Genomic DNA, 136,849 nt, shown 5'->3' with positions numbered 1-136,849 from the left:
GGGGGGGACTATATTCTATAGACAGGGATGAGTGTGTGTGAGCTAGCATGGGCTGGGGGCACAGGACAGGGAGCTGTGTCAGCAGGGGGGGACATATTGTATAGATAGGGATGATAGTGTGTGAGGTAGCATTGGCTGGGGTCACAGGGCAGGGAGCTGTGTCAGCAGGGGGGGACTATATTATATTGACAGGGATGAGTGTGTGTGAGGTAGCATGGGCTGGGGACACAGGACAGGGAGCTGTGTCAGCAGGGGGGGACTATATTGTATAGACAGGGATGAGTGTGTGTGAGCTAGCATGGGCTGGGGGCACAGGACAGGGAGCTGTGTCAGCAAGGGGGACTATATTGTATAGACAGGGATGAGTGTGTGTGAGCTTGCATGGGCTGGGGGCACAGGACAGGGAGCTGTGTCAGCAGGGGGGGGACTATATTGTATAGACAGGGATTAGTGTGTGTGAGCTAGCATGGGCTGGGGGCACAGGACAGGGAGGTGTGTCAGCAGGGGGGGGGACTATATTGTATAGACAGGGATGAGTGTTTGTGAGCTAGCATGGGCTGGTGGCACAGGGCAATGAGCTGTGTCAGCTGGGGGGGACTATATTGTATAGACAGGGATGAGTGTGTGTGAGCTAGCATGAGCTGGGGGCACAGGACAGGGAGCTGTGTCAGCAGGGAGGGACTATATTGTATAGACAGGGATGAGTGTGTGTGAGCTAGCATGGGCTGGGGGCACAGGGCAATGAGCTGTGTCAGCAGGGGGGGACTGTATTATATAGACAACGATGAGTGTGTGTGAGCTAGCATGGGCTGGGAGCACAGGGCATGGAGCTGTGTCAGCAAGGGGGGACTATATTATATAGACAGGGATGAGTGTGTGTGAGCTAGCATGGGCTGGGGGCACAGGGCAGGGAGTTGTGTCAGCAGGGGGGGACTATATTATATAGACAGGGATGAGTGTGTGGTGAGCTAGCATGGGCTGGGGGCACAGGGCAGGGAGCTGTGTCAGCGGGGGGGGGACTTATATTGTATAGACAGGGATGAGTTTGTGTGAGCTAGCATGGGCTGGGGGCACAGGAAAGGGAGCTGTATCAGCAGGGGGGGGACTATATTATATAGACAGGGATGAGTGTGTGTGAGCTAGCATTGGCTGGGGGCACAGGGCAGGGAGCTGTGTCAGCAGGGGGGGGCTATATTATATAGACAGGGATGAGTGTGTGTGAGCTAGCATGGGCTGGGGGCACAGGACAGGGAGCTGTGTCAGGAGGGGGGGACTATATTGTATAGACAGGGATGAGTGTGTGTGAGCTAGCATGGGCTGGGGGCACAGGACAGGGAGCTGTGTCAGGAGGGGGGGACTACATCGTATAGACTGGGATGAGTGTGTGTGAGCTAGCATGGGCTGGGGGCACAGGACAGGGAGCTGTGTCAGCAGGGGGGGACTATATTGTATAGACAGGGATGACTGTGTGTGAGCTAGCATGGGCTGGGGACACAGGACAGGGAGGTGTGTCAGCTGGGGGGGGACTATATTGTATAGACAGGGATGAGTATGTGTGAGCTAGCATGGGCTTGGGGGCACAGGACAGAGAGCTGTGTCAGCAGGGGGGGGGGACTATATTATATATACAGGGATGAGTGTGTGTGAGTTAGCATGCGCTGGGGGCACAGGGCAATGAGCTGTGTCAGCGGGGGGGGGGACTATATTGTATAGACAGGGATGAGTATGTGTGAGCTAGCATGGGCTTGGGGGCACAGGACAGGAAGCTGTGTCAGCAGGGGGGGGACTATATTGTATAGACAGGGATGAGAGTGTGTGAGCTAGCATGGGCTGGGAGACACAGGGCAGGGAGCTGTGTCAGCAGTGGGGGACTTTATTATATAGACAGGGATGAGTGTGTGTGAGCTAGTATGGGCTGGGGGCACAGGACAGGGAGCTATGTCAGCAAGGGGGGACTATATTGTATAGACAGGGATGAGTGTGTGTGAGCTAGCATGGGCTGGGGGCACAGGACAGGGAGCTGTGTCAGCAGGGGGGACTGTATTATATAGACAGGGATGAGTGTGTGTGAGCTAGTATGGGCTGGGGGCACAGGACAGGGAGCTGTGTCAGCAGGGTGGACTATATTGTATAGACAGGGATGAGTGTGTGTGAGCTAGCATGGGCTGGGGGCACAGGACAGGGAGCTGTGTCAGCGAGGGGGGGACTATATTGTATAGATAGGGATGATAGTGTGTGAGCTAGCATGGGCTGGGGACACAGGGCAGGGAGCTGTGTCAGCAGGGAGGGGACTATATTGTATAGACAGGGATGAGTGTGTGTGAGCTAGCATGGGCTGGGGGCACAGGACAGGGAGCTGTGTCAGCAGGGAGGGACTATATTGTATAGACAGGGATGAGTGTGTGTGAGCTAGCATGGGCTGGGGGCACAGGGCAATGAGCTGTGTCAGCAGGGGGGGACTGTATTATATAGACAAGGATGAGTGTGTGTGAGCTAGCATGGGCTGGGGGCACAGGGCAGGGAGCTGTGTCAGCAGGGGGGGGACTATATTATATAGACAGGGATGAGTGTGTGTGAGCTAGCATGGGCTGGGGGCACAGGGCAGGGAGCTGTGTCAGCAGGGGGGGGACTAATATTGTATAGACAGGGATGAGTGTGTGTGAGCCAGGATGGGCTGGGGGCAGAGGGCTGGGAGCTGTGTCAGCAGGGGGGGACTATATTATATAGACAGGGATGAGTGTGTGGTGAGCTAGCATGGGCTAGGGGCACAGGACAGGGAGCTGTGTCAGCACGGGGGGGGGGACTATATTGTATAGACAGGGATGAGTGTCTGTGAGCAAGCATGGGCTGGGGGCACAGGGCAGGGAGCTGTGTCAGCAGGGGGGGACTGTATTATATATACAGGGATGAGTGTGTGTGAGCTAGCATGGGCTGGGGGCACTGGACAGGGAGCTGTGTTAGCGGGGGGGGGACAATATTGTATAGACAGGGATGAGTGTGTGTGAGCTAGCATGGGCTGGGGGCACAGGACAGGGAGCTGTATCAGCAGGGGGGTGACTGTATTATATAGACAGAGATGAGTGTGTGTGAGCTAGCATGGGCTGGGGGCACAGGGCAGGGATCTGTGTCAGTAGGGGGGGGGGGACTATATTATATAGACAGGGATGAGTGTGTGTGAGCTAGCATGGGCTGGGGACACAGGACAGGGAGCTGTGTCAGCAGGGGGGGACTATATTGTATAGACAGGGATTATTGTGTGTGAGCTAGCATGGGCTGGGGACACAGGACAGGGAGCTGTGTCAGCAGGGGGGGGACTATATTGTATAGACAGGGATGAGTGTTTGTGAGCTAGCATGGGCTGGGGGCACAGAGCAGGGAGCTGTGTCAGCAGGGGGGGGGACTATAGTGTATAGACAGGGATGAGTGTGTGTGAGCTAGCATGGGCTGGGGGCACAGGGCAGGGAGCTGTGTCAGCGGGGGGGACTTATATTATATTGACAGGGATGAGTGTGTGGTGAGCTAGCATGGGCTGGGGGCACAGGGCAGGGAGCTGTGTCAGTGGGGGGGACTTATATTGTATAGACAGGGATGAGTGTGTGTGAGCTAGCATGGGCTGGGGGCACAGGGCAGGGAGCTGTGTCAGCAGGGGGGGACTATATTATATAGACAGGGATGAGTGTGTGTGAGCTAGCATGGGCTGGGGGCACAGGACAGGGAGCTGTGTCAGGAGGGGGGGGACTATATTGTATAGACAGGGATGAGTGTGTGTGAGCTAGCATGGGCTGGGGGCACAGGACAGGGAGCTGTGTCAGGAGGGGGGGGACTATATCGTATAGACTGGGATTAGTGTGTGTGAGCTAGCATGGGCTGGGGGCACAGGGCAGGGAGCTGTGTCAGCAGGGGTGGACTATATTGTATAGACAGGGATGACTGTGTGTGAGCTAGCATGGGCTGAGGGCACAGGACAGGGAGCTGTGTCAGCAGGGGGGGGACTATATTGTATAGACAGGGATGAGTGTGTGTGAGCTAGCATGGGCTGGGGGCACAGGGCAGGGAGCTATGTCAGCAGGGGGGGGGACTATATTATATAGACAGGGATGAGTGTGTGAGCTAGCATGGGCTGGGGGCACAGGTCAGGGAGCTGTGTCAGCAAGGGGAGGGCTATATTGTATATTCAGGGATGAGTGTGTGTGAGTTAGCATGCGCTGGGGGCACAGGGCAATGAGCTGTGTCAGCGCGGGGGGGGGACTATATTGTATAGACAGGGATGAGTGTGTGTGAGCTAGCATGAGCTGGGGGTACAGGACAGGGAGCTGTGTCAGCAGGGGGGGGACTATATTGTATAGACAGGGATGAGAGTGTGTGAGCTAGCATGGGCTGGGGGACACAGGGCAGGGAGCTGTGTCAGCAGTGGGGGACTTTATTATATAGACAGGGATGAGTGTGTGTGAGCTAGCATGGGCTGGGGGCACAGGACAGGGAGCTGTGTCAGCAGGGGGGGACTATATTGTATAGACAGGGATGAGTGTGTGTGAGCTAGTATGGGCTGGGGCACAGGACAGGGAGCTGTGTCAGCAGGGGGGACTATATTGTATAGACAGGGATGAGTGTGTGTGAGCTAGCATGGGCTGGGGGCACAGGACAGGGAGCTGTGTCACCAGGGAGGGACTATATTGTATAGACAGGGATGAGTGTGTGTGAGCTAGCATGGGCTGGGGGCACAGGGCAATGAGCTGTGTCAGCAGGGGTGGACTGTGTTATATAGACAGGGATGAGTGTGTGTGAGCTAGCATGGGCTGGGGACACAGGACAGGGAGCTGTGTCAGCAGGGGGGGACTATATTCTATAGACAGGGATGAGTGTGTGTGAGCTAGCATGGGCTGGGGGCACAGGACAGGGAGCTGTGTCAGCAGGGGGGGACATATTGTATAGATAGGGATGATAGTGTGTGAGGTAGCATTGGCTGGGGTCACAGGGCAGGGAGCTGTGTCAGCAGGGGGGGACTATATTATATTGACAGGGATGAGTGTGTGTGAGGTAGCATGGGCTGGGGACACAGGACAGGGAGCTGTGTCAGCAGGGGGGGACTATATTGTATAGACAGGGATGAGTGTGTGTGAGCTAGCATGGGCTGGGGGCACAGGACAGGGAGCTGTGTCAGCAAGGGGGACTATATTGTATAGACAGGGATGAGTGTGTGTGAGCTTGCATGGGCTGGGGGCACAGGACAGGGAGCTGTGTCAGCAGGGGGGGGACTATATTGTATAGACAGGGATTAGTGTGTGTGAGCTAGCATGGGCTGGGGGCACAGGACAGGGAGGTGTGTCAGCAGGGGGGGGACTATATTGTATAGACAGGGATGAGTGTTTGTGAGCTAGCATGGGCTGGTGGCACAGGGCAATGAGCTGTTTCAGCTGGGGGGGACTATATTGTATAGACTGGGATGAGTGTGTGTGAGCTAGCATGAGCTGGGGGTACAGGACAGGGAGCTGTGTCAGCAGGGAGGGACTATATTGTATAGACAGGGATGAGTGTGTGTGAGCTAGCATGGGCTGGGGGCACAGGGCAATGAGCTGTGTCATAAGGGGGGGACTGTATTATATAGACAACGATGAGTGTGTGTGAGCTAGCATGGGCTGGGAGCACAGGGCATGGAGCTGTGTCAGCAAGGGGGGACTATATTATATAGACAGGGATGAGTGTGTGTGAGCTAGCATGGGCTTGGGGCACAGGGCAATGAGCTGTGTCAGCAGGGGGGGACTGTATTATATAGACAAGGATGAGTGTGTGTGAGCTAGCATGAGCTGGGGGCACAGGACAGGGAGCTGTGTCAGCAGGGAGGGACTATATTGTATAGACAGGGATGAGTGTGTGTGAGCTAGCATGGGCTGGGGGCACAGGGCAATGAGCTGTGTCAGCAGGGGGGGACTGTATTATATAGACAAGGATGAGTGTGTGTGAGCTAGCATGGGCTGGGAGCACAGGGCATGGAGCTGTGTCAGCAGGGGGGGACTATATTATATAGACAGGGATGAGTGCGTGTGAGCTAGCATGGGCTGGGGGCACAGGGCAGGGAGCTGTGTCAGCAGGGGGGTACTATATTATATAGACAGGGATGAGTGTGTGGTGAGCTAGCATGGGCTGGGGGCACAGGGCAGGGAGCTGTGTCAGCGGGGGGGGGACTTATATTGTATAGACAGGGATGAGTTTGTGTGAGCTAGCATGGGCTGGGGGCACAGGAAAGGGAGCTGTATCAGCAGGGGGGGGGACTATATTATATAGACAGGGATGAGTGTGTGTGAGCTAGCATGGGCTGGGGGCACAGGGCAGGGAGCTGTGTCAGCAGGGGGGGACTATATTATATAGACAGGGATGAGTGTGTGTGAGCTAGCATGGGCTGGGGGCACAGGACAGGGAGCTGTGTCAGGAGGGGGGGACTATATTGTATAGACAGGGATGAGTGTGTGTGAGCTAGCATGGGCTGGGGGCACAGGACAGGGAGCTGTGTCAGGAGGGGGGGGACTACATCGTATAGACTGGGATGAGTGTGTGTGAGCTAGCATGGGCTGGGGGCACAGGGCAGGGAGCTGTGTCAGCAGGGGGGGACTATATTGTATAGACAGGGATGAGTGTGTGTGAGCTAGCATGGGCTGGGAGCACAGGGCATGGAGCTGTGTCAGCAGGGGGGGACTATATTGTATAGACAGGGATGAGTGTGTGTGAGCTAGCATGGGCTCGGGGCACAGGGCAGGGAGCTGTGTCAGCAGGGGGGGACTATATTATATAGACAGGGATGAGTGTGTGGTGAGCTAGCATGGGCTGGGGGCACAGGGCAGGGAGCTGTGTCAGCAGGAGGGGAACTATATTGTATAGACAGGGATGAGTGTGTGTGAGTTAGCATGCGCTGGGGGCACAGGGCAGGGAGCTGTGTCAGCAGGGGGGGGACTACATTGTATAGACAGGGATGAGTGTGTATGAGCTAGCATGGGCTTGGGTCACAGGACAGGGAGGTGTGTCAGCAGGGGGGGGACTATATTGTATAGACAGGGATGAGTGTTTGTGAGCTAGCATGGGCTGGGGGCACAGAGCAGGGAGCTGTGTCTGCAGTGGGGGGACTATATTGTATAGACAGGGATGAGTGTGTGTGAGCTAGCATGGGCTGGGGGCACAGGGCAGGGAGCTGTGTCAGCAGGGGGGGACTATATTATATTGACAGGGATGAGTGTGTGGTGAGCTAGCATGGGCTGGGGGCACAGGGCAGGGAGCTGTGTCAGCGGGGGGGACTTATATTGTATAGACAGGGATGAGTGTGTGTGAGCTAGCATGGGCTGGGGGCACAGGACAGGGAGCTGTGTCAGCAGGGGGGGGAATATATTATATAGACAGGGATGAGTGTGTGTGAGCTAGCATGGGCTGGGGGCACAGGGCAGGGAGATGTGTCAGCAGGGGGAGGACTATATTGTATAGACAGGGATGAGTATGTGTGAGCTAGCATGGGCTGGGGGCACAGGACAGAGAGCTGTGTCAGCAGAGGGGGCACTATATTATATATACAGGGATGAGTGTGTGTGAGTTAGCATGCGCTGGGGGCACAGGGCATTGAGCTGTGTCAGCAGGGGGGGGGACTATATTGTATAGACAGGGATGAGTGTGTGTGAGCTAGCATGAGCTGGGGGCACAGGACAGGGAGCTGTGTCAGCAGGGGGGGACTGTATTATATAGACAGGGATGAGTGTGTGTGAGCTAGCATGGGCTGGGGGCACAGGGCAATGAGCTGTGTCAGCTGGGGGGGACTGTATTATATAGACAGGGATGAGTGTGTGTGAGCTAGTATGGGCTGGGGGCACAGGACAGGGAGCTGTGTCAGCAGGGGGGACTATATTGTATAGACAGGGATGAGTGTGTGTGAGCTAGCATGGGCTGGGGACACAGGGCAGGGAGCTGTGTCAGCAGGGGGGGGACTATATTGTATAGACAGGGATGAGTATGTGTGAGCTAGCATGGGCTTGGGGGCACAGGACAGAGAGCTGTGTCAGCAGGGGGGGGAATATATTATATATACAGGGATGTGTGTGTGAGTTAGCATGCGCTGGGGGCACAGGGCAATGAGCTGTGTCAGCGGGGGGGGGGGACTATATTGTATAGACAGGGATGAGTGTGTGTGAGCTAGCATGAGCTGGGGGCACAGGACAGGGAGCTGTGTCAGCAGGGGGGGGACTATATTGTATAGACAGGGATGAGAGTGTGTGAGCTAGCATGGGCTGGGGGACACAGGGCAGGGAGCTGTGTCAGCAGTGGGGGACTTTATTATATAGACAGGGATGAGTGTGTGTGAGCTAGCATGGGCTGGGGGCACAGGACAGGGAGCTATGTCAGCAGGGGGGGGACTATATTGTATAGACAGGCATGAGTTTATGTGAGCTAGCATGGGCTGGGGGCACAAGACAGGGAGTTGTGTCAGCAGGGGGGACTGTATTATATAGACAGGGATGACTGTGTGTGAGCTAGTATGGGCTGGGGGCACAGGACAGGGAGCTGTGTCAGCAGGGTGGACTATATTGTATAGACAGGGATGAGTGTGTGTGAGCTAGCATGGGCTGGGGGCACAGGACAGGGAGCTGTGTCAGCAGGGGGGGGGACTTATATTGTATAGATAGGGATGATAGTGTGTGAGGTAGCATTGGCTGGGGTCACAGGGCAGGGAGCTGTGTCAGCAGGGGGGGACTATATTATATAGACAGGGATGAGTGTGTGTGAGGTAGCATGGGCTGGGGGCACAGGACAGGGAGCTGTGTCAGCAGGGGGGACTATATTGTATAGACATGGATGAGTGTGTGTGAGCTAGCATGGGCTGGGGGCACAGGACAGGGAGCTGTGTCAGCAGGGGGGACTATATTGTATAGACAGGGATGAGTGTGTGTGAGCTTGCATGGGCTGGGGGCACAGGACAGGGAGCTGTGTCAGCAGGGGGGGGGACTATATTGTATAGACAGGGATTAGTGTGTGTGAGCTAGCATTGGCTGGGGGCACAGGACAGGGAGCTGTGTCAGCAGGGGGGTGACTATATTATATAGACAGGGATGAGTGTGTGTGAGCTAGCATGGGCTGGGGGCACAGGACAGGGAGGTGTTTCAGCAGGGGGGGGCTATATTGTATAGACAGGGATGAGTGTTTGTGAGCTAGCATGGGCTGGGGGCACAGGACAGGGAGCTGTGTCAGCAGGGAGGGACTATATTGTATAGACAGGGATGAGTGTGTGTGAGCTAGCATGGGCTGGGGGCACAGGGCAATGAGCTGTGTCAGCAGGGGGGGACTGTATTATATAGACAAGGATGAGTGTGTGTGAGCTAGCATGGGCTGGGAGCACAGGGCATGGAGCTGTGTCAGCAGGGGGGGACTATATTATATAGACAGGGATGAGTGTGTGTGAGCTAGCATGGGCTGGGGGCACAGGACAGGGAGCTGTGTCAGCAGGGGGGGACTATATTGTATAGACAGGGATGAGTGTGTGTGAGCTAGCATGGGCTCGGGGCACAGGGCATGGAGCTGTGTCAGCAGGGGGGGACTATATTATATAGACAGGGATGAGTGCGTGTGAGCTAGCATGGGCTGGGGGCACAGGGCAGGGAGCTGTGTCAGCAGGGGGGGGACTATATTATATAGACAGGGATGAGTGTGTGGTGAGCTAGCATGGGCTGGGGGCACAGGGCAGGGAGCTGTGTCAGCGGGGGGGGGACTTATATTGTATAGACAGGGATGAGTTTGTGTGAGCTAGCATGGGCTGGGGGCACAGGAAAGGGAGCTGTATCAGCAGGGGGGGGACTATATTATATAGACAGGGATGAGTGTGTGTGAGCTAGCATGGGCTCGGGGCACAGGGCAGGGAGCTGTGTCAGCAGGGGGGGACTATATTGTATAGACAGGGATGAGTGTGTGTGAGCTAGCATGGGCTCGGGGCACAGGGCATGGAGCTGTGTCAGCAGGGGGGGACTATATTATATAGACAGGGATGAGTGTGTGTGAGCTAGCATGGGCTGGGGGCACAGGACAGGGAGCTGTGTCAGGAGGGGGGGACTACATCGTATAGACTGGGATGAGTGTGTGTGAGCTAGCATGGGCTGGGGGCACAGGGCAGGGAGCTGTGTCAGCAGGGGGGGACTATATTGTATAGACAGGGATGAGTGTGTGTGAGCTAGCATGGGCTGGGAGCACAGGGCATGGAGCTGTGTCAGCAGGGGGGGACTATATTGTATAGACAGGGATGAGTGTGTGTGAGCTAGCATGGGCTCGGGGCACAGGGCAGGGAGCTGTGTCAGCAGGGGGGGACTATATTATATAGACAGGGATGAGTGTGTGGTGAGCTAGCATGGGCTGGGGTCACAGGGCAGGGAGCTGTGTCAGCGGGGGGGGACTTATATTGTATAGACAGGGATGAGTGTGTGTGAGCTAGCATGGGCTGGGGGCGCAGGAAAGGGAGCTGTGTCAGCAGGAGGGGAACTATATTGTATAGACAGGGATGAGTGTGTGTGAGTTAGCATGCGCTGGGGGCACAGGGCAGGGAGCTGTGTCAGCAGGGGGGGGACTATATTGTATAGACAGGGATGAGTGTGTGTGAGCAAGCATGGGCTGGGGGCACAGGGCAGGGAGCTGTGTCAGCAGGGGGGGACTATATTATATAGACAGGGATGAGTGTGTATGAGCTAGCATGGGCTTGGGTCACAGGACAGGGAGGTGTGTCAGCAGGGGGGGGACTATATTGTATAGACAGGGATGAGTGTTTGTGAGCTAGCATGGGCTGGGGGCACAGAGCAGGGAGCTGTGTCTGCAGTGGGGGGACTATATTGTATAGACAGGGATGAGTGTGTGTGAGCTAGCATGGGCTGGGGGCACAGGGCAGGGAGCTGTGTCAGCAGGGGGGGGACTATATTATATTGACAGGGATGAGTGTGTGGTGAGCTAGCATGGGCTGGGGGCACAGGGCAGGGAGCTGTGTCAGCGGGGGGGACTTATATTGTATAGACAGGGATGAGTGTGTGTGAGCTAGCATGGGCTGGGGGCACAGGACAGGGAGCTGTGTCAGCAGGGGGGGGAATATATTATATAGACAGGGATGAGTGTGTGTGAGCTAGCATGGGCTGGGGGCACAGGGCAGGGAGATGTGTCAGCAGGGGGAGGACTATATTGTATAGACAGGGATGAGTATGTGTGAGCTAGCATGGGCTGGGGGCACAGGACAGAGAGCTGTGTCAGCAGAGGGGGCACTATATTATATAGACAGGGATGAGTGTGTGTGAGTTAGCATGCGCTGGGGGCACAGGGCATTGAGCTGTGTCAGCAGAGGGGGGACTATATTGTATAGACAGGGATGAGTGTGTGTGAGCTAGCATGAGCTGGGGGCACAGGACAGGGAGCTGTGTCAGCAGGGGGGGGACTGTATTATATAGACAGGGATGAGTGTGTGTGAGCTAGCATGGGCTGGGGGCACAGGGCAATGAGCTGTGTCGGCTGGGGGGGACTGTATTATATAGACAGGGATGAGTGTGTGTGAGCTAGTATGGGCTGGGGGCACAGGACAGGGAGCTGTGTCAGCAGGGGGGACTATATTGTATAGACAGGGATGAGTGTGTGTGAGCTAGCATGGGCTGGGGACACAGGGCAGGGAGCTGTGTCAGCAGGGGGGGGACTATATTGTATAGACAGGGATGAGTATGTGTGAGCTAGCATGGGCTTGGGGGCACAGGACAGAGAGCTGTGTCAGCAGGGGGGGGGGACTATATTATATATACAGGGATGTGTGTGTGAGTTAGCATGCGCTGGGGGCACAGGGCAATGAGCTGTGTCAGCGGGGGGGGGGGGACTATATTGTATAGACAGGGATGAGTGTGTGTGAGCTAGCATGAGCTGGGGGCACAGGACAGGGAGCTGTGTCAGCAGGGGGGGGACTATATTGTATAGACAGGGATGAGAGTGTGTGAGCTAGCATGGGCTGGGGGACACAGGGCAGGGAGCTGTGTCAGCAGTGGGGGACTTTATTATATAGACAGGGATGAGTGTGTGTGAGCTAGCATGGGCTGGGGGCACAGGACAGGGAGCTATGTCAGCAGGGGGGGGACTATATTGTATAGACAGGGATGAGTTTATGTGAGCTAGCATGGGCTGGGGGCACAAGACAGGGAGCTGTGTCAGCAGGGGGGACTGTATTATATAGACAGGGATGACTGTGTGTGAGCTAGTATGGGCTGGGGGCACAGGACAGGGAGCTGTGTCAGCAGGGTGGACTATATTGTATAGACAGGGATGAGTGTGTGTGAGCTAGCATGGGCTGGGGGCACAGGACAGGGAGCTGTGTCAGCAGGGGGGGGACTTATATTGTATAGATAGGGATGATAGTGTGTGAGGTAGCATTGGCTGGGGTCACAGGGCAGGGAGCTGTGTCAGCAGGGGGGGACTATATTATATAGACAGGGATGAGTGTGTGTGAGGTAGCATGGGCTGGGGGCACAGGACAGGGAGCTGTGTCAGCAGGGGGGGACTATATTGTATAGACATGGATGAGTGTGTGTGAGCTAGCATGGGCTGGGGGCACAGGACAGGGAGCTGTGTCAGCAGGGGGGACTATATTGTAAAGACAGGGATGAGTGTGTGTGAGCTTGCATGGGCTGGGGGCACAGGACAGGGAGCTGTGTCAGCAGGGGGGGGACTATATTGTATAGACAAGGATTAGTGTGTGTGAGCTAGCATTGGCTGGGGGCACAGGACAGGGAGCTGTGTCAGCAGGGGGGTGACTATATTATATAGACAGGGATGAGTGTGTGTGAGCTAGCATGGGCTGGGGGCACAGGACAGGGAGGTGTTTCAGCAGGGGGGGGGCTATATTGTATAGACAGGGATGAGTGTTTGTGAGCTAGCATGGGCTGGGGGCACAGGACAGGGAGCTGTGTCAGCAGGGAGGGACTATATTGTATAGACAGGGATGAGTGTGTGTGAGCTAGCATGGGCTGGGGGCACAGGGCAATGAGCTGTGTCAGCAGGGGGGGACTGTATTATATAGACAAGGATGAGTGTGTGTGAGCTAGCATGGGCTGGGAGCACAGGGCATGGAGCTGTGTCAGCAGGGGGGGACTATATTATATAGACAGGGATGAGTGTGTGTGAGCTAGCATGGGCTGGGGGCACAGGGCAGGGAGCTGTGTCAGCAGGGGGGGACTATATTGTATAGACAGGGATGAGTGTGTGTGAGCTAGCATGGGCTCGGGGCACAGGGCAGGGAGCTGTGTCAGCAGGGGGGGACTATATTATATAGACAGGGATGAGTGTGTGGTGAGCTAGCATGGGCTGGGGGCACAGGGCAGGGAGCTGTGTCAGCGGGGGGGGGACTTATATTGTATAGACAGGGATGAGTGTGTGTGAGCTAGCATGGGCTGGGGGCACAGGAAAGGGAGCTGTGTCAGCAGGAGGGGAACTATATTGTATAGACAGGGATGAGTGTGTGTGAGTTAGCATGCGCTGGGGGCACAGGGCAGGGAGCTGTGTCAGCAGGGGGGGGGACTATATTGTATTGACAGGGATGAGTGTGTGTGAGCAAGCATGGGCTGGGGGCACAGGGCAGGGAGCTGTGTCAGCAGGGGGGCACTATATTATATAGACAGTGATGAGTGTGTATGAGCTAGCATGGGCTTGGGTCACAGGACAGGGAGGTGTGTCAGCAGGGGGGGGACTATATTGTATAGACAGGGATGAGTGTTTGTGAGCTAGCATGGGCTGGGGGCACAGGGCAGGGAGCTGTGTCAGCGGGGGGGGGTACTTATATTGTATAGACAGGGATGAGTGTGTGTGAGCTAGCATGGGCTGGGGGCACAGGGCAGGGAGCTGTGTCAGCAGGGGGGGACTATATTATATAGACAGTGATGAGTGTGTATGAGCTAGCATGGGCTTGGGTCACAGGACAGGGAGGTGTGTCAGCAGGGGGGGGACTATATTGTATAGACAGTGATGAGTGTTTGTGAGCTAGCATGGGCTGGGGGCACAGAGCAGGGAGCTGTGTCTGCAGTGGGGGGACTATATTGTATAGACAGGGATGAGTGTGTGTGAGCTAGCATGGGCTGGGGGCACAGGGCAGGGAGCTGTGTCAGCAGGGGGGGACTATATTATATTGACAGGGATGAGTGTGTGGTGAGCTAGCATGGGCTGGGGGCACAGGGCAGGGAGCTGTGTCAGCGGGGGGATCTTATATTGTATAGACAGGGATGAGTGTGTGTGAGCTAGCATGGGCTGGGGGCACAGGACAGGGAGCTGTGTCAGCAGGGGGGGGAATATATTATATAGACAGGGATGAGTGTGTGTGAGCTAGCATGGGCTGGGGGCACAGGGCAGGGAGATGTGTCAGCAGGGGGAGGACTATATTGTATAGACAGGGATGAGTATGTGTGAGCTAGCATGGGCTGGGGGCACAGGACAGAGAACTGTGTCAGCAGAGGGGGCACTATATTATATATACAGGGATGAGTGTGTGTGAGTTAGCATGCGCTGGGGGCACAGGGCATTGAGCTGTGTCAGCAGGGGGGGGACTATATTGTATAGACAGGGATGATTGTGTGTGAGCTAGCATGAGCTGGGGGCACAGGACAGGGAGCTGTGTCAGCAGGGGGGGACTGTATTATATAGACAGGGATGAGTGTGTGTGAGCTAGCATGGGCTGGGGGTACAGGGCAATGAGCTGTGTCAGCTGGGGGGGACTGTATTATATAGACAGGGATGAGTGTGTGTGAGCTAGTATGGGCTGGGGGCACAGGACAGGGAGCTGTGTCAGCAGGGGGGACTATATTGTATAGACAGGGATGAGTGTGTGTGAGCTAGCATGGGCTGGGGACACAGGGCAGGGAGCTGTGTCAGCAGGGGGGGGACTATATTGTATAGACAGGGATGAGTGTGTGTGAGCTAGCATGGGCTGGGGGCACAGGACAGGGAGCTGTGTCAGCAGGGAGGGACTATATTGTATAGACAGGGATGAGTGTGTGTGAGCTAGCATGGGCTGGGGGCACAGGGCAATGAGCTGTGTCAGCAGGGGGGTACTGTATTATATAGACAAGGATGAGTGTGTGTGAGCTAGCATGGGCTGGGAGCACAGGGCATGGAGCTGTGTCAGCAGGGGGGGACTATATTATATAGACAGGGATGAGTGTGTGTGAGCTAGCATGGGCTGGGGGCACAGGGCAGGGAGCTGTGTCAGCAGGGGGGGACTATATTATATAGAGAGGGATGAGTGTGTGTGAGCTAGCATGGGCTGGGGGCACAGGGCAGGGAGCTGTGTCAGCGGGGGGGGGTACTTATATTGTATAGACAGGGATGAGTGTGTGTGAGCTAGCATGGGCTGGGGGCAAAGGAAAGGGAGCTGTATCAGCAGGGGGGGGGACTATATTATATAGACAGGGATGAGTGTGTGTGAGCTAGCATGGGCTGGGGACACAGGACAGGGAGCTGTGTCAGCAGGGGGGGACTATATTGTATAGACAGGGATTATTGTGTGTGAGCTAGCATGGGCTGGGGGCACAGGGCAGGGACCTTTGTCAGCGGGGGGGACTTATATTATATTGACAGGGATGAGTGTGTGGTGAGCTAGCATGGGCTGGGGGCACAGGGCAGGGAGCTGTGTCAGCGGGGGGGGACTTATATTGTATAGACAGGGATGAGTGTGTGTGAGCTAGCATGGGCTGGGGGCACAGGACAGGGAGCTGTGTCAGCAGGGGGGGGACTATATTATATATACAGGGATGAGTGTGTGTGAGTTAGCATGAGCTGGGGGCACAGGACAGGGAGCTGTGTCAGCAGGGGGGGGGGACTATATTGTATAGATAGGGATGACTGTGTGTGAGTTAGCATGGGCTTGGGGGCACAGGACAGGGAGCTGTGTCAGCAGGAGGGGACTGTATTATATAGACACGGATGAGTGTGTGTGAGCTAGCATGGGCTGGGGGCACAGGGCAGGGAGCTGTGTCAGTAGGGGGGGGGGGGGACTATATTATATAGACAGGGATGAGTGTGTGTGAGCTAGCATGGGCTGGGGACACAGGACAGGGAGCTGTGTCAGCAGGGGGGGACTATATTGTATAGACAGGGATTATTGTGTGTGAGCTAGCATGGGCTGGGGACACAGGACAGGGAGCTGTGTCAGCAGGGGGGGACTATATTGTATAGACAGGGATGAGTGTTTGTGAGCTAGCATGGGCTGGGGGCACAGAGCAGGGAGCTGTGTCAGCAGGGGGGGGACTATAGTGTATAGACAGGGATGAGTGTGTGTGAGCTAGCATGGGCTGGGGGCACAGGGCAGGGAGCTGTGTCAGCGGGGGGGACTTATATTATATTGACAGGGATGAGTGTGTGTGAGCTAGCATGGGCTGGGGACACAGGACAGGGAGCTGTGTCAGCAGGGGGTAACTATATTTTTCTACTTCCACAGGGTTGACCTTGGGGTATAGCTGGATCTGGATCCATGGGCACCACGCAGTTAAAGCTTTAGCTGCTCCCAGGATGCACTTGGGTCCGTCCTCCTCTATACCTCGCCCCCGGCCACAGCACCTCAGTTTGAGTTGGTGCCCGGCCGGAGTCGGGTCACCTGCGCAGGGGGGCTGCAGGAGCAGCCCCCAAAAGCTTTCTATTTTTATTTAAAAAAAAAAAAAAAAAGAGCCTGTTAGATTTTTATTTTAAAACAGAGGCTCTAGTGTGGCAGCGACGGGCTGTCTATGCAGACGCCCACGCTGCCGCTCTCCTTCCCCGCTGGCGCCGCGAGACGCCAGTACTGCACTGGGGATCGCGGCGGGAGGCCAGAGTCCGTACTAGCCGGACTCTGGGTCCCTCCCTGGACTGCTGCCGGAGTCGCCGGGGACAAGGTAAGCCGCGAGTCGCCGATTAGCGGCGGCTCGCGGGTTTTGCCTGCAGATGCAGTCCTTTGCCCCCGGTCCTAGGGGACAGACCGGGGGCCGCTAGCGGTGGCGGCGGGCTCCCTCTCTGAGGAGGAATAACCCGTGGGACCACTAGACCACCAGGGATATATGGCAAGCGGGATGCCGGCAAGCCCTGGGGTTAATATGCTAGCCAGGGGAGGAAGCCTTCCCTGTTTAGCGGCTCCTCCCCTCAGCTCAGCGCGCCTTTCAGCACGGAGTCTGGCGTCGCTGAGCTGCAGCTACTCGGCCACTCCTCCTCTGAGGTCTCCAGCGGCCATTTTCTCACAGTGGCAGCGCAGATCTTCAGGGAGCACGCGGACCGGTCCCCCTGTGTACCTCTCCCCTGATTAAGGACAGCGTACACAGCACTATAGCCCTCCCAGACACTGAATCTGGGCAGGTTGATTGTAGTGGAAAGGTGCAGTGAGTATATCTTCCTGCATGGTATGTGACTTTTGCTAGTGCTGCCTGTCTGTGCTTATTTTCCGCTTACTGTCAGCTTATACCTATCCCTTTACTTCTCCTACAAGCCCTACAGGTGTGTGGGGGAGGGGCGTTTCTACTGACCTCACTTATATAGATCACGTATTTGTGAGGTCCGTCACATACAGTTGTGTGCTACACAGTGCCGTATTGTGGGCTGTTGTTTAGCACACCGGTGAGTGCGTTTTCTTCTGCCCTGTTGCCAGATATATTTTTTGACTATATAATATATTCTGTCATGTCAGACGAGGAGGTTGAGCGCTCAGTGGCTCCGGTGTTGGCCTCCTGCGGACGCTGTTCTGCAGGAGTAGATAGGGAGGATTTGTCACAGGATGGCCTGTGTAGTCGATGCCAGGTGGCTCCTGGCCCATCCAGACCTTCTCTGGCGCAGGAACCACCGTGGGCGATGTTTTCTCAAGTGCTGGTGTCTATTGCGGACCGTCTGTCGGTCCCGACTGCTCTCCCTACTAGGTCGTTGCCCCAGCCGACCATCCCCCATTCCCCGGGTGTCCCGCAGTTATTGCGGAGTCCTCCTGGGTCTCAGTCGGTGGGTCCCTATGCGGGGTTGCCTATGTATATACAGGCTTCCCCTGTGCCGCAGCAGCCTGTGGTACCTTTTCAGGCCCCTATGGTGACTCCTCCACCCTGGGTGGATGTGCTCTCCAACTCCGTGCAAAATTTGGCGGCCGCTTCCTCGGCTTTTCAGTCAATGTTGCAGACTGACATGCCTTCTAGGATTTCAAAACGCCCCCTCATGACACGGGCTGCTCAGGTATCGGACTCAGGGGGTTCCTCAGATGATGGGGAGGTCCCTGATGACACTGACTCGGACGCCTCGGTCCAGGAAATGGATACCAAGTCGTCCATTAATGTGCGAGCACTAGTTAGGGCGGTGCGAGCTATTCTTCTTCTTGAGGATGAGGCACCGGTTCCTAAGTCGAAGTTTCCTAGTTTCAAAAAAACTAAGGTGGCTTCTGCGGTGTTTCCCTTGTCGGATCAGTTGACGGATCATATGGCGGTAGCTTGGCAGGCGCCCAGTAAGAGATTCCTTCCTCAGAAGCGGTTGGCTTCTAATTACCCCTTCCCTGAGGCACATTGTAAAAAATGGGAAACTCCACCGGCGGTGGATTCCCATGTCACCCGTTTAACTCTGGGCGCCACCTTACCATTACCGTCGATATCCTCGCTGAAGGATCCCACGGACAGGAAAGTTGAGACTTGCTTAAAGTCTATTTACTCCCTCTCCGGGGCGGTGGCCCGACCGTCCATGGCCATCTCCTGGGTGGCCAAGGCCATTGAGGGGTGGGCCAATGCATTGGAAGATACCTTCCCGGACGACGCTCCGGATGTCCAGCGGGCGTTGTTGGGACAAATGAGGGACGCTGCTTCTTACATTGGAGAAGCTTCTTTAGATGCTAGTCTGCTGACCTCGCGGGTATCGGCTGCAGCGGTGTCTGCCCGCCGATCCTTATGGTTGCGGTCCTGGAGAGCGGACTCTGATTCAAAGAAAGGTCTGGAGGCCTTACCTTTCAATGGGGAATTACTATTTGGTCCGGACTTAAACAAAATAGTGGACACCCTGGCTAAATCCAAGTCGGCCTTCCTCCCTTCGGCGGCACTGCCTGCTAAGGTTCGGAGTTCGGCTTTTCTTTCCTTTCGGGTTCAGGGTAAGGCGAAAGGTCAGTCCTTCCCGAGACAGTCTGCGAGTAAGACGGCCTCTAAACCCAAGAAGTTCCTTTCGGGTTCAGGGTAAGGCGAAAGGTCAGTCCTTCCCGAGACAGTCTGCGAGTAAGACGGCCTCTAAACCCAAGAAGCAAGCCTGGAGTGCTCGGCGCCCTTCTTCCAAGCAGGAAGATAAACCTGCGGCCTGATGGGACGGGCCTCCCTCTGGGGGACCTCAGAGTGGGAGGCCGACTTCTTCTACTTGCCCAGTGCTGGCACAATACCACCACGGATGCCTGGGTTCGAGAAGTGGTCTCCCAGGGGTACGCCCTGTCTTTTCGGCACAGACCACCCCACCAGTTTTTCTGCACAAGTCCTTCTCAGGACAAGACCAAGGCGTTACAAGAGTCCTTGCTGAAAGCAGGGGTCATTGTTCCCGTTCCTCTATCACAACGAGGGACGGGGTATTATTCGTCTCTGTTTCTGGTGCAGAAACCCAATGGTTCTCATCGCCCTATCCTCAACTTGAAGTCTCTGAACAAATTCCTCAGAGTTCCCAAGTTCAGGATGGAAACGTTACGTTCCATCATTCTGGCGATGGAACCGGGGGATTACATGGTGTCCCTGGACGTCCAGGACGCCTACCTCCATGTTCCGATAGCATCTTCACACCTGCGGTATCTGAGGTTCGCTATCCTTCAACACCACTATCAGTTCCGGGCGCTACCCTTTGGTCTCTCCACGGCACCGAGGGTGTTCACGAAGATTATGGCAGTCATGGCCGCACATCTTCGGAACCAGAATGTACGGCTGCTACCGTACCTGGACGACCACCTGTTGCTGGCGAGCTCCCCGGAGGTACTGCTTCAACATCTCCACCTGACGATCGCTTGCCTGCAAGCACACGGGTGGTTGATAAATTGGAAAAAGTCCTCCCTGATTCCATCACAGCGGATGGTTCATTTGGGAGCCCTGCTGGATTCGCGTCAGCAAAGGATCTTCCTGACTCCGGAGAAGGTCGCCTCCCTACAGCTGCGGATACGCAGTTGCCTGAGCCGTTGCCGCCTGTCGGTCCATTCGGCTATGAGAGTTCTGGGGTCCATGGTGTCGACATTCGACATGGTGGAATTTGCCCAGTTCCATTCCCGGCCCCTGCAGGGGCTGATTCTATCAGAATGGAACGGGTTACCTCACCGGATCCGCTCTCAGGTGCTGGTGTTGTCTCCGGACGTTCGGCTATCCTTGGCTTGGTGGCTTCAGACAGCTCATCTGGTCGAGGGGCGCCCATTTTGGATCCCGGACTGGGTCCTGCTCACGACGGATGCCAGTCTCCGGGGTTGGGGGGCAGTGACCGGCTCTTTGTCGCTTCAGGGTCGTTGGTCAGCGGAAGAAGCACTTCTCCCCATCAACATCCTGGAACTGCGGTCAGTATACAGGGCCCTGCAGTCGTCCGGCCCCGCTCTTCACGGAAGGGCGGTACAGGTGCAGTCCAACAACGCCACCACGGTGGCGTATATCAATCACCAAGGCGGAACTCGCAGTCAGGCAGCGATGTCGGAGGTGTCTCGTATCCTGACTTGGGCGGAGGGTCACATTCCAGCGATCTCGGCGGTCTTCATCCCCGGAGTCCTCAATTGGGAGGCGGACTTCCTCAGCCGTCACGACGTGCATCCCGGGGAATGGTCGCTTCACCCAGAGGTGTTTCAGCTACTCGTGGACAGGTGGGGACTGCCGGAGCTGGACTTGATGGCCTCCCGTCACAATCACAAGTTGCCCGTTTACGGGTCAAGGACAAGAGACGCAGGTGCAAGTCTGGTGGACGCGCTGTCGGTGAAATGGACGTTTCACCTGGCGTATCTGTTTCCTCCGATATCCCTGCTTCCTCGGGTTCTGCGGAAATTCAAGCAGGACGGCGGCATGCTCGTGCTGGTAGCTCCGGCGTGGCCCAGACGTCCTTGGTACTCCGATCTCAGGAGCCTCTCCATCGACGCTCCGTACCTTCTTCCTCAGCGTCGGGACCTGTTGTCTCAGGGGCCCTGCCTTTACCCGGATCTGGGTCGGCTGTCTTTGACGGCGTGGCTCTTGAGACAGCCGTCTTGAGGACTCGGGGCTTCTCCAGTTCGGTTATTGGTACCATGCTCAGTGCACGCAAGCCTGCTTCAGCACGGATTTATCACAGAGTGTGGCACACTTACTTTCAGTGGTGTGAGTCCAGACATTATGATCCTCAGGTGTTCCGAGTTTCTAGGATCTTGGAATTTCTTCAGTCAGGATTGGATCTCGGCTTACGCCTTGCATCTCTGAAGGTTCATGTGTCCGCCTTGTCCGTGTGGTTTCAACGGCGGATTGCAATACTACCAGACGTTCACACCTTTTTCCAAGGTGTTCTCAGGATCCAGCCTCCCTTTGTGCCTCCTGTGGCTCCTTGGGACTTGGCGGTGGTGCTACGGGTCCTGCAGGGTCCTGCGTTTGAGCCTCTTGAGGCGGTGGAGCTCAAGTGGCTGACATTTAAGACGGTTTTTCTCCTGGCAATTGCTTTGGCCAGGAGGGTGTCTGAATTGGGGGCGCTTTCCTGTCGCCCTCCTTTCCTGATTTTTCACCAGGACAGAGCGGTGCTCCGCACTCGTCCTGAGTTTTTGCCCAAAGTGGTCTCGAAGTTCCATATTAATCAGGAACTTGTTGTGCCAGCTTTTCAGTCCCCGGATCTTTCAGCTGGTGAGACTTCCTTAGATGTGGTCCGGGCGCTTAGAATTTATGTAGAACGGACGGCTTCGGTTAGGAAGTCTGATTCCTTGTTTATCCTCTTTGGTTTTCACAAGAGGGGTTGGCCTGCCAACAAACAAACGTTAGCCCGTTGGCTTTGTTCCGTTATTTGTGAGGCTTATGCACAGGAGGGCTTACCTGTGCCAGCCTCTGTTAAGGCTCATTCCACTCGTTCTGTGGGTCCCTCTTGGGCTGCTAGACGTGGCGCTTCTGCTGTTCAGCTGTGTAAGGCGGCCACTTGGTCTTCAATTCAAACGTTTTTGAGGTTCTATGCGTTTGACACCTTTGCCTCTCAGGATGCATCCTTTGGGCGCTGGGTACTCCTTTCAGCACAGGAGCGTCCCCGCCCTTAGTTGTACTGCTTTGGGACATCCCCAAGGTCAACCCTGTGGACCCCCTATGGACCCTGAAGTAGAAAACAAGAGATATGGTAAGAACTTACCTTTGTTATCTCTGTTTCTACGAAGTCCATAGGGTCCACAGGGCTCCCGCCCTGACGCACCTGGCTTCAAATGGGCTGTGGTACTGGTCACCGGTTTTCCGTCTCCCATTTCTGTGAGTATGGTTTCTTGTGTGTTCCAGTCTTCCTTCTCTCTGTTTAGTCTCCTCCTCCGGCCTTGGCTGCTTATCAACTGAGGTGCTGTGGCCGGGGGCGGGGTATAGAGGAGGACGGACCCAAGTGCATCCTGGGAGCAGCTAAAGCTTTAACTGCGTGGTGCCCATGGATCCAGATCCAGCTATACCCCAAGGTCAACCCTGTGGACCCTATTGACTTCGTAGAAACAGAGATAACAAAGGTAAGTTCTTACCATATCTCTTGTTATATAGACAGGGATGAGTGTGTGTGAGGTAGCATGGGCTGGGGGCACAGGACAGGTAGGTGTGTCAGCAGGGGGGACGACTATATTGTATAGACAGGGATGAGTGTGTGTGAGCAAGCATGGGCTGGGGGCACAGGACAGGGAGCTGTGTCAGCAGGGGGGGACAATATTATATAGACAGGGATGAGTGTGTGTGAGCTAGCATGGGCTGGGGGCACAGGACAGGGAGGTGTGTCAGCAGGGGTGGGGGGGGGACTATATTGTATAGACAGGGATGAGTGTTTGTGAGCTAGCATGGGCTAGGGGCACAGGGCAGGGAGCTGTGTCAGCAGGGGGGGGACTATATTGTATAGACAGGGATGAGTGTGTGTGAGCTAGCATGGGCTGGGGGCACAGGGCAGGGAGCTGTGTCAGCAGGGGGGGACTATATTATATAGACAGGGATGAGTGTGTGGTGAGCTAGCATGGGCTGGGGGCACAGGGCAGGGAGCTGTGTCAGCGGGGGGGGACTTATATTGTATAGACAGGGATGAGTGTGTGTGAGCAAGCATGTGCTGGGGGCACAGGGCAGGGAGCTGTGTCAGCAGGGGGGGACTATATTATATATACAGGGATGAGTGTGTGTGAGCTAGCATGGGCTGGGGGCACAGGACAGGGAGCTGTGTCAGCGGGGGTGGACTATATTGTATAGACAGGGATGAGTGTGTGTGAGCTAGCATGGGATGGGGGCACAGGAAAGGGAGCTGTATCAGCAGGGGGGGGACTATATTATATATACAGGGATGAGTGTGTGTGAGCTAGCATGGGCTGGGGGCACAGGGCAGGGAGCTGTGTCTGCAGGGGGGGACTAATATTGTATAGACAGGGATGAGTGTGTGTGAGCCAGCATGGGCTGGGGGCAGAGGGCTGGGAGCTGTGTCAGCAGGGGGGGACTATATTACATAGACAGGGATGAGTGTGTGTGAGCTAGCATGGGCTGGGGGCACAGGACAGGGAGCTGTGTCAGCAGGGGGGGGGGGACTATATTGTATAGACAGGGATGAGTGTGTGTGAGCAAGCATGGGCTGGGTGCACAGGGCAGGGAGCTGTGTCAGCAGGGGGGGGGGACTATATTGTATAGACAGGGATGAGTGTGTGTGAGCAAGCATGGGCTGGGTGCACAGGGCAGGGAGCTGTGTCAGCAGGGGGGGGACTATATTATATATACAGGGATGAGTGTGTGTGAGCTAGCATGGGCTGGGGGCACAGGGCAGGGAGCTGTGTCAGCAGGGGGAGACTATATTATATAGACAGGGATGAGTGTGTGTGAGCTAGCACGGGCTGGGGGCACAGGACAGGGAGCTGTATCAGCAGGGGGGGGACTATATTGTATATACAGGGATGAGTGAGTGTGAGCTAGCATGGGCTGGGGGCACAGGGCAGGGAGCTGTGTCTGCAGGGGGGGACTAATATTGTATAGACAGGGATGAGTGTGTGTGAGCCAGCATGGGCTGGGGGCTCAGGACAGGGAGCTGTATCAGCAGGGGGGGGACTATATTGTATAGACAGGGATTATTGTGTGTGAGCTAGCATGGGCTGGGGGCACAGGACAGGGAGCTGTGTCAGCAGGGGGGGGGGACTATATTGTATAGACAGGGATGAGTGTGTGTGAGCAAGCATGGGCTGGGTGCACAGGGCAGGGAGCTGTGTCAGCAGGGGGGGGACTATATTATATATACAGGGATGAGTGTGTGTGAGCTAGCATGGGCTGGGGGCACAGGGCAGGGAGCTGTGTCAGCAGGGGGAGACTATATTATATAGACAGGGATGAGTGTGTGTGAGCTAGCACGGGCTGGGGGCACAGGACAGGGAGCTGTGTCAGCGGGGGGGGACTATATTGTATGGACAGGGATTATTGTGTGTGAGCTAGCATGGGCTGGGGGCACAGGACAGGGAGCTGTGTCAGCAGGGGGGGGACTATATTATATAGACAGGGATGAGTGTGTGTGAGCTAGCATGGGCTTGGGGGCACAGGACAGAGAGCTGTGTCAGCAGGGGGGGGGACTATATTATATATACAGGGATGAGTGTGTGTGAGTTAGCATGCGCTGGGGGCACAGGGCAATGAGCTGTGTCAGCGGGGGGGGGGACTATATTGTATAGACAGGGATGAGTGTGTGTGAGCTAGCATGAGCTGGGGGCACAGAACAGGGAGCTGTGTCAGCAGGGGGGGACTATATTGTATAGACAGGGATGAGTGTGTGTGAGCTAGCATGGGCTGGGGGCACAGGACAGGGAGCTATGTCAGCAGGGGGGGACTATATTGTATAGACAGGGATGAGTGTGTGTGAGCTAGCATGGGCTGGGGGCACAGGGCAGGGAGCTGTGTCAGCAGGGGGGGACTATATTAATAGACAGGGATGAGTGTGTGTGAGCTAGCATGGGCTGGAGGCACAGGGCAGGGAGCTGTGTCAGCAGGGGGGGGACTATATTGTATAGACAGGGTTGAGTGTGTGTGAGCTAGCATGGGCTGGGGGCACAGGGCAGGGAGCTGTGTCAGCAGGGGGGGGACTATATTGTATAGACAGGGATGAGTGTGTGTGAGCTAGCATGGGCTGAGGGCAAAGGACAGGGAGCTGTGTCAGCAGGGGGGGGACTATATTATATATACAGGGATGAGTGTGTGTGAGATAGCATGGGCTGGGGGCACAGGGCAGGGAGCTGTGTCAGCAGGGGGGGACTATATTATATAGACAGGGATGAGTGTGTGTGAGCTAGCATGGGCTGGAGGCACAGGGCAGGGAGCTGTGTCAGCAGGGGGGGGACTATATTGTATAGACAGGGTTGAGTGTGTGTGAGCTAGCATGGGCTGGGGGCACAGGGCAGGGAGCTGTGTCAGCAGGGGGGGGACTAATATTGTATAGACAGGGATGAGTGTGTGTGAGCCAGCATGGGCTGGGGGCAGAGGGCAGGGAGCTGTGTCAGCAGGGGGGGGACTATATTATATAGACAGGGATGAGTGTGTGTGAGCTAGCATGGGCTGGGGGCACAGGACAGGGAGCTGTGTCAGCAGGGGGGACTGTATTATATAGACAGGGATGAGTGTGTGTGAGCTAGCATGGGCTGGGGGCACAGGGCAATGAGCTGTGTCAGCAGGGGGGACTGTATTATATAGACAGGGATGAGTGAGTGTGAGCTAGTATGGGCTGGGGGCACAGGACAGGGAGCTGTGTCAGCAGGGTGGACTATATTGTATAGACAGGGATGAGTGTGTGTGAGCTAGCATGGGCTGGGGGCACAGGGCAATGAGCTGTGTCAGCTGGGGGGGACTGTATTATATAGACAGGGATGAGTGTGTGTGAGCTAGTGTGGGCTGGGGGCACAGGACAGGGAGCTGTGTCAGCAGGGGGGACTATATTGTATAGACAGGGATGAGTGTGTGTGAGCTAGCATGGGCTGGGGACACAGGGCAGGGAGCTGTGTCAGCAGGGGGGGACTATATTGTATAGACAGGGATGAGTGTGTGTGAGCTAGCATGGGCTGGGGGCACAGGACAGGGAGCTGTGTCAGCAGGGAGGGACTATATTGTATAGACAGGGATGAGTGTGTGTGAGCTAGCATGGGCTGGGGGCACAGGGCAATGAGCTGTGTCAGCAGGGGGGGACTGTATTATATAGACAGGGATGAGTGTGTGTGAGCTAGCTTGGGCTGGGGGCACAGGGCAGGGTGCTGTGTCAGCAGGGGGGGACTATATTGTATAGACAGGGATGAGTGTGTGTGAGCTAGCATGGGCTGGGGGCACAAGGCAGGGAGCTGTGTCTGCAGGGGGGGACTAATATTGTATAGACAGGGATGAGTGTGTGTGAGCCAGCATGGGCTGGGGGCAGAGGGCTGGGAGCTGTGTCAGCAGGGGGGGACTATATTACATAGACAGGGATGAGTGTGTGTGAGCTAGCATGGGCTGGCGGCTCAGGACAGGGAGCTGTATCAGCAGGGGGGGGACTATATTGTATAGACAGGGATTATTGTGTGTGAGCTAACATGGGCTGGGGGCACAGGACAGGGAGCTGTGTCAGCAGGGGGGGGGGACTATATTGTATAGACAGGGATGAGTGTGTGTGAGCTAGCATGGGCTGGGGGCACAGGGCAGGGAGCTGTGTCAGCAGGGGGAGACTATATTATATAGACAGGGATGAGTGTGTGTGAGCTAGCACGGGCTGGGGGCACAGGACAGGGAGCTGTGTCAGCGGGGGGGGACTATATTGTATAGACAGGGATTATTGTGTGTGAGCTAGCATGGGCTGGGGGCACAGGACAGGGAGCTGTGTCAGCAGGGGGGGGACTATATTATATAGACAGGGATGAGTGTGTGTGAGCTAGCATGGGCTTGGGGGCACAGGACAGAGAGCTGTGTCAGCAGGGGGGGGGGACTATATTATATATACAGAGATGAGTGTGTGTGAGTTAGCATGCGCTGGGGGCACAGGGCAATGAGCTGTGTCAGCGGGGGGGGGGGACTATATTGTATAGACAGGGATGAGTGTGTGTGAGCTAGCATGAGCTGGGGGCACAGAACAGGGAGCTGTGTCAGCAGGGGGGGGGACTATATTGTATAGACAGGGATGAGTGTGTGTGAGCTAGCATGGGCTGGGGGCACAGGACAGGGAGCTATGTCAGCAGGGGGGGACTATATTGTATAGACAGGGTTGAGTGTGTGTGAGCTAGCATGGGCTGGGGTCACAGGGCAGGGAGCTGTGTCAGCAGGGGGGGGACTAATATTGTATAGACAGGGATGAGTGTGTGTGAGCCAGCATGGGCTGGGTGCAGGGGGCAGGGAGCTGTGTCAGCAGGGGGGGACTATATTGTATAGACAGGGATGAGTGTGTGTGAGCTAGCATGGGCTGAGGGCACAGGACAGGGAGCTGTGTCAGCAGAGGGGGGACTATATTATATATACAGGGATGAGTGTGTGTGAGATAGCATGGGCTGGGGGCACAGGGCAGGGAGCTGTGTCAGCAGGGGGGGACTATATTATATAGACAGGGATGAGTGTGTGTGAGCTAGCATGGGCTGGAGGCACAGGGCAGGGAGCTGTGTCAGCAGGGGGGGGACTATATTGTATAGACAGGGTTGAGTGTGTGTGAGCTAGCATGGGCTGGGGGCACAGGGCAGGGAGCTGTGTCAGCAGGGGGGGGACTAATATTGTATAGACAGGGATGAGTGTGTGTGAGCCAGCATGGGCTGGGGGCAGAGGGCAGGGAGCTGTGTCAGTAGGGGGGGGGGACTATATTATATAGACAGGGATGAGTGTGTGTGAGCTAGCATGGGCTGGGGGCACAGGGCAGGGTGCTGTGTCAGCGGGGGGGGGGACTATATTGTATAGACAGGGATGAGTGTGTGAGCTAGCATGGGCTGGGGGCACAGGGCAGGGAGCTGTGTCAGGAGGGGGGGGACTATATCGTATAGACTGGGATGAGTGTGTGTGAGCTAGCATGGGCTGGGAGCACAGGGCAGGGAGCTGTGTCAGCAAGGGGGGGACTATATTGTATAGACAGGGATGAGTGTGTGTGAGCTAGCATGGGCTGAGGGCACAGGACAGGGAGCTGTGTCAGCAGGGGGGGACTATATTGTATAGACAGGGATGAGTGTGTGTGAGCTAGCATGGGCTTGGGGCACAGGGCAGGGAGCTATGTCAGCAGGGGGGGGGGGACTATATTATATAGACAGGGATGAGTGTGTGAGCTAGCATGGGCTGGGGGCACAGGGCAGGGAGCTGTGTCAGCAAGGGGAGGACTATATTGTATAGACAGGGATGAGTATGTGTGAGCTAGCATGGGCTTGGGGGCACAGGACAGAGAGCTGTGTCAGCAGGGGGGGGGACTATATTATATATACAGGGATGAGTGTGTGTGAGTTAGCATGCGCTGGGGGCACAGGGCAATGAGCTGTGTCAGCGGGGGGGGGGGGGGACTATATTGTATAGACAGGGATGAGTGTGTGTGAGCTAGCATGGGCTGGGGGCACAGGACAGGGAGCTATGTCAGCAGGGGGGGACTATATTTTATAGACAGGGATGAGTGTGTGTGAGCTAGCATGGGCTGGGGGCACAGGACAGGGAGCTGTGTCAGCAGGGGGGGACTGTATTATATAGACAGGGATGAGTGTGTGTGAGCTAGCATGGGCTGGGGGCACAGGGCAATGAGCTGTGTCAGCAGGGGGGACTGTATTATATAGACAGGGATGAGTGAGTGTGAGCTAGTATGGGCTGGGGGCACAGGACAGGGAGCTGTGTCAGCAGGGGGGGACTATATTGTATAGACAGGGATTAGTGTGTGTGAGCTAGCAATGGGCTGGGGGCACAGGACAGGGAGCTGTGTCGCAGGGGGGGGGACTATAATGTATAGACAGGAATGAGTGGTTTGTGAGCTAGCATGGGCTGGGGGCACAGGGCAGGGAGCTGTGTCAGCAGGGGGGGGGGGACTATATTGTATAGACAGGGATGGAGTGTGTGTGAGCTAGCATGGGCTGGGGGCACAGGACAGGGAGCTGTGGTCAGCAGGGGGGGTCTATATTGTATAGACAGGGATGAAGTGTGGTGTGAGCTAGCATGGGCTGGGGGCACAGGGGCAGGGAGCTATGTCAGCAGGGGGGGGGGGACTATATTATTTAGACAGGGATGAGTGTGTGTGAGCTAGTATGGGCTTGGGGCACAGGACAGGGAGCTGTGTCAGCAGGGGGGACTATATTGTATAGACAGGGATGAGTGTGTGTGAGCTAGCATGGGCTGGGGGCACAGGACAGGGAGCTGTGTCAGCAGGGGGGACTGTATTATATTGACAGGGATGAGTGTGTGTGAGCTAGCTTGGGCTGGGAGCACAGTGCAGGGAGCTGTGTCAGCAGGGGGGGGACTTATATTGTATAGATAGGGATGATTGTGTGTGAGGTAGCATGGGCTGGGGGCACAGGACAGGGAGCTGTGTCAGCAGGGGGGGACTATATTATATAGACAGGGATTAGTGTGTGTGAGCTAGCATGGGCTGGGGGCACAGCACAGGGAGGTGTGTCAGCAGGGGGGGGGACTATATTGTATAGACAGGGATGAGTGTTTGTGAGCTAGCATGGGCTGGGGGCACAGGACAGGGAGCTGTGTCCAGCAGGGGGGGGGACTATATTGTATAGACAGGGATGAGTGTGTATGAGCTAGCATGGGCTGGGGGCACAGGACAGGGAGGTGTGTCAGGAGGGGGGGACTATATGGTATAGACAGGGATGAGTGTGTGTGAGCTAGCATGGGCTGGGGGCACAGGAGAAGGAGCTGTGTCAGCAGGTGGGGACTATATCGTATAGATAGGGATGAGTGTTTGTGAGCTAGCATGGGCTGGGGGCACAGGGCAGGGAACTGTGTCAGCAGGGGGACTATATTGTATAGACAGGGATGAGTGTGTGTGAGCTAGCATGGGCTGGGGGCACAGGACAGGGAGGTGTGTCAGCTGGGGGGGGGGACTATATATGTATAGACAGGGATGAGTGTGTGTGAGCTAGCATGGGCTGGGGGCACAGGACGGAGCTGTGTCAGCAGGGGGGGGACTATATTGTATAGACAGGGATGAGTGTGTTCGTCGAGCTAGCATGGGCTGGGGGCACAGGGCAGGGAGCTATGTCAGCAGGGGGGGGACTATATTATTTAGACAGGGATGAGTGTGTGTGAGCTAGTATGGGCTTGGGGCACAGGACAGGGAGCTGTGTCAGCAGGGGGGACTATATTGTATAGACAGGGATGAGTGTGTGTGAGCTAGCATGGGCTGGGGGCACAGGACAGGGAGCTGTGTCAGCAGGGGGGACTGTATTATATTGACAGGGATGAGTGTGTGTGAGCTAGCTTGGGCTGGGAGCACAGTGCAGGGAGCTGTGTCAGCAGGGGGGGGACTTATATTGTATAGATAGGGATGATTGTGTGTGAGGTAGCATGGGCTGGGGGCACAGGACAGGGAGCTGTGTCAGCAGGGGGGGACTATATTATATAGACAGGATTAGTGTGTGTGAGCTAGCATGGGCTGGGGCACAGCACAGGGAGGTGTGTCAGCAGGGGGGGGACTATATTGTATAGACAGGGATGAGTGTTTGTGAGCTAGCATGGCTGGGGCACAGGACAGGGAGCTGTGTCAGCAGGGGGGGGGACTATATTGTATAGACAGGGATGAGTGTGTATGAGCTAGCATGGGCTGGGGCACAGGACAGGGAGGTGTGTCAGTGAGGGGGGGACTATATGGTATAGACAGGGATGAGTGTGTGTGAGCTAGCATGGGCTGGGGGCACAGGAGAAGGAGCTGTGTCAGCAGGTGGGGACTATATCGTATAGACAGGGATGAGTGTTTGTGAGCTAGCATGGGCTGGGGGCACAGGGCAGGGAACTGTGTCAGCAGGGGGGGACTATATTGTATAGACAGGATGAGTGTGTGTGAGCTAGCATGGGCTGGGGGCACAGGACAGGGGTGTGTCAGCTGGGGGGGGGACTATATTGTATAGACAGGGATGATTGTGTGTGAGCTAGCATGGGCTGGGGGCACAGGACAGGGAGCTGTGTCAGCAGGGGGGGACTATATTGTATAGACAGGGATGAGTGTGTGTGAGCACATAAACGCCAGGATATAATATCGGGTAACCTGCTGGTCTATTTCAGGTGCGGCAGTACGTCATCCAGGTCGTCTTCTCCGTCACTTTCGCCTTCTCCTGTACTATGTTTGAACTCATCATTTTTGAGATCCTGGGCCTGTTAAATAGCAGGTGTGTGACATTATTGTTATGTACAGAACGCTTATCGTCGTGTTGTCTGTGAGAATCTTTCCATATATCCTACCCATGCAATATACAGACTTATTACATATCATGGTTTTAGTATAGATTATTGTAGGAGAGATTTACTGTCCACAGAGTAGTTAATTGCACTTCATGACACTGATTACACTGTGCTACTTATTACATAGAGGTGAGATTAGTCTACTTGTGGCCAGGATATTGCCAGGCACAGGGGGACAGAGGTATAGGCTGACTCCCACGGCTACAGGTTCAGATTTATCAGACCGTGATATCACTAACAATGACAAGCAAACAAGGCTGCATAATATGTAAGGAATACAGTATGTAAGGGGGTTGTGGATCTGGACAATTGGTACTTAAATGACTGGGAAATATTTATGGATCAATATCACTCATACACTGTATTAGGGAAAAATAATCATTTAGGGGCAGATTTCCCAAACAACAGATTTTCCAAGCTGTCATTGATCAGCACCTTTGGCAAATGGTTTTTTCATAAAAGTCTGATTTAGCATTAATTACTATGGCCGTTTGTAAAGCATCGGTCAAAGCCACGGATCGACGTCTGCAACATTTAGTAAATATGCCCCTTCAGGTATACATGATGGGAATTCGGTTAGTTGCGGGATGTGCCCTGAAGTTAATTGATTGGGAAAAGCTATTGAGTTAATGGCCTGTTCCCCGCTCGGCAAACACTGGGCTAATGGGTACTAATCCACTGATTCCGCGTAAAGTGCATTTGGAATATTATAACTGATGTCATCATATTAGACATTTGGGGGGTGAATTAATTGTTCTTTGGGCGCCCAACGGAGCTATTCAATTGTTGCTTCGATCAGGTGTAATTGCTGCGTTTGTCGCGCCCCCAAGTCCACTGTTTAGCCAGTTAGGTCTTTAACCAATGATGAGCATTTGGTGAGCTAAGTATATGTGTCATCGCACTGTTTAGTTTCAATCTGACTTGGATTTGGGGGAGTTGAGCATTTTAACAATAGGCGCTGATAGTACTTGGATAGTAATACAGGTTTCATTGTTTATTTTTTATTCACAATTTCTTTCCTTATCCTTACACCTTAGTAGTCAGAGCATAATGTGCACCCGGAACATAATGTAATATAATGTTTCTTGTGTTTCAGCTCTCGATATTTCCACTGGAAGCTGAACCTGTGCGTGATCTTACTGGTGCTGGTCTTCTTGGTGCCGTTTTTACATTGGTTACTTTGTGGTGAGCAATATCCGACTGTGTGAGTACAAACCTTCCATCCGCCTGACAATTGGGGGCAGGGGTGGGAGAGCTCACGGATGTGGGAGCAGAATAAGGCACATTACAGGAATGACCCCACTTTTCTGGTTCTAAGGCCTAGAGCAGTGTTTCCCAACCCCAATCCTCAGGGACCACTAACAGTGCATGTTTTACAGATCTCCCCAGTATCACAAGTGAAATAAGTAGCACTACCTGTGGATCTGTGCAAGCCAGTAATGATTACACCTAGGAGATGTAGAAAACGGGATGTAGTGATGAGACCGGTGGCCGCGATGCCGCCTGTCTCAGTCCTGACGCTGAAAGTCAGTCACAGGAATTAAGATATGCGTCTATCTTGATCCCGACGCTGGAACACAGAAGGACGCCAGCCCGAATGAGGTAAGTCCAGGGCTCCCTTAGTGTTAGACGTGGGGGGGGGGGAGGGTTAGGTTTTGGGGAGGGGGGAGGGTTGGGGTTAGGCACCACTGGGGGGGGTTAGGGTTAGGCACTATGGGGGGAGGGTTAGGTTTAGGCACGAAGGGGGGAGACTAAAGCTGGCCACACATCTAAAGATTATCTGTCCAACCAGCCAACTAGTTGATTGGTTGGAATGAAAATCTGGTAAGGAATACAATCAGCAATTTGCTCCCAAACTCTGGGAAATGGACCAAAACTGTTGTTTGAACAAATAGTTTAGCTCAAACATTTAACAAACTTGTCTGACCGACCATTTTCATCTGTTTTCTGGCATTTAGGAGCAAATTGCTGATCATCATTTACTCCCATTCCTTACCAGATTTTCATTCCAACCAATCAACAAGTTGGCTGGTTGGATGTAAGTTGGTCTAGTGTGTGGCCAGCTTTAGGTTTAGGCACTAATGGGGAGGGTTAGGGTGCGAGGAGGGTTTGGGTTAGGCTACAAGAAGGGAGGGTTAGGGGGGGAAGGGGGGAGGGTAGGTATACTTACCCATCCCCTGTCGGGATACCAACCATCGGGATGCCACTGTCGGTATTTTGACAGGAGACATCCGGACAGCCGGGATTACATACTGATCCCATATAAAACATGCACTGTTGGGGTCTTCCTTTAGAAGTGTAAACTTTTATAAACATTTAGAAAGGGATAAACTGGGTGAAATCCATAAGAAGCGATAACATTTAAAAGTTGATGTGACTAAATGAACTGTTTACGAGGCATTAATTGTAAGGCACTGTCGCTTGCTCACTCGGGAGGTAGCCATTTTGTGAATGCGGCACTACTGTTCACTATGAACCACTGACATCACTGACCTGTTACAGCACTGAGTTATATCACTGGTTCCCGAGTGAATGAATGTTTTGCATTGTAATGCCTATTGGTTCAGCTCACAGTATGGCTGCCGCCTCTGTTTAGGCAACAAGTGTAGTGTAAATGATTTGTGCTAAGTAAAGTACCTCACAGCCTATTCTTTTACTGATGGCCACTGGCAGCCACACTATGAACATGGACTCAGCTCATGTAATGGCCGCCTCCATTGAGTGTGTTTTGCGTGTGCAGTGGCCGCCGCCATTGTGAGTTTTGGCAGTGTAATGGCCGCCTCCATTATAGTTGTTGGTTGTATAATGGCTACCTCAGTTGTGCCTGCAATTGGGCTGTGTGTGTGGGGGATCCAGGAAGGGAGGGTTAGGGGGTGAAGGAGGGAGGGTTAGGATACTTATGGAGCCCCTGTCGGGATTCTGAGCATCGGGATGCCGCTGTCGGTCTTTTATCCGCCGCCATCCCGACTGCCGGTCTCCCGTATGTATTCCGTGTGGGGTGTTGCTAGCAGTGGGCCTGTTTCAGTGTCACACGCAAACTGGGCACTTCCGAGTCTGCTATTGAAAATAGTGGCGGATTTCTACCCGTATTCAGTCAGCTGTATCCGTGCGGCTTCACCGCCCCCTATACATCTGGTGGTGGGAGCAGCCATTATAGTTATCTGCACAGATTTGCACGGGATGCAATCGGGAAGCCGGCTGACATATTACAGACAGTCGGCTTCCCGACTGTCATATCCCGGGGAGGGTGAAATGACCGGCGTCTAGATGTAGACGCCGCTCATTTCACCGATGCCGGGAGACCGGCGCCCGGCATCCCGATCGAGCGGATGGCGGGCGCCGCGAGCGGACAGCCGCAGGGGGGGGGTTGGGGGGTTAGGTTTAGGGCTCCTGGGGGGGACTTAGGGTTAGGCACCCCCCCCCCGGGAGGTTAGGGTTAGGCTATGGGGAGGGAGGGTTAGGCACCCCCGGGGGAGCTTAGGGTTAGGCTAGGGGAGGGGGGGGTTAGGGTTAGGCACCCCCGGGGGGGAGGTTAGGGTTAGGCTAGGGGAGGGGGGGTTAGGCACCCCCCGGGGGAGCTTAGGGTTAGGCTAGGGGAGGGGGGGGGTTAGGGTTAGGCACCCCTGGGGGGGAGGTTAGGGTTAGGCAACCCCCCTGGGAGACTTAAGTTTAGGCAGCGGGGAAGGGGGGGTTAGGTTTAGGCCCTTAGAGGGGGGATTAGGGTTAGGCACTTGGGGGGGGGGGGGGGGGGGGTTAGGGTTAGGCACCCCTAAGGGAGGGTTAAGGTTAGGGGGGTAGGTTAGGTTAGATCATACTTACCTGGGAACGATCGGAATTTCCAGCACTGTCGGGCTGCCGCTGCCGGGATCTGTTCCACTGTTGGCCTAACGCTGCAGGGAATCAAACTGCCGGCCATGCGGCCGGCGGTATTAAATACCGATTCTGATTTGCACCGGCCCGATCCTGGGTGCGAGCGATCTGTGTGAAATAGCCGGGTCTTTGCGTACGCTCACCTCTGAATAGGCTTCAATTTATGCAAACGCTCGGTTACACCTAATAAGCTGCAAGTTGAGATCCCTCTGACTTCCGTGCTATCCTGAATAGACGCCCTGATCTGCAGAGATTAGAATATTCCCCTTGATACAGCCGTACAAGCATGAGCAGTGCCTAAAACTGCGGGTGCGGCCTCTTTGTGTACGACTCAGAATTGGGACCAGTGTATATAATGTATGCTTCTCATGATAAAGTTGTCTTATCTGTCAGGTGCTCCGTGCTGTGCTCAGGGGTACATGCAGGATTTATAGGGGTTCCCATGCCACACCACTACATTGGGCATAACGGTGTATGGGGCGTTGCTGTCAATTTAGACATTGCTAGGCTGGTCTCCAACTCTCCCCTTCCCCTTCAAATAAATGGACTATGCTGCATGCACCACTATTAGAGCCATGTAGCTCCCTTTTAGCGAGCAGAGCACCATGAAGCACCTCCTAAGTGTCCTGCTCTCTCCTAAACTGTTCTTGTCGCTTTCACTAGCTGCTGTGACTGATGTCTTACGTAGCAGCAGGTAGTGGAAGCTGCAAGATTCTGGATTCTGGAATGTTGGGGCCATCTGTTTGGATAAAGGATCAGATACATGAAATGGAAAATCTAGCAATGAGTGAGGCTGCCTTCTCCCCAACCTGCCCCGGCGTTAAATCGATAGCACCCACTTTTACTTTTCACTGCCAGCTCCGATATTAGATTAGTAGCATTCACATATAATGAGCAGCCCACCTTCTCCACACACTCAGCCCTACATTCACGTAATAGCTCCCAAACAGCCTCGCTATTAGATTATTAGGCCCTACCATGACCCCAATACTAAATTAAATAGTATCCACAATCTGGATCCAGTCAAGAAGTCAAGATGCCGGCGTACGGGATACCGGACGTCAGAATGCCGACACCGGAATCCCGAAGGGATCTAGATACCGACGCCGGCATCTCGACCGGCTGCATCCCAAAGATGAGTATGCGTGTTTGGCTTAGGGTTAGGTTTAGTGACCTGCTGGAGTGGGTTAGGGATAGGCACCGACAGGGGAGGGTTAGGGTGTGGGAAAGGGGGGTTAGGGTGTGGGAAAGGGGGGTTAGGGTTAGGCACCACCTGGAAGAGGTTAAGTTTAGGCACCATGCGGGGTGGGTTTAAGGGGGAGAGGGGGAGGGTTAGGTTACTTACTGGTCCCTGTCAGGATCTTCACCATCGCGATGCCGCTGTTGGTCTTCTGACCGCCAGCATTCCCACCCGCCGGTATATCATACAGATTCCCCCACAATCAAATAAGTAGCCCTCAGCATCACTAAGACCAATACATTGAAAGCTCCCACTCTCCATAAAATGATTAGCCCATACACTCACACTACCATGGAGATAATAGCTCACACCCTCCCCTCACACTTTCAGTTAAAGCCCCCCTACCCTCACTTTCCTTCTTCCATCTGGCCCTGTATGTTACTGTTAGTGCTTCCTGCACACCTGAAACCTGCAGCGCAGGAGAGGGGTGGAAGGGATTAGAATTATCTGCGGACACAAGCAAGCTGTATGGTCATCTTGCCCAGCGGAAGGGGCCGGCCACCAGAAATCATGCAGTGCCCCTGCCCAATGCTGGCAACTGGAAACCTCCAAGAAGTGTGCGCCTGATGCTATATGTAATTGTTAGGTTGTGATAAATGTGCTATTGCAGCTCTAAGACTTGTGAGTTACTAGATTTGTATAAAACCTAGTCGGGGACACTTCCAAAAGCTGGTTCACAGGAAAAAGTTGTTGTAACTAGTTGTCGTAACTGATTGGTTGCTGTCATATGTAGCGTTCACTCTAGGTGCACATTGCTGATCAGTGAGGAGGGATATATTTTAATTTTGAAGGACAAAATTTTAGACATGATGTATTATTACTGTAGCGATACATGAAGTCTAAAATTTTGCCCTTGAAAATTTAAACAAGCCCTCCTCACTGATCAGCACCGTGCACCTAGAGCAGGGCTTGACAAACTTTTCTAAAATCTAGGAGCCAGGATGAAATTGTAGGAGCCAGATCACTGTCCCCCCAAAAAAATTACAGGAGTGAGTAAGGAGCACATTATACACACTATACTAGTCCACAAAATGGTCACAGTTGAATGGATACAGTAAAATAGAGGCCCCCTCACTGCTCTGCACAGCTCCCCTGCTCCACCCCCCACCCTCAGTAATAACGGACCACATTTCACATAAAACAATGGTGCCAGAAAGTACAACAAAACCCCCCTCCCCTCATGATCACATCACTATCCCTCTGAAGCCGCTCCGCAATCCCTGGCCACGCATAGACCCTACTAGGGGAGAGCTCTATGCAGCCGGAGATAGGAGACAGTAGACATCCGGGACGTACAGGAGGATCAGCATAGACTGGGACAGACAGCAGGGATCAGTGCAGGCCAGGATGGAGATGAGTCGTCAGCGCAGGCCGGGACGGACACAGGCACAGCAGTCACCGCAGGTGACACTCAGCACATGCACTCCTGTGCATGATATGAACACCGCAATACTATAGGCACGAATCTCCGCCGGAGCTGATGAGGATCTGCTTCCTCCCTCACTGCAAAATCTAGTAGCCAGGCAGCAAAATCTGGTAGCCATGGCGACCTGGCCCCTGGGATTTGTCGAGCCCTGACCTAGAGTGAACACTACATTTGGGTTGTTCCTTGTCAAGTGGACCAGGGGTCCCCACCTGACTATCTCCAGTTTTGATACAGTGTTACATGGTTGTATATATATCAGACTAACTTTGGGAATATTTTAGTTCACGATATGCAATAGTAGCAAAACTATGGCCCTCAATGTGGTGGTGGGTGCAACTGTCACACTTGGCATGAAATGACCCATATTGTACGGTGCTGGTTGTTGTGTGTTTTTATTTTCTTCTTCAGGGTCCATAGGGGGTCCACAGGGATACCATGGGGGAAATGTGGGGGAAATTCCAGGCACCAAACAGTTAAGCTTTCAGCTCCCAGGATGCCTCGGGTCCTCCTCCACATATACCCCGCCCCTGACCACAGGCATTCAGTTTTTTAGCTTGGTGCGGCAGGATCAGTTGCACCTTCTAACAGGAGGGACTGCTTAGCAGTCCAAGCTTTTAATTTTTTTCTTCAGAGCAAGCAGCATTAGGCGTCTTAATGGACGCCGATGTTGCTGCTCCATCTACTTCTGCCGGTGCCGCAACACCAGTAACCGGACTGGTGATTTCGGCGGGCACCAGCAGAGTCTGGCTAGCGGCGATGCTGTCCCCCAGCACTGCGGCCAGGTACATGGAGATGCAGGTAAGGCACTCACGGGAAACCGCTTGTGGCAGTCCGCACCTCCGGCGGTGGAGACCCGCCGGAGGTTGCTGTAGTGGGACGACTGGTGTGTCCGCTCCCCCACTAAGACCACCGGGGCATAATTGTCAGGCGCCGGGGAAGGTAGTAGCCGCTGTGCTATGGAATACAAGCGCACCCAGGGGGTTAATACAGCATAGGGGAGGTAGGCTCTCCCCTGGCAGCCCCTCCCCCATCCAAGACGCCGATCCAGCTGAGGTTTTCCCGCGTCCGGGTTGCTCCTCCTACCCTCCTCTGTGTATGAGACACCCAGCGACCACTTGTCAGTGCTCTGCTGTAGCTGCTGGTCTCAGGAGGTTTTGGGTCTAGTCTCCCTGTCAGTTCAGTTCCAGCAAAGGATCGCTTCTCTGCCGGATGTTAGAACTTTTTTTCGGGGAGTTCTCCGAGTTCAACCACCCTTTGTCCCACCGGTGGCACCGTGGAATTTGTCTTTGGTTCTCAAGGGACTACAGGTTCCCCCATTTGAACCTCTGGACTCAGTAGATTTGAAGTGGTTGACAGTGAAGACACTTTTTCTCCTCGCTATCTCCTCTGCCCTCAGAGTCTCTGATTTGGCAGCGCTCTCTTGTCGTTCCCCCTTTTTGATTCTTCACCAGGATAGAGCTATCCTCCATACACGGGTGGGTTACCTTCCTAAGGTAGTATCCTGTTTTCATGTGAGTGAAGAGATTGTGGTTCCAGCCTTCCAGTCTTCAGACCTTTCTGTAGGTGAAGCCTCCCTGGATGTGGTTTGTGCTCTCCGTATCTGTGTGGATCGTACAAACTCTTTTAGAAAATCAGACGCTCTTTTTGTGTTGTGTGGTTTTCACAAACGAGGATGGCCAGCTAACAAACAAACTCTGGCTCGATGGCTGCGCATGACTATCTCTCAGGCTTACACGCAGGCTGGTGTCCCTGTTCCAAACACGGTGACAGCACATTCCACTCGGTCTGTGGGACCATTGTGGACGGTTTGACGTGGTGCCTCTACTGAACAATTGTGCGGGGCGGCCATGTGGTCGTCTGTCCACACCTTTCTTAGGTTCTACGCCTTTGACACCTTTGCCTCTCAGGATGTTTCCTTTGGGCGGCGGATTCTTCTTTCTGCTCAGGAGCATCTCCACCCTTAAGGGAACTGCTTTAGGACATCCCCATGGTATCCCTGTGGACCCCCTATGGACCCTGAAGAAGGAAATAAGAGTTAATATAGACTTACCTTTGTTAACTCTTTTTCTTCGAGGTCCATAGGGTCCAAAGGGAACCCACCCTGACGCACCTGGCTTCACGGATTCCCTCATCTTCTGTGAGAGAGTTTCTGGTGTACATTGCCCTTCCTTTCTCCTCTTTTCTTCTCCTGCCTTGGGCTTGTTTACAAAACTGAATGCCTGTGGCCAGAGGCGGGTTATATGTGGAGGAGGACCCGAGGCATTCTGGGAGCTGAAAGCTTAACTGTTTGGTGCCTGGATCACTCCAACCACATTTCCCCCCTGGTATCCCTGTGGACCCTATGGACCTCGAGTTAACAAAGGTAAGTCTACCATAACTCTTATTTTTTTTCCTATATGACAGTCTTCAAAAATAAACCCCCCACCCCTGTAACACTTCTAATATACGTTTTGCTTTAGTGTATTTTTGCCACATTTCTCTGTATAAAACCGTGTTATTCTGTGTGCTATGTACAGTGATGTGTGCTTTTTATTATGAGTTTGGCTAATCTGGTTTTAATGGTGTATTCTTTGTATTCCCTGTCCTTAGTGCATCGGCAGAGGCTGCTGTTCGCCTGCATCTTGTGGCTGACGTTTATGTATTTCTTTTGGAAGCTGGGTGACCCCTTTCCAATACTGAGCCCCAAACATGGTACGTGTGGATTAGCAATGCTATATAGGGTGCATCGACGCTGGCTATTTACTAACCCAGAAACGCCATAACCCATTCTGTGCTATTAATACACACTACATCTTCCAAACTCCTCCCATCCCCGTGACGCATAAACCAGCACTCACCCGCAGTGGCCGCCATCTTAGCATACTAACTCATGGACTTTCCATGTAAGCTTAAATATAGGCGCATGTTGTGTCCCGGATTGTGCCCGTCTCTTCCTCAGCTATCTGTGTTTCTGGTGATTGACTTTACACAACCAGTATTGCAGCGCTCTGATGTCTGCTCCCAGCTGCGCTGATGTCTCTTTTCCCGCAGGGATCCTGTCCATTGAGCAGCTGATCAGCAGGGTGGGAGTCATCGGGGTGACACTGATGGCTCTTCTGTCTGGGTTTGGTGCTGTGAATTGTCCCTACACATATATGTCCTATTTCCTGAGGTGAGTCGGCATCATGATATTATTCTGTTATCTGTGTTACTACATGTGGATCCCATGTAGAGATGTCCGCAGACAGGGAATCTTGCTGAAACGTTGCTTGGAGACTGCAAAATACGAGGAGTCTAATAAAGTCATGGGCGTCTAATAAAGTCATGTAGCGTTCCGTAATTGGGAAAATTGAGGGTCTAAAGAGAGAGCGGTCGTTATAGCAACATATAAATATTAGCTGCAGTGTAAGAGATTAATATCGGGCGTTAATGAATTGGCCGTTCAGTCTGACCCGCAGCATTTCACCTGTTTCTAGAAACGTTTATTTCTATTTCTCTTTCACATTGTTTTTATATATTTGTCTTTGTTTGCAAATGTTTTTTATTCTGTCATAGTAACATTTCTTTTTCTACTTCAGGGTCCATAGGGTATCCACAGGATACTTTGGGGTATAGGTGATGACGTCAGGCATCGGGCACCATAGAGTTAAGTTTCAGCCTCCCAGGATGCACTAGGGTCCCCCTCCTATACCCCGCCCCCGAGCCAAGGCACCTCAGTTTAGTTTGGTGCCCGGCCGGAGTCGGATGCACCTGTTAGAGGGGGGCTATGAAGAGCCCCTGAAGTTTCTTCAATGCAGCTGTGGCTGCACATCTGGAAGTACAGCATGGACTGTCAGTCCTGACGTCCATGCTGTCTTCCCTACACCCCCGCCGGTACCAGAACGCCGGTACTGATCCGGGGATGCTGGTAGGCATCTGGGGTCACAGCTAGCGGTGACCCCAGATGTTTAGGACCATGGCCGGAATCAAGGGGGACAAAGGTAAGCAGCGGGGTCCCGCGGTGGGTCCCCGCTGACACATGGTCCCGCAGGGGGCTCCCTGGGGACTGGCTGCAGCGTTGAGCCAGGTCCTAACCTGCGCTTCCACTACCCCCCTGGGACAGCAGGCCCACGGCAGAGCGGTAGCACTGCGGCGTCCCAGGGGTTAAATGCATGCCAGGGGAGCGCGCCTTCCCTGTCTCACAGCCGGCGCCTCCCCCGCTGCACACAGCCCTCTCTGCACTGCGCTGACTGGCCCTGTGTCAGTGCTTCTCCCCCAGGCTGGCCTCCTCTCTGCTACTCGGTGGCCATCTTTGGCGAAAGCATGGTGATCGCTGCTGGACGCTGGTGAACGGTGGCATCGCGGTCTGGGTCCCCCTGCATACCTCTCCTCCGTGGGTTAAGGTCTGTGTATGCAGCGCTGTGTCCTACCAGGCTCTGAGTCTGCGTAGTTGAGGATCAGCGCTGATAGTGCAGGAATTGATTTCTTTGCATTGTATGTGACCTATGCTAGCGTCTGCTGCCTGTACTTTATTTTCTATCTGTCAGCATTTAACTGTCCCTGTTCTTTCTGCTAAAGCCCTTGCGGTGCGGTGCTTGCAGGGTGGTCTCACACTATACTAACGAGTATCAGTGAGAGGGGTCACATACTTACCATTATGTCTGAAAGTGACTTTCCTCTCCAGCTTTTATGTACTGCATGCAAGGTACCTATAGCGGAGGGGGACGGTAGTGCGGAGGGACTATGTCGGCAGTGTTATTCGTTGACGTGGCCGTTTACAGTCACGGCTCCGGTACAGGAGCCGCCCTGGGCTTGTTTCGCCAAAGCGCTTACAACCCTCGTGGGCCAGTTAGCTCCGCAGCCTGCCTTCACTCAGATGGGATTGTCCCAGCAGTCAGTGGTGTCGTCACCCATGCAGGGTTTCCTGAGACAATTAATGGTACCCCACGGTCTCCCTATTTCCCCTCCTCAGGTCTCTCATGAGCCTGCGTGGGTTAATTCGTTAACAAGCTCTGTACAGCAGTTGTCAGACGTGTTGCAAGGGGAGTCTGTGATGCGGCCCCACAAGCGGCCGGTGGCGTCTCAGTCCTCTCCTTATGAGGAAGACGACGGAACGTCCGATGATGGGGAGATTCTGGATCTTTCTGACCAGGAACCTCCCCGTCCTAAAGAGTCGGACGCTAAGTCTAAGGTGTATATACCTGGCCTTATTCGTGCAGTCCGTACTGCTTTAATTATTGAGGATGAGGAACCTCCGGTGTCTAAGTCCAAATACGCCTTTTTCAAAGAGGTTAAAGGAGATACCACAGTGTTTTCTCTTTTGGGACAATTAGTTGACCACCTAGAGGAAGCGTGGAAACAGCCAGGCAAACGATATCAGCCTCAAAGGCGTTTAGCAGTGGCGTATCCGTTTGCAGACAATTATTTTGCCAAGTGGGAATCACCTCCACAGGTGGATTCTCATGTGACACGCCTTGTCCGTAGTGCCACATTGCCCATGCCATCCATGTCCTCCCTTAACGATGCTACGGACCGGAAGGTGGAGATCTGCCTGAAGTCCATCTATTCCCTTGCAGGGGGGGCAGCGCGGCCAGCTATGGCCATTTGCTGGGTTGCCAGAGCTATGGAGCGCTGGGCTGATACGTTGGAGACGTCCCTCGATCCCGACTGTTCAGCGGAGCATACAGAGTTGATCAGCAATCTCCGGGACTCGGCCACTTATATCAACGAAGCGGCCTTAGATATTAGTACTCTGGCGTCTCGAATTTCTTCGGCAGCGGTTGCTGCTCGTCGCACCTTGTGGTTGCGATCCTGGAAGGTGGACGCTGATTCCAAAAAGGGTTTGGAGGCGTTGCCTTTTAACGGAGAGGTTCTCTTCGGTCCGGATCTGGACAAGAGTATAGCCACGCTGGCGGCAGCTAAATCAGCATGTCTCCCGTCGGCTGCTGTTCCTTCTGGTTCAGGTACATCGTCCTTTCGGGCTTATAGGGCCCAGGGTAGGCCTAAAGCACAGTCCTTTCCCCGACAGGCTGGCCCCAAGAAATCGGCCAAGCCCCGGAAGCAGGCCTGGAGTACCAGACGTCCGGCCCCTAAGCCAGATGACAAGCCTGCGGCCTGACGGTCCGGGCCTCCCTTTGGGGGATCCCAAAGTGGGAGGCCGCCTGCTGCAGTTCGCCCGGTGTTGGTCGGTCACCGCAACAGACACTTGGGTTCTCGAGGTGGTCTCACACGGGTATGCCCTCTCCTTCCGGCACAGACCCCTGGCTCGATTCTTCACCACGGGTTTACCATCAGACCGGAACAAAGCCACGGAGCTGCGGAAGGTCTTGCCCACTATGCTCCAGGCTGGAGTTATAGTGCTGGTTCCATTCTCCCAGAGGGGCCAGGGTTTCTATTCCAATCTCTTTTTGGTGCAGAAACCCAATGGGTCCTTTCGTCCGATTCTCAACCTCAAAGCTCTCAACAAGTCTTTGCGGGTGCCGAAGTTTCGGATGGAGACCCTTCGGTCCATCATTCTGGCGCTGGAACCTGGGGACTACATGGTGTCATTGGACATACAGGACGCTTATCTGCATGTCCCTATTCTTTTGCGCCATCAACAGTTCCTCAGGTTTGCAATCCGCAGCGACCACTTTCAGTTCCGGGCGTTACCTTTTGGCCTGGCGACAGCACCACGTGTTTTCACCAAGGTGATGGCGGTCATGGCGGCTTCCCTGCGGCTGCAGGGAGTCCGCATGTTGCCGTACTTGGACGACCTTCTCTTAGTGGCAGGATCTCCGGAGCTCCTTCTGCGCCACTTCGACCTGACCATTGCGCTACTGCATCGGCACGGCTGGTTAATAAACTGGCAGAAGTCCACCCTGGTCCCGTCTCAGCGGATTCTGCACCTCGGAGCCTTATTGGACTCGGGACAGCAAAGGATCCTTGTGACGGGGGAAAAGATCTCTGCCTTACAGTCGAGGGTGCGCAGTTGTCTGCAGAGCCGCCGGGTGTCCCTACACTCGGCGATGAGGTTACTGGGCTCCATGGTGTCGGTATTCGACATGGTGGAATATGCCCAGTTTCACTCCAGACCTCTGCAGCACCTGATCCTGTCCAAGTGGAATGGACTGCCTCAGTCTCTAAAATCCCAGATGATAGTGCTCACTCCGGAGGTTCGCCTGTCCCTTGCCTGGTGGTTGCAGACGGCACCCATCTCAACAAGGGTCGTCCGTTCTGGGTGGCGAATTGGGTCCTGTAAACATCTTGGAACTCCGAGCGGTTTTCAACGCTCTCCAGCAGGCACATCGGGTTCTCCAAGGTCACCCAGTGCAGGTCCAGTCGGACAACGCTACCACCATGGCCTACATAAACCGGCAAGGAGGAACCCGAAGTCGGGCGGCTCTCGTAGAGGTGTCTCGGATCCTGGTATTGGCGGAGCGCAATCTTCCGGCCATATCAGCTGTCTTCATCCCGGGAGTGCTAAACTGGGAGGCGGACTTTCTCAGTCGCCAGGACGTTCATCCGGGGGAATGGTCCCTGCACCTGGACGTTTTTCAACTGCTGGTGGACAGGTGGGGTCTTCCAGAGATCGACCTCATGGCGTCCCGGCACAACAACAAGTTGCCGGTGTACTGGTCTCGCACAAGAGACGAAGAGGCGTCTCTGGTGGGTGCTCTGTCCGTCCGGTGGACGTTCCGGTTTGCTTATCTCTTTCCTCCGGTTTCCCTTCTTCCACGGGTAATCCGGAAATTCAAACAGGAAGGAGGGACGCTCCTGTTGATAGCTCCCGCATGGCCCAGACGGCACTGGTTCTCAGACCTTCAGGGTCTGTCCGTGGACAGTCCTCTGCGGTTGCCGCTACTACCGGACCTTCTGTCACAGGGTCCTTGTCTTCACCCGGACCTGACTCGGCTGTCTTTGACGGCGTGGCTGTTGAGACGGCCATGTTAAGGTCCAGGGGGTTTTCCTGCTCTGTAGTGCGTACCATGCTCAGAGCTCGGAAACCATCTTCCGCGAGAATATACCATCGCGTGTGGCATACGTTCTTCCAGTGGTGTCGGCCGAGAGGTTATGCACCGCAGGAGTTTCGTCTGTCTCGGGTTCTCACCTTCCTGCAAGCGGGACTAGACTATGGGCTTCGCCTTGCTTCTTTGAAGGTGCAGGTTTCGGCCCTGTCTGTCTGGTTCCATCGTAGGATTGCTACAATCCCGGATGTGCGCACCTTTATGCAAGGTGTTCTGCACATTCAGCCACCCTTTGTTCCACCTGTGGCGCCTTGGGATTTGGCTGTGGTCCTGAGGGCTCTCCAGGGACCGCCGTTTGAACCACTGGGCTCAGTGGATCTTAAATGGCTAACAGCTAAGTCTGTTTTCCTTCTGGCCATAGCTTCGGCCAGACGTGTTTCTGATTTAGGGGCTCTTTCTTGTAGACCCCCTTTCTTGATTTTTCATGGGAACAGGGCAGTGCTACGCACTCGTCCTGAATTTCTTCCCAAAGTTGTTCCCCAGTTTCATGTTAACGAGGAAATAATTGTTCCGGCCTTTAACTCACCTGGCCTTTCAGAGGGTGAGGCCACTTTGGATGTTGTGCGGGCCTTAAGAACTTATGTTGACCGCACTTCTTCGTTTAGGAAGTCGGACGCCTTGTTTGTCCTCTATGGCTTCCGTAAAAAGGGTTGGCCTGCTTGAAAGCAAACTTTGGCAGCCTGGATCCGTATGGCTGTTTCTGAAGCTTATCTTCATGAAGGTCTGCCGGTTCCTCCTTCTGTGAAGGCTCATTCCACTAGGTCTGTGGGTCCTTCGTGGGCAGCTTGACATGGTGCCTCTGCAGTCCAGATCTGCCAGGCTGCTACGTGGTCCTCTGTCCATACCTTCGTGAGGTATTACAGATTTGACACCTTTGCTTCTCAGGATGCTTCCTTCGGGCGGCGGATTCTCCTTTCAGCACAGGAGCGTCCCCACCCTTAAAGGATACTGCTTTGGGACATCCCCAAGGTATCCTGTGGATACCCTATGGACCCTGAAGTAGAAAATATGAGATATGGTAAGAACTTACCTTTGTTATCTCTATTTCTACGAAGTCCATAGGGTTCCACAGGACTCCCGCCCTGTCGCACCTGTGTTGCAGATGAGCTTTACTCTGGTCACCGGTTTTTCCGTCTCCCTCTGGTGAGAATGTGATTCTTGTGTGTGTCCAGATCTTTCTTCTCTCTCTTCCTTCTCCTCCTCCGGCCTATGGCTTGGTACCTAACTGAGATGCCAGGGCTCGGGGGCGGGGTATAGGAGGGGACCCTAGTGCATCCTGGGAGGCTGAAACTTAACTCTGTGGTGCCCGATGCCTGACATCATCACCTATACCCCAAGGTATCCTGCGGAACCCTATGGACTTCGTAGAAATAGAGATAACAAAGGTAAGTTCTTACCATATCTCATATTATTCACCGTGCAAAGCAGATTATTTTTTTATGTAAATGCCCCACTCAGCAAATAAATGATTTAGGCCCTCATTCAGAGCCACTCGCTATTTGCGGTCGTTCGTTCTAAAACAAGGGGTGGCTATTCAAATGAACCGTTCGCTGTTTGCGGTCTGTTCACGCCTCTATGTCTGAACGAGCGAACAAAACTTGCGTTCGTTTTTTGGAAAAATACGCCCCCTGGCCACTCGCATCCTACGTCATGTCCGCTATTTATTAGATTAATCGAGTACATCGACAAGGGTATGAACTGCTCGCTATTCTTGGGGTTGGTGTTTGCTACCACAATTTTGCGAGCAGTTCTGACTATAAAATAACCCAGTGACGTGGTCAATGACGCTGCTGTTTTAAATATGCACACCCATAAAACGCCTGTTTTGACCTTTAAGCACGCCTGCGTTCTGATTTCCACTCCCCATTTTCAAGCACCTTCCCCTGTTACCACCCACATACGCCTCTTTCTGTCACTCAAAATAGCAGGCATTCGCTATTTTGCGAGCACATGAATTTCGGTCGCACTGACTGGTTAGCGCATGCGTATAACTATCCGTACGCATGCGCAGTTGGGCAAACATCGCTCGGAACGAACGAGCGGCCGCTTACGAGCGGCTCTGAATCAGGCCCTTAATGCGATATCACGGCCTATATTAAGCATTTGGCGCAGTGCCGCGGGAGGTGTAGTCCGGAATCGGAATTCAGTGCCTGAATAGTAATCCAATTAGAATGAATAGGATCAGTATCCGGATGGCTGACAGATATGGGCAGAGGGTGACCACTGATGGCTTCTATAGACCGGTGTCTGATTGTCTTTAGACTGAGCTCACCGGCCTCGGGGCCTGATTCTATAGAGTACGCAGATTGGCATCCTCAAGCAGATTATAAGGAATCTGTGCACGTGCAGAACCGGTCCTGCGAGAGCACACGCAGCAGGCCCCCCTTTACCTGTGGTGCGGGGCTGGAGATGGCTGGCGTTCCCGTAAACGGGGTCGTGTGCCCCCTTTTCCAGGGGTGGGAGCGAGGCCAGGGACTTCCTGGCCACGCAAGCCGGCCAGCCTGCGCAACCACTGTCCAACATCGGCTGCGACTTCGGTCGCAGAGCTGGGATCGCAGATGCTGACGTGAGGCGTCCCTTTACTTCCGTAGCCTCCAGCAGTATCTGAATTTGAGCAGGACGGAATTGCAGAGCCCCTTGTGTGCGGCTTTGCAATTCCGTCCACTGCTGAATCGGGCCCCCAGTCAGTTAAAAAGGGATCCTCCCCAAAATCTATCAGTGTCCCAAGCTAGGGGAACCTATAATGAGTGTTCTAATACTTTCTGATCATTGTACGCTGGTACTGGATGACTGTGTTCATTATATTAAATAAAATCACTGTTTATACTGTTTATATGTTCTAAGGATATCTGGGAAGTTTACTAGCTCCCCTACTGTGACCTGTATTTATGAAGGGGTATTAGGCTGCATGTATTGAACTATAGAACAGTATGTTGATAAGGGGAGATCATGTTGCTCTGCCCAATTATCTACAGTGCTTCATTAATGATTTGCACTAGAGAATTATCTACATGGCTCTGCACCAATCTAAAAAGACTTTGGCCCTGATTCAGAGCCGGACGCTCTGACCAGAGCGCTCGCTCTGAATCAGGGCCCACCTCCATAATTATGGAGCGTCCTCCTGGACGCTCGTATAGCTGTGGGTCACCACCCACAGCATATACGAGCGTGCAGGATGATGGTCGCGATGGTCTTGACCATCGCTACTGCGAGCAGAAGCCTGAGGTTGAGTTTCTCAACCGCAAGGCCCGGAGTGATTTTGGCTCTATCAGAGCCAAAATCACTCCCACTGACATCACTAGTGATGTCAGTGGGGCCGACTTCTGACAGTAGGCGTTCCCTTGGGAACGCCCCAGTCTCGCAGGCATGCCCCCGGCACGCCCACCAAAGGGGGCGTGCTGTCAATCAACATCGACAGCACGCCCCCTTTGATCAGACACAACGAGCGAAGGAAAGTCCTTCGCTCGTCGCGTCTCGCGCATGCGCACGACGGAGCTCCCTCCGTCGTGCGCATGCGCAGTGCACACCATCGACCCACTTGCGAGCGGACAGCCGCTCGCGAGTGGGTCTGAATCAGGCCCTTTGTTCTGTAGTCACAGGAGGGGTGCACACAGCTGGCAGCTGGCTAGCCTCAATCTTCAGTGTGAATACCTGTGTACTCCCTCTAGGGGGCAGCAGTCCCCTTGTGGTTAGCGAGTAACTAAACAAACATATTCAGTAAGGTGTGATCTATAATACTATGCATCCCAGCATGCCCTGCCACAGTTTTGGTATAACAGCATGTTAAAACTGTGGCAGGGCATCCTGGGATCTGTAGTTCCACAGCAGCTGGAGGGCCAAAGGTTGAAGACCTCTGCAATAGCCCTTAAACGTATTAATCTAAATGGATATTATAGACAGACTTGCACACACCAGTGATCTCTCTCCATATAGCCAGCAGCAGCAGCAGGGAGAGATCTATCTTCAGTATTTCCCAATGATCTTTTCTCCTTCTTCCTATAACAAACATTGTAGATCAGTTGCTAATGGACTAAAGGGGCACATCCACTAGACGATCTACTCCCTGTACAATCTCTAAACGATTTTCCCTTGATTTTTTCCCTTGAAATTTTATCTTTCAGTCTGAACGATTTGGAAACGATTTACAAAAGATCTAACGATAAACTATGTTGTTTCAATCTGTGCTTTCAGCTATAGTGGGCAGATAGTGGTTCATCGTTTGATCGTTCAGCGTGAACGATGTGTAAACGATGTGTAAACGATGTGTAAGCAATCAAGTGAAATTGACCTGCATGTTCAGTCGATAGAGGAGACGATCAAACGACCAGCGGGAGCGCGCATCGTACATCGTTAGAAACAATTACTGCACGATTTGCAAACGATTTTTAAACGATTTTTAAACGATTGAACGATAACGATATCGTTATCGTTCAATCGCCTGCTAAAATCGTCTAGTGGATGCTCCCCATAAGTTATTGATTGGCCAAAGACAGTGAATGGGGTTGTGGGATAGCCTCCCGCAGAAATATGGCAATTCACCCAGCTGCTGCTGAGAGATTTTCTCATAAACGGCGCTGGTGAGAAATCCATGAAAAAAAAAAAGTCAACTTTATATACAGTAACATGAACAAATATTCTTCTGTAAAGCTGAACGCACTTTTGTCGCCTAAATAGTTAGTTATTTAACCAAATTGTCCGCTAACAGGTTCTCGGCCCGTGATCTCTTAGATGTGTGTTGCCTGATTGGATGTAGATCCGTCCAGTCTATGTACTCTGGGCAATCGTCCGGTTCCACCTGTATAGAGGCGCCGTGCCTTCCAGTATCTGTAGTTTGGAAGTAATTGTTAGGCATGTCTAATCACATAGAGCTCTATGGAAAATATTTTATTTGTATATAAAAAACAGGACGGCTTTACATGAATTCCTAAGTACTGTAGCAATAGATTTATTTAGAGGTATTTCTAAAAATAAAATAGTAATCTGCACACAAAAAGCATGTCTGTAACGTGTGTCACCTGACTAATATACCCACTAATGTCACATGTAGTTTTGTGGGGGGTTTTTAAATGCATTTTAATTGTATGATGTGGGCCTGGTTCTTCCACCCATTAGTTCCCTTGTTAAATCGACCCTTTATGCAAACCAAGCAGATACTGTCTACTTGGTTTGGCCACCCCCTTATAATGTATGGGGGTGTTTTCTTCATTGGAGACCCCTCCTCCTCACGCACGCCTGTTGCCTTAATTAAAAGAGCCAGGATTCGTGCCTGTTTGCAAAATACACCTGAAGCTGTACATTGTACTTCAGTAGCTCCTGGCACTTATGGGGTTCCTGGCACTGAGTACCGTGGTGAGAATTGGGTAATAGTGGGACGCCCACTGACTGTACCTACGGCTCAGGTTTGGTAAATATATGGCTGTCCACACTGCCCTGCCTTTTAGCTGTGTGTCTGCAGGTGTAAGTTGCACTGTGTACTGATGCCTCCAGTTTTAGACAGAAGTTAATTTTGTTCCACTTTCACCGGTCTTCCAGGAATGTGACGGAAGCTGACATTCAGGCGCTGGAGAGGAGACTGCTGCAGACCATGGATATGATTGTCAGCAAGAAGAAGAGGTAATGCAGGCAGCACAGGGCCCACTAGAGGGCAGCAGCGTCCTCTATCTCACACAGTACTTATTACATACTGAAGTACATGCACTAAGGTTAACTAAAGAACAGTAAAAATGCACTTCTGCGAAGGCAATAATGCACTCACCTCACACACAGATTCCATTATTCCCTTTTTTTTTTTTACTGCTGCCAGATAATTATTCTGCATCTTGGGGCTTCATGGTTCATTTATGTATTTAAGCACAAGTGAGACACCAGGACGGTCCTTAATCCATATGTCTGCATGGTATATGTGAAATGATTTGAGTTTTGCACGACCTCGTGGTGGTGGGAATCAGCCGGCGGAAGCATAGGCCGGAAGCCTTTCCCCATTACCACTGAGGCCCCCGATAAATGAGTATCGGCTGCATAAATGAGCTTTATCCTCAGGACGGATACAAGTGCCCCCCCCCCCCTGCAGACAGGGCCACGTTGAATTTGTGGAATCAGCCTCCTGTCATTTAGAAAGTACCGTGCAATTAGGCAGCTTGGTTAATGAGTCTCATTATCTGACTTTCTCCCATTACACTCAGCCAGGGACATAAAGCCTCTTGGCTGCACTTTGCAGTATCTCGGAGAAGGTTCAGCCTGACGGGGACTTTGATACCCGCTCTTATCCGTATCTCTGTGCTGCAAAGGTTACCTGCAATATCGCTTATCTTTCTCTGTTACTGTAACGCATATGATACATGTAAACACATTTCTCGTTATAATGTTTACCGCTATGATCATTTCTGGTTGTTTTTGGGTTTTAGTCACAAATATGAGGACGTGCTCAGTTATTGCAGGTTATAGCACCTGGAGGCGTCCGTTGTCTTTTGTGCATTTCTTTATGTCATGGATTCTTGCCCTACGTTATCTCCCCGAGGTCTGTTCAGTAAGTCAGTTAGGTAGTGAGCTCAGAGACTAACGCAGGGACTTATAGAGGAAGCGGAAATGTAAGGATGAAATAATAAAATACCTGGAATAACTGAAGTGTTTATACACAACAAAATCAGCACGTTGTGCAGTGTCCTTCTGTGGCTGAGCACTATATAGTGCAGCAGGTGGGATGTATGACCTTTATTTCCTACTCTCTGGGATAGCCGGCGTTGCCTGGGTAGAAGACTGGACCCTGAATTACACCTGCAGCCTTTATTTGTTTACATTGTCGTCACCTATAACCCCCATTCTATTCATCCTGAAGAAGACCCCACTGTTTGCTAACATGCTTTGCAAACAGTGGCGTAACAACTACCGTGAGTGCAAAGGGTGCGGCTACTATGGTGCCCGAGCTGCCACTGTGGCCCGCCGCTCCCCCTGCACCCAGTCACGCGCACAAGGTGGGCCGGTCCAGTCAGGGCCATCGAGGGGGGCCCCGGGTGTCAGCAATGTTAATTTGTATCCGGCCCGCCAGCTGATTACAGCTGGCGCACTGGCAGGCAGTCAAGGAGAGAGAGCGTTGCCGGTCGCGAGTTCGCGCACTGACAGAGCCAATCAGCAGTGGTGGCTCCTGATTGGCTGCTGGTTTGCGAGCTCCAATTGGCTCTCGACAGCCGCCAGATTCAAATTGCGCCGGTGCTCTCTGTCCATGCTTGCAGCTGGCTTGCCGGTGTGCCAGCTGTAATTAGCTGGTAGCCCGGCCCCAAAATCCACACCCGCTGGCTGCTGATGACACACGGGGGGAGGCGAGAGGCTGCTGGAGGGACACGCGGAGGTGAGTTGCTGAAGGGGGCAAAATGTGTAAGGGGCTCTGCTATTGTGTGGAATAATGTGTCATATGGGGCGCTACTGCTATGTGCCATAATCTGTAGAGGGCATTCCTGTGTGGCATAATGTATAAGGAGCACTACTACTGCATGGCATAATCTGGGGTACTTACTGTGTGCCATAACCTGAATGGGCTATGTGTTGGCACATGTATGTGATTACCTCTGCGGGGCACTTTTAAGATATTGCTGTATGGTCCACAAAGTTCTAGTTACGCCCAGGGGCGCCGAGAGAGGGCGGGTACTAATTATCCGGGTTTGGACTTGTTGGAGGAGTTCGTGTTCCCCCTTTCCTCCCTCTTACCTGATAGCAGCAGCCAGAGCCGTAACTAAACTTTTTGGTGCCCTGTGCCAGAGAGAGCGTTGGCGCCCCCCCTCCACCATTTTTTAAATAGAGACATTAGATAATGCACCTGAAAAAGGGCCATGGCCTCATGGGGAAGGGCCAGGGAAGAGATAGGGGAGGCCAGGAGATGCTGGGGATGAAAGAAGAGGAAGCTACAAGTGAGAATGATAATAAACCGGAAACTTGACAGGTCCAACAGCGCCCCCTGCCCTGCGGTGCCCTGTGCCATGGCACTGGTCGCACTACCCTAGTAACGGCCCTGGCAGCAGCAGTCTCTTCTGTCTGTGGGGGGGGGGGGGGGGGGAGCGATCACACGGATTGCGCCCCCCCTGGATTTGCTCAGAGGGTAAAAGAATACTTTTGTTGCATTTTCACAGGTTTTTAGCAGACTGCCTATTTCCACTGGAGCCAGCCCCGGAACCTGTGTAACTTAATAGTGACCCTATTTTCAGCGATTGTGTGACAGTGTGTGGCCCTGACACAGTTCAAACCTAGGCAGAAGCTTAATCCTGGTCAAACTACACCACCCTGCCAAATTTGGTTGAGCTAGGTCCAAAACTCTGGCCGTGCATAAAGGACAAAAGGACAGATGGACAGACACGCTTTCTCGCTTATTACGGTCTGTGGCTTCCTCCTGCCTCCATTACCCGCCTCACATCATGTCACTGCCCCTGTCACATGCAGCCCTGTCCTCACTAACGCATCACTCATCTCCTGATATACTCTGTACTGCTGGGGTACCCTGCTCCTCCCACTATATAACTCTCAGTCTGTGACTTCCTGCTGCCTCCATTCCCTCCTCACATCATGTCATTGCCCTTGTCACATGCAGCCCTGTCCTCACTAACACATCACTCACCTCCTGATATACTCTGTGCTGCTGTGTACCCTGCTCCTCCCACTATATAACTCTCAGTCTGTGGCTTCCTGCTGCCTCCATTCCCCACCTCACATCATGTCACTGCCCCTGTCACATGCAGCCCTGTCCTCACTAACGCATCACTCATCTCCTGATATACTCTGTGCTGCTGCGTACCCTGCTCCTCCCATGGTATAATTCTGTATGTGACTTCCTTCTCCACAGACTGTGCCCTGTTCCCTCTCTGTGGTGCTGGGGTTACATGTGTTACAGTTCTGTTCTCGCTGTGGTCGGTTTGAATAGCCCATTAAACCTTTCCCTGTGATAGATGGTCCTCGGGGCACAGGGTGGGCACAGAGCAGCCCCGGGCGGTCAGTCCTGCCTATTTCCCACACAACATACAGCAGCTCATTTCTCCGGTCTGAGGGAGCGACCTGGGGTCATGGTCTAATGTCAGAATGTGGGAAGTAGTGTAACCTCCATAGACTGATTACAGGTCATTTATAGCCCATTAATCTGCATCTGACACCATTAATATTACTAACTGGGGCATCTATTTCCTTTATGTCACTACTGCTCGTTATCACTTCCTCTTTCACAATAATGCATTTATAATAATAATAATTATAGGGCATAATAATAATAATAATAATAATAATAATAATAATGGTATTTTCCAGTGACAGTGCTGCCTTATCAAGCAATGAATTGTTATTACGGCAAACTTCTACTCCCTAGCCTCCCCGAGTAATGCAGGTTTTGTCTTGTAAAATGCTGCCTACAAACCTGCGGCCCCCATGTGGAACTTCTCAGCACCTAAACCCACCCTGTGATCTTATTGGAAGCAGTTTCACTTATCCTGATAATCCAGAGTTATTGACCAATGGATCTTCTTGAAAGATAACCTCACTGACAGATGTCCAGCAGCAAAAGCCACTAATGTCCTGGAAGAGCCGGGATTTGCGTATACACGAGTGGTGAATTGCAATATAGAAATATGGCATTATCACATACAGGACCTCATTCAGAGTCGGTTGTTGCGGCTGCACGGTCGTACGCCACCGATGTTCGCTAAACTACGCATGCGTAAAGTTCGCAATGCGCGTGCGCAAACTAGCCGCTACGGTCAGAAATGTCTCTCTCCCTGAACACAGCCAGGTCGGTAGTTTGAGTGACAGGATGAGGCGTTTGTGGGTGGTAACAGGGGAAGGTGCTTGAAAACAGGGGAGTGGAGATCCGAACGCAGGCGTGCCTAATTATGCGAACGGCATTTTATGGGAGTGCATAATTAACAAAGTAGCGTCATGGCACACGTGACATGGGAGGTTTGTACACTGACATGATCGTAGAGCTTAAGAGAGGGTATGGTCAACCTTAAGCTCTACGACCAGTTCCGATGGTTCCCGATGGTCTCGATTAATCCTTATATGCCCGGAAATTACGTGTAATGCGTACGAGAAGGGGGCGTTTTTTTTTGTCTTCCGGACGCTTCCTCACCTTGGTCGGCCAGCTGCCGATCCGATCTTAGGGACGCAACATGCGAATGCATCATTTGCATATCCGGCCCCTTTTCCTGTGCGGCCGCAACGACCGACTCTGAATGAGGTCCACAGTGCTTACAGCAGAACGCAATAGACTAATAATGTGTAATGGTAAATTGCATGTAACATACATTTAGGGAACCTCTCTCAATCTATTTTCTTTCTCTCTCTCTTTCCCTCTCACTCTCTCTGTCTCTCTTTCCCTCACTCTTCTCTCTATTATCTCTCTCTCTATTTTCTTTTTCTCTATTTCTCTATTTTCTCTCTCTCTCTATTTTCTCTCTCTCTATTTTCTTTCTCTTTCCCTCTCTCTTTCTCTCTTTCTCTCTCTCTCCCTCTCTCTCTTTCTCTCTCTCTCTATTTTCTTTCAATTTCCCTCTCTCTCTCTCCCTCCCTCTCTTTCTCTCTCTCCCTCTCTCTCTTTCCCTCTCTCCCTCTCTTTCCCTCCCTCCCTCCCTCCCTCCCTCCCTCCCTTCCTCTCTCTCTCTCTTTCCCTCTCTCTCTTTCTCCCTCTCTCTCTCCCTATTTTCTTTTCTCTCTCTTTCTCCCTCTCTCTCTTTCTCCCTCTCTCCCTCCCTCCCTCTCTCTCTTTCTCTCACTCTCTCTCTCTCCCCCCCCTCTCTGTCCCCCCCCTCTCTCTCTTTTCTTTCTCTCTCTCTCTCTCTCTCTGTAGGATAGCGATGGTCCGGAGGAACATGTTCCAGCGGGGGGAAGTACACAGCCGTCCCAGTGGATTCTGGGGGATAATAAAGAGCGTGACGTCATCCGCCCCTGGCAGTGAAAGTATCCTTTCTCATCTCCCAACAACCCGACTGTCTAAAGCAGAGCTTCCCAAACTCCACCATGACAGTGCAGGTTTTAAGAATATCCATGCTTTAGCACAGGTGACTTAATTAGTACCTCAGCCAATTTGATTGTACCATCTGGACTCAAGCATAGATATCCTTAAAACCTGGACTGTAATGGCGGAGTTTAGGAAACTTTGGTGTAAAGTTTTGTAGTTAAATCCCCAACCTACGTACAGTGAGGCGGCTTCCTTGCCCACCAGGGGGCACCGTCTGTAAACCCGAGAGACCTTACAGCTAGCAACTGAGAAATGGAAGAGCAAGTGGGGCGCTTTGTTATGGTAACATTATTTATAAGGGTCCATACCTGATTTAGGTAACATCACTTAAATGCCTATAGAGCAGTCCATTTAACCATTACAATTCCTGTGCGATAACGTATTTATTTACAACGTGGCAGCTCACAGTACGGCTCAGGAGATTGCTTTTCCCGGAACACCTTGTAGTACGGGGAATTACTTGGTCAGTTTCCTTCACTCCTCTCTCAGACCTGTCTCAGATCCAGCAGGAGGTGGACGCCCTGGAAGAACTGAGCCGCCAGCTGTTCCTGGAAACTGCCGATCTTCACGCCACCAAGGTAAGGTCCGCCTTGCCGAAACCTTATACCACAGTTACGATTGAGGATATGCAATGCGCTCCGCAGTCTTTGTGTTTCAGGTTAGCATCACCAGAATTTGTATACTCTACTGCAGGTCTAAATATAGATCATTTCACACTTTTAGCTGCTTATAAACTTTTCAGTACCTGGATCTCTGCCGTTAACTGGGTTAGGTAAGACGGACTAAGCTGGCCGTTCACTGCACGATTACCGTGCAAACTAGCCAACTAAATGACTGTTTTGAATGATCATTGTTCAGTGTTTGGCACTGAGTGATGATCGTTCACAGCCTGAAAACAGCTGAAATTAATCTGCATCGTTTGGTCATCAAACCTGTCCGATCAACCTGTCCGTTGTTCAGCCAACTTCAGGCGTTGGAGATGGTCTCCTTACATCGTGTAATAGTGTATGGAGGCACTCTAACTATTGGGCAGTAGTCTCCTCCCCGGCCCTGTCAGCTGGTCTCCTGCACGATCAGTGTATGGGCCGCTTTAAAAAACATACGTAGTTACTCATTGACTGTTCTTCACCTCTCGTAGGCTCTGTTAGCTCATGCCTTGTACACCGTTATACCATGTACTGGCTGAAGAAGATTAGGTGGTCTTCACCTCCCGTAGGCTGTACTGGACTCACGCCTTGTACACCGTTATACCATGTACTGGCTGAAGAAGATTAGGTGGTCTTCACCTCCCGTAGGCTGTACTGGACTCACGCCTTGTACACTATTATATCATGTACTGGCTGAAGAAGATTAGGTGGTCTTCACCTCCCATAGGCTGTACTGGACTCACGCCCTGTACACCGTTATACCATATACTGGCTGAAGAAGATTAGGTGGTCTTCACCTCCCATAGGCTGTACTGGACTCACGCCTTGTACACCATTATACCATATACTGGCTGAAGGTTAGGTGGTCTTCACCTCCCGTAGGCTGTACTGGATCACGCCTTGTACAGGGTTACACCATATACTGGCTGAAGACGATTAGGTGGTCTTCACCTCCCGTAGGCTGTACTGGATCACGCCTTGTACACCATTACACCATATACTGGCTGAAGAAGATTAGGTGGTCTTCACCTCCCGTAGGCTGTACTGGACTCACGCCTTGTACACCGTTATACCATATACTGGCTGAAGAAGATTAGGTGGTCTTCACCTCCCGTAGGCTGTACTGAACTCACGCCTTGTACACCGTTATACCATGTACTGGCTGAAGATGATAAGGTGTCTTCACCTCCCGTAGGCTGTACTAGACTCACGCCTTGTACACTGTTATATTATATACTGGAATTAGAGTATTAGAGTTTATTCTGAAAGACCACAGTTGCTCCATGCAGCTCTCACTGTGCTGCTCTCCCGGCTACAATATATATAGACCTGCTCCAACTGATAACAATCCGTGTCCTGCTGCTCTGTACTGTATGTGTGACAAGTCTCTTCTCTCTCTCTGTCTGTTTTCCAGGAGCGTATTGAATATTCTAAAACCTTCCAAGGAAAGTACTTCAATTTCCTGGGCTACTTCTTCTCCATATATTGCGTCTGGAAAATTTTCATGGTAAATGGATTAATATTATGTTGTAATATCAGACACCTAAGCTTGGATGAAACAGACTTTATTAATATATCTGTGCCCCATTACCACAATCCTTTCTCTAGTGCAGTGTTTTTCCAGTCTCGCTCCTCAAGCCACACTAGCAGTCCATGTTTTATGGATATCCATGCTTGAGCACAGTTTCTTCCATCAAAATAACTGAGGGCCTGATTCACTACCGATCTCAATTGCGATTATGCACGCAATTGGCTGATTGTTGCGTTCTGCGCATGTGTGTGCATCGCGGTGTGCGTGCGTGAAGGCTCCACTGCGAACGCAGTGACTACGCAGACCCATCGCAGAGTGATTGACAGGAAATGTTGTTTGGGGTGGTGGTCGGCGAAAAGAGTGCCAGGTCATTTGAACGCTGCATAAATTAGCCACTCCGATGCCATACGCAGCTTGTTCTTTCTACTTCAGGGTCCATAGGGGGTCCACAGGGTTGACCTTGGGGTTATAGCTGGAACAGGATCCATGGGCACCACACAGTTAAGCTTTTAGCTCCCAGGATGCACTTGGGTCCTCTATACCCCGCCCCCGAGCCACAGGCACCTCAGTGTAAGCTGGTGCCCAGCCGGAGTCGGTCACCGCGCAGGGGGGCTGCAGGAGCAGCCCCCAGAAGCTTTTTATTTTAAGTTAAATTTTATTTATTTTTAATCTTTTTACTACAGACGGCAGCGAAGGGCTGTCTGTACAGACGCCCACGCTGCCGCTCTGATCCCCGACTGGCGCCGCGACGCCAGTACTGATCTGGGGATCGCGGCGGGAGGGCAGAGTCCGTACTAGCCGGACTCTGTCTACCTCCCAGGACTGCTGCCGGAGTCGCCGGGGATTCAGGTAAGCCGCGCGTCGCTGGCTAGCGGCGGCGCGCGGAATGCCTTAAATGCAGTCCTTTAGCCTCCGGTCCGGGGGACAGACCGGAGGCTGCTGGCAGTGGCGGCGGGCCCCCCCATAACCCGTGGGACCACTAGACCACCAGGGATAACCGGCAAGCGGGAAGCCAGCATCCCTGGGGTTATGGCCAGCCAGGGGAGGAAGCCTTCCCTGTCAGCGGCTCCTCCCCTCAGCTCAGCGCGCCTTTCAGCACGCAGTCTGGCGTTGCTGAGCTGCAGATTCCTCGGCCACTCCTCCTCTGAGGTCTCCAGCGGCCATTTTCCCAGTGGCAGCGCAGATCTCAGGGAGCACGCGGACCGGTCCCCCTGTGTACCTCTCCCCTGATTAAGGACAGCGCACACAGCACTATAGCCCTCCCAGACACTGAATCTGGGCAGGTTGATTGTAGTGTAAAGGTGCAGTGAGTATATCTTCCTGCATGGTATGTGACTTTTTGCTAGTGCTGCCTGTCTGTGCTTATTTTCCGCTTACTGTCAGCTTATACCTATCCCTTTACTTCTCCTACAAGCCCTGCAGGTGTGTGGGGGAGGGGCGTTTCTACTGACCTCACTTATATAGATCACGTATTTGTGAGGTCCGTCACATACAGTTGTGTGCTACTCAGTGCCATATTGTGGGCTGTTGTTCAGCACACCGGTGAGTGCGTTTTACTTCTACCCTGGTGCCAGATATATAATATATTCTGTCATGTCAGACGAGGAGGTTGAGCGCTCAGTGGCTCCGGTGTTGGCCTCCTGCGGACGCTGTTCTGCAGGAGTAGATAGGGAGGATTTGTCACAGGATGGCCTGTGTAGTCGATGCCAGGTGGCTCCTGGCCCATCCAGACCTTCTCTGGCGCAGGAACCACCGTGGGCGATGTTTTCTCAAGTGCTGGTGTCTATTGCGGACCGTCTGTCGGTCCCGACTGCTCTCCCTACTAGGGCGGTGCCCCAGCCGACCATCCCCCATTCCCCGGGTGTCCCGCAGTTATTGCGGAGTCCTCCTGGGTCTCAATCAGTTGGTCCCTATGCGGGGTTGCCTATGTATATACAGGCTTCCCCTGTGCCGCAGCAGCCTGTGGTACCTTTTCAGGCCCCTATGGCGACGCCTCCACCATGGGTGGATGTGCTCTCCAACTCCGTGCAAAATTTGGCGGCCGCTTCCTCGGCTTTTCAGTCAATGTTGCAGACTGACATGCCTTCTAGGATTTCTAAACGCCCACTCATGACACGGGCTGCTCAGGTATCGGACTCAGAGGGTTCCTCAGATGATGGGGAGGTCCCTGATGACACTGACTCGGACGCCTCGGTCCAGGAAATGGATACCAAGTCGTCCATTAATGTGCGAGCACTAGTTAGGGCGGTGCGAGCTATTCTTCTTATAGAGGATGAGGCACCGGTTCCTAGGTCGAAGTTTCCTAGTTTAAAAAAAAAAACTAAGGTGGCTTCTGCGGTGTTTCCCCTGTCGGATCAGTTGACGGATCATATGGCGGTAGCTTGGCAGGCGCCCAGTAAGAGATTCCTTCCTCAGAAGCGGTTGGCTTCTAATTACCCCTTCCCTGAGGCACATTGTAAAAAATGGGAAACTCCACCGGCGGTGGATTCCCATGTCACCCGTTTAACTCGGGGCGCCACCTTACCATTACCGTCGATATCCTCGCTGAAGGATCCCACGGACAGGAAAGTTGAGACTTGCTTAAAGTCTATTTACTCCCTCTCCGGGGCGGTGGCCCGACCGTCCATGGCCATTTCCTGGGTGGCCAAGGCCATTGAGGGGTGGGCCAATGCATTGGAAGATACCTTCCCGGACGACGCTCCGGATGTCCAGCGGGCGTTGTTGGGACAAATGAGGGACGCCGCTTCTTACATTGGAGAAGCTTCTTTAGATGCTAGTCTGCTGACCTCGCGGGTATCGGCTGCAGCGGTGTCTGCCCGCCGATCCTTATGGTTGCAGTCCTGGAGAGCGGACTCTGATTCAAAGAAAGGTCTGGAGGCCTTACCTTTCAATGGGGAATTACTATTTGGTCCGGACTTGGACAAAATAGTGGACACCCTGGCTAAATCCAAGTCGGCCTTCCTCCCTTCGGCGGCACTGCCTGCTAAGGTTCGGAGTTCGGCTTTTCGTTCCTTTCGGGTTCAGGGTAAGGCGAAAGGTCAGTCCTTCCCGAGACAGTCTGCGAGTAAGACGGCCTCTAAACCCAAGAAGCAAGCCTGGAGTGCTCGGCGCCCTTCTTCCAAGCAGGAAGATAAACCTGCGGCCTGATGGGACGGGCCTCCCTCTGGGGGACCTCAGAGTGGGAGGCCGACTTCTTCTATTTGCCCAGTGCTGGCACAATACCACCACGGATGCCTGGGTTCGAGAAGTGGTCTCCCAGGGGTACGCCCTGTCTTTTCGGCACAGACCACCCCACCAGTTTTTCTGCACAAGTCCTTCTCAGAACAAGACCAAGGCGTTACAGGTTCAGGAGGCTATAGAGTCCTTGCTGAAAGCAGGGGTCATTGTTCCCGTTCCTCTATCACAACGAGGGACGGGGTATTATTCGTCTCTGTTTCTGGTGCAGAAACCCAATGGTTCTCATCGCCCTATCCTCAACTTGAAGTCTCTGAACAAATTCCTCAGAGTTCCCAAGTTCAGGATGGAAACGTTACGTTCCATCATTCTGGCGATGGAACCGGGGGATTACATGGTGTCCCTGGACATCCAGGACGCCTACCTCCATGTTCCGATAGCATCTTCACACCAGCGGTATCTGAGGTTCGCTATCCTTCAACACCACTATCAGTTCCGGGCGCTACCCTTTGGTCTCTCCACGGCACCGAGGGTGTTCACGAAGATTATGGCGGTCATGGCCGCACATTTTCGGAACCAGAATGTACGGCTGCTGCCGTACCTGGACGACCTCCTGTTGCTGGCGAGCTCCCCGGAGGTACTGCTTCAACATCTCCACCTGACGATCGCTTGCCTGCAAGCACACGGGTGGTTGATAAATTGGAAAAAGTCCTCTCTGATTCCATCACAGCGGATGGTTCATTTGGGAGCCCTGCTGGATTCGCGTCAGCAAAGGATCTTCCTGACTCCGGAGAAGGTCGCCTCACTACAGCTGCGGATACGCAGTTGCCTGAGCCGTTGCCGCCTGTCGGTCCATTCGGCTATGAGAGTTCTGGGGTCCATGGTGTCGACATTCGACATGGTGGAATTTGCCCAGTTCCATTCCCGGCCCCTGCAGGGGCTGATTCTATCAGAATGGAACGGGTTACCTCACCGGATCCGCTCTCAGGTGCTGGTGTTGTCTCCGGACGTTCGGCTATCTTTGGCTTGGTGGCTTCAGACAGCTCATCTGGTCGAGGGGCGCCCATTTTGGATCCCGGACTGGGTCCTGCTCACGACGGATGCCAGTCTCCGGGGTTGGGGGGCAGTGACCGGCTCTTTGTCGCTTCAGGGTCGTTGGTCAGCGGAAGAAGCACTTCTCCCCATCAACATCCTGGAACTGCGGGCAGTATACAAGGCCCTGCAGTCGTCCGGCCCCGCTCTTCACGGAAGGGCGGTACAGGTGCAGTCCGACAACGCCACCACGGTGGCGTATATCGATCACCAAGGCGGAACTCGCAGTCAGGCAGCGATGTCGGAGGTGTCTCGTATCCTGTCTTGGGCGGAGGGTCACATTCCAGCGATCTCGGCGGTCTTCATCCCCGGAGTCCTCAATTGGGAGGCGGACTTCCTCAGCCGTCACGACGTGCATCCCGGGGAATGGTCGCTTCACCCAGAGGTGTTTCAGCTACTCGTGGACAGGTGGGGACTGCCGGAGCTGGACTTGATGGCCTCCCGTCACAATCACAAGTTGCCCGTTTACGGGTCAAGGACAAGAGACGCAGGTGCAAGTCTGGTGGACGCGCTGTCGGTGACATGGACGTTTCACCTGGCGTATCTGTTTCCTCCGATATCCCTGCTTCCTCGGGTTCTGCGGAAATTCAAGCAGGACGGCGGCATGCTCGTGCTGGTAGCTCCGGCGTGGCCCAGACGTCCTTGGTACTCCGATCTGAGGAGCCTCTCCATCGACGCTCCGTACCTTCTTCCTCAACGTCGGGACCTGTTGTCTCAGGGGCCCTGCCTTTACCCGGATCTGGGTCGGCTGTCTTTGACGGCGTGGCTCTTGAGACAGCCGTCTTGAGGTCTCGGGGCTTCTCCAGTTCGGTTATTGGTACGATGCTCAGGGCACGCAAGCCTGCTTCAGCACGGATTTATCACAGAGTGTGGCACACTTACTTTCAGTGGTGTGAGTCCAGACTTTATGATCCTCAGGTGTTCCGAGTTTCTAGGATCTTGGAATTTCTTCAGTCAGGATTGGATCTCGGCTTACGCCTTGCATCTCTGAAGGTTCATGTGTCCGCCTTGTCCGTGTGGTTTCAACGGCGGATTGCAATACTACCAGACGTTCACACCTTTTTCCAAGGTGTTCTCAGGATCCAGCCTCCCTTTGTGCCTCCTGTGGCTCCTTGGGACTTGGCGGTGGTGCTACGGGTCCTGCAGGGTCCTCCGTTTGAGCCTCTTGAGGCGGTGGAGCTCAAGTGGCTGACATTTAAGACGGTTTTTCTCCTGGCAATTGCTTCGGCCAGGAGGGTGTCTGAATTGGGGGCGCTTTCCTGTCGCCCTCCTTTCCTGATTTTTCACCAGGACAGAGCGGTGCTCCGCACTCGTCCTGAGTTTTTGCCCAAAGTGGTCTCGAAGTTCCATATTAATCAGGAACTTGTTGTGCCAGCTTTTCAGTCCCCTGATCTTTCAGCTGGTGAGACTTCCTTAGATGTGGTCCGGGCGCTTAGAATTTATGTAGACTGGACGGCTTCGGTTAGGAAGTCTGATTCCTTGTTTATCCTCTTTGGTTTTCACAAGAGGGGTTGGCCTGCCAACAAACAAACGTTAGCCCGTTGGCTTCGTTCCGTTATTTGTGAGGCTTATGCACAGGAGGGCTTACCTGTGCCAGCCTCTGTTAAGGCTCATTCCACTCGTTCTGTGGGTCCCTCTTGGGCTGCTAGACGTGGCGCTTCTGCTGTTCAGCTGTGTAGGGCGGCCACTTGGTCTTCAATTCAAACGTTTTTGAGGTTCTATGCGTTTGACACCTTTGCCTCTCAGGATGCATCCTTTGGGCGCCGGGTACTCCTTTCAGCACAGGAGCGTCCCCGCCCTTAGTTGTACTGCTTTGGGACATCCCCAAGGTCAACCCTGTGGACCCCCTATGGACCCTGAAGTAGAAAACAAGAGATATGGTAAGAACTTACCTTTGTTATCTCTGTTTCTACGAAGTCCATAGGGTCCACAGGGCGCCCGCCCTGACGCACCTGGCTTCAAATGGGCTGTGTGGCCGGTCACCGGTTTTCCGTCTCCTATTGCTGTGAGTATGGTTTCTTGTGTGTTCCAGTCTTCCTTCTCTCTGTTCCATATTCTCCTCCGGTCTAGGCTGCTTACCAACTGAGGTGCCTGTGGCTCGGGGGCGGGGTATAGAGGAGGACCCAAGTGCATCCTGGGAGCTAAAAGCTTAACTCTGTGGTGCCCATGGATCCTGTTCCAGCTATAACCCCAAGGTCAACCCTGTGGACCCTATGGACTTCGTAGAAACAGAGATAACAAAGGTAAGTTCTTACCATATCTCTTGTTTTCACTGCGTGCGATGAGGTTAGCAATTCCTGAGTAAGGTCAGAGCTTGTGCAAGTGTGCGTGAGGCTGCGATGGTACTCCATGTTACCGATGGTTTCGCAGACTGGCTAAGTATTACGGATGTGTGTAAGGTAAAGGGGGCGTCCTTATGTTAGGCTGCGACAGCATTGCGATAGCAATCATTAGCATACTATCGCAGTGAGACTGTGTGCGTAATCGCTATTGCAATCCTTACTGAGTCAGGCCCTGAGTTAACTAATTAAGTCACCGCGCTCAAGTTTGGCTATCCTTAAAACCTGGACTGTTATGGTGCCCATCCACTAGTAGATGCGGGGACGATGGCACGATTACGACAACGTAATTGTGCCATCGTCCCCCTAGGGATGAAGTGCATACACTGAACATTCAGCCGTTCAATCATCCCCGAACATGGTAACCTGACGGCGGTCGTCAGGTTGACCGTCATGTGTCGGGCGATGATAGATGTTAAAAACGACCAGCGGGCACGCGCATCGCTGGTCGTTTTTAACATTTAATTGCCCGATTTGCAGGCGATTACTGAGCGATTACACGATTGCGATGTAGATGGGCACCATTAGTGTGCCTTGCGGTTGGGAAGCGCTGCCCTAGATAGTAGATGGATGGTGCAGTTTGGACATTGAGGGCCTGATTCAGAGATTTACACCAGCCCGATGGCTAGCGCACATCTCCCATTGTGAATGGTCTGCGCATGCACAGAGCGGGTCCTGCGATCTCACCCGCAGACCCTCCCAAGCTGCAGCATGATTGGCATGCCGCAGCGTTTTCTGCGGCAGGGTGGGGGCATGGCCCCTGTTTTCCAGGAAGAACGCGGCCAGGGTCTGTGTCGGTGGACGCATATTTGCAGGGCCCTGTCAGGCTGGCAGTGATTGCGATGGTGATTCCAGGCTCGGTATGTAGATGCAGCGAGGAGGTGTCTTGTTACTTGGACACCCCCTGCTGCATCAGGATGTTAGATGTGGGAATTGTACAGCCGCCTGTGTGCTGCGCTGCCGTCCCGTCCATCTCTATATCAGGCCCCGAGTTCCCTGCAGATTTATGTGTTCTATAAATCCTCTACACAGAATCGTTGCCTGTTTCCTTCTTTCCTTCCAGGCTACAATCAACATCGTGTTTGACCGAGTCGGAAAGACGGATCCTGTCACTAGAGGGATTGAGATCACCGTGAATTACCTGGGCATACAGTTCGACGTAAGGGCATATTGTCTTTCGTCTATGTGCATTTCATTAATACGCTTCTAACATGGGCATGACGATACGATATAATAGTAATAACACAACAATCTCTGTACACGCTGGACATCGCTTTGATGGGATATAATACTGGAAGAAATGTTTATTTAAAAAAAAAAGTACATCTATTGGATTGATGGTATCACCTGAGACCAGTGACTGTACAAACACAATACATCTATTTGTCTAAACACAATTCCTTACATAGCATTCCCTGGAGATGGCAAAACGAGTGGGACCTAATCATTCCTCTAGTAGTGAAAATAGAGTGGTAGTTCCTCTTTAAATCTTATTTACAGATCAGCAAAGTGTATACTGTAATAACCTTATGTACACAGCACTGTAATCGGGCATTAGTGATCTAATCAGACAGCAATATCTCTGCAGTACTGTTACTGCTCCTGTAATATAATAAATAATTTGCCTTGTACTGAAGATAATATGGGTGTTATACGTCACCTGAAGTCCGTACTGTGTATACCAGTGTCAGCCCATAGGCATCTGTGTATAGACGTGTCAGCCCGAAGGCATCTGTGTATAGAAGTGTCAGCCCATAGGTATCTGTGTATAGAAGTGTCAGCCCGTAGGCATCTGTGTATAGACGTGTCAGCCTGTAGGCATCTGTATATAGAAGTGTCAGCCCGTAGACATCTGTGTATAGAAGTGTCAGCCCATAGGCATCTGTGTATAGAAGTGTCAGCCCGTAGGTATCTGTGTATAGAAGTGTCAGCCTGTAGGTATCTGTGTATAGAAGTGTCAGCCTGTAGGTATCTGTGTATAGAAGTGTCAGCCTGTAGGCATCTGTATATAGAAGTGTCAGCCCGTAGGCATCTGTGTATAGAAGTGTCAGCCCGTAGGCATCTGTGTATAGAAGTGTCAACCTGTAGGCATCTGTGTATAGAAGTGTCAGCCCGTAGGCATCTGTGTATAGAAGTGTCAGCCCGTAGGCATCTGTGTATAGAAGTGTCAGCCTGTAGCATCTGTGTATAGAAGTGTCAGCCTGTAGGCATCTGTGTATAGAAGTGTCAGCCTGTAGGCATCTGTGTATAGAAGTGTCAGCCTGTAGCATCTGTGTATAGAAGTGTCAGCCTGTAGGCATCTGTGTATAGAAGTGTCAGCCTGTAGGCATCTGTGTATACAAGTGTCAGCCTGTAGCATCTGTGTATAGAAGTGTCAGCCCGTAGACATCTGTGTATAGAAGTGTCAGCCCATAGGCATCTGTGTATAGAAGTGTCAGCCCGTAGGTATCTGTGTATAGAAGTGTCAGCCTGTAGGTATCTGTGTATAGAAGTGTCAGCCTGTAGGTATCTGTGTATAGAAGTGTCAGCCTGTAGGCATCTGTGTATAGAAGTGTCAGCCCGTAGGCATCTGTGTATAGACGTGTCAGCCCGTAGGCATCTGTGTATACAAGTGTCAGCCTGTAGCATCTGTGTATAGAAGTGTCAGCCCGTAGGCATCTGTGTATAGACGTGTCAGCATGTAGCATCTGTGTATAGAAGTGTCAGCCTGTAGGTATCTGTGTATAGAAGTGTCAGCCTGTAGCATCTGTGTATAGAAGTGTCAGCCTGTAGGTATCTGTGTATAGAAGTGTCAGCCTGTAGGCATCTGTATATAGAAGTGTCAGCCCGTAGGCATCTGTGTATAGAAGTGTCAGCCCGTAGGCATCTGTGTATAGAAGTGTCAGCCCGTAGGCATCTGTGTATAGAAGTGTCAGCCTGTAGCATCCGTGTATAGAAGTGTCAGCCTGTAGCATCTGTGTATAGAAGTGTCAGCCTGTAGCATCTGTGTATAGAAGTGTCAGCCTGTAGGCATCTGTGTATAGAAGTGTCAGCCTGTAGGCATCTGTGTATACAAGTGTCAGCCTGTAGCATCTGTGTATAGAAGTGTCAGCCCGTAGGCATCTGTGTATAGAAGTGTCAGCCTGTAGGCATCTGTGTATACAAGTGTCAGCCTGTAGCATCTGTGTATAGAAGTGTCAGCCCGTAGGCATCTGTGTATAGACGTGTCAGCCCGTAGGCATCTGTGTATACAAGTGTCAGCCTGTAGCATCTGTGTATAGAAGTGTCAGCCCGTAGGCATCTGTGTATAGACGTGTCAGCATGTAGCATCTGTGTATAGAAGTGTCAGCCCGTAGGCATCTGTGTATAGAAGTGTCAGCCTGTAGCATCTGTGTATAGAAGTGTCAGCCCGTAGGCATCTGTGTATAGAAGTGTCAGCCTGTAGGCATCTGTGTATAGAAGTGTCAGCCTGTAGCATCTGTGTATAGAAGTGTCAGCCTGTAGGTATCTGTGTATAGACGTGTCAGCCTGTAGGCATCTGTGTATAGAAATGTCAGCCCGTAGGCATCTGTGTATAGAAGTGTCAGCCCGTAGGCATCTGTGTATATAGAAGTGTCAGCCTGTAGCATCTGTGTATAGAAGTGTCAGCCCGTAGGAATCTGTGTATAGAAGTGTCAGCCTGTAGCATCTGTGTATAGAAGTGTCAGCCCGTAGGTATCTGTGTATAGAAGTGTCAGCCTGTAGGTATCTGTGTATAGACGTGTCAGCCCGTAAGCATCTGTGTATAGAAGTGTCAGCCCGTAGGCATCTGTGTATAGAAGTGTCAGCCCGTAGGCATCTGTGTATAGAAGTGTCAGCCTGTAGGTATCTGTGTATAGAAGTGTCAGCCTGTAGCATCTGTGTATAGAAGTGTCAGCCCGTTGGCATCTGTGTATAGAAGTGTCAGCCTGTAGCATCTGTGTATAGAAGTGTCAGCCCGTAGGCATCTGTGTATAGAAGTGTCAGCCCATAGGCATCTGTGTATAGAAGTGTCAGCCCGTAGGCATCTGTGTATAGAAGTGTCAGCCCATAGGCATCTGTGTATAGAAGTGTCAGCCCGTAGGCATCTGTGTATAGAAGTGTCAGCCCGTAGGCATCTGTGTATAGAAGTGTCAACCTGTAGGCATCTGTGTATAGACGTGTCAGCCTGTAGGCATCTGTGTATAGACGTGTCAGCCTGTAGCATCTGTGTATAGAAGTGTCAGCCTGTAGGCATCTGTGTATAGAAGTGTCAGCCTGTAGGCATCTGTGTATAGACGTGTCAGCCTGTAGGCATCTGTGTATAGACGTGTCAGCCTGTAGCATCTGTGTATAGAAGTGTCAGCCTGTAGTGTCAGCCCGTAGGCATCTGTGTATAGAAGTGTCAGCCTGTAGGCATCTGTGTATAGAAGTGTCAGCCCGTAGGCATCTGTATATAGAAGTGTCAGCCTGTAGGTATCTGTGTATAGAAGTGTCAGCCTGTAGCATCTGTGTATAGAAGTGTCAGCCCGTAGGCATCTGTGTATAGACGTGTCAGCCTGTAGGCATCTGTGTATAGACGTGTCAGCCCGTAGGCATCTGTGTATAGACGTGTCAGCCTGTAGGCATCTGTGTATAGACGTGTCAGCCTGTAGCATCTGTGTATAGAAGTGTCAGCCTGTAGTGTCAGCCCGTAGGCATCTGTGTATAGACGTGTCAGCCTGTAGCATCTGTATATAGAAGTGTCAGCCTGTAGGTATCTGTGTATAGAAGTGTCAGCCTGTAGCATCTGTGTATAGAAGTGTCAGCCCGTAGGCATCTGTGTATAGAAGTGTCAGCCCGTAGGTATCTGTGTATAGAAGTGTCAGCCCGTAGGCATCTGTGTATAGAAGTGTCAGCCCGTAGGCATCTGTGTATGGAAGTGTCAGCCTGTAGGTATCTGTGTATGGAAGTGTCAGCCTGTAGGTATCTGTGTATGGAAGTGTCAGCCTGTAGGTATCTGTGTATAGAAGTGTCAGCCCGTAGGCATCTGTGTATAGAAGTGTCAGCCCGTAGGTATCTGTGTATAGACGTGTCAGCCTGTAGCATCTGTGTATAGAAGTGTCAGCCCGTAGGCAACTGTGTATAGAAGTGTCAGCCCGTAGGCATCTGTGTATAGAAGTGTCAGCCCGTAGGCATCTGTGTATAGAAGTGTCAGCCCGTAGGCATCTGTGTATAGAAGTGTCAGCCCGTAGGCATCTGTGTATAGAAGTGTCAGCCCGTAGGTATCTGTGTATGGAAGTGTCAGCCTGTAGGTATCTGTGTATAGAAGTGTCAGCCCGTAGGCATCTGTGTATAGAAGTGTCAGCCCGTAGGCATCTGTGTATAGAAGTGTCAGCCCGTAGGCATCTGTGTATAGAAGTGTCAGCCCGTAGGCAACTGTGTATAGAAGTGTCAGCCCGTAGGCATCTGTGTATAGAAGTGTCAGCCCGTAGGCATCTGTGTATAGAAGTGTCAGCCCGTAGGCATCTGTGTATAGACGTGTCAGCCTGTAGGTATCTGTGTATAGAAGTGTCAGCCTTTAGCATCTGTGTATAGAAGTGTCAGCCTGTAGCATCTGTGTATAGAAGTGTCAGCCTGTAGGCATCTGTGTATAGAAGTGTCAACCTGTAGCATCTGTGTATAGAAGTGTCAACCTGTAGGCATCTGTGTATAGACGAGTCAGCCCGTAGGCATCTGTGTATAGAAGTGTCAGCCTGTAGGTATCTGTGTATAGAAGTGTCAGCCTGTAGCATCTGTGTATAGAAGTGTCAGCCTGTAGGTATCTGTGTATAGAAGTGTCAGCCTGTAGCATCTGTGTATAGAAGTGTCAGCCTGTAGGCATCTGTGTATAGAAGTGTCAGCCCGTAGGCATCTGTGTATAGAAGTGTCAGCCCGTAGGCATCTGTGTATAGAAGTGTCAGCCCGTAGGCATCTGTGTATAGAAGTGTCAGCCCGTAGGCATCTGTGTATAGAAGTGTCAGCCCGTAGGCATCTGTGTATAGAAGTGTCAGCCCGTAGGCATCTGTGTATAGAAGTGTCAGCCCGTAGGTATCTGTGTATAGAAGTGTCAGCCCGTAGGCATCTGTGTATAGAAGTGTCAGCCTGTTGCATCTGTGTATAGAAGTGTCAGCCTGTTGCATCTGTGTATAGAAGTGTCAGCCTGTAGCATCTGTGTATAGAAGTGTCAGCCTGTAGCATCTGTGTATAGAAGTGTCAGCCTGTAGCATCTGTGTATAGAAGTGTCAGCCTGTAGGTATCTGTGTATAGAAGTGTCAGCCTGTAGGCATCTGTGTATAGAAGTGTTAGCCTGTAAGCATCTGTGTATAGAAGTGTCAGCCTATAGGCATCTGTGTATAGAAGTGTCAGCCTGTGGGCATCTGTGTATAGAAGTGTCAGCCTGTAGGTATCTGTGTATAGACGTGTCAGCCTGTGGGCATCTGTGTATAGAAGTGTCAGCCTGTGGGTATCTGTGTATAGACGTGTCAGCCTGTAGGCATCTGTGTATAGAAGTGTCAGCCTGTAGGTATCTGTGTATAGAAGTGTCAGCCTGTAGCATCTGTGTATAGAAGTGTCAGCCTGTAGCATCTGTGTATAGAAGTGTCAGCCTGTAGGTATCTGTGTATAGAAGTGTCAGCCTGTAGGCATCTGTGTATAGAAGTGTCAGCCTGTAGGCATCTGTGTATAGAAGTGTCAGCCTGTAGCATCTGTGTATAGAAGTGTCAGCCTGTAGCATCTGTGTATAGAAGTGTCAGCCTGTAGGTATCTGTGTATAGAAGTGTCAGCCTGTAGGCATCTGTGTATAGACGTGTCAGCCTGTAGGCATCTGTGTATAGACGTGTCAGCCTGTAGGCATCTGTGTATAGAAGTGTCAGCCTATAGGCATCTGTGTATAGAAGTGTCAGCCTGTAGGTATCTGTGTATAGACGTGTCAGCCTGTGGGCATCTGTGTATAGAAGTGTCAGCCCGTAGGTATCTGTGTATAGAAGTGTCAGCCCGTAGGCATCTGTGTATAGAAGTGTCAGCCTGTTGCATCTGTGTATAGAAGTGTCAGCCTGTTGCATCTGTGTATAGAAGTGTCAGCCTGTAGCATCTGTGTATAGAAGTGTCAGCCTGTAGCATCTGTGTATAGAAGTGTCAGCCTGTAGCATCTGTGTATAGAAGTGTCAGCCTGTAGGTATCTGTGTATAGAAGTGTCAGCCTGTAGGCATCTGTGTATAGAAGTGTTAGCCTGTAAGCATCTGTGTATAGAAGTGTCAGCCTATAGGCATCTGTGTATAGAAGTGTCAGCCTGTGGGCATCTGTGTATAGAAGTGTCAGCCTGTAGGTATCTGTGTATAGATGTGTCAGCCTGTGGGCATCTGTGTATAGAATTGTCAGCCTGTGGGTATCTGTGTATAGACGTGTCAGCCTGTAGGCATCTGTGTATAGAAGTGTCAGCCTGTAGGTATCTGTGTATAGAAGTGTCAGCCTGTAGCATCTGTGTATAGAAGTGTCAGCCTGTAGCATCTGTGTATAGAAGTGTCAGCCTGTAGGTATCTGTGTATAGAAGTGTCAGCCTGTAGGCATCTGTGTATAGAAGTGTCAGCCTGTAGGCATCTGTGTATAGAAGTGTCAGCCTGTAGCATCTGTGTATAGACGTGTCAGCCTGTAGGCATCTGTGTATAGACGTGTCAGCCTGTAGGCATCTGTGTATAGAAGTGTCAGCCTATAGGCATCTGTGTATAGAAGTGTCAGCCTGTAGGTATCTGTGTATAGACGTGTCAGCCTGTGGGCATCTGTGTATAGAAGTGTCAGCCTGTAGGTATCTGTGTATAGACGTGTCAGCCTGTGGGCATCTGTGTATAGAAGTGTCAGCCTGTAGGTATCTGTGTATAGAAGTGTCAGCCTGTAGCATCTGTGTATAGAAGTGTCAGCCTGTAGGTATCTGTGTATAGACGTGTCAGCCTGTGGGCATCTGTGTATAGAAGTGTCAGCCTGTAGGTATCTGTCTATAGAAGTGTCAGCCTGTAGCATCTGTGTATAGAAGTGTCAGCCTGTAGGTATCTGTGTATAGAAGGGTGAGAGACGCAGTGTTATTGCGGTGTGTAAAATAGTGTTTCTGGGTCTCCACAATCCTGGTAAATAGTTTCACTGTATCTGCTCAGACAAGTTTGTGGTCCAAAGTGTTCAATAGTGACCTGTACAATGGTAATAACGTACAGTACAGGGACAGGTGATGCCTTATGTATGTTCTGATTGGGTAACGTGATTCGGATTTCCTGTGCAGGTGAAGTTCTGGTCCCAGCACATCTCCTTCATCCTTGTGGGAATCATCATCGTCACTTCCATCAGAGGCTTGCTGATCACGCTCACCAAGGTCAGTAATATTAAAGGGCAGTCCCATCTCTGCGCACGGCTCTGGCCCCCGCCATCCATTATGTCTGTGGATTCACTGACGGGAAAAGTTATCCCTAAAGATTTGAAACCTGCCGACATCTGATAGACAGCACAGTGATGGGGGGTACATATATATGTATTACTAAGCCATCCCACCGCTGAGTCTTCCGCTGCAGGCAATGTTAGATACACTCTGATAGACAGCACAGTGATGGGGGGGACATATATATATGTTTCTACTTCAGGGTCCATAGGGGGTCCACAGGGTTGACCTTGGGGTATAGGTTGGGAACCAAATCCGGGCACCACGCAGTTAAAGGTTTTAGCTCCCAGGATGCACTTGGGTCCACTCTCCCTATAACCCCACCCCCAAGCCAGAGGCTCCTCAGTTTAAGTTGGTGCCCGGCCGGAGTCTGGTCACTGTTTAGTGAAGTGGGGAGCTGATTAGCAGCCTCTAACCTTTATTTTTTCTAAAGGACAAAGTTTTTTTATTTTTATTTTGGATTCTTCAGAGCGGTAGCGTCAGACTGTCCATAGGACGTCTAAGCTGCCGCTCCGTCACCCCGCTGGCGCTGAGACGTCAGTACAGATCTGGGGATCTCAGCGGGACCCCAGAGTCTGTACTAGCCGGACTCTGCGGGCGCCCAGGACTGCTGCCGGATCCACGGGGAGCAGGTAAGGCGCGGGTCACCGCTTGCGGTGATCCGCGCATTTGAAATGCAGTCCTGTGCCTCCGGTCTCTGGGGACAGACCGGAGGTGCCGGCAGTGGCGGCGGGCCCCCCCATACCCCGTGTGTCCACTAGACCACCAGGGACTTAGTGTTCGGTGCAGGGAGCTGGCGTCCCGGGGGTTAATAGCCGGCCAGGGGAGGCAGCCTTCCCTGTTACAGCGACTCCTCCCCTCAGTTCAGCGCGCCTTTCAGTATCCATAGTCTGGCGTCGCTGAGCTGCTTCCTCCGCGGGCCACGCTTCTTCTGAGGTCTCCAGCGGCCATTTTCTCTGTGGTGCAGCAGAAATCTCCGGAGATGGCAGTGAGCCCAGTCCCCCCCTGCGTACCTCACCATCAGGTCAGTGTACACAGCGCTGTAACCTTCCCAGACACTGAATCTGGGTAAGTTGCATGCAGTGTAATAGTGCAGTATATTATATGACATGTTTTATGTATATATGTATATATCTGCATTGTATGTGACTTATGCTAGTGCTGACTGTCTGTACTTTATTCTCTCACCTGACAGTGTATATCTATCCCTTTTCTTTATCTGCCCTAATACAGCTGTACTTAGGGTGGTTCTGAGACCTCACATTTATATACTTGTTAATATTTGTGAGGTTTGTCACATACTGTTGCATGCTGCACGTTGCCATATTTTGAGTGGAACTGTGTGTTGCATACGCTGAAAATGGGTCCCTGCAGCTGATTTTTAGTATCAGTCAGGACCAGTATGGTGCTGCTTGATCGCAATGCTTGGTCATATATGTTTGACCAGGAGATAGAGCGTTATACTGCACCCATTTTTACTATCCTGCAAGCCATGTGCTGCAGGTGTTAATGCGGAGGATTTAACTCTTAAAGGGTTCTGTATGTGGTGTCATCGGGTGCCGGCCCCTTTCACGACCCCCTTGGGCGGTTTGTTTTCTCGGGATCCTCTCAATTGCGGATCGCCGGGCGGGCCCCATTGTTGTACCTCACTCTCACTTGGGGTTACTTCACCATACTGCCCTTTTCATCTCAGGGTATCTCGCAGTTTCTTGCACTCTTCCCCCTGTGACACAGACTACCGCTCCCTGCAGGGTTTTTTCGAGTATATGAATTCTCCCTGGTGCCACAATAGTCTGTCATTCCCCTTGCAGGGATTACCACAACAGCCCCCCTGGGTGGATGTCGTTTTCTACGAAATGCAAATTGGCGTGGTTGACGCCCTGTGGTTACTTCCCAGTTGGCTCTGCCGTGAACTGGATACTGTTTTGGGCTCTTTCCCTCTTACATGGGGGGAAGCCTATTTCAGGTATTATTATCCCTGCTTTAGGGCTGGTAGCAGGTCCATTCTGGTTAGAGTGAATGTTGACCTGCACCTGTATCATACACCCTCAGTCTTACATGCCTTCGGGTTCCCTGTTGCTGACTAGCGGGTAGATGGCATGGCGGGACTCTGGCTGTTGCCAGATACGAGGTATTACAACAGTGTTTGGCCTCCTGTCCCAAATTCCCTGGGGGTCATCACGAGCCCCTCCTGGGGTGGATGGGCGTGTTACTCGTCTGATTACAGACGTTACTACGCCTCCCATTCCTGCGTGGTCGGATTCTTCCGATCCGTAGGTGGTAACTCTGCCTGAAATCAGTATAATCGCTTTCAGGGGTTGTTACCCATCCTACCATGGCTATAGCATGGTTGGTTAATACTATTGCATACTGGGCTGATGCATTTGTAATGTTTTTTCCCCTCCAACACGTCTGGGGTTCAAATGTATTTGGTCGCTTACGTAATATATGCAGTTGTCATAGGTGGAAATGCCTATATTGGATACCAGTCTCCTAACTTTCAGAGTTCCGGCTGCGACTGTATCCTCCGTAATACCCTATGGCTGCGCTCTGGGAATGCAGAGGTGCAGATACCATCTATAGGGTAGATCTTGTTGGGTCCTGACCTTGATAGTGGCAGTACAAATTTACCGCCTTCAGCTATGCCCACTACAGGGCCTCAGACTAAGTCTATTAAGTCTTTTTGTCCTCTGGGTCAGCCTAAAACTCTGTTTTTTCATAGATTGTCAGCCTTTACAAGGGCCGACATATCCAGTACCGAGCAGGCCTGGACTGCCAGCCGATCCTGCTTCTGAACCTACGGATATCTCTTCAGCCTGACGAGACAGGCCTACCACTGGGAGATGGCGATTTTCTCAGTTCGCCCGGTACTAGTGTCAAGTTGCCCCGGCTACGTGGGTAAGAGGGTACGCCCTCTCTTTGCTCAGGCGGCCTATTTCCATGTGATGGTACACAGGCCCTTATTCGGACCCGAACAGAGCCTTACAAATCCAGAAAGCTATACAGTTGTTGCGGTAAGCGGAGCTAATTGGGCCATCCCCACTTTCTCAGCGAGGGACTGGTTGTTCTGCTTTCTTTCTGGTGCGGTGGCTGAATGGTCCTCTTTGGCCTATTCTCTGTCTCAATTCCCTGAACCATTTCCTAAAGCTACCTGGGCTCAGGAGGCAATCCCTATGCTCCATCATACTATGTTTGGAACCTGGGGACTTTATGGTATCACTGGATATACAGGACGCGTGCCTACAGGTACTTACAGAGACCTTGCCTCAGCATGGACTGAGGTTTGCTGTATCACAGCACTTACAATTTTTCGCGCTCTGCCTGTTGGAACTGTTCTCAGCCCCACTGGGGTTTACCAGCATTTTGGATTTTCTGACAGTTCTTCTGCTCAGTATATCCCAATGCTCCTGTACCTGGATGGCCTCCTGCTCTTAGCAGGATCACCGGGGTACTTTACAGCCGGGTCAGGTTGACTGTTGCTTCTTCAGGGTGCAGACATTTAATCAATGGGGAAAAAGTCCTCCCTGCATCCCTCTCTGGGTATTCTTCACCTAGGAGCCCTGCTGGATTCTCAGAATCTGAGAATTCTTCTGGCGTAAGACGGTATCTCCACTCTTCCATTAGGAGTACATGGATGTCTGCGCAGTCGACATATGTCTTTACATTCTGGGATGCATGGTCCACTATTCAGTGTCTGCCTTTGGAAGGGTGGAATGGGCTTAGTTCCATTCCAAGCCTTTCCATAATTGGCTTATCTCCAGATGGAACAAGTTTTTTCTGTCTGATCACTGTTCAAACGATGATGCTCTCCCCGGAGGCAAGTCGGTCCCTTTTCGGGTGACTATGGCCATCTCGTCCAGGCTATTCTTTGCTAAGGACAGTGTCTGGTTCGCATCCATTTCCGTGCAGTTGGATGTCTGTCGATTCCACCCTGTCAATTAACTTGTTGGAACTTTAGCCTGTCTTGGGCCTTCACTCTGGCATAGCCCTTGTTTCCCGGTGACCCTGAAAAAGTTCAGTCCGACAGGGTCAGAACAGTGGCTTCCTTTTTAACAATACTGTTCGTTGGGTGGCAATGTCAGGTATGTCATACATTCGGACATTGTCCGAGGGTCTCCTCCCGACCATCTCGACAGCGTTCATTTCAGGTGCTCTCCATTGGGAAGCGGGAGTCCTCAGCCGTCACGACGTGCATCCCGGGGACTAGTCTCTTCCCCAAGAGAGGTTTCATCTCCGGGTGAGGGGGGGGGGGCCTCCTGAGGTGACCCTCATGGCCTTCTGACTCTATCACACTATGGTGTTACAGATTCTGAAGCAACCTTCAGTGACTCTTTGTCGGTGAAGTGGTCCTTCCAATAAGCGTACCTGTGTTCTCCGGTCTCCATTCTTCCTCGAGGGAAGTGTTTCAATCGAGACGGAGATGCTTTCTTGCTGGTGGCTCCTGATTGCCCCAGATATCAGGGGTACTTGGTTTTTCGGAGTCTCTCCATCGATACTCCATTCCTGATGCTTCACTGCCCAGACCTGTTGTCTCAGGGTCCTGGGGTTTGCCTTGGACCTGGGTCGTTTGTCTTTGACTGCGTCCCTACAGTGCTCTTACGGCTTCCCTGGCTTTATCATAGTTGGAATGATTAGAGCACATGGATCAGCTTTTGCTGGGACCTACCACAAACTCTGGCAGCCATAATTCTTATGGTATTATACCTGTCGATACGATCCTCCGGTGTCCAGGATTTCCAGATATCCTGGCATTCCTTCCGGCTGGCTTGGGTTTCACCCTCGGCCTGGCCTTCCTGACAGTGCGGATCTCTACACTGTCAGTATGAATAAGATATGGAATTGCTCCACTCTGGTGTCCAGTTCATCCTTTGGTGTGTTTTCTTGATTATGCCTCCATTTGTCCTCCCTAGGGACTCCTTGGGAGTTAGTAGTGGTTCTTCGTTCCCTCCGGGGACAGTCAATGGAACCACTGGTTGTGATAGCCATTACATGGTCTATTGCTTTGGCTCTCTCTTTCTCTCAGGGCGTTTATATCAACCAGGTGAGTGTCGGAATTGGGAGCGTTCTCATGTGGCTCCCTCTTCTGGAGGGCATCATGTCAGGGTGTGAGTTGCTCTCACCCTGTGTTTCTTCTTAGTGATTTTTAGGTTCCATATTATTCTGGAACTTATGGTATGGCCATTCAGTCCCCAGTCCTCTCGGCTGGTGTGGCCTCATTGACTGTGGTCCAGCCTCTGTGGATTTATGTGATCCGTTCAAGTTCCTTACGGAAATTGGACTCCTTATTGGTGGTCTGAGATTTCTGGTTTTAACAGGAAAGGATGGCCGGCCTATAGCCAGATGTTGGCTGGATGGCCTTGTATGTCTTCTTCAGGGGCCTACCCATGGGTAGGCCTTTCTGTTGTTGATGCTCGTTTTTTCTCGGGCCATGTAACCCTCGTGAGTGGCTCGCTGTGGCGCCTTGGCTGTTTTGCCTTACTAGGTGACCACGTGGTCTTCTGTCCGCACCTTTTTAAGGTTCTAGGCATTGGTTTCCTTTGCCTCTCAGGATGCTTCCTTTTTGGCGGCGGATTCTCCTCTCAGCACAGGAGCGTCCCCACCCTTGGTTGAACTGCTTTGGGACATCCCCAAGGTCAACCCTGTGGACCCCCTATGGACCTTGAAGTAGAAAACAGGAGATATGGTAAGAACTTACCTTTGTTATCTCTGTTTCTACGAAGTCCATAGGGTCCACAGGGCGCCCGCCCTGACGCACCTGGCTTCATATGGGCTGTGTGGCTGGTCACCGGTTTTCCGTCTCCCATTTCTGTGAGTATGGTTTCTTGTGTGTTCCAGTTTTCCTTCTCTCTTTTTCTCTCCTTCTCCGGCCCTTGGCTACTTACAAACTGAGGAGCCTCTGGCTTGGGGGTGGGGTTATAGGGAGAGTGGACCCAAGTGCATCCTGAGAGCTAAAAGCTTTAACTGCGTGGTGCCCGGATTTGGTTCCCAACCTATACCCCAAGGTCAACCCTGTGGACCCTATGGACTTCGTAGAAACAGAGATAACAAAGGTAAGTTCTTACCATTTCTCCTGTTATTACTAAGCCATCCCACCCCTGAGTCTTCCGCTGCAGGCAATGTTAGATACACTCTGATAGACAGCACAGTGATAGGGGACATATATATGTATTACTGAGCCATCCCACCCCTGAGTCTTCCGCTGCAGGCAATGTTAGATACACTCTGATAGACAGCACAGTGATAGGGAACATATATATATATGTATTACTAAGCCATCCCACCCTGAGTCTTCCGCTGCAGGCAATGTTAGATACACTCTGATAGACAGCACAGTGATGGGGGGACATATATATGTATTACTAAGCCATCCCACCCCTGAGTCTTCTGCTACAGGCAATGTTATATACACTCTGATAGACAGCACAGTGATGGGGGGGACATATATATGTATTACTGAGCCATCCCACCCCTGAGTCTTCCGCTGCAGGCAATGTTAGATACACTCTGATAGACAGCACAGTGATGGGGGGACATATATATGTATTACTGAGCCATCCCTCCCCTGAGTCTTCCGCTGCAGGCAATGTTGGATACACTCTGATAGACAGCACAGTGATGGGGGGGACATATATATTACTGAGCCATCCCACCCCTGAGTCTACCGCTGCAGGCAATGTTAGATACACTCTGATAGACAGCACAGTGATGGGGGGACATATATATGTATTACTGAGCCATCCCTCCCCTGAGTCTTCCGCTGCAGGCAATGTTAGATACACTCTGATAGACAGCACAGTGATGGGGGGGACATACTGTATATATGTATTACTGAGCCATCCCTCCCCTGAGTCTTCCGCTGCAGGCAATGTTAGATACACTCTGATAGACAGCACAGTGATGGGGGGGACATACTGTATATACAGTCAGGTGCATAAATATTGGGACATTGACAGAATTTTCATATTTTGGCCTCTATTCACCACCACAATGGCTTTGAATTGAAACAAACAAGATGTGCTTTAACTGCAGACTTTCAGATTTAATTTGAGGGTAATTACATCCAAATCTGGTGAACGGTGTAGGAATTACAACGGTTTCTATATGTGCCTCCCACTTTTTAAGGGGCCAAAAGCTATTTCATGGACAGATGTGGGCTATTCCCTCATTATTTCATTATCAATTAAGCAGGTAAAAGGTCTGGAGTTGATTCTAGGTGTGACATTTGTATTTGGAATCAGTTGCTGTCGACTCTCAATATGAGATCCAAAGAGCTGTAACTATCAGTGAAGCAAGCCATCATTAGGCTGAAAAATCAAAACAAACCCATCAGAGAGATAGCAAAAACATTAGGTGTGGCCAAATCAACTGTTTGGAACATTTGAACGCATCGGAGAGCTCAGCAACACCAAAAGACCCGGAAGACCACGGAAAACAACTGTGGTGGATGACAGAAGAATTATTTCCCTGGTGAAGGGGTTTTTCTTCACCAACAGTTGCCAAATCAAGAACACTCTCCAGGAGGTAGGTGTATATGTGTCAAAGTCAACAATCAAGAGAAGACTTCACAAGAGTGAATATAGAGGGTTCACCACAAGATGTAAACCATTGGTGAGCCACAAAAACAGGAAGACCAGATTACAGTTTGCCAAACAACATCTAAAAAGCCATTACAGTTCTGGAACAACATCAAATGGACAAATGAGACAAAGATCAACTTGTACCAGAGTGATGGGAAGAGAAGAGTATGGAGAAGGAAAGGAACTGCTCATGATCCAAAACATACCACCTCATCAGTGAAGCATGGTGGTGGTAGTGTCATGGCGTGGGCATGTATGGCTGCCAATGGAACTGGTTCCCTTGTATTTATTGATGATGTGACTGCTGACAAAAGCAGCAGAATGAATTCTGAAGTGTTTCGGCCAATATTATATGCTCATATTCAGACAAATGCTTCAGAACTCATTGGACGGCGCTTCACAGTGCAGATGGACAATGACCCGAAGCACACTGCAAAAGCAACCAAAGAGTTTTTTAAGGCTAAAAAGTGGAATGTTATGCAGTGGCCAAGTCAATCCCCTGACCTGAATCCGATTGAGCATGCATTTCACTTGATGAAGACAAAACTGAAGGGAAAATGCCCCAAGAACAAACAGGAACTGAAGAAATTTACAGTAGAGGCCTGGCAGAGCATCACCAGGGATGAAACCCAGCGTCTGGTGATGTCTATGTGTTCCAGACTTCAGGCTGTAATTGCCTGCAAAGGATTTGCAACAAAGTATTAAAATGTGAAAGTTAGATTTAGGATTGTTTAGTTTGTCCCATTACTTTTGGCCCCTTAAAAAGTGGGAGGCACATATAGAAACCGTTGTAATTCCTACACCGTTCACCTGACTTGGAAGTAATTACCCTCAAATTAAATCTGAAAGTCTGCAGTTAAAGCACATCTTGTTTGTTTCATTTCAAAGCCATTGTGGTGGTGAATAGAGGCCAAAATATGAAAATTCTGTCAATGTCCCAATATTTATGCACCTGACTGTATGTATTACTGAGCCATCAAACCCCTGAGTCTTCCGCTGCAGGCAATGTTAGATACACTCTGATAGTCAGCACAGTGATGGGGGGACATATATATATGTATTACTGAGCCATCCCACCCCTGAGTCTTCCGCTGCAGGCAATGTTAGATACACTCTGATAGACAGCACAGTGATGGGGGGACATATATATGTATTACTGAGCCATCCCACCCCTGAGTCTTCCGCTGCAGGCAATGTTAGATACACTCTGATAGACAGCACAGTGATGGGGGGACATATATATGTATTACTGAGCCATCCCACCCCTGAGTCTTCCGCTGCAGGCAATGTTAGATACACTCTAATAGACAGCACAGTGATAGGGGACATATATATGTATTACTGAGCCATCCCACCCCTGAGTCTTCCGCTGCAGGCAATGTTAGATTCACTCTGATAGACAGCGCATCTGACCTGTGGTCACAGAGAGGGCAGGACTTGTATGTACAGAGTAATCACAGGAACTGTAATGTAAAGGTCGCAGACAGATTCGCAGGGTCCTCAGGCTGTTCAATGGAACCTATCTGTATTAGTCAATGATTAAATATGTACATGTACTGTATATACTATTATGAAAAAAGGGATTTTCTGGATAGGCTCCAGTACTGCGGTGGCAGGAACCATCTCTCTCTCTGACATACCAGAATGCTGCCAACTCTGGGGGGTGATTCAGAGACGGGCGCAGTTGCTGTATTGGCTACAACCTTTATTGCAGTCGCTGCTGCGCTTTTTTTTTCTTAATTCCATGGCCGATGGATGTCCTATTGAGGTACCCAACGGCAGTGGCGAGAGTCCACCGATGTGCGTACAAAAGTGCACTATTGGCGGACCATCAGCCGTATGTGTCCGAGGGGCAATGGCTGCTGGTGTCAATGGGTCGCGGACACCGACATGCCCTTGGCATGCCCCCGCCTGTTAGCCACATCCAGCTGCCCCCAGTTACCGCCCAGAAACTCCCATCGAAATTGCATGGATCTCTATTCAATTTTGTTCTGCGGCCCCCTGTGGTAACCATTGGAACGCATGGCTCTGGGGGGCAGAGGGAAGTGTCTGATGGTTTTTCTGCGTCCGACTCTTAGAGTAAACCCCTCTGTCTCCTGACTCCCCCTTATATTTAACGCCACGGGCATATGGGAGGCATGGTGCTTATGAGAAGGCAAATATCAAAACCAGTAGAGAACAGTGCTGTAATATTATTCCCGGGATCACCAGCTGGCAGAACGGAGCCATCGGATTGGACACTGACATTACCGCACAAGGCTCCTCACTAATGCGTCAGTCTCCTGTCACCGCCGTCACCTTTGTGTCAGGAGCAGCTGATTTAGCGGCAGCCTCGGGATAGGCCAGTTTCTCACACACGTTTTTTTTTTTTCCGGCCGGACAAAACCTGACGTTTTATTTTCCTGTGGGTCAGTCCCTTTCACAGACGGCGGTTTTGTGCCATGTGTGACGTTTTCGCCGTGTGTAAATCAATCCTTAACACTGAAACCGTGGACGCAGCCGTCCTGGTCAGTGGTTAAAACGGCTGTAACACGGTGACCGTGCCATGTTCGTGCCATTCCGTGCACTGTGAAAGGCCCTAATCGATTTTCCACTTCCACTAAAGTTTAACAACGGTAAAAAACCGTCCGGACAAAACCGCTGTGTGTGAAATAGCCCGTAGAGCGCATCACTGTCCTGTTTGGCTGCGGTGGTGGTGTCGGTGGATAGGGGCGAGTCACTAGAAATATATCACTACCACCCTGGCTTTTTTTTCCTCCTCTCTCCAGCGATGGTTTCTTCCTCCCCTGTAATGTGTACAGCGCTGAGTTTCCGGTATATAAATAATGCGTTATAACTAATATGTAAGAGGGAACTTAATATTGATACCAATCCTGGCGATGGGCAGGTTGTACATTGGTGAGAGGTCAGAAACCGGTGTCTGCTCGTCACATCTATTAATGCGGATAAATGTCACTCTGTCCCTTTGTTCTCAGTTCTTCTACGCCATCTCCAGCAACAAGTCTTCCAACGTGATTGTTCTTCTGCTAGCCCAGATCATGGTGAGTGGACCCGTCTCCGTTTGCTGGTTGTACACGTGTACTGCGTGTGTACTGCGTGTGTACTGCGCCTTCACTGAAATAATTGTACATTCAATAATATTGTCAAGCTGCAGTATGTCCCTCAGTAAATGTGTTAGGGACATGCAGTACAGTATATAATGGGCTGAGACGTAACTTGTAAACAAAACCATCTCTTAGATGCAATAATAAAGCTTCGCAAAGCAGTGCTGCACTATAGGGGGGGGGGGTCGCATCTATTATGTGCTGGTTGATTGAGTTGGGTGTGTTCTAGATATACTCTGACTCAGTATTGGTCTCCTACTGTACATGCAGAATCAGGCAGTATGGTGCAGAGATAACACTGCTCATGGTCTTCTTACCATCTCCGTGTCACATGTGTGACACTGTCTGTGACTCCCCGATGTGCTCTGTACTTTGCCTTTGTAATCAGCATCATTTATGTTAATTATTTACTTTGATCACAAGTCCTAACGGTGCAGCACCAATCAATGTCCTCTGAGACCCTGGATGCAGCGTCTTACTCAGATTGTGTTTCCATTAAGTGATCATCTTTTTAAAGGGCACCTGTCACACTGTGGGGCTCCTGATGCGCCTGCATGATCTGCCCGGTGGCCGTTGGGGAGCACCGCTGCTGTGCGCTCTCAGGAGATGCCTTAGCAAATCCAAAAGTGAGCCTTGGGGTGGGGAGAGGTGGAAGTATCTGGAGAGATGTCTCGGGGTAGATTAACATAAAGCTTCCAAAAATGAAATATGGTGGTGTTGCCCCATAGCTACCAATCAGATTCTGTCTATCGTTTTCTAGGAAGCAATAATATTACAATAATATTGCCCCGAAAAAAATAAAAGCTGTTTTTTGGCGCTGCATCCGCAAAATGAGGCGCATCTGTGCCGCTAATCTGTATGTGCTCCGCCCTGCCTGTGCAGGCTACTGCTCTTACTGAAATTGCGCAGAAGTGCTGTTGGTATGAAAATTAGGCGTCAAGTGGTAAAATCTGGTCCCCATAGCGATCGCCGTGTCCCCTGAATTCATATATCCCTGGGATATAAGCACCTAATGTATTTTGTCATCTTCCTCAGCGATGGCAGATTGTCAGACCCAGGGTAGGGCTAAAGCCATTCTATAGGGCCAACAGAGCATTAGAACATGGCAGCACAGATGGTGTAATGGTTAGCATTATTGCCTCACAGCACTGAGGTCGTGGGTTCAATTCCCACCACGGCCCTAACTGTGTGGAGTTTGTATATTCTCCCTGTGCTTGCGTGGGTTTCCTCCGGGTACTCCGGTTTCCCACACTCCAAAAATATACTGGTAGGTTAATTGGCTTCCAACAAAAATTAACCCTAGTGTGTATGTGTGTGATAGGGAACATAGATTGTAAGCTCCACTGGGGCAGGGACTGATGTGAATGGACAAATATTCTATGTAAAGCGCTGCGGAATATGTGTGCGCTATATAAATAACTGGTAATAATAATAATAAATAACATGATAGGATCGGACGGTTATCCTACCTGAAGTGCATTGTGCAGGGGGAGCGGTTTAACCACAGTGTTTATATGACTGTGTGTGGCAGACACCAGGATCATTCATCCCAAAGCCTGTTCTGCTCACACATTAATGCATGCAGCCTATCAGAGTTTTAGGGTGTGCCAGAGCTGGGCCAATCCCTAGCAAATCAGAGGAGTGGATTGTCCACGGCCAATCAGAGCATTAAAACGTTTAGAGGGATAGACCAATCTGGAACCGATCAGAGCTTTATCAGTAACAGACTAACGTCACTAACCTGTAGCTAGAATAATCCTTACCACAAAGAAGTGAATACAAAACTTAATAGGAACAATGATCATATAATACAACAAAATATATGTATGAAATGTTCCTCTAACATGTCACTAATGTCGTGCATTCAACTTTTCATTCCAGGGCATGTACTTTGTGTCCTCCGTGCTCCTGATTCGGATGAGTATGCCTCTGGAATACCGCACCATCATCACAGAGGTCTTAGGGGAGCTTCAGTTCAATTTCTACCACCGCTGGTTTGATGTCATCTTCTTGGTCAGCGCCCTGTCCAGCATCCTCTTTCTGTACCTGGCACACAAGCAAGCCCCAGAGAAACACATGGCCTATAACTCCTAATGCTGACCAGTCGGGAGTGCCTACGGTGTGTCTTCCTGGGGGCGATCACCATCTGGGTGGCAGCCTGGTCAGGAGACCCCTCCGGTGAATATGACCTGCGGGTTCCTGTCACCTGGCTATGCTAGAACGCCTGATTTACGCGGCACACTTATTGTCTCCGTAAAATTGCTATTGGCCACCATGACTGACTGCAACTGGCCTACCTTCTCCTGGCTCCCAGATATTACTTCTAAGTTTTAAATATGTAGTTAATGCAAACACTTTGCTATGCAGGACCCCTGAGCTGGGAGAATCACAGACCGGTAGCCAAGGAACTTAGAAATGACTTCTGGGAACTGACTTTCAGCGCTCATCATTTAGATTGGCGTGGGATCCCCTCCTACCTCTATGTCCGTTGTCTCACTGACTTTCACATGATGTTGTCCACACTTGTGCAGCGTCGGACTTCTCCTGCTGATTATGCAGGTATCTGGTCAGGGTGGGCTTCCTCTGGCTTAAAATTGCAAAAGCTGTAGCTCTAGGATGAAAATGTATCGTCACTAAGGTGCCTGGAACTGGCAAGCCCAGATTCCCATCATCAGAAATGGATAGAGACTCCCGATAAAGGGTATGAAAACCGTAAAATGCGTCGCGCTTTATGGCCCTTCCTGATTTCTGCTTTTACCGTCACACACACAAGGATTGAATGAATTATAGTGGTCATCAGTGACCTGTACGTGTACTATGGCTAAAAGTTGTTTTACTGCTGAATCAAATGCTGGGTTACTTGAAGGTTATTTGATCATATTTGTAGCAGGATTTTCTTTTTTTTGTTATTAAATAATTTGATTTTACCAATATCTCATTGTTTCTTTGAAAGAGCGAGATAACTATTATCACAAATGTCCATTATGGGACATGGTGGAAGCATTTATAGAACCTGGCTGAGCTGCGAGTATCCGCTTTGGTGCAGCCTTACTTCATAATATGCCCATGTGTTCTGCTATAGCAGGTAGCTTTGCAGAGGAAGATGGTGACCGCCTAGGTGGGAGGTGTTGGTTGGAGTGAGGGCGTTACAAGTACACGGACGGGTATTTGGTCATTTCCACTCCGCAAAAGGGCTTGAATGTAGTAACCGCTCAGAGGTATATGTGTTCTCTGCTTGCCGTATACTATTACTGGGACACATTTTGCCCTTTGGTGGAGATGGAGAAATGCGTTTCTCAGTTCATTTTAAGCATTTTGATAAAACTTTTCCTAAGATGATAAGGGATGGGTTTTAGTTAGGGAGGGAATAAAGTGTTGGCATAGTACGCCTCGGGAGATCTCTCAGCTTCTATGTACACATAAGCGCACTTCTAGTTGGCAGAGGGGTCTCCCAGGAGATGAGAGTAGCTGTGCATCGTAATGTGTGTCAGGCGGTCTGCCATGTATATGCTTCATTTACAAATATTAGAGAGGGCTTAGAATTCTGACACAGTAGAGATCTCACGTGTTACTGTACGTCATTGAACCTCTGTAAGACGCTAATCTGAGATACGTAGTACAGTAAGGAAGGTGGGTGGTAATTCCCACTCTGTGGACGATTGTCGGAGGGGGTTGTCTGACCTGGCTGTCCAGCAGCTGGATGATGCAGCAAGATCTTATATAGGATGATTATTCACAATATCACAAATATTACAGCGTCTACAGGTGCTCATAGTAATGGTCTCAGTCCTTGCGCATTCAGACGCACGGTTGTACACCAGGGCTTTGCAGCTAATCCTGTATTTCAGTATCGGGCAGCTGTTATGGAACTACATGTCTCAGCATGGCTTGCCAGCCTCCAGGCTTAGAGTTGTGACCTTATTACTGTACATCCTTGGGAGACCATTATGAAAATTGATGCAAAGGTGGCGTAGTGGTTAGCATTGCTGCCTCTCAGCCCTGAGGTCATGAGTTCATTCCCTAACCAAGGCACTATGGGGCTGGTTCGGAGGCTGACGCTGTGCTGATGCAGCACGCACTTGGCCGATGGTTTAAGTCTGAGCGTGTGTCCCAGTCACACAGAGATGCAGCCCGGAATGGGTGGGACGTAGCTAGGTCGCTGAAAGCGCCTGCGTCGAATGACACTGAACCCCTCACGCAGGAGGCCATACTCGGAGGGGGAAAAGTGCACCTGCCATAGGGCTGGTGCAAGTTTCGATGGTGCAACCGATGGTGGCCCCTAAATGCACACAGAGACGGAAACACACTTTCTCAAGACGCTGCAAATGGCATCTCAGTTTTGTGAAAATAGGCTGTGGCAAAAGATGCAGCCGCGCCTGTGCCTGACTCAGATACAGGTGTGGAGTTTGTATGTTCTCTCTGCATTTGTATAGGGTTCCTCCATCTAATTTACAAACACATTAACAAACCTTTAGCTCTACACTTTACACATTATTGACTAATAACTAATAATCCAAGAAACGCGTCGGTGCCATTTACTGAGGAAGTTACGTTTAAAAGCCAGCCGTACAAAGTTATATGCTCTAGCATTAAAAATAGGCTGAATATTGCGCCGTGTTTGGCTGCTACAGGCGATTGATCGGACGCTGTTCCAGGTGAATCCTGGGCAATATCACAAGGACGCACACAAGCCGTAAAGTTTAACATTTTATTGTAGTTTTAACTAGGAATGAAGCGAGAACACTGCACCAGGGCTTAATCATTACAGAACAACGGTTTTAACCACTAGTTATAAAAATCGGTAAACCAGGAACCAGGCCCATTACATTATAACCGTATCACAGCTTCCACAGGGATGGGACCTTGTGGACCATTTCTATTGGGTGTCAGTCCGTGAATATAAATTAATGAGGCAGAATCGCTCAGAAGGATACAGCGCACCAGGGGCCTGTTTTAGCAGCGATCGGAACTGCCATTACACACGCAATCGGCCGATTGTTGCGTTTTGCACATACGCGTATGCATCGCAGTGGCGTGCGCACGAACACTCCACTGCGATTGGGATTTCGATTGCAGTGACTATGCAGACCCATTGCAGAGTGACTGACAGGAAGCGCCGTTTGTGGGAGGTGATGGGGGGAGGTGGTCGGCGAAACGCAGGCGTACCAGTGCGTTTGTACGCCATTGCAGGGGCATGCTTAAATTAGCCACTGCCTTGCCCCACGCAGCTTGGGTTTGCACTGTGAGCGATGAGGTGAGCAATTCCCGAGTAAGGTCAGAGCTTGTGCAGGTGTGTGTGAGGCTGCGATGGTACTCCATGTTACTGATTTGTGTAAGGTAAGGTGGGCGTCCTTATGTTGTGCTGCGCATGGCATTGCGATTGCAATCGTTAGCATATATTTGCAGTGAGACTGCGTGCGTAATCGCTATTGCGATAGTCGCCGTGATCCTTACTGAATCAGGCCCCAGGTTCTTGCCTGTAATTTGAGAGGTGGTAAGTGGGAGAGGTTAGTGTTTACAGAGTGGTGTCATCTTCACTTTCTTTTTTGGCTGACTGATCCTCTGATGGGTTGTTTTCCTGCAAAATAATAATAATAAGATTACAGATAAGTCATTTAATTAAATACTACTTAAAGATTAAAGTAAAAAGTGGATTTCTACTGAATGTATAGTCACAGTATAGGGGGGTGTAGTAGGTATTACCGCTGTCCGCATGGCCGGCTGTTCAAATCCCGACAGCGGAAGCCCGGCAGAGGTGAAGATCCCGACTGCTAATTAGGTAAGTATCGCTAACCTAATTCCATACCCTAACCCTCCTTTAGGGGTGCTTAACCCTAACCCCTCCTCTAAGTGCCTAAACCTAACCCCCCTCTAAGTGCCTAAACCTAACCCCCCTTCCCCGCAGCCTAAACCTAAGTCTCCCGGACGGGGTGCCCCTAACCCTAAATCCCCCCGGGGGTGCCTAACCCTAACCCCCCCTTCCCCTAGCCTAAACCTAACCCGGGGATGGTTCCTAACCCTAAGTCCCTCCAGGAACCCTGAAACTTAACCCGCGGCTTCCCCGGCTTACCTTTGTTCGGTATTCCGGGCGTCGGGCTCCCAGCGTAGGTCTAATGACAGGCGTCAGGATTTCAACGCCTGTCATTAGTACCTTGCCGGGATTAGACAGTCGGGAAGCCGGCGGCCGGCATTTAGACCGTCGGCTTCCTGACTACATCCCGTGTAGGGGTTACGTATTGGGATACTAGGCTATGACAGACTAATGACAATTTGACAGGAAAATCCCAGAATCTGGGCTCCCTGTGTTGTGGGAGCTGAATGTCAGCCAGCCCCAACCTGTTCACTACGGGGCTTAATTCCCCAGGGAATACATTATATCAATGAACTGAATTGATATAAAGGTGGGAGATGTACGAAGAGGTGATTAGTGTTAAATGAGCATCGAACATCCACATGTATGGTATCTGCAAACGTCTAATGATTGAGCCCCGCCATTCCATTGTACGGTGACGGGAACCATGCAGATATTGCTAAAGAATAAGCGCACTTTTGTGGCTTATCATTTCCCTGCCAATACATGTACTGTCCAATGGCGGCGTCTGTGACGCTCCGAAGAGGCAAGCATTAGGCTAATGTACTGCGGGACTTGCAGGAATCGCCGGAGGGGGGGGGTTTCTCTTCCCCCACTCTGGCGGCCGGGATGTTTATACATCTCAGTGTTATCGCTTCCTGCTTCGCCTCAAGAAGAGTCGCCGCATCCCCGTTACCTCCATCAAACGGTCGCTGTCTGTCATTCACTCTGGGCTGTAATCAAATATTTATGCATCCGCGAAAAAGTTCTGCCTGCCCGACTTTTCGCCTATATCGCGTGTTTTGGACGTGAAAACTTATCGTGCGGTTCCCTGTTTTCCGCCATATTAAATTTAAAAACAGACAAAAACGGCACGTGACTAATGCAGAACAGGCGGAAAGTATTGTCAGGATTGGGGAAATCAGCCTTACCCCCCAAAAAGATGCACTAACATTGGGGATCAATGTAGAAGTGCTCCAATAGCCCTAATAAAACTACATGGGGTACTGAAGGTGTTTAAAATCCTTGTTATTAGTGTCCTTGTAAAAGTGGTGAAGAATGGCATTAAGCAGGATTTTTTTGAGAAAATAATTAGTCCCATCGAATTTGGGGTGCATGAAAATGCGTACTGGCATATTTTAATATCTCTCTAAAGTGCAGTTTTTGAAAAGTGTGTGTGTGTGGGGGGGGGGGGGGGGTGGTGTACCAAGGGTTCTGAGTGGTTTCCCAACATCTGCACCCGAAATATAGATTTTACACTTTTTTCACCTGCTATTCTGTGGAGAAAAAGTATCGCCTATTTCAGTGCCCTGACTTTCCGCATAGGCAAAAACAGACTGGAATTGAATACGGAGTAAAAAGAAAAAAAAAAGACGAAATTATCTCAAAAAAACTCCCGAAAATGACTTTTCGCTCCTAATTGAATACGGCCCTCTGTGTCCTAATCCACAGTACGACCACTGTCACAAGACCATCGCGGAACGTGCGCAGAGCGGCACAGACAAGTGCAGTATAGAAAACCGCCCATTTGCAAAAATAAAAAAAACTGTGTCCATCTATGAATCGAGCCCTCTGTTCTACGCTGAGCAACGGTGGGCCCCCCCCATGCTGCATTTACACTGTTATAGTGTCACCAGCTCATCGCGCAACAGCCCACGATATGTACATTTTACTCCGTGTTCTGCTCCCCAGTGTGCATTATTGCATAGAGATCAGTAATTTCTGTACACGCTGGCGTTTATTCTGTGTGATCCGTGCGCTGGGAATTGCGCTCGTCTGAACGTACCGTTATCATTTACATCCTACGTGATACTATATTGTTAATGCAGATCAGAGTGATTACTCACCGGTGTGACTGGCTCGGGCGCTGACTTTGCCTTGCTCGGTGCGGGCGCCGGATCAGAGCTGGGAGTACTTTTTGTTTCGGGCAGAGGGTCAGCCATGGATGCTTTTATTTGGATATTCTGGGCCTGGAAGTGTTCATGAGCTTCCGGTGAGACAACCAGTAGTGTTATCTCCTCTCCCGCCTGTTTGATCCTCATCACAACGTCATCGTAAGACTCCTCCATTACGTTGACGCCGTTCACTTCCACCAGAATGTCGTCTTCCTTTATCCCAGCCACGTCTGCCCCGGGCCGCCCTTCGTAACCTGCCAAGTTCAAAAGGGTTGGTGAGAGTGGAACATCTCCATTAATTAAGAATGAACTCAAACAATATTTAGCATTCAACCAAATAGATCCTGATCAATGCCAAAGCGATCTGAACTCTCGTTTACATATTCGGATCAAACAGTGACGGACGCAATTATAAAAGTTTTAGTCATTTCCAACAACGGTAAATTAACTCTGGGCCTGAATGAGACCCGATCGTAAACGCTGAGCGCTTGCAACCCGGCCGATGGTGGCCCACAGCACATGCGCACGACGCAGCCGGCTCCGTCGTGCGCATGCGCGAGACCCCGGCTAGCGACGGGCAATCCGTCGCTCCGGGTCTCGCACCAAAGGGGGCGAACTGTTGATGTTGAGTGACAGCTCGCCCCGTTTGGTGGGCGGGCCAGGGGGGGGGTGGCTGCCCAAACGGAGGCGTTCCCATGAGAACGCCTGCCGTTTGGGGGCGGCCCCACTGACATCACTTGTGATGTCAGTGGAGAGATTCCGGCTCTGTTAGAGATCCCCTTTCGGCCTGAGAGGAGGCAGAATAAGTCCGCAAGTAGGAGCAATGATTGCAGCCCGATTCCTTTTGCAGGTAGAAAAATGGGTTAGAACCCCCCCCAACAAAGCAGGATCGGCCTCTGGATGTGAACCCACTATTATTTATCTCATTTAGATTATCTCATCCTGCAAAACAAAATCTTGTGTCTGCATTTGTGCTCCCAATCCCGTACTAAGGGCCTGATTCAGACCCACTCGCTAGGATGCGTTCACTTGTAGCTGCCGATGGTTTCCAATGTGCGCATGCGTATGCATCGCGCTGCCCGTGTGCGAACTAGTTCATGCGATCGCTCTATGTCTAAAGATGCCCCGCTAGAATGAGTGACAGTACAAGCCGTTGTGGTGGTGACGGGTTGGTCGATGAAAACGGGGGAGTGGAGGTGCGAACGCAGGCGCGTCTGAGCGTCATAACGCCGTTCCAGAGGCGTGTATAATTAAGAAGGAGCGTCATAGTACATGTCACCTGGCTGGATTTTACACTGAAGTGATCGCAGTGCTTGCGGTAGGGTATGGTCAACCACAAGCGCTGCGTTCACTTCCGATGGTACCGATGATTGCATACACTTCCTGGAGATGACGTGCATTAGTGGGCGTCTGCGTACACAGGGCGATCGCACGCCAAGACATAATGGGCGTGCTTATGCCTTGCCGTGCGATCGCCTGCCTTGCTGTTAGTTGCCCGAATTTGCATACGCATCAAGTGAGTGAACGCATATAGCGAGCGGGTCTGAATCGGGCCCCAAGCACAAAGTTCTGATCCACCTGACGCCTCCCAATGGAACTTTTAGTACCCTAGAAGAAGCCGCTATCTTGATTGACAAATAGTACGCTTAAATGTAAATCCGAGTGCGTTATGACGCAAAAGAGCGTTTGCACTTTTGTTATAAGTCACCTTCAGAGAATGTTTTTTGATTACTACTTTTCAATAACTCATGGAAATGACTGCTTAAACCGTCTATATGGTGCGCAGTATGTTACAATAGTATGTGTTGATCATCTCACATATTCTATACTATTGTACTATACGGTATGATTTCTATATTATTACACCATCTTGTTATATATTACTATATCATCTAATTCATGTTTTCTGTGTGACTCCACCATATACTGTACATTCATTAATTGGGTCACAATTTCACATAAAGTGGTGTTACCAATTTGTTACCCTTTAACATTCTATATTGTGTTGAAGTTCCATTATTTACATTACATGTAGAGCACAGGCGCTTATAACCTCCCTCTGTTGTTGCACTAAGTGGACAGTTAATTTACCCTGCTTCAGATATTGCCCCGGTACTTCCTTGATAGCGTTCAGGTTGAAGCCGAAACCCGAGCTCGCTTTTTTCAATTTGCAGAGTCTGGGCTTGTGCTTTGGATCTGGAGAAGTGGGAGCTGCCAGTACTTGCCACTGGTACTGCCACTGGTAGTGCTACTGGTGCTGCCACTGGTACTGCTACTGGTACTGCCACTGGTGCTGCCACTGGTGCTGCCACTGGTAGTGCTACTGGTGCTGCCACTGGTACTGCCACTGGTGCTGGTACGGGGGTTGGTTTGGTGGCTGATGTGTCTGTTGGTTTTGGAGCTTCTTCTTTCACTGGTGTGAAGCCTCTGATTGTTTTAAGTAGATGAATGGAGAAAGACCAGCCTGAATAAACAAGCATAGAAGAATTTATCATATTATATACAGTATAGGTCTGTACCCACCCCAATCAGCAGCCCCACTACTACCCCCTGAGACACTTGTGGTGCGAGGATAGAGATGAGAGAGATATGTGAGGGGGGCAGATATGAGAGAGGGAGATGGGGGAGTGGAGGCTGAGATGAGAGAGATGTGATGGGGGCAGATATGAGAGACTGAGATGGGGGAGTGGGGGCTGAGATGAGAGAGATGTGAGGGGGGTAGATATGAGAGACTGAGATGGGGAGTGGGGGCTGAGATGAGAGAGAGATGTGAGGGGTAGATATGAGAGCGGGAGATGGGGGAGTGGAGGCTGAGATGAGAGAGAGATGTGAGGGGGTAGATATGAGAGCGGGAGATGGGGGAGTGGAGGCTGAGATGAGAGAGAGATGTGTGGGGGGTAGATATGAGAGAGGGAGATGGGGGAGTGGGGCTGAGATGAGAGAGAGATGTGAGGGGGTAGATATGAGAGAGGGAGATGGGGGAGTGGGGGCTGAGATGAGAGAGATGTGAGGGGGGCAGATATGAGAGAGGGAGATGGGGGAGTGGAGGCTGAGATGAGAGAGAGATGTGAGGGGGGTAGATATGAGAGAGGGAGATGGGGGAGTGGGGCTGAGATGAGAGAGATGTGAGGGGGGCAGATATGAGAGAGGGAGATGGGGAGTGGGGGCTGAGATGAGAGATGTGAGGGGGCAGATATGAGAGAGGGAGATGGGGGAGTGGGGGCTGAGATGAGAGAGATGTGAGGGGGGCAGATATGAGAGAGGGAGATGGGGGAGTGGAGGCTGAGATGAGAGAGAGATGTGAGGGGGGCAGATATGAGAGAGGGCGATGGAGTGGAGGCTGAGATGAGAGAGAGATGTGAGGGGGGCAGATATGAGAGAGGGAGATGGGGGAGTGGGGGCTAGGATGCGAGAGATAGACGATGGTAGGGAGGCAGATGAGAGAGTCGGGGTAGGGAGACAGATGAGAGAGAGGGAGTGGGGAGAAAAGGGACAGATGATAGAGGGAGAAGGGGGACAAAGATAAGAGAGAGACATATAAGGAAGGGCAGAGATGAGAGAAAGATGGAGGAGGAGATAGAAGGAGGGGGGAGGCAGATGGCAGAGTGAGAAAGAGACAGATCAGGGGAAGGAGGGCAGAGATGAGATGGGGAGAGACACATGGCGAAGGGGGAACAGAGATGAAAGACATATAGATGGGGGAGGGGGACAGAGATGACAAGTAAGAGAGAGACTGATGGGGAGAAGGGGGACAGAGATGAGAGACAGACATGAGGGACAGATGGGGAGGGGGCAACAGAGATTATAGACAAAGGAACAGATGGGGGTAGGGGGCAAAGATGAGAGAGAGACAGACAGGGGGGAAAGGAGAGGGGGTGGCCTAGAGATATGAGAGAGAGACAGACGAGGGAAAGGAGGGACAGTGATAATAGAGACAGACGGGGGATGTGGGAAAGGAGGGGGAGACGGCCCAGAGATGAGAGAGAGACAGACAGGGGGAAAGGAGGGACAGTGATAATGGAGACACAGGGGAGGTGGGAAAGTAGGGGGGGACGGCCCAGAGATGAGAGACAGGGGAAAAGGAGGGACAGTGATGATAGAGACAGACGGGGGAGGTGGAAAAGGAGGGGAGATAGCCCAGAGATGAGAGAGAGACAGGGGAAAGGAGGGACAGTAATGATAGAGACAGACGGGGGAGGTGGGAAAGGAGGGGGGACGGCCCAGAGATGAGACAGAAGGAGACAAATGGGGAGGGGGACTGAGATAAGAGATGGCAGGGGGGATAAATATAAGAAATAGCCAGATGGGCAAAGAAGGGACAGAGATGAGAGAGGCAGGGAGACAGACAGGGAGTGAGAGAGAATGAGACAGACAGGAGAGACAGAGATGAGAGACAGATGGGTGGAGGGAGGACAGTGATGAGAGAGACACAGACAAGAGGGACAGAGATGAGAGAGACAGATGGGTGGAGCGAGGACAATGATGAGAGAGAGAGAGACAGACAGGAGGGACAGAGGGCCTGATTCAGACCCGGTTGCAAGCGCTGAGCGCTCGCAACCGGGTCGATGTTTGCCCACTGGGCATGCGCACGACGCGACGCAGCCGGCTCCGTTGTGCGCATGCGTGAGACCCGGCTAGCGACGGGCACTCCGTCGCTCCGGGTCTCGTACCAAAGGGGGAGAGCTGACGATGGTGATTGACAACTCGCCCCATTTGGTAGGCGTGGCCGGGGGGTGGCTTCACAAACGGAGGCATTCCCAAGCGAACGCCTACCGTTTGTGGGCGGCCCCACTGACATCACCAGTGATGTCAGTGGGAGAGCTTCCGGCTCTACTAGAGCCAGAAGCTCTCTGGGGCATTGCGGCCACGTGACCCTACCACAAGGGTCTCGTCGCAAGCGCGATGGTCGCGATGGTCTTGCCCATCGCGACCATCATCCTGGCCGCTCGCTATAGCTGTGGGTGGTCACCCACAGCTATGCGAGCGGCCAGGAGGCCGAACACAAAAAAACAAAAACGCCCTGATTCAGAGCGAGCGCTCTTTCAGAGCGTCCATCTCTGGATCAGGCCCAGAGATGAGAGACAGGTGGGTGGAGGGAGGACAGTGAGGAGCGAGAGACAGACAGGAGGGACAGATACGAGAGACACAGATGGGTGGAGGGACAGATATGAGAGAGACAGATGGGTGGAGGACCGCGATGAGAAGGGAGAAGCACAAGAGGGTAGAGGGCCCTGCTCGAAAGGGAGGGGTAGACAAACAGGAGTGACACAATGCAATGCTGGGCATGATAGCTAGCCACCCGGCAAATGACAGCTCCAAAATACCAGTAGCCCCCATAATCCTAATAAAAGAGACTCCGCTTACTCAACATTCAACAGTCTTTCCCCCTTCTATGGACTCCTCACCTTCGCATACAATTCCTCGGTGGCTTTGTCTGCTATCAGTAACGTGGTCTTGTCTCCTCCCTTCCGAATGCTTTCCACCACCTGCTCATGTTGCATCTGCTCCACATGTTCCCCATTAACTGCGACAATGCGGTCATAGTCCTTCAGGTTGGCTTTCGCTGCCGGGCTATTCGGATCAATTTCCGCAATGAAGTGACCTGCGAGCAACATTCCAAGCTGTGACTGACAGTATGCACTGCACTGTGTATAGTTATTATCAGTGTAGGAAGCATGGAGGTAAAACTGACTTTATAGTTTTATCCTGACTTTCCCCCAAAAATACGATAGATTTGGCCTTTGCTTCGTGGTGGAACAAAAGGAAATATTCTAACATTTCTTAGGCCATAAAGCTGAAATTGTGTTGATGTTACAACGAGCGCCGGATTGCACCCTGTGGAGGCCCATAGGCAGTCGAAAATCTCGGGGGCCCCCTCGCAAATTAGTTCCTAATACGTTTTTAAGTTTACCAACCAACTATTTTAATAAACCGTGCATAGGTTGCACCAAAATTTTTATTACAAATGTAAGGGGCCTATCCATTACACGACTTTTTGCATGATCCGACCAAAACCAGGAGGTTTTGGTTGCATCGTACAGAAAGTCGTGTAATGGATAGCCGGCAATGACCAGCGATCCACGTGCACGCTGGGTCCTTGCCAACCCCGACTACTGAACATTCAGATATAGGAGGTCGGGCTCCTGCACTAAATGACGTTCAGTGAACGCCGTTCAGTGCGGGCACTGCACCTCGGCGACCTGAAGGTCCGTACGCTAGTCGTTCAGTCTTTCAGGTCGCCTAGTGGATAGGCCCCTTAAAAGCTGACAGAAGATGAGCTTTTAAGAAACAAACTGTTATGTGAATCTGATGTCTATGGTTTATGTACTGTAAGTTGTTAATGGGTGCATTACATTAATACAGTATTTTCTCTATAGAGTCTTGAATGAAAAGTTTTCGTTTCTTTGAGTTGATTAATTTTTTCTATCTCTTGGAAACAATTTAAGAAAGCTTGATTGTAATTTTCTTTCAAGATCAAATCAATGTCGTCACAGGGCCCCTAAAAGGCGCGGGGCCCATAGGCCGATGCCTACCTATTTGGTAATCCGGAACTGGTTACAGGGCAATTCCTCTATGTGAGTTCATCTATACAGACAAAGGACCTCATTCAGAGCCGCTCGCAAAATGCGAGCGCTCGCTCTGAATGAGGGCGGCCGCTTCTAAGTTCTGAGCCGGCCTCCTGGCCGCTCCCTAGGCTGAGGGTGACCACCCACAGCTTTAGCGAGTGGCCAGGTTGATGGTCGCGATGGTCAAGACCTTCGTGACCATCGGGGCTTGCGACAAGACCCTTGTGGTAGGGTCTCGTCTACCGCAAGCCCCAGTGAGCTTTCGGCTCTATTATAGCCGGAAGCTCACCACTGACATCACTCGTGATGTCAGTGGGGCCGCCCCCAAACGTGACGGAACGCCTCCGTTTGTGTAGCCACCCTCCCGCCCCGCCTACAAAACAGGGCGAGCTGTCGATCACCATCGACAGCCGCCCCTTTTGTAGTGAGTCCCGGAGCGAGAGAATTTCTCTCTCGCTCCGGGGCTTACGCACGCGCAGTGCGGCCGCTGTGCGTGTGCAGGGTCTCAACATCGACCCGCTTGTGAGCGCATAGGCGCTTGCGAGCTGGTCTGAATGAGACCCAAATTCCATTAACTAGGAGGCTGCAAGTGTCATTCAAACTCGGGTCTGGGTTGCTGCAGTGTGATGCCGCCCTCATCAACGTAGTAAAACTTGTCAATAGAGTTATGTATTGGAGTTTATTTATTTTTGTTTATTCTTTATTACGAATCCCAGTCCTTGCTTGTCGGAAAATGAAACGTTTTAAAAGAGCATCATCCACAATTTTGCTGACTGTTTGTTTTTTACACATTGCATGGACTATTACTGCTTGTAGTACTGTAATTACTTTCTGTGTAAATCAAGATACTTGCAATTGTTTGCATAAACGCAGCCTGCAAGCCGTGAGTATCTAATCCTAATTACAATAGGTCAGAAATGCCTGTGTAATGATCTGTAGCTAAACAAATATACAATCTCTAGTGCCGGCAGAAAATCGTCCAGCATAGACGCTATGTGCATCTAAAGGTGCGTATTCACTACACGAGAGTGGAATGACTGTTCGATTACAACATTGTAATCGTCCCTCATCCTGTGCAGTGGATAATGTGCCCACACTGAACGATATGTCGCTCAGGGCAAGCACCCTCCCTCATCCCCGAACATGCACAACTTGTCGATATCGACAGGTTTGCCTGCAAGTTCGGGCGATGACAAATGCCGGCAACGACCAGCGGGAAAGCGCATCTCTGGTCGTTGCCGGCATTTTACTGCACGCTTAATGGATGATAACTATGTCGTAATCGTTCAATCGCTCTTTTTTCTCATCTAGTGGATACGCCTTATGTTTCTGTGTGTATACTGTGCCTGAGATCACGTTAGTGATCAGTGGTTCCTTCTGTAAGACCTGTCCGGGGCTGGCTGGCAACTTTCAATCTGGGTGGGCAAACACGAGCAACTGAGTAATGAGAATTATAAAATCCCTGCAGCATGGTTTATATAATGTAGCCGTGGGTTAAATAGCCAATGACATTTTAAAAGATTGTCACAGAGCTATAAACAAATACAACACCCACCAGAGATCATGGCAGTGGGGACAATTCTAGTGACTATAAGGGGTCTATTTACTAAGCTGTGTTAGGAGAAAAAAGTGAATGGTGATAAGGTAGCAGTCAATCAGCTCCTACCTGCCATGTCACAGGCTATGTTTGAAAAATGACAGTTAGGAGCTGATTGGCTGGTACCTTATCACCATTCACTTTATCTCCTAACACAGCTTAGTAAATAGACCCCTAAAATAAAAACAGAGCATTCTAGCGACTTATATACAATACGGGTAATATTTTAGTGACCAATATAGGAATCACTCTAGTGACGATATACAATAAATGGAGCATTCTAGTTACAGATATACAATACAGGGAACATTCTAGTGACTGCTTCATAATAGAGGGAGTAATCTTGTTACCAAAATACAATACGGGGGAATTCTAGTGACCAGGTATAACACATGGAGCATTATAGTGACCAATATACAATACAAGTAGCATTCTAGTGGTCAATATACAATATGTGGAGCATTCCAGGGACTGATATACAATACAGTGTATAGTGTCCAAATATAATACAGGGATCATTATAATGACCAATATTCAATACTGGGAGCATTCTAGTGCCTGATATAAAATACAGGGAGCATTCTGGCGACTGATCTACAGTACAGGGAAAATTTTAGTGACTAATATACAATACATGGAGCACTCCAGTGACCAATAGACAATACAGGGAAACTTCTAGTGACTTGTATATAATACATGGAGGGTCTAGTGACTGATGAGCTGCCTGCCCGCTGCCAGCTACAAGCAGAGCGTGCCTACAGACAAATGCCACCCTTTCCCCCAGCCCAGTCTACAATGGCGCTGTCTGAAATGCAATTTCGCTCCATTGAAAACCTAATAAATAGAACAAAGCTAAGACAGAAAGGCAAATCAATATAATATATCAAATACACATAAGCTGGAGTAGTCTTATCACTTTGCCAGTGAGGCTTGATACATATGTGCAGTGGAACTGGAAGTCCTGCCTTCTGGTACCTTCTTCCATAAAAAAAAATATATTATCAAATATAGAATATATATATATATATATATATATATATATATATATATATATATATATATATATATATATAAAAAAATGCTGCCTTTTCAAAATGATTAAATGTTTTTGTTTTAAATTATAGTGTTTTTCTATGATTATTTGTTGCTATAGCTATCCTAAAGTTTACAAGTACCAACCAAAATAGCATTAAGAAGTATTTGTCAAATGAATTTTAAGCAAGGTCCACCTGTGGCGATAGCTGACATCAGCCCTCTAATAGAGTGTTGTCCCTGGAGAAAGGGATTATCTTCCTTTCGTACTGTAAGTGCCCAAGTGTCTTAATATTGACACCATGGGGTAAATTTACTAAAGTGAGAGTTTTTTGAAGTGGTGATGTTGCCCATAGCAACCAATCAGATTCTACTTAACATTTAACTAGCACCTTCTAGAAGATAATAGCTAGGATCTGATTGGTTGCTATGGGCAACATCTCCATTTCTAAAACCTCTCACTTTAGTGAATCGTCAGAACAACTTCAATGCTGTGTTGTCTATTATACAATCAGGTCCATAAATATTGGGACATTGACAGAATTTTCAGATTTTGGCCTCTATTCACCACCACATTGGCTTTGAAATGAAACAAACAAGATGTGTTTTAACTGCAGACTTTCAGATTTAATTTGAGGGTAATTAAATCCAAATCAGGTGAACGGTGTAGGAATTACAATGCTTTCTATATGTGCCTCCCACTTTTTAAGGGGCCAAAAGTAATGGGACAAACTAAACAATCCTAAATCTAACATTCACTTTTTAATACTTTGTTGCAAATCCTTTGCAGGCAATTACAGCCTGAAGTCTGGAACGCATAGAAATCACAAGATGCTGGGTTTCATCCCTGGAGATGCTCTGCCAGGCCTCTACTGCAAATGTCTTCAGTTCCTGCTTGTTCTTGGGGCATTTTCCCTTCAGTTTTGTCTTCATCAAGTGAAATGCATGCTCAATCGGATTCAGGTCAGGGGATTGACTTGGCCATTGCATAACATTCCACTTTTTAGCCTTAAAAAACTCTTTGGTTGCTTTTGCAGTATGCTTCGGGTCATTGTCCATCTGCGCTGTGAAGCGCCGTCCAATGAGTTCTGAAGCATTTGACTGAATATGAGCATATAATATTGCCCGAAACACTTCAGAATTCATTCTGCTGCTTTTGTCAGCAGTCACATCATCAATAGATACAAGGGAACCAGTTCCATTGGCAGCAATACATGCCCACGCCATGACACTACCACCACCATGCTTCACTGATGAGGTGGTATGTTTTGGATCATGAGCAGTTCCTTTCCTTCTCTTCTCTTCCCATCACTCTGGTACAAGTTGATCTTTGTCTCATCTGTCCATAGGATGTTGTTCCAGAACTGTAATGGCTTTTTTAGATGTTGTTTGGCAAACTCTAATCTGGTCTTCCTGTTTTTGTGGCTCACCAATGGTTTACATCTTGTGGTGAACCCTCTATATTCACTCTTGTGAACTCTTCTCTTCATTATTGACTTTGACACATATACATCTACCTCCTGGAGAGTGTTCTTGATTTGGCCAACTGTCGTGAAGGGGTTTTTCTTCACCAGATAAATAATTCTTTTGTCATCCACCACAGTTGTTTTCCATGGTCTTCCGGGTCTTTTGGTGTTGCTGAGCTCTCCGGTGTGTTCTTTCTTTTTAAGAATGTTCCAAACAGTTGATTTGGCCACACCTAATGTTTTTGCTATCTCTCTGATGGGTTTGTTTTGATTTTTCAGCCTAATGATGGCTTGCTTCACTGATAGTGACAGCTCTTTGGATCTCATATTGAGAGTCGACAGCAACTGATTCCAAATGCAAATGTCACACCTAGAATCAACTCCAGACATTTTACCTGCTTAATTGATAATGAAACAACGAGGGAATATCCCACACCTGTCCATGAAATAGCTTTTGAGTTGATAGTCCCATTACTTTTGGCCCCTTAAAAAGTGGGAGGCACATATTGAAACCGTTGTAATTCCTACACTGTTCACCCGATTTGGATGTAATTACCCTCAAATTAAATCTGAAAGTCTGCAGTTAAAGCACATCTTGTTTGTTTCATTTCAAAACCATTGTGGTGGTGAATAGAGGCCAAAATCTGAAAATTCTGTCAATGTTCCAATATTTATGGACCTGACTGTATGTTCTGTTTGGCCCATGGGGGAGCTGTTACTTGTGGTCCTCACCTGCTCTGGCCCCATGATCAGATTTGGTCTATTGTCTTAGGTAACAATTTGGTGCTGCACCTAGTTTACTGTTGCTGAACTTGGTCTGACATTGACCCTGGCTTCTGTGTCTCTATACATGAATCCTGTTCTACATCTTTTACATCTCTGACTTGTGCATAAGTCCTGCGGAAACTGAGTACCAGTCACAGTCAGCGTCACTCATTATGGGTAATCACCATACTAGCCTGGTCACTGGAGTTTACAGACAGGAAATTCTTACCAAGTGATTAATGCAGACAATGGGGGTAATTCAGCAAGGGATCACAATCGCAAAGCTGCACGTCCCTGCTACATTTTCAGTCCCAGCACTGCAACGATGGTGGATGGTGCCTGGCCACCAGCCAGCAGAGTAAGCCTCAGCCTACTCAGAGAACGGGGTGGACATGTCTCACTCTCAGTTCTCACTCTCAGAGAATGGGGCGGACATGCCCTCGTTTCCGGGAATGCCGTCCAACTCCGCACCGCCCCTTAAATACCTCTGCCTGTCAATCATTGAAGGCATGCCGACTATTGGCTCCCTTCTCCGGGAGGGAGCTGTTGGGCTTCCACAACGGGGGGGTGGGGTCGCGGCAAAGGGGGCGTGTCCCTGCAATGACGCATCACTGGGGGCGGGGAATGGGTGTGACAGCGTGATCGTGTCACCGTGACCCTGCCCCCTCTTCACAATGCTGATATTAATGGCATTGTGAAGCAGCGGGCGGGGCCACGATGACATGATTCAACGCGAATCGCGTCACTGCCCCCCACTGCCGGATTTATATCATAACTGCGCGGGGGGGGGGGAGGCCGGAGGGGTCGCTGGGCACCCGGAGGCTTGCCTGCCTTTCCGGGGAGGATCCCGGACGAATCGGGAGAGTAGGCAGGTATGATTGAAGGGTCTGCGTGCGTCTACGCAGGACCCATTCTGCACTGTAGCAGAATGGGTCCTGCGCATACTCAGGTTTCCGATAACTGGGAATCTGCGATCAGCAGTGCACGCAAGAATCTGGCCCAATGATCATTATTATTTACTAATTTAATGTGCTCTTTTTATATTGTACTCAATGCTCCGAAGTACAGGAACCTAAATCAGTGAATTCATGTCCAGAGTTTCGAAGTTATAAATGGTTTTATGAACTTGTATCTTTGGATGAATACCGCCATCTTTTCTTCATGGAAATAACCTCTGATGATAACCTGTCTTTATGTACACGATGGTTCACACAGTATTAAATCACAGTTACTGGGAAATGTTCTATAGTTACTGATAATGAGCTTTAATCAATATCCAGGTTTATTATTTAAAAGGGAACTCTGCACAATTTACCCATAATCCTCAACTGGTAATAAAATGATTAGTAAATTATTTCTGTTGAACTCTTTGCCAGCTTCTGCTGGTACGATAAGGAAAGGAATAAGGAGTTGTTGGTAGTGGGCGCACAGAAAAAAATATGTAATAAAATATAACTTTTATTGATTAAATTCCTAAAAAATGATAATCCCTAATTACAGGGAAGTATACAGTGAAATATAAAGATTAAAAAATTTTTAATATCAAACATACCACACATATATAATAAAAAAGAAAAGGCAGATCCACTGATGTATTGTTGTATGAGGTGTGACTACAACCAAATAAAAATATTGATTGTAGTATTTATCAGTAATTCTGATTATTGATTAGATTATGAATTGATTATTGATCATTCTAAATAAATCTAGTTAATTCTTCATTATAGATGCTATGTATATAAGCGGCCAGACACCCTCACCGTGTGAACAGAGTCTAGGTTATCACTTTATTATTACGTTCAGCTGGTGTAGAATGAATAGTAATAATGGCCCTGATTCAGAGCCGGACGCTCTGACCAGAGCGCTCGCTCTGAATCAGGGCCCACCTCCATTAATATGGAGCGTCCTCCTGGACGCTCGTATAGCTGTGGGTCACCACCCACAGCATATACGAGCGTGCAGGATGATGGTCGCGATGGTCTTGACCATCGCGACCATCGAAACTGCGAGCAAAAGCCTGCGGTTGAGTTTTTCAACCGCAAGGCCAGGAATGATTTTGGCTCTATCAGAGCCAAAATCACTCCCACTGACATCACTAGTGATGTCAGTGGGGCCGGCTTCTGACGGTAGGCGTTCCCTTGGGAACGCCTCCGTCTGGCAGGCACGTCCCCGGCACGCCCACCAAAGGGGGCGTGCTGTCAGTCAACATCGAAAGCACGCCCCCTTTGATGAGACACTCCGAGCGAAGGAAAGTCCTTCGCTCGTCGCGTCTCGCGCATGCGCACGACGGAGCTCCCTCCGTCGTGCGCATGCGCAGTGCGGACCATCGACCCACTTGCGAGCGGACAGCCGCTCACGAGTGGGTCTCAATGAGGGCCAATGTCATTAGTGCACATTTATAGTGCATTTAATCATAGTTCCCCAAGTATTTGTTTCTAGTATGGGTGTCCTTCGTAAATTAACATAGGAGCATATTGGCATACTTTTAACTTAGTTGCTGTAATAAGCTGGTTGTTGCCAGTCTACAGTATGTCATACAACTGTTCAAAGCACGTAGTGGTTCCCAATACTATAAATAAATGTCTGTTTTTGGCTCTAATACTCAAACAATTGGTTGTATGCTAATCTGCAACAATCTATCTTGTTCAACATGTATCAATTGATATATAATACAATGGGGCAGATGAATGAAGCTCTGGAAAGTGATAAAATGCAGAGTAATAAATGCATTGGTGTTATACTGTAAATTATATAATACAGCTATTCAGGGCATATAGCAAATTTGAGGATCTCAGTGTCAGCTCGTTAGCTCTAATAGTCAGACAATTGTCTACTTACTGATTTGCAGCATTGCATCTTGGTCTGCAAACATCAACTTGTTAATATTGATATTAGGATAATTGACACTGTAATATGTTGCCCTGAGACAGACTAATCTATTCTGCGGTGTCTAACACAGTACATGCCGCTACACAGCATCTGGTAATCAATTTAGTGTAGACATGATTCTCCCTTTAACAAACAACATGGAGCTGCCAGTAAAGCTGACGCGCACGTTTCACTGTAAGCAGCTTTTTCAAGGCTGAACCCGATTGTACAGCTCGGCTAGCTATTTATTAAAAAATGAGTCTCCAATCATATTGGTGTCCTATGTCACATGGAATCCCCAACCAATAGGGGATAATACTCGTCAGCAATCTCATCTTCTGTCACATGATCTATACAGAGGATCATAAAAGGTAGTACCGTTACTCCCCTCCTATTGGAAGGCATCCCGATCACATGATCCTCAAGGCATACCAACAGTCCAGATTTTAAGGATAGCCGTAGTTGAGCACAGATGACTTAGGTATTTTGATTTAACCATCTGTATTCAAGCATGGATATCACTAAAAGTGTGCCTTGAGGACCGAGGTTGGGAATCACTGCCCTACAGTATGACACCACGAAAGGCATGGGAGACATTTTTTTTTTGGAAAAATAAATAAAAATTTACAGACATCTTTAACATTTTTGCACATAGATGGAACATTGAAATATATAAAATAAGTTTGAAAACAGTAAACACACTTCCAGCTACAACACTTTCATCAGTAAATTTCATAAATTTATAGTGTGTTTTACCTTTACGGTTCTTTTCTTGTCTCAGGTAAAAGCCGTAGCCGTCCGGGCTTTTGGTCATCTCCACAGTCTTTGGGGGGTTGGGCAGCTGTCGTACGGAGGCCTGATCCGCGGTGATTTTCTTCTTCTTTTGCTGGAAGTGACTGAATGTTGCTTTATCAGCGACCAAGAACATGACAGAATCTCCGGACTCCTTTATCTGCAGGAAATGGGGTGGGGGGGAGATCATGGAAACATCTCAGACTGATATTGCGTTATATTTATGTCACTAATAATAATGTCAGCGCTGTCGGTTTTGCTGGTTTACCCTAAACCTTTCCTTATAGCTACATAATAATAAGCTACAGATCAGGCACAGCGCATGAGACGTCAGACAGCTATAATTCTACTGAAAGGCAGCAGGAGGTTCCTACCTCTTCACTGAGGGCCTGATTCAGCAAGGAACGCAACTGCGAATGCAATAGAGATTACGCACGCAGTGCAACTGCCATAGTATGCTAATCCATTGCGATCGCAATGCAATCTCAGCACTACATAAGAATGCCCACTTTACCTTACACACATCCGTAATGTGTAGCAGGATTGCGAAACCATTGGTAACATCGACTACCATCGCAGCCTCACACACACTTACCAAGCCCTGACCTTACTCAGAAATTGCCAACTTCCACGCACGCTATCAGGCCTCGTAGGGCATCGCCCATGCAATGGCGTTCAAACGCACTGGCACGCCTGCGCTCGGCCGACCCCCCCCCGTTACCACCCACAAGCGGCACTTCCTGTCAATCACTCTGTGAAGGGTCTGATTAGTCACTGCGATCGCAGTTCCGATTGCAGTGACTAGTTTGCGCACTGCGATGCAAATGCATTCGCTTTACACAACAATTGGCCAGTTGCGTGCGTATTAGCAACTCCGATCCTTGCTGAATCCGGTCCTGAGAGTATAGCTCCGCATTCTGGATGTAAAATGTTACTCTTCATTAAGCCCTTTTTTTACCCAGTCATGATATTATTGTTATTTTTGTGATGTGCTGCTTATGCGGAAATAACCGTTTTATCAAAGGAAACTGTGAACTGTGGGCCTGATTCAGAGCCGCTCGCTATTTGCGAGCGCATGCTCTGAATCAGGGCGGGGAGTATTTTTTATTTATTTTTTCCTGTCCGAGCGGGCAGGAGATGGTCGCGATGATCGCGACCAGCGGCATTGCGAGGAGACCCTAAGGTAGGATCTCAGCACTCGCAATGCCGAGTGGACTTCCAGCTCTAATAGAGCCGGAAGTCCACTACTGACATCACGACTGATGTCAGTAGGGTCGCCCACAAATGGCTGCCGTTCCTTCGGGAATGCCTCAGTTTGTTCAACCTCCCCGCCTACAAAACGGGGCGAGCTGTCGATCAACATCGACAGCCGCCCCGTTTTGCTGCAAGCTCCGGAGTGAGTGAACGTCTCACTCGCTACTGGGCTCGCGCACACCGAGCGTGCTCACTGGGCCACCATCGACCCGCTTGCGAGCGGTTCTGAATCACGCCTTGTGTTTTCGGGAGAGATAAATCTTCGCTTTGCCAGCATTATTAGACAGAAAAAGAGTCAAAATATTTATAGCAGTAATAGGCAAAAACTGAGAAAAATACACTTATTGAAGATCCTGCTATTAGCAAGAGGACCGTATAGAGATGGTAAGTATGCGCGATGTGCATTGCCAAAATATATGGACACCTGAACATCACTCCCATATATACTTGTTGAACTTCTCATTCCAAACTCATGGGTATTCATATGGAGTTTACCCCACCTTTTCTGTGAAGACTAACTCAAGATTTTGGAATATTGGCTGCGAGGATTTGGATCCTTTCCATTACAAGAACATTAGTGAGGTCGGGCGCTGAAGTTGGGCGTTTAGTCCTGGCTCACATCCAGTGTTCCAATTCTTTCCAAATGTGATCAGTGGGGTTGTAGGTAATTGGTTCGGATTTGGCAAATAGGCCAATTTTATCGGCGTTAAATTATACTGATTTTTAAAATCATAGCTTTAAATCCCATGACAAAATTGCCAAGAACTCTGCACTTTTGCCAAATTGGAACCGGTCAAATTTGCTCCCAAGGCCCTGCAGGTTTTCCACAATAAACTGGGCAAACTGTTTGACCAGTACGCTTTAACGTTCTCCTGGCATCTGCCAAAACCCACATTTGTCCATCTGACTGGTAGATGGTAAAGCGTGATTTGTCACCACAGAGAGCAAGTTCCCTCTGCTCTGGAGTCTAATGGCGGTGTGCTTCACTCCACTCAAGCCGACATCTGGCACCGCACGTGGTTGAACTGTTGTTGCATCTAGACAATTCCATTTCTCACAACAGCACTTACAGGTGACCGTTAGCGGCTTTAGCAGGACATACATTTCAGGAACTGACTTGTTTGTAAGGGGGCATCCTATGACGGTTGCTGCTAGATCCTGTGTGGAGAAAGGACCTCTGTGACGTTGCAAGCACGTGACCGCTGCAGGAGCACCGGACTGCTCCAGTGTTACTATCCATGTGGACATAGAGGGGGAATACATTTTTGTAGCGAGCCACCGTGCCCGAAGCATAGCGAGCCCACGAGGGGACACTTTTGCCCCCCCCCCGTTCTGATCCTTGCCCCTCCCCCTTTGATTGCGGGTCACGTGGGTGTGACGTCAGAGGTCCTTTGCAGCTCCCTATTCTAGACCTTAGCGTCCTATGACCAGGGGGGATGTACTTATAATACTGACACATGGTATGCCAGCGATTAGAATGCTGGCGCCGGAATACCGGTGCCTGCATCCGACGCTTAGTACTGCCGTTAGAGGGAGGGTTAGGGGTTAAGGTTAGGCACTAGGGGGAGGGTTAGCTTTTCTGTATGAAGCATTCAGCTGCAAATATGTGACTATGGAGATTGCATTCAACTGTTAGCAATAGATGTGGATAAAATGGGCAAATTACACTAAATAATCAGCGTGTCCACATACGTTTGGCCATATAATGTACCTTATTTAGCTGTGAAGTAATGAATCAATGGAGCTTTTTAAACTGTTTGAGCCAGCATCTGACCTACAATGAAATCTCCTGCCTTACCTTCTTGACTACTTGATCATAAGAGTTGTCCTCTATATTTTTGCCATTTACTTCAATGATGCGATCACCTTGCTGGATGCCTGCCTTGGAAGCGGAGCCGCCAGGAACCGTATCCAGGAATACACCAGTGGTGGCTAAAATACAGCATATAATAATATGAATTAGGACAGGCTGAATCGCAATATGCAAGTTAGGCAGATTGAGAAACCTCTCTTGACAGCACCTGTTGCCTTCAACCACTGGAGGCAGCCATTTTGTGGGCCAGCGCCTTGTATCAGTCAGACGTAAATATCAGTCAGGAAGAGCTACAATAAAGTCATTAAGGTTTGTTTTATTTGACATACGGGCGGCTTTTCTTTCTGGGCCTGATTCAGAGTTGTACGCTATTGTCACCCCAGCAGTGATCCTGCTCTGCAAAAATATGGAAAGTGTTGCAGCCCCCACGTGGATTGCATTGAGACCCCCACTGGCGGCATCGTGAATCCAAGCAGCTGATTATTGGACTCCTGAGGATCGCAAACGCCTGATGAGAAGCGCCCACGAAATGGTCAAGAAAGGAATTTTTGTCCCACTTGGGGCTTCTCCTTACCCCCTAACCCCAATCACACTACAAAGTAGACACCATAAGTTCCCCAGCTCTATTTAGAGAACCCTGGGCCAAATGTAATAGGGTGACAGTTTAGAAAATGTGAGAGTTTAGCAGTAAATTCGCACATTGGTCGAGTTTTATGTTCAAAATGGGAAATACATCTGGATGAGAGTTTAAATCGTGGGATTTTTTTAGTATAAAAACAGGAGAGTTTCCATGTTCTCGGACTCTATTACAATGGGCGAGTTTAAAAAGTGTCAGAATTTAAGCTGCATACACACACAATGATTTAGTAAATGAACGATTTTAGTAACCGATTTTCGTTCATATTTTCAAGGGAAAAATGAACGAAAATCGTTTATTAAAATCGTTCACTTACTAAATGTAATGAACGATTTTTTTGAACTACAAATGATTTTTCATATTAACTTAATGAAAATCGTTGAGTTGGTCAGTCTGACTGAACTACAAATTACAAACTACAAATGTGAACGCGCATGAACGATAATCGTTCATTGTTTTAACTTAGAAAGTGCACGATTCTTTCAACGATTGAACGATAAAAGCTGCATACACACACAACGATTGCGTTAATGAACGATTTTAGTAAACGATTTTCTACCTTGAAAAAATTAACTAAAATCGTTAACTAAAGTTGTTAATTTACTATGTTCATTTAAATGTAATGAACGATTTTTATGAACTACAAACGATTTTTGCATATTAACTTAATGAAAATCGTTGAGTTGACAAGCCTGACTGAACTACAAACTACAAACGTGAACACGCATGAACAATAGTCGTTCATCGTTTGACTCACAAAGTGAACGATTTTTTCAAACGATATCGTTAAACGATAATCGTTCAAAAAATCGTTGTGTGTGTATGCACCTATACAATATATATCGTTAACGATAATCGTTTTTAAAAAATCGTGTGTATATGCACCTTTACTCTGTGATATGGTCCAAATGTAATATTTATGAAATGTTGTTGCAATTTCACCTATTTCGACTTTGCATCATAACACAAATAAAAGTTACTGCTAGGTGCAACCTCTCGCCTCTCCCAGCTCAGTTACATAATCCTGTCCTGTTACGTACAGATTTGTTGTTTCCACTTCAGTACTAATGTTCCCTCAGCAAGGAATGCCCCTGATCTGCCCACCTCCTGCCATCGCACGGGGCTCACTGTGCACTTCTGCAGACATCGCCATCTTGGCCCGCAAATCCATGCGCTAAAACCATAAACAGTGGTGCATTTGTGCAAATATGAGGGCACCTTTGTGCGTTCGTACAGAACCATCAATAGCTCCTGATTAAATGACTGGCTGCATTATCATGGATATTGGTACACCCCACAAAATGGCTGCCTCCACTTAACTTTGTGTTAAGGTTGAAGCGATAAGTATGCAGTATGTTGGGAATATCTGTATAACTCCATCTAAGCTTTGCCAGAACTCGCCCCGTCCTCTTCCTGGACCCTACCCAACACTCGTCCCTCCCTCGCCATTTCTCATCCCGACTATTGCAGTCTTTCCATCTCTGGTATTCCCCTCAAATGCCTCTTTTTTCTTAAATCTTTCCTCTACCTTGTTACTAGACTGATCTTTCTGTCACGTCGCTCTGTCTCTGACAATCCCTTCACTGGCTCCCTATCCCCTACAGGATCCAGTCTAAGCTCCTCACCCTCCCATGCAAAGCTCTCACACTCTCCTCTCCCTCCTACATCTCCAGAGACTACTGCCACCTTTCCTCCACACTAATTACAGCCTCATTCCAACGCCAAGACTTCTACAGCTCTGCACCTAACCTATGGAACACTCTCCCTCATTAGATCAGACTCTCCCACATCATCTGTTGCTTCAATCGTTCCCTCGGAGCTCAATAATTCACCCGACCCTACCGAATCTCTGCCTGATTCTCTCTTCCCTCCCATATGCTGCCCCTCCCGTATCTCCCCAATACCCCCACTCACTCATCCTAGTTTTTACAATGCAAACTCTCATGAGCAGGGCCCTCCCTCCTCTTGTTTCATCATTCTCCTTAGGCCCACTAACTCACCCATTTTGGTATATGCTATAACTGTACCTACACCTTTAATTAATAATATGTTATTGTTTTTGTTATTGTGTTTGTATTGTTTTGTTTAGCTTGTTTTGTATCTTTGCTCTGTGCGTCACCACAAAAAAATTGTAGCACCTCATGAATAAACGCTAATAGTAATAATAATACTTGTATCAGGGATCTGCTTGTATAGTGGTCACCTGTTGGTACTGCTGTTATACTTCTGTGAGTGCACCCTGGAGAACGTATTAGGGGGCTGTTCTTGTGTACTAGAGCCTCCCCTGTCATACTCCTGAGATTTGATATAAAAATTATTATAGTAGTATAAAGAAGATATTTATAACTTATGGACATCTTCTTTGTTTATTGTAATCATTTTTATAGTTAACACTCACCGGTATTGTGGAGCTCCCTGGGACTGGGGGTGGGGCCACACCACGGGGCAGTCAGCTGCACAGAAAGAGAGCTAATAGAGGCATGCCTCTGAGCATGGGGGGGCGTGCCTTGAGCACTGATGGACACCTTGGATGTGCATGTGACCAGGAAGTGCACAGCAGTGTTTAGAGATTGGAGCTTAGTCAGCAGCAGCAAGAGAAGACAAAGTGATGCAGGGAGGAGAATCAATGGACACTGAAGCTTAGTGTAGTGAGGGTAGAGTTACAGTGAGTAGGGGGTGAGACAGGCCCCCAGCACTCAGACCCATCTCCATGTGTGCCTCCCTAGCCACTGACCTCACCGCACGTCACTGTTGTGTACCAATGGGTGGGTGCGGTTGGTATGCTCATGTGGGGGGGGGAGGTGTTATTGTCAGTGTGAGGGTACTGCAGGTGCAGCCTTAATGGGGAAAGTTTATATTTACTGTATATGTGGCCATGGCAGGTGAGGGCAGCTATTATATGCATTATGGATCATACTGGTGTGATCAATTTTTGGTGCAATGCTTCTATAATAAGTGGGGTGCTCCTCCTTATTTCATAGAGACAGATTCATCCTAAGGAAATACTAAAACAGAAATTATAGATATTACGTACATAAGTGCAATTTTTATGGTGAATGAGACCGTTCCTTTTTCTGACCTTTTTGTGTCTTTAGAGAGAATCCGAAGGTGCCCTTATCTTTCACCAGATAGCAAAGCCTCGGTTTTGTTGAACCATCTTCAGCTGAAGGTGCTAAAAGTACTGAAGGTGCTGAAGATGCTGAAGGTGCTTTATTGCCAGACAAATCAACTCCATTTTTCTTGGCATTTGAATAGGAATCTTCATCCAAAATTGACAGCGTCACAGAACTTCCACCGTTCACAATTAAATTCACTACCTGTGAATGATCAAACATACATCAAGTTAATGAAAAGTTTGCAGCTGTCCCTTTCTAATTGTCAAATTGTGTATAGACTTTAGTGCACTTATCGTTCCAAAAACAACTTTACACCTTGTTTACTAGATTTTGTTTTTATAAAATTAGCAAAATACATATTTTAAGTTGAATGAGGATGAAAAGGAGGGAGATATAGCTGGACTTAGCCAATGAGCGGCTGCTCCACATGTGTCCCAGCCAATGAGTGGCAGCTAATGGAAGCCGCTGCTGATTGGCTGGCTGCCCGGCAATAATGATAGTTCAAGCCCTGAGGTCTCATTAGTGCTACTGTATCAATATGCTGATGTGTGTTGATACAGAGTATCCGGCCCCTCTTTGGATTACTGCGGAGAACATCGTTGGACAAAAGGTGAGTATTGGAGCTTTTTTTACAGGTACTTCCATTGGATACTGAACGTTGACAAGGGGATGTGAACATCTGGGAGCAGGTGAGTATGTATGTGTTTGTATGTATGTAATAAAATTTTATTTTACAGGTGTGTGTTGTGTTTTTTTTTACACATTTCTTTACAGGTGAACTACACGTACAATTGAGCCCTTAATGCCTCGCATGCTGTTACTTGTGGTTCTCCAAATACCAGCATGCGGGGGAGGCTTGCTGGGACCTGTAGTTCCACTGTATAGACAATGTGAAATATTCTTCTTTTTACACAATACACATACACTATCAACCCAACTCCCCAGAGATCCCTGGCCTGGGCTAACTAGCGGTCAGGGCTGATCCTGCGACTGGGGGTCCGGGGAAAGGGGTCCGGTGCTGGTTTTAAAAATATGATGAACCTCATGCAAAACTTATTTCTATATATTTAAAACCAGCTCTGGCCCTGCTCCCTAGTGCTGGTTCTTAATTTACAGTGGAACCACACACATTTTTTTCCCTGTAAAAGAACCAGGACAGGCCGACAAGTCCGGGGCTGGTTAGTCTTTTTGGGGGGGAACCTCATGTCATTTAAAAAAAAAAATTATTTAAACACATTTAACAATTAAAAAAAAAAAAAGGTTTGAGTATGTTTCAGCCAAACTCGCAGATCTGGAGGTGAGGGGTTAAAACATCAATTTGGCAGTGAGTTTGCAGGCATCTCACCCGAGATTCACAATTCGATTCTTGGTAAATTTGCGAGATTTATTTTTTAGGTGAAAAGCACTTCAGATTTGGGCCGATGGAGATAAGATTCGAGTTTGCTAGCTCGCCCGAGTTTTGTGAGTGACATGAGAGAAATATCTCTGTAACTCACCCGACTTTGCCTTTAGTAAGTTTGCGAGATGAAAAACATGCCTAAACTCACCCGAGAATGTCATCTCGACCAAACTCGATTCTTTGTAAATGTACCCCTCAGATATGCATTCATGTGAGTTGGGTACACCCCATGACACAGCCTGTTCTGTACGCCCCATGACATAGCCTGTTCTGTACGCCCCATGACATAGCCTGTTCTGTACGCCCCATGACATAGCCTGTTCTGTACGCCCCATGACATAGCCTGTTCTGTACGCCCCATGACATAGCATGTTCTGTACGCTCCATGACATAGCCTGTTCTGTACGCCCCATGACATAGCCTGTTCTGTACGCCCCATGACATAGCATGTTCTGTACGCCCCATGACATAGCCTGTTCTGTACGCCCCATGACATAGCCTGTTCTGTACGCCCCATGACATAGCCTGTTCTGTACGCTCCATGACATAGCCTGTTCTGTACATAGCCTGTTCTGTACGCCCCATGACATAGCCTGTTCTGTATGCCCCATGACATAGCCTGTTCTGTACACCCCATGACATAGCCTGTTCTGTACTCCCCATGACATAGCCTGTTCTGTATGCTCCATGACATAGCCTGTTCTGTACACCCCATGACATTGCCTGTTCTGTACACCCCATGACATTGCCTCTTCTGTACGCCCCATGACATAGCCTGTTCTGTACACCCCATGACATTGCCTCTTCTGTACGCCCCATGACATAGCCTGTTCTGTACGCCCCATGACATAGCCTGTTCTGTACGCCCCATGACATAGCCTGTTCTGTACGCCCCATGACATAGCCTGTTCTGTACACCCCATGACATAGCCTGTTCTGTACTCCCCATGACATAGCCTGTTCTGTATGCTCCATGACATAGCCTGTTCTGTACACCCCATGACATTGCCTGTTCTGTACACCCCATGACATTGCCTCTTCTGTACGCCCCATGACATAGCCTGTTCTGTACACCCCATGACATTGCCTCTTCTGTACGCCCCATGACATAGCCTGTTCTGTACTCCCCATGACATAGCCTGTTCTGTACGCCCCATGACATAGCCTGTTCTGTACGCCCCATGACATAGCCTGTTCTGTACGCCCCATGACATAGCCTGTCCTGTACTCCCCATGACATAGCCTGTTCTGTACGCTCCATGACATAGCCTGTTCTGTACACCCCATGACATAGCCTGTTCTGTACACCCCATGACATAGCCTGTTCTGTACACCCCATGACATTGCCTGTTCTGTACACCCCATGACATAGCCTGTTCTGTACACCCCATGACATTGCCTCTTCTGTACGCCCCATGACATAGCATGTTCTGAGTGACACACGGTGATGTAGGTGTTTAGCAAAGAAACTGCTACATGTATCTACACCTGGCTATCTCAGTGAGTCTTCGGTACGTTTGTACAGAATATCCTAGTGGTGGCGAGGTCCTTTTCTTCCATTCTACTCTTTGGATTATAGGAGTGCCATCCTCACTTTTCCCTTTCCCAATACACAAGGGGGATTTGTTTCTGAGTTTTAGCAGTACTTCACATGTCTTCCTTTTTTGTAGCTTATTTTTGCATATCCCTATTAATGCTTGGGAGCCATCATTTATGAAAGGAAGGATTTATGGTGACAGCCTTTGGAACACTGCAAACGTCTGATGTTGGACTACATTGGGTTTGATTCAGGGGCGTATCTATAATGGGTGCAGGGTGTGCGGTGCACATGGGCCCCCGGGTCCAGAGGGGCCCGCACCGCACACCCTGCACCCATATTACTTAAAACTTACCTCTCCGAGGTCCCGCGTCGGGTGTCAGTGCTGTACAAAAAGCCAGAAAAATGGCCGCCGCAGTAGACTCCGGTGGCTGGCCAGCTGCGTTAGTCGGCTGCCGGACGCCTGGAAGAGAAGAGGGGGCCCCGGACGGGGAATGCACACGGGCCCCTCTTCTCTAACGCCCCTGGTTTGATTAGTATCTAATGTCCAGTCCTCCAACTTTTTGCTATACTGTCACCTTATTATATATAGCTTTGTTTTGCTTGTATCTTGGCAACTACAATTTGACAAGTATCTGCCCGTAATTTATTACAGAAACTCCTGATGGATAAAGGCCCACCTGCAGCTTTGCAAATCCCAGCATCTGTGTAAAATGTCGCGGCATCTGTATACAAAGATGCGGCATCGGTCTCAGAATGGGCATAGGAATTGAGATACTGGAGCCATATTCCTTGCATATGGTATCGCAGTCGTAGGGTGAGACAACCCCCCGAAATGTCGCAACACGCCTGCGTTCCTTACCGTCACTCCCCAAACACTTCGTGGCTGTCAATCACACTGCGAATAAATAGTTGCAGTAATCGACTATGGTGATGGGCTTTGATGCATGCGCAGTTTACTGATAATCGCTCAACTCCGTAAACATCGGAATAGCGTACATCTCTGAATCAGACTCAAAGGCAATTTACCACAAAATCACCTTTTTTAATACATATTTTTTTTTAGTTTTTTGTTTAATTCGTTTGAGTTTGCTTTTTATAATTTTTTACGCAGTCTAGCCTCCGGTCTCAGAAGACGGATCAGAGGTGCTTATATGGACACTGGTGCGCTCACAACTCCACTAGACCACCGGGGCGTTAATATACTGGCGCAGGGCATTTTTAGAGGCCAGGGGACCCGGTGGTTAACGTCAGCACGGGGAGAAGGCACTCTCCCTGCGGTCCCTCCCCCAGCTGAGGGAGCCATTCCACTGCAGTCTAGCTGTTCCCTGAGCTGGTCCTCCCTCACCTTCCGGCCCCTCAGAGACGCATTCCAGCCATTTTCTGCTTCACAGTTCTTCGGGGAAACGCTGGGTCCAGCCTCCCTGTACACCTCTCCCACAGGCCAGTTTATGCGGCGCTATATCCTACCCGCCACTGCAGTCTGTGTAGTTGATTGTAGTGCCAATTGCAGATATACCGTATAGTGATTTTTTCTACATTTGTATGTAGCGCTGATCTCCACTTTCTATGCTGTCCAGTTTATACCTTTCCCTTTATTCGACTGTACCCTGACATACTAAGGTATAGAGGGTTCATTGTACCTCACATCTCCTATATAATTGTGAGGGCTATCACATACTATATAGTGTGGTTGCACACTACACTGTTCCATATTACACATACTGCAGGGTGCGCACCCCCGTGTTTTGGATCTGTATCTCCTTGTGTTTTGGATCTGGATTTGGTTTTGCCAAAACTGCCCCTTGCGTGTTTTGGTTTTGGATCTGTATTTTTTCTAAAAAAATCATAAAAACAGCTAAAATCACATAATCTGGGCCTGTTTTTTTAACAGTATTATTAACCTTAGTAACATTTATTTCCAGTCATTTCCAGTCAATTTTGACCACCTCACAGCTCACAATATTGATTTAATCTAGTTTAGGACAAAAAGTTGTATCCAGCTAGCTGGCTAACTAAGTTAAGTGACAGCAGTGGGCAGAACTAACATGTGGCAGTTCAGCTTCCAACATGGCACAGAGTGGCATTGCAGTGGTAGACAGGATGGCAGTTTAATAAACTATACGACCCCTAGGAAGTTTATAAACCAAGAATGTTTTACTTAACTAGGTCAGAGGCCCGACGGAGTTGGAATATGCTTATGGACTGAAGACAGGGAAAGGACGGAAGGATTGATTAGTTTTTAATTTATTTATTTGACTGTTTTGATTATTAAAAACAATTATGAGGGAAGACCAATCTGGGATCAAGTTCTTCAGTGTTGAACGAGACAGCACCCCCTTGATGAATAACACAGACAGCACCCCCTTCTTTATGGACAACAAAGCACTGAGGGTCTGATTCAGAGACGGACGCTCTTAAAGAGCGCTCACTCTGAATCAGGGCGTTTTTTTTTTTTTTTTTTTTTTAGCGGCCTCTGTGCCACTCGCATAGCTGTGGGTCAGCTATTGCGAGCGGCCAGGATGATGGTCGCGATGGTCAAGACCATCGCGACCATCACCATCCCTGGTGATGTCAGTGAGGCCGCCCACAAACGGCAGGCGTTCGCATGGGAACGCCTCCGTTTGTGAAGCCACCCCCCCGGCACGCCTACAAAATGGGGCGAGCTGTCGATCAACATCGACGGCCACCCCTTTTGTAGTGAGTCATGGAGCGAGTGCTTTTGCACTCGCTCGGGGGCTCGCGCACGTGCGCACTGGGCCACCATCGACCCGCTTGCGAGCGGGTCTGAATCTGGCCCTGAGTGCAGACAGACCACCTGTAGTGCAGAGTCACAAATACGTGGACAATAAACTGTGGTATGTCCGGCAGTGTCACCAAACAATAATAGTGCAGTTAAGTTGCTAACGCACACACTCACAAAAAAGCACTTTTATTTTTTTTACACTGGGGAAGAGCACCCCTGAATGAGGCAGCAGCCCCTTGATGAACAACACAGACAGCACCCCTTTTTTATGGGCAACAAAGCACCCCTGCCGAGTGCGGACAGACCACCTGCAGAGTCACAAATACGTGGATGATAAACTGTGGCAGTGTCACTGACAATAATAGCGCAGTTAAGTTGCTAACGCACACACACAAAAAAAAGAAAAAAAGCACTTTTATTTTTTTATAGATTGGGGAAGAGCACCCCTAATGGACAGAGCACCCCCCCTGGACAACACAGCACCCCTTTATGGACTGCAGCCCTAGCCTGATGGACAGGACAACAACACAGCAGCAGCCACAGTTAATTGACAGGACAAGTGACACAGCAGCTGCAGCCCCCACTGAAGGAAGCCCCCCTTTATATATTGCAGCCTAAGCCCCTTTATGGACAACACAGCAGCAGCCTTCAGCCCAAGACACCGACTGGACACACACACTGAGTGACTGACAGTGAGTACACGTCTGCTAGCTTCTCTCTCCACAGCCGGAGTGAAAATGGCGCCGATCGCGGAGACCTTTATATAATCCAAAATCCCGGAAGAATCCGACACCGGATGAATGATATCTTGCCTTGTTTTGAGATCCGAGTTAGACGGAAAAACCAGAGCCGGTCTTGGATCTGACTCGGAATTGCAATGTTCGGGTGGGTATGGTTCTCGGATGGGAAGGCGCTTATAGGTACATGTAGGTAAGCGTCCTGAATGTCTAGAGATACCATAAAATACCCAGGCTCCTTAGCTAGGATAATAGAGTGGAGGGTTTCCATACTAAACCTGGGCACCCTGATAAACTTGTTCAGAGATTTGAGGTTGAGGATAGGCCCATTGGGCTTCTGAACTAAGAAAAGAGTAGAATAATAACCCTTGCCCCGTTGAGAGGAGGGGACCCAAATTATTACTACCCGAATTAAGGCTCCTGCTGCTCATCAACAATATCTTCGGTTTGCTATACTACAGCAACATTACCAATTTCAGGCTCTGCAGTTATGGCGGCCTCTCTTCGTCGCCAAGGGATCAGACTGTTCCCATACTTGGATGATCTCTTGCTGTTGGCCAGCTCCTCAGAGATTCTTCACCGCCATCTGCAGGTAACCATTGCCTTTCTACAAATGCACGGTTGGCTGATCAACTGGAAAAAATCTTCCCTGACAACCTCTCAAAGGATGGTGCATTTGGGAGCCCTCCTTGACTATCAGGTTCAGAGAATCTTCCTAATGGCAGACAAGATTTCAGCAATACAGCACAGACTATGCAGACTGCTCCACAATCGCTGAGTATCAATTCACTCTGCAATGCAGGCCTTGGAATCAATGGTGTCCACCTTCGACATGGTGGAGGGCACCCAGTTTCACTCCAGGCCCCTACAACACCTGATCCTCTCCAAGTGGAATGGGCTACCCCATCTGCTCAGATCCCAGGTGATGAGCCTCCCCCAGAGGTTTGCCTGTCCATAGCCTGGTGGCTACAGACATCCCATCTGAACAAGGGTCGTCCCTTTTGAATCCTGAACTGGGCTCTCCTCACCAGGCACGCAAGCCTCCGAGGGTCGGGCACAATAATCGGCCAGCACTTCTTCCAGCGCCAATGGTCCCCAATCGAGGAACTTCAACGTCTTGGAACTTCGAGCCATCTACAGAGCTCTCACTCTGGCTCAGAACATTCTGAAAAGCAGGCCATTACAAGTACAGTTCGACAAGGCTGTGGCCTACCTCAATCACCAAGGGTGCACTCGAAGTCAATCAGCAATGACAGAAGAGCCCGTCATTTTCACATGGGTGGAACGCAATCTCCCAGCCATCTCTGCAGTGTTCATACCGGGGATTCTCAATTGGGAGGTGGACATCCTCAGTCGTCATGACGTGCATGCCGGAGAATTGTCTCTACATCTAGAAGTCTTTTAGCTTCTGGTGGACAAATGGGGTCTTCCAAAGTGGATCTCATGGCCTCAAGACACAACAATACACTTCAAGTTTATGGAGGCAGGACAAGGGACCCCGATGTGGTCTTCATAGATTCCTTGTCTGTGAAATGGAACTTCCATTTGGCATATCTCTTCCCTCCGATATCCTTGCTTCCTCGAGTTCAGACAGGCCCAGACGCCATTGTTACTCCAATCTTCATAGTCTCTCCGTAGACGTCCCTCTTCAACTTCCTCTATGAGTAGACCTGTTGTCTCAGGGTCCATGTCTACATCCGGACCTAGAGCACGTAAACTGGCCTCAGCCAGAATTTATCACAGAATATGGCATACATTTTTCCAATGGTGTGCTCCAAGAAACTATGACCATCAAGTCTTTAAAGTTTCTAGAATTCTTGCCATTCTTCAGGCTGGACTGGATCTAGGCCTCCACCTAGCGTCGCTGAAAGTACAGGTCTCTGCTTTGTCTATCCAGTTTCAGCTCAGAATTGTGCTCCTATACCAGATGTTCACACCTTCATGCAAGGTGTTCTACATATACAACCTCCTTTTGACCCTCCTGTAGCTCCATGGGATGTGTCAGTGGTGCTCCAAGAACTTCAGGAACCTCCATTCGAACCCCTAGAATCAGTGGATGTGAAATGGCTCACTGCGAAGACTCTGGCCCTGATTCAGAGCCGGTCGCTCTGACAGAGCGCTCGCTCTGAATCAGGGCCGTCCTTCTTTTTTTCAGAGCGACCTCCTGGCCCCTTGTATAGCTGTGGGTGACCACCCACAGCTATATCAAGCGGCCAAGAAGATATTTGCGATGGTCTTGACCATTGGGCTTGTGACGAGACCCTTGTGGTAGCGTCTCGTTGTCGCAAGCCCCAGAGTGCTTTCGGCTCCAACAGAGCCGAAAGCGCTCCCACTGACATCACTTGTGATGTCAGTGGGGCCGGGCCCTAGGCGGTAGGTGTTCCCATGGGAACGCCTCCGTCTGGGCAGCCACGCCCCCGGCCCGCCCACCAAAGGGGGCGTGCTGTCACTCAACATCAACAGCATGCCCCCTTTGTTGCGAGACCCGGAGCGACGGCTTGCCCTTTGCTATCCGGGCCTCGCGCATGCGCACGACGGAGCCGGCTCCGTCGTGCGCATGCACTCTGGGCTACCATCGACCCGGTTGCGAGCGCTCAGCGCTCGCGACCAGGTCTGAATCAGGCCCTCTGTTTCTTCTGGCTATAGCATCTGTCCGTAGGGTATCGGATTTAGGGGCGCTTTCATGACGCTCCCCTTTTTAATATTTCATCAGGATAGGGTTGTTATTTGAACACGCCCCAGGCTTTCACCTGAATGAGGAAATTGTGGTTCTGGCCTTTAAATCACCAGACTTCTCGGCAGATGAGGCCTCTTTGGATGTGGTCCGTGCTCTCAAGATCTATGTGGACCATACTGCTTCCATCAAGAAATCGGACTCCCTCTTTGTCCTATATGGATTCTACAAGAAGGGATAGCCAGCTAACAAACGGACTCTGGCCAGATGGATTTGCATGACTATCTCACAGGCTTACACGCAGACTGGCCTTCCTGTACCGGCTACAGTATCTGCTCATTCTACTTGCTCTGTGGGTCCCTCGTGGGCAGCCCAACGTGCCGCCTCAGCTGAACAGCTATGCAAGGTGGCCACCTGGTCTTCTGTCCACACTTTTCTGGTGTGGACAGCAGATGTATCAAATGTATCAAAGGTTTTATGCCTTTGATAAATTTTCCTCTTAGAATGCTTATTTCGGGCGTAGGGTTCTCCTATCGGCTCAGGAGCGTTCCTTCCCTTGAACAACTGCTTTGGGATATCCCCAATGTCTCCCTGTGGAGCCCTATGGACTCTGAAGAAGAAAAGGAGATTTATGGTAAAACTTACCTTTGTTAACTCTCTTTCTTCGAAGTCCATAGGGTCCACAGGCCACCCACCCTGACACACCTGGCTTCTATGGGTTTCTTCCCTTGGTCACTTGTTTCCTTCTCTGTGTGAGAGTGCGATTCCTCAGTGTGCCAGTCTTCCTTCTCTCCTCTCCTGCTCCTGCCTTTGGCTTGTTAACAAAACTGAGTTGCCCTCATGCTGTGGGCGGGGTATAGGGGGAAGGACTGGAGCATCCTGGGATTGAAAAGCTTTGCCGTTGGTGTCCGGTCCTCCAGGTCCCACCTACACCCCAATGTCTCCCCTGTGGACCCTATGGAGTTCGAAGAAAGAGAGTTTACAAAGGTAAGTTTTACCATAACTCTCCTTATTTTTATACACATGTTCCACAGCGGTTTACAGAGAGTAATATAATGCTTTAGATATGTGAATTTATTTAATGCTTGCTCATTGCCTACCTGAACTTCTTAGTCAGTATGATTGGTCTGATTCTCCCGGGGACATTAGTGAATTTGGGGTAAACGGATTTGCTAACAGCAAAACTCTGAAATGTTGATGAATTTACTAAGCACATGCACTGACTTATTCATTGCTCAATTTTACGTAAAACAATGTCAACCCTTTATATTCCCTTGTGCTGCTCACAATTACTCACAGGACATTTTTTGGGATCATTTTCCCTATAAACAGTACCTGTGTCTATACATATAAGTAACAAGGAAGCGAGACTTTACCTCGGGATGGTCTTTGTCATCCACAAAGATTCCATTGACCTTCAATACACGGTCTCCATCTTTTAACCCAGCTTTGTCTGCAACACTGCCACTCTCCACAGACCGGACAAGGTGGCCAACTTCGTCCTTTTCAACGCGTAGGAAAAATCCATAGCCCTTCCCGTCCTGTTTGGTTATGGTGCATTCACGAGGCTTGACGTCGAGGGACATGTCTGTGACAGAACAATAACATGTGGCTAAGACAATGTACGTAAAATGTTATAGCACAAAGTTAAATTAGTACTGGTAGGGATTGAAATGGGTTATTGAAAAATAATGTCCTCCATTCAGTGTGAGCCTGGACACGGCTCTAGGTATGACTTCTCCCACAGGATTACTGCCACACGCTCTGGGCTGGAGGACACAGACATAAATTTCACAATGTTCATAGGGGGTCATTCACTTCAACGCGAATTGAATAGCGCCGGAAGCAAGCACCCGGAGCTATTCAATTCAGTGCGCTATGTGGTCGGAGAATGTCGGTTATCTCCTCGCATCCACACCCTTGAGAGTGATGTTGACTAGCTCCCTCCCCCGGCTATTCAACATCGCTTTGAATTGAATTTCCCTCATAGTGTTTAAAATACTTTTGTTATGTATTATAATAATTTTTCCGGTACAGAGAACAGATTACAGTATACAGTACTAGCCATTCTGCCATTTCTCCTTACATGCAGACTTCAGACCACCCCGTACGTATTCCTCACTGAGTGACAGCCTGCATAAATTGCACAAACTACAGTATGGGGGTCAATTCAATTATTGTTTTTAATTAATGTCAATGTATGCAAATATCTCCGATTGTTGGGGGTCTGTGCATGCGTCGGACCTGTTCTGTGTGATCGATCACAGCCCCCCCTTAGCTGCAGCATGACTGACATGCTGTGACGTTTGGGGGCCGGACACAAAGACTGTTCTCCAAAATGGGGGCATTAGTTGGAAGGTGTTGCACAGCGGTATCCCTGTGGCTTTGGAATACCGTCCATGTCTAAATCAGGCCCACAGTGCAGAACCTCTGGTGCAACGCTCCCAATGACTAATTATGCACTTGGCGGTATTTAAATAGCACAATCTGGACAATTTAGACATGTCATTTTAAGGTGATTTTCTTTAAAACGGTCAAAACTGGGTGTATTGGTGTGATGGGACATGTATGTTGGGTGTTGTGTTGATGGGAAATGGGTGTAATGATGTGGGACATGTATGTTGGGTGTTGTGTTGATGGGAAATGGGTGTAATGATGTGGGACATGTATGTTGGGGGTTGTGTTGATGGGAAATGGGTGTAATGATGTGGGACATGTATGTTGGGTGTTGTGTTGATGGGAAATGGGTGTAAGGATGTGGGACATGTATGTTAGGTGTGTATGTATGGGGAATGGGTGTAATGATGTGAGACATGTATGTTGGGTGTTGTGTTGATGGGAAATGGGTGTAATGATGTGGGACATGTATGTTGGGTGTTGTGTTGATGGGAAATGGGTGTAATGATGTGGAACATGTATGTTGGGGGTTGTGTTGATGGGAAATGGGTGTAATGATGTGGGACATGTATGTTGGGTGTTGTGTTGATGGGAAATGGGTGTAATGATGTGAGACATGTATGTTGGGTGTTAATGATGTGGGACATGTATGTGAGGTGTTGTGTTGATGGGAAATGGGAGTAATGATGTGGGACATGTATGTTGGGTGTTGTGTTGATGGGAAATGGGTGTAATGATGTGGGACATGTATGTTGGGTGTTGTGTTGATGGGAAATGGGTGTAATGATGTGAGACATGTGTGTTGGGTGTTGTGTTGATGGGAAATGGGTGTAATGATGTGGGACATGTATGTTGGGGGTTGTGTTGATGGGAAATGGGTGTAATGATGTGGGACATGTATGTTGGGTGTTGTGTTGATGGGAAATGGGTGTAATGATGTGAGACATGTATGTTGGGTGTTGTGTTGATGGGAAATGGGTGTAATGATGTGGGACATGTATGTTGGGTGTTGTGTTGATGGGAAATGGGTGTAATGATGTGGGACATGTATGTTGGGTGTTGTGTTGATGGGAAATGGGTGTAAGGATGTGGGACATGTATGTTGGGGGTTGTGTTGATGGGAAATGGGTGTAATGATGTGGGACATGTATGTTGGGTGTTGTGTTGATGGGAAATGGGTGTAATGATGTGGGACATGTATGTTGGGTGTTGTGTTGATGGGAAATGGGTGTAAGGATGTGGGACATGTATGTTAGGTGTGTATGTATGGGGAATGGGTGTAATGATGTGGGACATGCATGTTAGGTGTGTATGTATGGGGAATGGGTGTAATGATATGGGACATGTATGTTAGGTGTGTATGTATGGGGAATGGGTGTAATGATGTGGGACATGCATGTTAGGTGTGTATGTATGGGGAATGGGTGTAATGATGTGGGACATGTATGTTAGGTGTGTATGTATGGGGAATGGGTGTAATGATGTGGGACATGTATGTTAGGTGTGTATGTATGGGGAATGGGTGTAATGATGTTGGGGATGTATGTTGGGTGTTGTGTTGATGGGAAATGGGTGTAATGATGTGGGACATGTATGTTTGGTGTTGTGTCGATGGGAAATTGGTGTAATGACGTGGGACATGTATGTTGGGTGTTGTGTTGATGGGAAATGGGTGTAATGATGTGGGACATGTATGTTTGGTGTTGTGTTGATGGGGAATGGGTGTAATGATGTGGGGGATGTATGTTTGGTGTTGTGTTGATGGGAAATGGGTGTAATGATGTGGGACTGTATGTTGGGTGTTGTGTTGATGGGTAATGGGTGTAGTGATGTGGCACATGTATGTTAAACGTGCAGATGGGAATTACAAGCCCCCCCCCCCACATTTTGTATAAAATTCCTGAAAAATGATGACACACAATTTTCAGTACCCCAGAATACTGTAAGACCTTAATTAATGCTGAAAAACACTTGTTGGCTATAATTTTTCCACAAATTATAAAAAATACATTTAAAAATCAGACATATGACACCTTTTAATATCCACCAATACTTTGCTTATAGCCACTAACAACCTTCTATATGGTTCTATCTCAGTTGTCACTAACACCTGTCTATATGGTCCTGCTATTTCTCTTGTCACTAACAACTGTATATGGGGCCTGATTCAGAGCCACTCGCAAATTGCAGCCGCTCGCTGACAAAAAGGGGCCGGCTATTTAAATTAAGTGCTCGCACTGCATCTCGTAAGGACGCCCTCTATGTCTTAGTGAGCCCCGGCAATAAGCGCTCGCTAGTGAATAAAGACACCCCCTTGCCACTCGCAACACACGTCATCTCCGATATTTAAAGGATTAATTGGTAACATCGAGAGCCATCGAAGCTGATCGCAGAGCTTGAGGTAGACCTTACCCTCCCACAAGCACTGCGAGCAGTTCAGGGTAAAAAACAACCAAGTGATGTGTTCAATGACGCTACTTTGCTAATTATGCACACCCATTAAACTCCGTTGTGACGGTCAGACACGCCTGAGTTCGCAGCACCACTCCCCCCTTCACAAGCACCTTCCCCTGTTACCACCCACAAACGGCACAATCTGTCACTCATTCCACTGAGCAGTCTTTTCAGAGCGAGCTAGCAAAATCCGATTGCTTGTACTAGTTTGCGCACGCGCAGATGGGCGACCATCGCTCAGAGCGAGCGCAACTTAGCGTCTGGGTCTGAATCAGGCCCATGGTCATGCTTTCTCAGTTGTCACTAACACCCATCTATATGGTCCTGTATTTCAGTTGTCACTAACAACCGTCTATATGGTCCTGCTATTTATCTTGTCACTAACAACCGTCTGTATGGTCCTGTATTTCAGTTGTCACTAACAACCATCTATATGCTATTTATCGTGTCACTAACAACCATCTATATGGTCCTGCTATTTATCTTGTCACTAACAACCGTCTATATGGTCCTGCTATCTCAGTTGTCACTAACAACCGTCTATATTGTCCTGCTATCTCAGTTATCACTAACAAACGTCTATATGGTCCTGCTATCTCAGTTATCACTAACAAACGTCTATATGGTCCTGCTATCTCAGTTATCACTAACAAACGTCTATATGGTCCTGCTATCTCAGTTATCACTAACAAACGTCTATATGGTCCTGCTATCTCAGTCGCCACTTTTTGGGGTTCAGGATGATTTTTCCACTTTTTCATGCACTTCACCCAGGTTGTATCTTGTAGTAAAATCATGTAACGTCGCTATGATCCTGGTGAATCGTCATTTCTAACCGATTTGCACATTTCTCAGGTGTTGCGATGAGTGTGAGTTTGATGATGTGAGTTCACTTTTGCAATCTCACATATGGCTGAATTGGTCCCTATAAATCTGTGATTTAGGTGTTTGCCCCCAATGTAAGGTACTGATTCATGATTCAAGCTCTGGCCCTGATTCAGAGCCGGACGCTCTTTCAGAGCGCTCGCTCTGAATCAGGGCGGTTTTTGTTTTCTTTGGAGCCGGCCTCCTGGCCGCTCGCTAAGCTGTGGGTGACCACCCACAGCTTTTGCGAACGGCCAGGTAATGGTCGCGACCATCCGGCTTGCGACGAGACCCTTGTGGTAGCCCCAGTGAGCTTCCTGCTCTAATAGAGCTGCCCTCAAATGGCAGGCATTCCTTCGGGAACGCCTCCGTTTGGCCACCCCTCCCCTCCCCGCCTACAAACGGGACGAGCTGTCGATAAATCGACAGCCGCCCCGTTTTGTTGCAAGATCGAAACAAGTGATTTCTCGCTCGCTCCGGGGCTCTTGCGTGCACGCTGCCCGACCGTCGACCTTCTTGCGAGCGCATAGTGCTTGCGAGCGGGTCTGAATCAGGCCCTCTGTTACCAGCAATATACCTGGGGCAGTCAATCAATGCCTGAGGTTTAAGGAGGATTACCTCAATTTAATCTGCCTCCCTTTGCAGTCTATTGTTATTACAGTGAAGTGAGGAAAATGTGACTGGTGACAGCTGCTGTTTTTATCTTGCAGAGGGATCCTTATTATCCACCTCTGGTAGCCGACACTTGCACACGTGTTGACACATTTTGTTTTTTAGTATCGGGGCCGTTTACCAAAGGGGGTACGATAGCAGACGTCAGAGTTATCTGCTGCACCATCTTGGAACAATGGCAACAGCAGTCCCCATAACCGTCTGTGGAAACGGAAACTGCTTACAAGCCCATTTACTGATCTCTAAAAAGCAGCGATATATACGGGGATACGGGAAGCTACTATTCAGTGTATTTGTGCAAATGTTAATAAACAGGTCCCTATGGGGTAGATGTACTAAGCCTTGGAGAGAGATCAAGTGGAGAGATATAAAGTACCAACCAATCAGCTCCTAGCTGTCATGTTACAGGCTGTGTTTGTAAAATGACAGGAGGTGATTGGTTGGTATTTTATCTCCATCCATTTTATCTCTATCCAAGGCTTAGTACATCTACCCGATTGTGAGATAAAACTTTCACTGAGAACTAACCTACAGTATTTACAACTGTCCTATAAGAACTGCCCAGGAGGAGATGTACATATGGGATGGGTACGGAATGGGTAGGGGATGCCGGTTCTCAGGATTTCGGCAGTCAAAATACCAATGCCGGCATTCTAAAAGGGTTAGAAAACAGACACCTGGTTGGTATCCTAACCCTCCTCCCCTCCCTACCCCTAACCCTCCCTTCCCGGTGCCTAAACCTAACCTCCCCCTCCCCGCATCCTAAATATGACCCTCCCCCTAGTGCCCAACCCTCCCCCTAACCCCGCTACTTACATTTGGGATGCCGGGGGTTGGGATTCCAACAGGTGTCGGGATTCCGGCATCGGCATTCTGAGCGCCGCTATCCCTGCGGTCGGTATTATACGACCGCATCCCGTACATACCAATGTAAATGTTGCAACTCAAGTACTGTGCTGGAGAGGAAGAAGCCACTGTTTGTAAATGAGAGGGGGTCTGGTGCCCGTTTTACTCTGGCATCTTTTGGCACTGCACCATCTTTTGGCACTGCACCATCACCATACCACTTGTGTGTCCATATACAAAACTTCTGCATGAGCAGAACCCCACTGTACACAGGCACCTAAGAGCCATGGCAAACACGAGCGTTAGGAGGGAGATGTATTAATAACCTGTGCCCCCCCCCCCACCCATTGCCACACACAGTGACAGGGGGCTACATTTGTAGTAGGTTAGAAGTTGCCAAGCTAGAGCAACCTGTAGCCAATCAGGTTCATCAGAAGGCTTGTAAGATTGCCAAAGAGGCTGCACCAGTGCATGCATTAAAGAGGTCACTGCTCTGCCCTTCTAACAGCTGAATGGGGATTCCTGGATGGTGAAGCAACATCTCCAGGTCCTCCTCCAAATTGTGCACATTGTAATCCATACACTTGGTAAGTAGTGATGTCATCACTTATATATACGGGGAGTATTGATGTTTGTGATGTTACTCCAATGCAATATAACTTTATTTTGATGAGATTTTCACAATAAGTTATCACTATTCTCCAAATATAACGTATACCTGTCAGTCAATGATAAACATGCCCAGGGCTTAAAGTGGTCCTGGAGAGGTGGTGGAATCATCTCCACCGCTGTCTACTCTCCACCACCCCCGCCACGCTAGTCTGACAGGCCAAAACAAGTGTGAAAACTGTTCTTTATACACACACTATTGTGTATGGGACACTGTAAAGTGAATGGTGGGGGGCCTGGGGGCCGCCTAAGCCCCAGAAGCTTTTGGGGCTATGACAGTGTGAAATACATTTTAGATGCTTTATTAGCACTCGTGCCATCAGCTGAGACTACAATGTTAGATAACTTAAAAATGAAAAAAAAACTTCTATATCATCAGCGTGGACGTGGACTGCAGCGGCAGCGGGAGCGGGGCTTAAGGTAAGTAATAGCTCTTTTTTTATTTTGTAGTGCAAGCGGCTTTTTGTACTGGGGGCATTACTTGGGGAGGGGGGGCATTACACCTGGGGGCATTACTCGGTGTGGGGGGAGGGGCATTACACCTGGGGGCATTATTATTTGGGGCACCACTTCTGGAGGCATTACTATTGGGGCTCTACTACTTGAAGGCAGGGCATTACTACTGGGGCACTACTACAGAGGGAGCATTACTATTAGGGGCACTAATACAGGGGCATTACTACAGGGGGTATTACTACTGGAGCCACTACCACAGGAGGCACAACTACAGGGGTATTACTATTGGGCACACATAGGGGGCATGACTACTGGTGGACATTACTATTGGGGGAACAACTACAGTGGTATTACTACTGGGGGTATTTATACAGGGGGCATAACTACAGGGGGCATTACTACTTGGGGCATAACTACTTGGGGCATAACTACAGGGGGCATGACTACTTGGGGCATTACTACAGGGGGCATAACTACGGGGGGCATTACTACTTGGGACATAACTACAGGGGGCATAACTACAGGGGGCATAACTACAGGGGGCATGACTACTTGGGGCACTATTAATGGGAGAATTGCATAAAGGGCACCACAACTGTGGGCACTGACACTACTGAGATCCCCACTGTGCATACCCCAAGTTTGTCACATTTAATACGGGCCCCCACATGTTTGTTGCCCAGGGGCCCCCACAGACCTTAATCCGGCCCTGTTTATATCTTTCTATCTCATATCTATCTGTCTGTCTGTCTGTCTGTCTATCTATCTATCTATCTATCTATCTATCTATCTATCTATCTATCTATCTATCTACTGTATCTCATATCTGTCTATCTATATAGTATCTATCTATCTATCTATCTATCTATCTATCTATCTATCTATCTATCTATCTATCTATCTATCTAATATTTATCTATGTATCTCATATCTATCTAATATTTATTTATCTATCTATCTCATATCTGTCTATCTATCTATATAGTTTATATCTATCTATCTATCTCATATCTATCTATCTATCTATCTATCTATCTATCTATCTATCTAACTATCTACAGTATCTATCTCATATCTGTCTATCTATCTATATAGTTTATATCTATCTATCTATCTATCTATCTATCTATCTATCTATCTATCTATCTATCTATCTATCCGTCTGCCAATCTAACGTTATCATACAAAATTCATGGTGAAAATAGTTTTTATTGTTCTGATACAATCAAGGAGAGCGTTAATAAGAGACTAATGAAAATGTGTAAATATAGTGTTATATCTTATATTCTAAAAGAGGTCTTCTGAGGGTATATATAAATGATTATGCCTACTTCTAATGATGCAATAACTCTTTTTATGGATAATAAAATATTATTAACTCAAATCCTTTGCCAGACACAAAACTGCTAAATAGGCGCCTTCAATGATTAATCAGCATGATTGGTCTCCAAACCGGCTGACATGTCATTAGTTACATAGGGCAAAAAAGTATCTACAATATTCCAAAGCAATTACTTCACAGTGCTAAGTGCTTTCAGGACCTGCAAATCCCGCAGCATCAGAGCCGAGCCAGGATACATTGCTCAGATAGAGAAGGAACTGGACTATTCAGAATGTGCTATTTTGCTGTGTCTGCCCCAGATTTAGACAGATAAAATTGCATTCTACAAATCCTGTGCAGGACACTGCATTATACACTGTACATTAACCATGACTGGGGCTCTTATATATTTTGCAGACTAGCAGATACTTTCTTGAGCCAATAGAGGCATTTAACCACACAACTCTATACATCAGACCCTGAAGAGGACCAATAATGAGTTCAAAAGGGAAAACAATTTGGGTTCCAAAATGGTAGAGTTGGTTACTAGGCTATAAAAATCAATATGTTTATCATTCCAAAACAAATAGTTTAAATGTTGTTGTTCTTAAACGTACTGTACACAGAGGCGACAAATGGTGCAACTTTCTGAATGCAAACGGCTGCATTTTACACTCTGTAACTCTCCAGCCTGCATTGTGCACTGACAGCACAAACACTGTATTAGGCCTACAGCATTGCACTACACTGTATGGAATACACAATATAACACACATAGGTGTCCCATACTATCTTCGCATGCACTACAGTAAGTCCTGCGGGAGAGCTGACTTACCTTTCAGATGTGCTGGGAAGGCTGGCGTGCTGTCCTCACACGGAGGATGAAGTCTTACCTTGATCTAGCAGAGCTAAGCCGGACTTTGGTTGGGCAAAGGTTGAAGTAAAAGATGATCTATTTAACTCTACACTAGTGGATAAACAGGGAGTTATATCTGCCATGAGCTCTGTTATGCAACACTTCAGCATTCTTTTAGCTGTATACATAGGATCATATATAGTGTAAAGTAAACTATCAAATAATAACAATGATGGAGTCAAAATTAAACATGGTAACAACAATGTGGTTGTCATTGCAGTTAAAAAGACTAATAAGTAGGAAACAATAAACTGAAGCTTGTAAACCCCATAACACAATGATCAATATGAAAAATCTTACACATCACATCCTTACTGCATGTAGAAATGCTGGTATGTAGTTATAAAGTGCCTGCATGTTTACAGAGAATATTTAGAGATTAACATCAGTTTCTGCTCAAAAGAATTTACAATCTATATGGGGGAGATTTATCAAAGTTTGGAGAGAGAGAAAGTACCAACCAACCGGCTTCTAATACCACTTTCAGACAAAAAAATCCCTAAAACCTAGGTTTTTCCCATTTTTTCAGCCCGAGAAGGACCTGGGAATTTGCTCCTAACCCCCTTTCACACAGTACATAATTCCCGGGTCGACCCCTTTCACACAGAACACAGATTATCCCTGCAATATACAGTGTGTCATAATAAATGGACTGCTTTTATGGCACACAGAGATGAGGTCATGAAAAGTGCAGCCCGTGCACCGCCATCTCAGCCAATAAGCGCTGCTTACTATGCCCGGAGTAGAAAAACCCAAGTCGGCACCTTTCAGACAGCATCAACCCGTGTAAGACCCGGGAAAACCCCAGGTAAATACCTGGGTCGAAGTACCGGGAATTAGGTCCCGTGTTGACCCTTTCAGACAGAAAAAAACCCGGGTCGACCCGGCTAGAGCCGGAAAATTACCGGGTTCTTTTCTCTGTCTGAAAGGGGTATAAGGGGTAAATTTACTAAAGTGAGAGTTTTTAGAAGAGAGTTTTAGAAGAGATGTTGTCCACAGCAACCAATCAGATCCTACTTAACATTTAACTAGCACCTTCTAGAAGATAATAGCTAGAATCTGATTGGTGCTACTGTCAACATCTCGTCTAAAACTCACTTCTAAAAACTCTCACTTTAGCGGGGGCTTTGGCCTGGAAGCAAGGGGCGGGTCCAAAATTATGCGATACAGCGCGAATTGCGTCATGGGCCACCCTCACTGTGGGGGATTATCTCATAAATACAGGGGGGGGCGGAGTTGTCATTGGCTGCCGGGAGACTTGCCTGCTTTTCCGGGGGGCCGGGAGAGGCTCCTGATTTTCGGGAGGCTCCCGGCTGAATCGGGAGGGTTGGCAAGTATGTTTTACAGGCTATAATCAATAATCATTAGAGATGTTCGCAAATCCCCATGTTTTGGTTTTGGTTCTAATTAGGGATGAGCGGGTTCGGTTCTACTCGGTTCCGTTCGGATTTAAAAAACGAATCTTATTGGCTATCCAAAACCCGTGACAGCTGATAGCCAAGAAGATTCGGCTTTTAAATCCGAACGGAACCGAGTAGAACCGAACCCGCTCATCCCTAGTTCTAATTCATCATCGTGTTTTGGTTTTGGCAAAACCACCCTCAAGTGTTTTGGTTCAGATTTGGTTTTAGTTCGGTTTTGTATCACTTTAAAATTGATAAATCGATAAAAAAAATAATCGATAAAAACGGTTAACATCATGTCATTTTGACCTGTTTACATGCAATTCAAAACCCGAGTTTGTTTTTTAAATCCGAGTTCCGAACGTCGGCAAATCCGAGCCGGGGCTCGGTTCGAGTCAGAACCCCAAATTTATTCCGAACTGTGACTCGATTCGACTAAGATCGGGTGTGTTCGTATTTCGGGGAAACCGAACCGCACATTTCTATCATTCAGGTGCATTTAACATACTATGGGCCTACAGTATATCAGTACTAAACGAAATTGCAAAGCTGCACGCAACCAGCGTTACAATTCTGCCCTTGTAGATACGGTATTGCAGCAAGAGGCATCACGCTTCCTGCTGCATTACTTAACCAAGCTGAGTTATACAACTCGGCATCGGATCACCTGCGATAACATCGGCCGGCTAAGTGACCCATGGCGGGGACGAGAGAAAAAGACCAGGAATTCTCCACCAGCCGACGGAGATCCTGGCCTCTTCCCTCCTCCCCCAAAGGCGGTGACACGCCTCCGTTTATCTGTCAATCACTGACATTCTGCTGCCGATATGCGTGCGTTCACGCAGCACCTGTACTGCACATGCGCAGTACGGGTCAGGCACCGTTGCAGATTCCCGACCATCGGGAATCTGCGTTCGGGAGTGCGCCGCTGAATAAGGGCCTCAATCTTAAGATATATGAAACTCTGAATAAACGCGTAATTGTTTTTTTTTTTTTACATTTGCTTTTTTCAGGC

General features: G+C 49.8%; 2 protein-coding genes across 3 annotated transcripts; one reads left to right on the top strand and one right to left on the bottom strand.

The window, feature by feature from the left end:
* The first annotated feature begins 31,342 nt into the window (after positions 1-31,342).
* Positions 31,343-87,803, top strand: LOC148473144 (Golgi pH regulator). Of its 2 annotated transcripts, XM_088460038.1 has the most exons (12): positions 31,343-31,432; positions 32,602-32,709; positions 40,631-40,732; positions 41,072-41,192; positions 51,538-51,618; positions 56,822-56,931; positions 57,482-57,570; positions 59,054-59,146; positions 66,839-66,934; positions 74,039-74,128; positions 84,744-84,809; positions 86,754-87,803. In XM_088460038.1, exons 3-12 carry the CDS (start codon positions 40,678-40,680, stop codon positions 86,964-86,966), a joined length of 1,014 nt encoding a protein of 337 aa, XP_088316164.1. In that variant the 5' UTR covers positions 31,343-31,432; positions 32,602-32,709; positions 40,631-40,677; the 3' UTR covers positions 86,967-87,803. The 2 variants fall into 2 exon arrangements, with proteins under 2 accessions (XP_088316164.1, XP_088316165.1); XM_088460039.1 differs by lacking the exon at positions 84,744-84,809.
* A 1,818-nt stretch (positions 87,804-89,621) lies between these two features.
* LOC148473143 (Na(+)/H(+) exchange regulatory cofactor NHE-RF3-like) lies at positions 89,622-134,381 on the bottom strand. Its single transcript, XM_088460037.1, is given in 11 exon segments — positions 89,622-90,450; positions 92,790-93,091; positions 94,929-95,064; positions 95,126-95,259; positions 95,262-95,301; positions 98,243-98,439; positions 107,888-108,083; positions 110,976-111,109; positions 114,707-114,944; positions 125,213-125,424; positions 134,351-134,381. Coding segments are annotated over 10 exon segments (1,650 nt in total). The 5' UTR covers positions 125,423-125,424; positions 134,351-134,381; the 3' UTR covers positions 89,622-90,387.
* Between the last annotated feature and the right edge of the window lie 2,468 nt (positions 134,382-136,849).

This window comes from Taudactylus pleione, unplaced genomic scaffold, assembly GCF_031769625.1.
Source record: "Taudactylus pleione unplaced genomic scaffold, aTauple2 ptg000963l, whole genome shotgun sequence".
NCBI classification, from domain to species: domain Eukaryota; kingdom Metazoa; phylum Chordata; class Amphibia; order Anura; family Myobatrachidae; genus Taudactylus; species Taudactylus pleione.
Note: the sequence above shows the minus strand (reverse complement) of the source record. Positions and strands in the feature narration are given on the sequence as shown.

What these genes read in the sequence shown, in the direction of transcription:
- LOC148473144 (XM_088460038.1), top strand. Translation starts at nt 40,678, where the DNA reads ATGTATTTCTTTTGGAAGCTGGGTGACCCCTTTCCAATACTGAGCCCC. An exon ending in TATATGTCCTATTTCCTGAG is followed by an intron (nt 41,193 to 51,537) that starts GTGAGTCGGCAT and finishes CCGGTCTTCCAG; the next exon opens with GAATGTGACGGAAGCTGACA. An exon ending in CCGATCTTCACGCCACCAAG is followed by an intron (nt 57,571 to 59,053) that starts GTAAGGTCCGCC and finishes TCTGTTTTCCAG; the next exon opens with GAGCGTATTGAATATTCTAA.